Source organism: Sciurus vulgaris (assembly GCF_902686455.1).
Source record: "Sciurus vulgaris genome assembly, chromosome: 3".
Taxonomy (NCBI): domain Eukaryota; kingdom Metazoa; phylum Chordata; class Mammalia; order Rodentia; family Sciuridae; genus Sciurus; species Sciurus vulgaris.
Window position 1 is genome coordinate 138,478,069 of NC_136463.1, and position 144,179 is coordinate 138,622,247.

At 33.6% G+C, this 144,179-nt stretch overlaps 1 long non-coding RNA gene across 3 annotated transcripts; it reads right to left on the reverse strand.

Moving 5' to 3' along the window:
• Positions 1–464: 464 nt before the first annotated feature.
• On the reverse strand, positions 465–91,458 carry LOC306657979. 3 transcript variants are annotated; one of them, XR_013762936.1, is made up of 4 exons: positions 91,307–91,458; positions 82,428–83,025; positions 40,787–40,972; positions 465–666 (listed from the first exon to the last, which is right to left on the reverse strand). It is a non-coding gene; the product is annotated as an uncharacterized lncRNA (long non-coding RNA). The 3 variants fall into 3 exon arrangements; XR_013762937.1 differs by lacking the exon at positions 465–666 and adding an exon at positions 30,825–32,253 and having other exon boundaries at positions 40,783–40,972; XR_013762938.1 differs by lacking the exons at positions 465–666; positions 40,787–40,972 and adding an exon at positions 63,571–63,666.
• Between the last annotated feature and the right edge of the window lie 52,721 nt (positions 91,459–144,179).

Consider the following 144,179-nt stretch of genomic DNA (forward strand, 5'->3'; position numbering starts at 1 on the left):
TTAGTAAATATCTAAGAAGTAGATTAGTGGCAAGTTTAATATATATTTGTCCTTACCTATTTCTTGTTTTTGTTTCTAGACACAGAGGTCCCCCCGGTTCCCCTGCTGTGACCAGAGCAATCCACATTGAGTAAACAAAATTGTCATTTAGTCTTCATCTTTAACTTAAAAGGTTTTCAGTGATAGTTACAATTTTTGAAAACTATAGTAAAAGAAATCATATCTAACAGGTCAGGAATGTTCTATTTAGAGTCTTCTTAATTTAATGGAGTTTCTGTAAACATTAACCACAGATCACTAAACTTTAAAAAACTGGATTATAATACATTAAAGAAATATTTCACAATATTAATTTTATTACCAAATATTTTATACTGTTTCAACATTATTACTATGAATCCAGAGTCAAATATGAACTTAGAGCATATAAGTCTGTATAGCAATGAGACTCTCATCTCCTGCAGCCTCAGAGCAGAAAACTGGGTCAAAATATGATTGTGAGAATATTAAGAAGATAAAAAACTGCATTTGAAGATTCAACATATGTTCTCCATAAAAGTAATGGCACTGAAAGTAAAGGAGAGGTAGCTGGAATAGGGAGGCTTCTGTGGCTGCAGTGGAGAATCTTGAATATCAGACCCCTTAGAGATGACTGTCTTGGTTACCCTGCAAGGCAAGAACAAGGGTGGCAACTGATGTTAAGTCAAGGAATGTCTGCAGTTGGTGACAAAAGAGAGAGATGGTAAATATCATTTGCATTCTCAGAACCAAAAGCAGAATTTTCTGTAGCTTGTTCTATGAAATTTCTTAATATACTTTTTTTCGAGAATGTCACCAGAAGTCACCTTGAAAAATCAGTAAGATAAAATGAACTTAATGTAGGCTATGAATATTATTGGATAGTTCAAGGATTCTATCAGTGTTACATTTATTTGCTCTTGATATGTCATTTCTATGTATATCAACCCAATCTCTAATTGCCAGCAACTGTATCTTTGTGTCTTTTCCAGAGATAACATCAGTAGGGTGCAACCAAAGAAATATGTATATATGCATGCATGTCCATGTACACATACATATTGCTATGCATGTATATGTATACAGAATTGGCATTGGCCTGGCTTACACAATTGCAGGATTTGGCTAGGCAACTCTGAAATCCATAGGGCAGGCAGATGTAGAAAGAGAACATGGCAGGTTGGAACACATGAGAGCTCAAAAACTCTTGTTCACAGGCAGAATTTTTTCACTGTCAGGGAAGCCTCAGGCCCATGTGCAAAGCCTTCCAACAGATTGAGTCAGGATTAGTCAGATAATCCAGGATAATCATTCCTTAAGGTCAACTAAGAGTTGTACAAATTTCATCTGCAAAATGCCTTAATATCAGTACCCATGTTAGACTGAATAACTGGGAACTGAAGTCTAATCATGATGAGACATTGAAAAGAGTCATCACACAGGGATTCTCTGGGGGAAATAGGATATGCTGCCTGTATGTGGGTCAAGCTGTGAGAGCTAGGGGGATAACTGTCCCCTCCCAAATAGCCCTCAACCAAGAACGAGTGGGTGTTGAGAAATAAGTGTAAAGAAAAAAGACTTTACAGGCTAAGCAGGATATTTCTACTGAAAATTTCACATTTACAGATTTACATTATCAATTCAATTCAATTGATTAAGTTCTGCCATATTTATTTACATATTTTTCTATCTGTAAAATCAATTAGGGAGGAGAGTAAAATGAGGAGTGCAAAGCAAGAAGTAATTTGATTGACTATAGAAATTGGTTTGGTTTTGTGCTAATAAGTAAGAAATTTCTCTAAGAAACTTGCAAACAACTTCTTGTTTTTTGCTCTTTTAATGTATCTTAATCTATAAAGTGGATTTAATGTCAAAAGCTTAAGTGTACTTTTTCTAAAATATCTTAAAATTGCTGAAGACATTCTTTGCATTATAAAGACATTTTTGTTTCTTTAAATCTAGTCTATGTTTTCTGAAAATTGCTCTCACTCTCAATCTACTGCTTTGGTAAAATGGAATTTATTGCTATGTATAAATTGAAGATTATAGAAAAATTCAAGACATTTTCTTAATTATACTCTCATTATTGTGTCTGCCAAGGTAACACTAAGCCAGTATGACTACAGGTTAGGATATTAAAATGCTGCATGTTCAAGATTATTAAAGTATTTGCAGTAAAATGTAGCAATTTCCATGCATTTACCTCAGTAAATTATGGGTTGTTTAATGGATTGTTTCAGAGTAAGAAATGAAACTATTTCTTGGAGCAATTTAATTTGTTCAATAGATTAGTATTCTTCATGATATTATGTTTAGAAAAAAAAGCATGTAACAAAGTTAGAGAAAAGATTACACAAGCCTCTATCATAGATTGTTAGACTTTTTCCAAGCAACTTTATAGCCTTTGCAATCCAATGCAACTGTTCATATGTCTACATATTTTTATTAGGACAACATCTGCTTTGAGAAAATAATAACCTACATTTGAAAATAATTCAATAGAACACTGTGTCTGAGAGTCTTAAGGACAAGTGTGAAATTGTTTTATCTTCATTTTCAAAGCACTCTGGACAACTGATAGAGACAGGACAGAGAGCATCTGCTGTAGGGGTAACTCACGGGATATATGTCAAATTGTGCTCAGAAATCACTGAGGCACAAAAAGAGAGCTTGTAATCACATTGCATTCAGATTGTTGTTTAAGCCTAGAAACTATGTAATTTAGAACTCAATAACTTTGTTGGATGTTTTAGAATTTTTAATTAACAGATTATTCTATTAAATCATATATTTCTCTCCAGCTGACTAAAATGGATTTCCACCTGGGCTCCATTTCCATATGTTAAGCAATTCCTAACTAAATAAGCAACACACTGATGTATTAATTCTGATATTATAAGCAGGCTGCCATACCAAGGACAGGAAAATAAAAGTCCTCTCAGTATATTACATTCTCCTTTTAAAAGTTAACAAGTATCCCCAGTCCCCATATTATTAAACTATTTTCAGTGACTAAAATCAGGGATACCTTATTTGGTGATTGATGTTTTCAGTGGCTGGTGCAAATGATTAAAGCACTCTAAAATTACTGATAAATGCAAGCATATTCAAGCATATACTTCAAGGATATGTATATTTTTTAAACCATACCATTGTTATTATTATCTCCTTCTATTAATTAGAATTATTTTTTCACATAAATGTTTGAACATAAAGGCCCATAAACTAGTAGTAGAAATCTAGACTGCTAGATTTAAAAAGATTTTTTTTTTTTAATTATTAGTTTTGCTGTTGACTAAATGTCTGGAAAGCAAAAGAGGTAAATGTAAAAATATTGTAATAAACTTATTAAAAGATAAAGAACAGGTATGATTAGCAATCCCTACAGGAATACAATAAAAATGAATGCCAAGTATCCCAGATTAATGACAGGAAGAAGTATGATCAGGACTTCTTTCTCTCCATTTTTACTTTACCTAGTGCAAGTTGGTCCTTCACTGACATGAAGATACAGTGATGAAAAGAGCCAACATATAATACAATGGCATAAAAAATATTGTAATCTAAAGACATTTCAGAATCAACAGAGTCAAAAAGACATTGTCTGCCTCCTCTCTTGCCCTACCCTAAAATCTGCCTGCCCTATCCTAAAATCTGCCTAACAGAAGAGACTTTGGGGAAAGAAAGTCAATTGCCGTAACTTCACTTTCTGGGGAGGCTCAGTCACTGGTGCACCAGGATGAAAAGTAGAATAAATACAGATGGTCACACAACTATCTTACATCCTGTCTTACATCCTAAGGACTTATTTTTCTGTCCTGAAATCATGTGTTGTTCAAGATTCTTTTCCCTTTCCCCTTCCCCTATGAAGAAGTTGTATAAATTCTTTGGGCCATTTCTTTGGGCCACTTTCTTTGTGAACCCCCACAAACATGTGAATAGACTGTGTTCTTTGTTTTGCTAACCTGCCTTTTGCCAATTCAGTTCACAAGATTCCATCATATAGCCTAAGTGGGTAAAGAAATCATTTTTAACCCACTTGGGTTAGAGGAATAGTTTTTTTGTTTCCTATGTGACAATAACAATGAAATAATTAGAACTCTAGTTTCTGTATAAAACTCAGGCTTCCATTTATTCACCTTTCTTTCTCTTTTATGCTCCTTCAACTTTCCTAATTTAAAAGGTTTAAAAATCAAGGTGGTTGATTTGTCGCTTTTGTTTTATCTGGTTTACACTTTGCTGCTTTCTCTTTATTCTACAATCTGTCATGGCAATGTATAGAATATTATGAATTGGAAATTTTTGCACTTTTGTAAATCTGATATAAATTTGCTTTATATTTATATCAAAATTTGCTTTTTATTTATATCACCTGCAGTGAAATACACTTCTTTGTAGGAGTGTGTTCCACAGATTGCTGAGGCAGCCACCTCCACTGGTGATGGGATGGTGATGGCCTGACGGTGATGAGAACAAAGGACCAAGTCAACGAAGTTCACATGTACACTCCTTTAGGACACATTCTCATCTTGCCGCAAATGTGAAAGACTGGAAAATATTTGATGGAAACTCGAATTTACATTCATAGTTTGTATATACACACCCACGGTGACTTTTCTATATTAGGATCAGAGCTGTAGCAAATGGTTTCTCAAACGCTCTTGAATATTCCCGAATAGACTCAATATATAAAATAGTATCCTATCCTATGCTTCATGGTTTCTTCAATGAGCCTATGCTTTCTTAAGTATTCTGAAGCATTAACACAAGTACTGTGAGAAATATACCTTCATATTTACATTACAAATATTTCATATTCATTTTAAAAATAATATTTTCACTTTTGGCTAATTAATCTATACTTGCAATGTACCTGCAAGAATCATTTCCAGGTATTGATGCTACAATTCAGAAGAGGATAACATAAAATTAGTTCAAATTTCCCTTGCAAATGAATGCCCCATTTATTCTGATTAAATAAAAATAGAACTTGTTGCTTATTGCTGAAAGATACTCTCTATGGTTTTTGGAACTTTCTTTGTGGCCAGGTGTAAAAGTAATTAGTCAGTCTATTTTGAGGGAAAATCCCCTTTTTAAAATTGACAAAATGTATATGAAGGTCCTGGCAAATGTCTGACTTATTCCAATTGCAGCATGTGTTATTTTTTTAGACAAATCTGTTCAAGTTCAAATTAAATTTTTCTTAGAGTTTTCAGAAATTACCTAAATGACAATAAATTGTTGTTTTTAATTTTCCATGAATCTATAAAAGTAAATGGTTATATTACTACCTAATATATTAAGTGTTTAAGAGTCTGTTGATATATTAAGTAGTATTAAGAAAAATCCTATCATTTGAAAATAAACAATAAAACAAAGTTCAAATTTTGATGCAAACATCCTTAACTATCTAATAAATATAAATAGGGAAAAATATTACTTGTGTGAAAAATGAGTCAAACAGTTAACACATTTGAATAGCCTTTCTATTTTGTAGATTGGTATATCAAAGTCACTTGGAAGATCTCCTTTAAAATGTTGTCCAGGGTTGGAGAGTGGTACAGGGGAATGGTTCCCAGGTTTTCATGGGCACAAGACACATACATGAGGTGGTTAAAACATAGATCCATTAGCAGAAACTGTGATGCAAGTCCACTCCAGAGGCCCACAAATTGGCGTTTCTAACCAGTTCCCAAGGGATGCTGAGGTTACTGGTCTGGAGTCAACCATTAGAGAATTCCTGGTGTTGTAAAAATAAAACGTTCACAGATGTTTCTCATTTAATTTACACTCCAACAGATGATGTTAACTTACATTTACAGAAAACAATGAAGAATGAGACAGTTATATCTATCTATCTACCTACCTATCTATCTATTTTGTTCTATGTTCAGTTTGAAGTAATACAACCCAGGAACCTTTGACCATTCTTATTATGTACTGAAGTATTTGAAGAGGTATGAGTATAGTTAGCTTATAATATAATTTCTCTTGCATATGCTTGGACTTCACACTTGTTATAAAAATATTACTGAATGACTTTATAATGGTCAAGTTGATTTTGAAATGTGAAATGTCATATTTCATTTACATGTTTTCTATTTGCAATAGAAAGGTGACAATATCCACCTGATAATGACTCTGTCATAGCAATGATCATATTGACAAGTTTTCAGCAAAGACAATGAGCTGATTATATTAAAGAAATTATTGTATAAGAAAAAACACATTTGCATGTTTAATTGATCTTGACTATATGAAACTCAAAGAAAACTAGTTTATTACAGTTAAAATTTTATAAATATTTAAATCATAAAAACACTGAATTTTAACCTTTCTTAGTAATCAGATATCTATAATCACTGTGCTTTCCCTTAAGTGAATATTTATGAACAAACTTAAGAACCAACTAAAAACTTTTGATGTTATAAACATATAACAAGATTACAAGCTGCTTTCCATCTTTTCTTGTTATTATTCTGGAATCATTAAATGGGGCTTCTTACTAGTCACCATATAGGATTTAAAATAGGTTATCAACATGCTGATAGATATATTTTTCCCCTGTAGCAACAGAATTTTCTATTTATTAATAGTACAAAATAGTAATTCAATGCGCAGTTTTGTGCTTTGGACATGTGTTCATGAATCACTAGATTAAGCAGGAAAATAATATTCTTCAGCAAAAAATGAATTTTTAAATGTCATCAAAATTATAAAATTTTTAATGCCAAAATATCTCCGATTTAAAATATGTGGTCCTTTTCTAAAAGTTATTTTTTATTTCACTTCATTTATTTTGTGTTTGTGTTTGTTTATTGTTATTATTGAAGTAGATGTCCCATATTTAAACACTTGCCCTTGCTCTTGCCATCTGACACTTTATGCAATGTGAATAATTGTATCCATATTTATAATCTATTTTAGCAACAGTCATCCTCCAAATCATGTATTTATTTTTCCCAAACTAGAAGGTATCAAGCTCTTCAGAATCTGCAGATACAAACAAGTTGAAATAGTTTCAGCCATTGAAAAGGCTTAAAACCTGTTTCAAAAATGTTACTCTTGGTGTGATATAAACTGCCAAAATGTAAATTCATTTTGTTTAATATGTTATCTACTTAACAGATGGCATTCATGTGAGGCATCCAAGAGAACATATATGAGCATTAAGTGTGTATATCTGGATGAAACTTCAGGCCAAGAATTCTGAGGTTTTCTTTTTGAGTATCCTTACCTCATTGTCAGTGAATTTTTCAAATTAGGAGTGATAACAAAATGAACAACATTCTTCAAAATAAGCAACATAGTATGGAAACTTTGTAACTGATCTCATATTTTTATGAACCTACTTTTTATTTAAAAAGACATTTTAACACCTTAATAAAAAAATTTAATAATGAATTTTTTTTCATAAAAAAACCCAAATGATTATATTAAGATAGAAATTGAGTAACAGCTCATATGTGTCATATTGGAGATATAGGACAAATTTAAAAAAACATATAATAATGCTGGATTTTTGTTGCTTATACATGATGTTTGTAAATGATTTTTTTTTCATGAAGACAACAGCGAACACACATTATGTAGATTTCTTAATGGAAATACATATAACTTTATTGAACCTTTTCAAACTAGCTTGAAAGTGGAACTTCTCAACTATTCTGTTTAATAAATGAGAGAATCAGAGACCTAACTACTAAGAAAATTTCTCAAAATCTTTTGCAAATTAGTGTAATCCAAAGGCTAACACCTGAAAAAGACTTCTAAAGTAATAGATATTCCACTGTTGTTTGGATTAATAAAATGTCTTTCGTGGACCTATACTTTCAAGGTTTCTAAAAACAGCACAAAAGTGATTCATTTTCAAATGAAGAAAGTAAATACAAAGTACAAGTTAGGAGACACAAGTTCTCAATGGATTAAGAGTGAAGGTCATAGATCTAGAATGCCTTGGATCATATTCAACTTCTGTCATATGGTAACTTCGTAATTTTGGCAAGTTGTTTATATGCTCTTTCATTTCCTTATCTATTCAACTTTTGATGCAGTTGCTTCATAAAGTTATCAAAGCATTAGATGAATGTATGCATTAAGAGCATATATGGCAGTGCTTGAAATGAATGAATATTCAATACATACTGTTTATTATCACTCACCATTGGGTAAATTAAAAACCATTATTCCTATTCCATAGATTTGAGGTTAAATTTACCCATGGACAAACAAGTAATAATTGCCACAGCAATTATTTGAACTATGAAATACATGAAAAAGTCATACTATACTACCTGCAATGTCAGTTACAAATTGTACTTCTTCCAGGCCCCCTTAGATTGTTTGCAACACATGAAGTACTAATTAACAAGTCATTCTTAGTGTTTACCTAGCTCATTCCAGATTGTGATGGATGCATGGAATAAAGTTCAGAAGCTACACAAAAATACTTGTGAAATCATACTGCTTTTTTTTTTTTCCTGTTGTAAAGTTCATTTAGTTGTCTACTTAATGCCCCGATTAACATAAAGTTGATAATCTAACATGCAAGTATAAAGATGCAGAAAACTATTCAAAAAGACTGTGAGAATTAATCACCCTCTATGCTTTCACAACCACAAATTTAGAACAATTAGGGCTGTTAAAGATTTGTATTCCTTAATAGGTATTTCTACAACTATATAGAATGTTGTAGAAATGTATAAAGTTACAAAAAATTCTGGTTAAATAAGTGTATGACTCAATTTATATAAAGTATACTCCTGAACTCATATTAAAAGCTACAAGACATGCTTTAGTAAAAATATATTTTAGAGATTAACTTAATTAATGTAATTGCAAAATCTAGAAAAACTTCAGTGCAATTTTATCTTTATTGGAAAAATTTTGGTGCCACTTTCCTATCAAGAACTGAATGGACAAAGAAATTCATTATAACTATCTGCAGTAATGAAAATAAATGTACTAAAACAAAATGTATCACTATGAATGTCTTACAAAGAGAATATTGAATAAAGAAACTAATTTTATTACTGCTAAAAGTTTTAAAATACCAAATGTACTACATATTTTATGGATACATAAAGGTAAAAGTTACAAATACAATGATATATTTACAAATAATATATAACAAACTTCAAAGTACTGGTTTTTGGGGATTTGTTTTGATTTTTGTTTTGCAGTACTGGGGATTGAACCCAAGAATGATATGCCACTGAGTTACATCCCTATCCCTTTTTATTTTTTTAATTTTAATTTTTAAAGTTTATTTATTATTTTTAATTTTTTATTTAGTTTTTTAGTTTTTTTGAGGCAGCATATTACTAAATTGGCCAGGGTGGATTTGAACTTGAGAGCCTTCTGCCTGAGGCTCATGATTGGCTGGAATTACAGGTGTGCAACACCACACCTAGCTTAAAACTGGTAAATTTTGAGAAAGGTAAATGAAATAGGATATAGGATGAATAACTTGGAAAATGAATTGTTAGTAAGGTTATATTCTTTAACGCAAACTTATATGAATCTAACATGATAAAATGTAAATATGGATCACATCTAAATGTTTCACAAACGTATATAGCATTGCCTTGTTTCCAATACTTCAGCATTTTTATTACTTCAAATACAATGCAAAAAAAAATATTATTTGCAATCTAGGTAACGCTTATCTCACTAAAATATTTCAATGAATATAGTGGATGCTATTTTGTTTCAGCAATTTTTTTTGAAACTTGCCTATAAAGTTTCCTCCTAAACTTTCCCTGATTTTTCTCTGAAAAATGTAAGAAGAATTTTGTATGAATCCTCTGAAGAACTGTATTTTCTTAGGTAGCCAGAATTCCTTTTAGTTTGAATTCCCCAGATAATTTCCCCTGCATTTGATTTTGTGTTTCCTGTGTACCAGTCATTTTTATAGCACCAGTATTCATTATGTTGATCCCTGACCATGTTATAGCAGTTTTTTTTTTTTTTATTATTAAAAAGCAGTTTGTATTGGTATGCAGGCAAACAACAGAAAAAAAAAAAAAAAATCCCTTGAGCATTTCTCTGTATTCCCTTACAGCACAAGAAAATAAAAATTTTGACTTTTTAATAAATGCTTTTATTAGAATCATGTGGAAGAAGGATTAGATTGTTTTCTTAACTCTAAAGGGCAAAATTAGGGCCAATGGCTATAACTTCCAGCAAAACATATTTTTGTTCATTATAAGCAAAACTTTTTGCAATTTTATAACTAAAGATTATAATTGCATTAAAAGTTTCTTTTATTTAGAAAGAGATGGAATGATAGCACCCTCCTCCCTCACTCTACCTCCCACCCCACACACACACATACACTCAAAGACACATTCCTCAGATGCCCTAGAAGTTACATATATTATGGTGGGAACGTGGAACAATAGTGTATAAAATACCTCTAAATATACTATCTACTCTGTGGATGCAAATATTATATTAGCTACCAGTGCAATAGTTAATTTGCAAAAATGGAAGGGGAAATCTACTAATAAATAAGGACTTTGCCACATGCTTTCATGAATTAATTTTAAAATATCATTTCTGCATATGATATTTTTCAATTATGTGGTTTCTACCTTATATATCATTAATATCTCTGGTTGTGAAAAAATTACCAATGTTATCTTTTATAGTAATTGGTAGTCTACTACTTAAATTGATTAATATTCTGAATATTAATCTCCATTAACCAATTTTATTTTGTAGTTTATTATTTTTATGTTTTATTTGTCATTTATATATATAACAGTAGGGTGTATTTTAACATATTATGTATACATGGAGCATAACTTCCCATTCTACTGGTTGTACATGATGTGGAGTTTCACTGTCATGTATACATACATGAACATAGTAAAGTTATGTTCAATGCATTCTAAAGTCTTTCCTTTTCCCATCCGTCCTTCCTTTCCTTCCTTTCCCCTTTGACTAATTCAATGAACTTTTATTCTCTCCCTTTTCCCTTTATTAAGTGTTTGCAACCACATATCAGAGAGAACATTTGCCCTTTGGTTTTTTGGGATTGGCTTATTTCTCTTAGGATGATAGTCTTCAGTTTCATCCTTTAACCAATTTTATATCAAATTGCTGATAACAACTTGGAAGGAAAAGTATCATGGAGTTTCTTTTCTTCCTCCTCTTCCATATCATTTGGCAGCCCACATTTATCTTGAATAAGCCTTAATATCGTCTTAGAATGTGTTCATTTCTAATCCACTTTTGCATATTGACTAGTATATCAAATAGTATTATTACTTGTGAGCATTCAGATGTATAAACACATATGTAAAGAGACCTCTCCTTTTCAGACACAAGGTTTTGATGTTTTCTTTAAAAATATTGTATTCAAGATACTACACAATTTTTAATTCCTCACAATTTGTATTCCTTTTCTTCCCATTAAAAATTAATTAGTAAAATTTACTGTGTAAGAATCTAGCATAAAAACAGCCAAAGAGAGTAGGCTTGCATTATTACCACTAGAGAAATTTATCTTATGGAAATTATTACTCTATTAAATTTATATAGTTGACTGTGTATCTCAATATTAAGATATACTTTTTTGCTTGATTTCTAATGACTCAGAGTCACAGTACAATGAAATTCCATAAGCAAATCTTTTAGTAATTTTTCTAATGCCTTTGGAATTAAACATCCCTCCCTGACCCAAAGCTCATAATCTTCTCTAGTTCATCCAAGTCTTATATATATGCATTTCTCATTTAACACAGAGTTTAACAACAACCTTACAAGTTCTTGGTTCTTTATCATCAAGCATCTTTCAGATTCAAAAGTCACTAATAATACAATTTCATATATATCCATGCTAGGGTTGCTTTTAAAAATGAACCTTCATCTAAGATCCTTTCCAAATGTGTTTCTCCCTGAATCTCCCAAGAAGCTTCTTTTTTACCCTATATATTGAAGTGCTGGAAGTTCCTATGTATCTCAATAATTTACTTCCTTGACTAAACCTGGACCCCTAGGTCCCAGTTTTTATTATATCCTGCAGAGTTTTCATGATACTGAGTCTGACTTCTAACTCATCCGTTTTGAGCCTTTAGTCTCATCAACACAGGTTTTAGAACTAATACCCTCTTGGTCTATGGATCTCTCCTTTCTCTTTACCTTAGGATATCTCTCTTCCTAGCACATATCTTCAGTGTCACCTCACATAGTGTGAAATATATGCTTGTGTCATGAATTATGTGGGTAGAGTGTCATGGTATAAAAATATCAGTTTCTGTCTGTACAGTGTTCCTTTGTGTGGATGATTGCAGAGAAACAATATAGTTCAAGTGACATATTCCCTAAGCTAAAATAATTTAAACATGCTTTATTTATATGTGAATGCATGTTACATGCAAACATGTTACCTGTTTATTTGCACCTACTGGCTGAAACATGGTACAAACCTTACTGTTATTTGTATAAATTCATTATTCTGTTAGCCTTTCACTCCTGTAGGCCACGAAGAAAAATTTTCCTTAGACCACAACAGCAATAATACTCTAAAACTGTAAATGGTGATTTGTAATATACCTCACAAAAGTTTAATAATCCTAAATTATTTTCTAATGTTTGTGTTTTTCAAATATTTGCGTAAATTTGTCCATATAACATAAACACTGAACCTTTAGGAGGGTGTTTCTCTCTTCTGAATTGAAAATATATAAGTTAACCTCACATAAAATTTGATTTTCATAATATTTTTGTATACCAGTTAACCTTCATTACACATAAATGCAGACATTAGAAGACACCTTTATTAATTGCCTCAATTTTAAAAAGCAAATTCTTTCGATTTTTGTCACCAATTTAAAAACAACATTCTTATAATCTATTATGTGATGTTTTAAAGGTGTTCATCGTAGTAAGCAATCACTTTACTACTATTGTCCATATGAATTATATACATGCCCTATTTGGGGAAAATAGTGTCTTTTAATTGCCATAATTTCAGAAGATAGAATATGAATGTTTATGATGATAGTAATGATGATAATTTCAGTAATAATTTTCAAGGTCATTAATGATTTCCTTAAACACTGAAGTATTTACATCCAGTTTCACAGCCATGAAATTAAAGTGAAGCACAGAGTGAAAAAAAATCTATAAAACCTTAAATACTGTAATTGATAAAAATGGAGACAGATTGATTAGAAATATTCATTGCCTTTGTTTTAAAAATAGCTTTACTGAAAATTTACTTGCTATTCATTTTTAACAAATTACTGTAACTTTAGAAAGCATATATCGTTATATCTTCTGCTTATTCAAGTACCAATAATTTGTTTTATGACTTATATCCAAGAAGAAAAAAAGGCACTCACATGGAAAGCTCTACATTACTGCAGAAATGTGATTTTGGAAATGGAAATGATAAATGTATGGTCTAAATTAAGCAATTTAATCTTTCTGAGCTTCACCCCCTAATTTTTAATCATCACAGTTTACTAATTTAAAAAAAAAATCAGGTTTAATAGTAAGCAAACCAGCAGAATATAAAAGTTTGAAAGAAAAAAATACCCCCAAACTTTTGTTCAATGATAACTACTTTAAAAATGTTTTTTTCTATATATTTTTCTAAGACTACTCACATTTTCCAGGCAAATCATGTAACTTTAAAAATATTGTTTCGTAAATACTCTTGAAAACATTGCTGACATCATAAAGCATAACTCAAATTTGGTAACAAATGTATAGTTTAGTATATGCAGTATGTAGTAATTACTTCATATCCCTTGCATTAACTTCATATTTCTAATTTATCTTTGTTTTAAATAATACATTAGTGAAAATTGTGTACCCACATTTTGTTCACTTTGTTTACCTTTGTGTACATTGATGTTCCAAAGATAAGTTCCTGGATTTTTTAAATGATGGATGAGAAATATTTTTAGGTGTTTTCCATACTTTTTTAATTTTCTTTTTATTTCTCACTCCCAATGCTAATCTTTCTTCCTTTATCCCTTCCTCTTTTTGCTTCCTTTCTTCCTTTCCTCCTTTCTTTTCTTCTCTTGTTGACTCTATCACTCTCTCCTTATTTCTTCAATTCTATCATTTTTATTCTTTCATATACAAATACATAGCAAGTACTTCTCAGGTACTGGTATCATGATAGATGGCATAAATACAAAATTAAAATGCACTCACTTTTAAGATCTTTTCTAAGGAGACAGATAAGTGATTAATAAAATACAATGCATGCTATAGATGCTATGTAAGCATATTAGAAATGCTAATAACTCAGCTATGGAGAGGAGAACAGGAGAAATAGAAAATGTGTCTGTAATGAGACTGAAGAGTTACTCTGAAAACATTAAAAACCAAGGAAAGGTACCCTAGATTGGGGAACATCATGTGCAAAGTCATCAAGGAAGAGGCCAAATATAGTTCTTAGATTTAATTTTAGGAATTGATTGATGTTTGCATATTTAGTTTTCAAGATCCCTATATAACTAATGGCTAATGTACTAGAAAGAAGAGGTAGTGTTTCTATCATCATAGAAAGTCCTTCTGGAAAAAAGTTTGTCCTAAAGTTTGTCATTGAAAATTCTTTGTAATTTCAACTACCTACTATGTCTCAATGTATTCATACTCTATTATCTAGTGATCTTTCTATTTCATTGGGACCTATTATACATTAATCTGCTCTACTATTTTACGATACCTCACTTCCCTCATGATCTATTTTTTTTTTTTTTTTTTGGATCTAAGTACTATAGACAACTATAATCCCATCCTGTATGCACTAAACTTCCTCTTATCCACTTATTTCTTGTGGCTCTTTCATTATGGCTCATAATTATACTTTATTTCTTCAGTGTAGTTACTTTCTTATTGTCCTGGATAAGTATTTTATGTTTTCTAAATACCTCTGCTTACCTTACTTTATTATTTTAAATAAAATAAAGACTTATTTTACTCTGAAAAGTTTTTAAAACTTGCAAAGTTATTTTTCAAATGCTTCTCTAGTATTTAATAACCTACCTGCCTCTAAATTGTTTCCTTTTCTATTACTTTGGATAAATTTTGTTTATACACAACTTAATATTAGACTTTCTGCATGGTTATGAGATCTGATTCTGGAAAAAGCTTGGGCAAATTTATTCTCACTTCTCTCTGAAACATCAACTTTCCCTCCTAATCAGAACTTTCACATCATTATATAGGAAACTGTGATACTTTAGAAAAAGATTAAAATTCACTTAATCCCATCTTCTCTAATAACTACCACAATATTTTTCAATTCAGTTTGTAGAAAATCTCTCAAAAGAATTTTCTGCACTTGTTTTCAGTTATTCTTCCATTTTGTCCTACGTTTACTATAAATAGGTATTGATGCAATCAATGCTGTGAAACTGTTCATGTTATCATCATCAAAAACCTACATGCTTATAAATTCAAGTCAATTATCAGTGTTCTAATAAGTAAATCCCATTAACAGATTTTACACAATTTGACACAATTGATCAGCCTCCCCTCACTCACTCACTCAGAAACTTTTATAGAATTTGACACAATTGATTAGCCTCCTCTCAATCACTCACTTAGAAACTAGAAACTTTTACAGAATTTGACACAATTGATCAGCCTCCTCTCAATCACTCACTCAGAAACTTTCTTTGCCTTTAACAAAAATAAAAAGTCACACTTGTACATTGTTGGTGGAGCTACAAATTGGTGTGGTCACTCTCGAAAGCAATATGGAGATTCCTAAGAAAACTTGAAATGGAACCATCTTTTGACCCAGTTATCCCACTCTTCCATTTATACCTGAAGGATTTAAAAATCAGCATAACACAGTAACACAGCCACATCAATATTTATAGCAGCTCAATTCAGAATAGCTAGATTGTGGAACCAACCTAGATGCCCTTAAATGGATGAATGAATAAAGAAACTGTGGTATATATACACAATGGAATATTATTCAGCCATAAATAAAAATAAAATTATGGCATTTGCAGGTAAATGAATGGAATTGGAGAATATCATGCTAAGTGAAATAAGTCATTCTCAGAAAAACAAAAGTTGAATGTTTTCCCTGATAAGTGGATGATGATACATAATGGAAATGAGGGTTGGTGGGTGAGAGAATGGAGGAACTTTGGATTACATACAGGAAAATGAGAGGGGGAGGCGGCAGCAGTGTGAAAGATGGAATGAAACAGACATCATTACCTTATGTACATGTATGATCACATAAATGGTATGAAGCTAATTCATGTACAACCATAGAAATGAAAAGTTGTACTCCATTTGTGTACAATGAATTAAAATGCAGTCTGTAAAAATAATATTAAATAAAAAGTAAATAAAAATAAAGCTTTAATTGTCTTCTCTTTTTCATAACTGTTCCTCAATCTTTTTTGCTTCTTATTCTTCATCTCTTAAACATTTAAGCTCTGTAATATTTTCCCAATAACTCATTATACCTCTTCTCTTTCCCCCTCCTGACTTTTCTAAAGATCTCATTCAGTTTTGTGGATTTAAATAGCATCTTTACACTGATGGCTTCCGGATCTATATTTCTAGCAAAGAACCATCCAACTTTCCATTTCACATGTCCACTTGAATGTCTCGTTGCTGTCTTGATGTAGATATCAAAAGCTGAGCACCTTCCTCCCCCCTAAAATCTGCTCTTTCCTTGAACTCTTAGCTCTCAGTCTCTATTCTCCTCTTCCCTTATTGTTTTCCAGCAGACCAGCTTCTTTTCTCCTTTAATATTACCATTGTGATTTTGCCCTGGTATGGAATTCTGGAATACCCTTTTTGTGGACTTACTGTCCTCTTATTTTCTCACCTATTTATTCATCTCTACTCAAATGAGGTCTTTCTCAATGACAAGCCCTCCCTGATGTTCCTAGGCATTTTTTTTTCTATACTATTTAACAACATATCATACTTACACATTTTATTTTTTTTAATTTATTGCACATGGAGAAGTCAATATGACTGCTATGATTGCACAGCATATTTTTGTGCATTTTGTTATCTGTGTTGAGGAGAGGCGTGTGTACAAATATTTCCTGGCTGAGAATTGACCTATATTGGTTGCTGCTGATTTGCACACCAGAGCAATTTTTTTTTTTGTCGTTATGTTTTTTTGTTCTGGGCTCATGTTGCAGAAAATGAGCCTACATTTTCTGCCTATGCAACATCTTTAACTTTTTGTTATCTGGATCAGAGGTATGAAAACCATGTGTAATAGGCAAATAATAGTGCCCTACAAACCTGGATGAATATTAAGATTTAGATACCCATAGACTAAAGGTGAAAGGATGGGGAAAAACATACCATGCACATGGACTCAGCAAAAAAGCTGGAGTATCCATCCTCATTTCAGATAATGTGGACTTCAAGCCAAAGTTAGTCAGAAGGGATAAAGAAGGTCATTTCATACTGCTTAAGGGAAGCATAAATCAGCAAGATATAGCAATCATAAACATCTATGCCCCAAACAGTGGCTCATCCATGTATGTCAAACAAATCCTTCTCAATTTCAGAAACCAAATAGACCATAACACAATAATACTAGGTGATTTTAACACGCCTCTCTCACTACTGGACAGATCTTCCAGACAAAAATTGAACAACGAAACCATAGATCTCAATAACACAATCAATAATTTAGACTTAACAGACATTTATAGAATATACCATCCAACTAAGAGCGAATACACTTTCTTCTCAGCAGCACATGGATCCTTCTCTAAAATAGACCATATATTATGCCACAAAGCTAATGTTAGCAAATACAAGAAGATAGAGACACTACCTTGTATTCTATCAGATCATAATGGATTGAAGTTAGAAATAAATGAAAGAGTAAAACACAGAAACTATTCCAACATCTGGAGATTAAACAATATGCTATTATATGATGAATGGATAAAAGAAGATATTAGGAAGGAAATTTAAAAATTCATAGAGGTAAATGAGAACAAAGAAACATCATATCAAAATCTCTGGGACACTATGAAAGCAGTACTTAGAGGGAAATTTATTTCATGGAGCGCATTTAATAAAAGAAGTAAAACTCAACAAATAAACGACCTAACACTACAGCTCAAAGCCCTAGAAAAAGAAGAACAGAACAGCACCAAAAGTAGTAGAAGACAGGAAATAGTTAAACTCAGAGCTGAAATTAATGAAATTGAAACAAAAGAAACAATACAAAAAATTGACAAAATAAATAGTTGGTTCTTCGAAAAAATAAACAAAATTGATAAACCTTTAGCCACACTAACAAAGAGAAGACTAGAAAAAACCCAAATCACTAAAATTCGGAATGAACAAGGAAATATCACAACAGACAGGATTGAAATACAAAACATAATTAGAAGCTATTTTGAAAATCTATACTCCAACAAAATAGAAAATTTCGAAGACATCAACAGGTTTCTAGAGACATATGAATTGCCTAAACTGAACGAGGAGGACATACACAATGTAAATAGACCAATTTCAAGTACTGAAATAGAAGAAATCATCAAAAGCCTACCAACAAAGAAAAGTCCAGGACCAGATGGGTTCTCAGCCGAGTTCTACAAAACCTTTAAAGAAGAGCTCATTCCAATACTTCTCAAAGTATTCCATAAAATAGAAGAGGAGGGAACCCTCCCAAACTCATTCTATGAAGCCAATATCACACTGATACCTAAACCAGACAGAGACTCATCAAGGAAAGAAAATTTCAGACCAATATCCTTAATGAACATCGACGCAAAAATTCTCAACAAAATTTTAGCAAATCGCATACAAAAACATATTAAAAAGATAGTGCACCATGATCAAGTGGGTTTCATCCCAGGGATGCAAGGTTGGTTCAACATCAGGAAATCAATAAACGTAATTCACCATATTAATAGACTTAAAGTCAAGAATCACATGATTATTTCAATAGATGCAGAAAAAGCATTTGATAAAATACAGCACCCTTTCATGCTCAAAACACTAGAAAAAATAGGGATAGTGGGAACATTCCTTAACATTGTAAAGGCCATTTATGCTAAGCCCACGGCTAATATCATTCTAAATGGTGAAAAACTGAAAGCATTCCCCCTAAAAACTGGAACAAGGCAGGGATGCCCTCTTTCACCACTTCTATTCAACATCGTTCTTGAGACTCTGGCCAGAGCAATTAGACAAACCAAAGAAATTAAAGGGATATGAATTGGAAAAGAAGAACTCAAACTATCCCTGTTCGCTGATGACATGATTATATATTTAGAGGAACCTGGAAATTCCACCAGAAAACTCTTAGAACTCATAAGTGAATTCAGTAAAGTAGCAGGTTACAAGATCAATGCCCATAAATCCAACGCATTTTTATACATAAGTGATGAACCTTCAGAAAGAGAAATTAGGAAAACTACCCCATTCACAATAGCCTCGAAAAAAATAAAATACTTGGGAATCAATCTCACAAAAGAGGTGAAAGACCTCTACAATGAGAACTAGACAACACTAAAGAAAGAAATTAAAGAACACCTTAGAAGATGGAAAGATCTTCCATGTTCTTGGATAGGAAGAATTAATATTGTCAAAATGGCCATACTACCTAAAGTGCTATACAAATTCAATGCAATTCCAATTAAAATCCAAATTGTGTACCTTACAGAAATAGAGCAAGCAATTATGAAATTCATCTGGAAGAATAAGAAACCCAGAATAGCTAAAGCAATCCTTAGCAGGAAGAGTGAAACAGGGGGTATTGTAATACCAGATCTTCAACTCTACTACAAAGCAATAGTAACAAAAACGGCATGGTATTGGTACCAAAATAGAAAGGTAGATCAATGGTACAGAATAGAGGACACGGACACAAACCCAAATAAATACAATTTTCTCATACTAGACAAAGGTGCCAAAAATATGCAATGGAGAAAAGATAGCCTCTTGAACAAATGGTGCTGGGAGAATTGGAAATCCATATGCAACAGAATGAAACTAAACCCATATCTCTCACCATGCACGAAACTAAACTCAAAATGGATTAAGGACCTCGGAATCAGACCAGAGACCCTGCAGATTATAGAAGAAAAAGCAGGTCCAAATCTTCACCTTGTTGGTCTAGGATCAGACTTCCTTAACAGGACTCCCATAGCACAAGAAATAAAAGCTAGAATCAACCACTGGGATAGATTCAAACTAAAAAGCTTTCTCTCAGCAAAGGAAACTATCAGCAATGCGAAGAAAGAGCCTACAGAGTGGGAGAATATCTTTGCCAATCATACTTCAGATAGAGCACTAATCTCCAGAATCTATAAAGAACTCAAAAAACTCTACTCCAAGAATTCAAATAATCCAGTCGACAAATGGGCTAAGGAAATGAATAGACACTTCACAGAAGAAGATCTACAAGCGATCAACAAACATATGGAAAAATGTTCAACATCTCTAGTAATAAGAGAAATGCAAATCAAAACCACCCTAAGATTCCATCTCACCCCAATTAGAATGGCGATTATCAAGAATACGAGCAACAACAGGTGTTGGCGAGGATGTGGGGAGAAAGGTACACTCATACACTGCTGGTGGGGCTGCAAATTAGTGCAGCCACTCTGGAAAGCAGTGTGGAGATTCCTTAGAAAACTTGGAATGGACCCTCCATTTGACCCAGCTATCCCACTCCTTGGCCTATACCCAAAGGACTTCAAATCAGCATACTACAGAAATATAGCCACATCAATGTTCATAGCTGCTCAATTCACAATAGCCAGACTGTGGAACCAACCTAGATGCCCTTCAATTGATGAGTGGATAAAGAAACTGTGGTATATATATACAATGGAATATTACTCAGCCATAAAGAATGATAAAATTATGGCATTTGCAGGCAAATGGATGAAATTGGAGAATATCATGCTAAGTGAGATAAGCCAATCTCAAAAAGCCAAAGGATGAATGATATCGCTAATAAGTGGAGGATGACACATAATGGGGGGGAGGGAAGGGTTAGTATTAGGGTTAGAGTTAGGGTTAGGGAGGGGGGCAAGTATGGAGGAAGGAAGTACTGTATAGAGGGTAAAGAGGGGTGGGAGGGGTAGGGGGAAGGGAAAAAATAACAGAATGAATCAAACAACATTGCTCTATGTATATTTATGATTACACAAATGCTATGCCTTTACGCCATGTACAAACAGAGAAACAACATGTATCCCATTTGTTTACAATAAAAAAAAAATTAAAAAGATTTAAAAAAACAGGAGGAAACTCAAATGGACAATTCATCAAAGATCTAAGAAAAACATGACAAAGATGAAGGGAGTGCACATTTTTTTAACAAATAAATTATGAGAGAAAAAAAAACACAAAAAAACCAGAAGAGAAATTGGCAGATTAATAAAGTCTTAAGAGATGAACTGATAAATTAACAATTGCAACTTTTTTGGATTATGATTCAAAACATTTTTGTTTTATGCAACGATATTTGAAATTAAATTTGTAGACTAGTACTTTGTCCTAGAGATACCTGTGGAAGTATTTACTCAAAAAAAGACAAGATGTCTGCAATGTACATTAAAATAGCTCAGTGGAAGGACATAGCATATGAGGATATAAATGAAACAAGATTGACCATGAAGTGACAATTATTAAAGCTGAATAAAAAAATTATACTATTATTTTTTTATGTGTGATGGAAATTTTTCATAAATTTTTTTTCATGAAATGGAAATAAAGTTTTTCATAATAAAAATTTTCATAATAAATTTTTCATACCATCCTGTTATAGAAAGGATGGTAATGAAATTTGAAATGAAATATATTCAAGGACATTGTAAAGTATTCATTGTGTTTCATGTAATTTTATTATAGTTATGAAATGGAGAAAGAGTCATATTAACATTAATATCAAGTGAGTGGCAAATGAAAAAACAGAAATGAGCAAACAGAATTACACAACAATGCAAAAACGTGCCTTAAAGTGTTTTTATTCCTGAAACCAATATCCTTGCAGAACATTTGCATATTATGTTTAGTTGAGTTTAGATATATGGTTGTTAAAGACCAGAATACTAATTTGTTAACATGTTGACTTTTGAGATATAGAGTTAATTGTTAATGAATTGGTTGACAGGCAGGAAATACTGTATATCTGTGAGAGTCAGAAGAATGGGTTTGATTTTCAAGTTTATTCCCTACTTTCTAGTTAGAACACAATTTTAGAAAAAGAAAATCAGATGAGCAATTTTATTTTTTCACACACTTGCTTTGTAATATTTAGTGTACCTAGAGTAAAAGAAGCCCTACCACCATTACCATGGTAACTGTTATATAAACATCACATTAATATATTTAGGGAGAATGGAGTTGCTGGCATGGTGAATTTAGACCTATAAGGTCTCTGGTGCCAGAACAAGTTAAAAGATCCTTAGGGTTTTATGTACTCCAAGAGGTCTTACAGATCAAAAGATCATGTAGTACAGTAGCCTGTCAGGGACAAGGAGCGCTATGGCTATCTATGAGATGATCCAAACCTTAAGACCATCCAGAACTCTTATCCCACGTTCTCCAGTCTGCTTCAGAACCTTTTCTATTTTTGACTAGAAAGACATTCACAGTAGACTACAGCATATAAAATGGGTAAAATATTTCCCAGACGCTATGGTAGTGTTAGCAGTGGGTACATGACTTCCTTTCCCACTCACTTCCTTCATTTCTGAATATAAAGCCCAAGATCTGAGGTAGAGAATAAAAATGGAAAGTTTTAACTAGACTCTGACTAATTTATATGTCTCAAATTGATTCATTAATCACTGGTTTGGGCTAAATTTAACTGAAAGCAGTGAAGTTATCTGTCATTAGACAGACTTGGGAATCCAAGTCAGAAATTAGAAGCCCATTCTAAAAATAAAGACTAGCCTGCTTTCTAAATTCAAATTAGTGATTGAGCAAGTTACACCTCGTTAAGTTAACTGTGGAAAAATATTTTGAGTGGAAAGTAAGAAATAGAGCGATATCTAGAAGGTAGGTCTAGGAGCTATATCAAGACAAATATTTTACTTAATTCAGGAGGGAATTAACCATGATTAAGAGCTACTGGGAAAGATGTAATTGAGAAAGAGATCTTGAATATTCAGGAGGAATAAGAAATATTTGTTAATATGAAGTTTCTGAGAAACCATGAGAGAGAAAAAAAAAAAAAAAACTTACAGGAAACAATCATAAAGCTACTGTCCTCAGAGGAGAAGGCAGGGTGGGTTTAAATATAGACAGTTTTGCAGGGTCAATAAGCAAATGATACTTTTCAAATTTTGGAGAAATATCTGATTTTGTGCTGTTTAAGAAACAGAAGTCAACCAACTCCATCTTAGGATACTTACACTATTTTAATCATACATTATCTGAAATGATTTGCAGTTAATTCTTATTAGATTATCTTCCAGTATAAAACAAGGGTTGAGTCACTGAATAGTAAAAAATATTAAGTATATACAATGAATATTTTTCAAGGTACATTTATTCTTCATAATTTACTATGTATCATATATAAACAATGTGCATAAAATAGATGCATTTTAGAAAGTTCTACAAATATAAAAGAACATTAATCCATTTTTTCTTGATTATACAGATATATTCCATTTGTAAATTTATTAAGCTAGGTACTTATAATTGCCCTTTAAAAAGTGTATTATATGTATAAAACATTTAAAAATCAAAACTAACTTCACAGCTCAGAGAAATCACAATTGTTCTTTAGACTTTTTTTTTTTTTTTTAGTATATTTTTGTAGTACAAATAGTCTTTACCAGAGATTGGAAACTATGTAGACAGGCTAAAACCATTCACTGTTTCCGTTAATAAAGTTTTATTGGAACACTTTCATATTTATTTGTTTATGCATTATTTTTGGCTGATTTTACTGTACATCACAGCAGTTGGGAAAGATAACCACAACATCCACAGAGTAAGAACATAATTTATATTATCTGGCCTTTACAGAAAAATTTTACCAATCCATGTTCTATCTGTTTATGCATTATGCCCAGTATAATAGGGACCTAAGTAACTTTAGCCTCAGTTTTATAATCTCTCCCTCTGTAAGCTGTTGTGTTTTCCAAAATGTGATGTTTATATTTAGTTCTTTGAAAGATTTCTGTCTTGAATTCTGTTCTGCTGATACTAGGTTATTATTCAACCTGATATTAGAATAAATATAATTGAATAAAATTTTATCTGATATTATATTTTACTACATAAGATATTTGAAATAGTACTTGATGTCTTCTTATTTCATTTTCTTGTTTATCTTTATTGCATTACTCTTCTGTTTGTTTAATTTCATAATTTCTTTTCAAAGTATATTGAATTTTAACTTTATATAAGTTAAATACTTCTACCTTAATAGACCAATTTAACTCATTCAAATTCATTCCTGTCCATTACTGATATTTTTGAATTTAATATTGATCTGACTTTCATGCCTTTATTTGGTTTGGATTTGTTTTACAAATACTTTCAACTGCCTTGACCTTGCTTTGGCTATGTATTGCTGTTTTCTTCCAAGTGGTTGAATATACTGCATGTGTACTATTTCTACTCTTTTGACAGTTGTTTTTAATGCATTAATACATGTATTTTAGCTTATTTTTCTTTATTAATTTATAGAGTTTTTGTGTGTATCCTCAATACATGAAATTCTAGTCATGGACTATAGCAATATTTTTAAAAATATTTTCCCCTTTGCCCTTCTCTGTTCCACTTTGAGGTCATCTGGTATTTTATTTTCAAATTATTACTTTAAAAATAATCAACAACTGGGCTCACTAAGTTTTATTTTCTTTTCAAAATTACTTCTCATATTTCAGGTTTCTTCATAAATTTTTCTAAATAGGTTCTTCAGTCATAGTAAGGATGTGATGAATGTATTATGACATAAAAATTTTTTTTTGCAAGTAAAATTATTTTTTATTTTATTTAACATAATACCTTATTTCAGCATTTAATCCATGTAAGAAAATTATTAATAAGATAATTTACTCTTTTGTATCTTAAGTGTTTGAAATCTGGTGTGTATTTTTTTTTAATTTTATTTATTTATTTTTTATTGTAAACAAATGGGATACATTTCGATTCTCTGTACATGGAGTAAAGACATACCATTCATGTAATCATAAATTTACACAGGGCAATGTTGTTTGATTCATTCTGCCATTTTTCCCCCTTCCCCCCACCCCACCCACCCCTATTTTCCCTCTATACAGTCCTTCCTTCCTCCATTCTTGCCCCCCTCCCTAACCCTAACCCTAAACCTAACCCTAAACCTAACCCTAACCCTAACGCTAACCCCTCCCACCCCCCATTATGTGTCATCATCCACTTATTAGCGATATCATTCTTCCTTTGTTTTTTTGAGATTGGCTTATCTCACTTAGCATGATATTTTCCAATTTCATCCATTTGCCTGCAAAATACAAAAATTAACATGATTGTTTCTAATATGACAAAGCTAATGACACTTCAGTTTTGACTATAATGAGTATAATGTGTATGTCCATGTTTGTGTTTGTTTGCCACATTTATGAATATTTTAAAATAATAAATGTACAATGGCACATACTTAAAAATGTTAAAATAATAATATTTGCCCTCACAGTATTTGTCAAAAATGTTATAGTTAGGCCTTTGATTGAAGACTGATGTGAAATGAATTTTTTTCTTCATTGTTCAAAGCAAAGTTCTAGATAAATGTGAGGAATTTCACTTTCACTTGATGCATTTGAGTACTATCGTACATACATACCGTAGACTTATTTTAAAAATCTGTTTTTTATTCTAGTTTATAAAAGATGATGTAACTTCTTGGAAATTCTGTAAACATAATCAATATTGACAGCTTAATCTGAATATGTATCCACGTTTGTAACATGAACTCACATTAGGTCAAACATTGTGCTATTGAAAGTACTTAAGAAATTTAATAAAATACCTATATCAGGGAAGATATTTGAAATATTTTATTTATTTATTTATTTATTTGGTACTAAGGATTGAACCCAGGGTTGTTTAACCACTGGCCCACATCCCCAGCCCTTTTTTATATTTTACTTAGAATCAGGGTCTCACAAGTTGCTAAGTGCCTCACTAAGTTGTTGAGTTTGACTTTGAACTCGAGATCCTCCTGCCTCAGCCTCCTGAACTCTGGAATTACAGACTTGTGCCACTGCACTTATTTTAATTTCTATTTTAAATAGAAAATATGAGCACATTATAAAAGAAATTTAAACAGTTTATATTAAATCTCTATATTTCTACTGAAAGTTAAAACATGAAATTTTCACAAAATCAAAAGCTCACTCTCTCTTCACATTATCGTGAGATCTAATAGCTCAGAGGAAATATAATTTTTCAAAACACTTTTATATTTCTGACCAGGTGAAGTGTAAGGTAATTGTGTATAAGGGTATGACCTAAATGAGAGATAAGTGACAGACAGTAGAATTTCCATAATACTCATTTAGTAGAATCATTAAACATAATCATGTGTTGTATATTATGAGACAAACATCATTATGAACAAAACCATCTTTATAAATTACTACATTATATAATGAGTAAATGTCAACATATATATTATGAAAGGAATAGAGAATGTGAATGAGGTCTATATAGACCTTTTGCAAAGGATGTCTTATAATGAAAGAAATTTCAGGCAGTAACCATTCTTACCCTCTGAAAAATGAATGAGATCCATTTCCTTTCCATGTTGATACTGATCAAAGTAGAAGGGAAATGGGCTTCCATGAATTAGAAATTAATAGACATTGCAACTAATGCATGCTGTTCTAAATAATCTAATTGTTGAGCACCCAAGAGTATATATAAAGCCTAAGATTTTTTTTACTCAGAGGAAAGGATCCTCTGTTGTATTATTGATAATACCAGTTATCTGCATTCAGAAGTGTAAGCACTGTTCCATTGACATCCTTACCATCCAATGACATTTTTACCAGGAGAATTTTCAAAGTTCATAGAATAAGTATATAAGCAGGCAGAATTACTTCTAATAGTAGTGGCACTTTGCTGGTGTTCATGTGATAAAAGAGCTTATGACACCATATTTAGTACCTAAATAACACATGCACAGTATATTTAATATTTAACAGCTATTGAGAGTTTAATTATCTAAACAATATGGAATTGGTCTAGAGATTTCAAATAAATTCTAAATCAGGACCTCAGAAACCACATTCGAACAGGAAGACGCTGATTATCCACTGGTGGTAATCAATCTTTTTTGTGTTCTTGACAAAATTGTGAATACAAGAATCTGAGTGGCATAATTGGAGGAATTAAAAGATTCAAAATGCAACACAAAAGAAGTCAGCAATAATTACAGTAAAATTAACTACTAAAGTACAGAAATGTCTTTTCCTGTCTATCAAACCATCTAAGGTAATGTACTATTATGTACTTGGTTGCCCTTCAACACTTTTGTGTCACTGTTTGAATTAAGCCATTAAGTTACCTAACTTCCTTAATGTGAAACTGGAATTCGTGTTGAGAAAGTTTGTTTCCTGATTAAGTCGAATTTCTAAATGACAGTGAACAAAGAGAAAAATAACCCTATACCAGTTGCCTTACTTTTTTCTCATGTTTTCTTAAACATTCTTCTAAGAATTAATATGAATGTCAGTGCAGGAAGCAGTACCTGTCTGAATACAGCGATCTGACAGGCAATGACACATCTGCCCCCAAACACACCTCATCCTTGGTTTTTCTGATAATTTTTTTTTGTTTAGTTATACTCTCAAGGCAAGAGTAAATTATAATAAAGTAAATCTAAAAAATTAAACCCAAACAAATTTCTTGAGAGGAGTTATAAGTTGATTGATTTTATTGAAGTTGTATTAAGGAAAAATTATCTTTCAGGAATAAATGAAAACAAAGAGAACTTGAAATATGATCATAGGAGGGGTGAAGAGGATAGCTACAGGTGAAGAGATGAGCATGTACTTCCCAGTGTGGGATTACACATAACAGGAATGCATACCACGTACAGAAATCCTTGATCTCAGACTGGCTATTGCCCATTGGAGAGTCTTTCGACACTTAGATTCTGACTACTCTTGACTTTCTTTCTTTTAAAATATATATACGGAAGTACTTCAGTAAAATATTTAAAAATATAATTTCTGTGTAAAAACACAGAACCATTCCAAGTTTTCTGAGGAATTTCCATACACCAATTTGCATTCCCACCAGCAATGTACGCATGCACCTTTTCCCCCATATCCTTGTCAACAATTATTGTTGCTTGTATTCTTGATAACTGCCTTCAGACTGGCGTAAGATGAAATCTTAGAGTAGTTTTGATTTGCATTTTTCTAATTGCTGGAGATGTTGAACACTTTTTCATATATTTGTTGATCGATTGTATTTCTTCTGTGAAGTGTCTGTTCAGTTCCTCAGCCCATTTGTTGATTGGGTTATTTGTTTTTTTTTTGGCTTTAAGTTGTTTGAGTTCTCTACATATCCTGCAGATTAATGCTCTATCTGAGGTGTGTGTAGTAAAGATTTCCTCCAAATCTGTAGACTCTCTCTTCACATTATTGATTGTTTCCTTTGCTGAGAAGAAGCATTTTAGTTTGAATCCATCCCATTTATTGATTCTTGATTTTATTTCTTGTGCTTTATGAGACTTGTCAACGAAGTCAGGTTCCAAGGTGACATGATGAAGATTGTGCCTACTTTTTCTTTTATTAGGTGCAGGGTCTCTGTTCTAGGGCCTAAGTCTTTGATCCACTTTGAGTTGAGTTTTGTGCAGGGAGAGAGATAGGGATTTAATTTCATTTTGCTACATATGAATTTCCAGTTTTCCAGCACATTTGTTGAAAAGGCTATTTTTCTCCAATATATGTTTCTGGCACCTTTGTCTAGTATGAGATAATCGTATTTATATGGGTTTGTCTCTGTGTCTTCTATTCTGTACCGTTGCTCTTCCTGTTTATGTTGGTGCCAATACCATGCTATTTTTGTTACTATTTTTCTGCAGTATAGTTGAAGGTCTGGTATTGTGATACCTCCTGCTTCCCTCTTGTTGCTAAGGATTGCCTTGGCTATTCTGGGTTTCTTATTTTCCCTAATAACTTTCATGATTGCTTTTTTCTATTTCTATGAAGAATGTCAATGGGATTTTAATTGGAATTGCATTAAATCTGTATATCGCTTTTGGTAGTATGGCCATTTTGACAATGTTAATTCTGCCTATCCAAGAACAAACTGGGAAAAAAATCTTTACTTGCACATACTCAGAGCACTAATATGCAGGATATAAAAGAACTCAAACAACTTAACACCAAAAAAACAAATAACCCAATCGACAAATGAGCTAAGGAACTGAACAGACATACGATCGACCAACAAATATATGAAAATATGTTTAACATCTCCAGAAATTAAATGCAAATCAAAACTACTCTAAGATTTCATCTCACTACAGTCAGAATGGCAGTTATCAAGACTACAAGCAACAATAAGTGTTGGCACGGATGTGGGAAAAAGGTGTACTCATACTTTACTGGTACGAATGCAAATTGGTGCAACCACTATGAAAACAGTGTGGAGATTCCTCAAGATACTTGGAATGGCACCACTATTTGATCTGACTATCCTACTCCTCTGTTTATACCCAAAGAACTTAAAATCTGCATACTACAGTGACACAGCCACATCAGTGTTTATAGCAGCTCAATTCACAATAGCTAAACTATGGAACCAACCAAGATGCCCTTCAACAGACGAATGGATAAAAAAAATGTGGTACATATACACAATGGAATATTACTCAGCCTTAAAGAAGAATGAAATTATGGCGTTTGCAGATAAATGGATGGAGTTAGAGAATATCATGCTAAACAAAATAAGTCAAACCCCAAAAAACCAAAGGTGGAATGTTTTCTCTGATAAGTGGATGCTGAACCATATGTAGGGGGAGGGGATGAAGGAACTTTGAATAGGGCAGAGGGGAGTAAGGGTAGGGAAGGGGTTGTGGGGTGGGAAGGATGGTGGGATGAGGCAGACATTATTATTCTATATACATGTATAGTTACACTACCAGTGTGATTGTGTACCATGCACAGCTCCATTTGTGTACAGTGTGTCAAAATGCATTCTACTATCATGTATTAGAAAAAATTGAAAAATTTTAAAAAATTGAAAAAAATCACAGAACCACAAAAATTTTCAGAAATAAAATTTTGAAGCACCATCATTAAGAAGTGATTAATGAGCCAGGTGTGGTAGCTCACCCTGTAATCCCAGCTGCTCAGGAAGCTGAGACAGGAGGATTGAGTTCAAAGCCAGCCTCAGCATAAGTGAGGCACTAAGCAACTCTGTGAGACTCTGTCTCTAAATAAAATACAAAATAGAGCTGGGGATGTGATTTGGTGGTTGAGTGTCCTTGAATTCAATCCCAGGTACCAAAAGAAAGAAAAAGGAGCGATTAATGCAAATATTTCGCTTATTTCATTTAAATGTCTTTTAGTTTTATGGCTTAAGAATATAATAAAACCAGTAGGTAATTTTAAAAAAAGAAATCTCTCACCCCCACCCACATCCACCATCACACTATTATTTCTTTTGTATTTTGTAAAATATTTAATTCTATATAATTTTTCATAGCTTATATATAAGTAGCAGTATAATATGCACACTGGTCTTTGACTTGTCTTTTATAAATTAAAAATATAGCTTTAACTTAGCTTAAATATTTTTGTTTTTACATGTGCATGATTTCTTTTTATTCTTTTTTTCAAATAGGAACATGTTACTTTTTTTCGAAGGTAACAAAATTTAATCAGTCCAATGTACATGATTATTTGGGAAAGGAATTTGATGGGTAAAATCAGTAAGAATCTTCAATTGACCATATAAGACAAAGTGAACCGAGTGAAGGACCTGGGATCAATGGACTCTGAGTAATACTATTTTTCTAGGGTCTGATATATTAAGCCATGTGAGTGTTTTGCATTCAACAGTCAGTTCCTCACTTCATATAATGTTGACTTGCTAGTATGTGAACCACTCTGACTTCTGCATTATTCTGATGTTTTTCTAACATAAATTGAGTATGAAGAATTTAATGTCAGCTGGCATCACATCAGAATTGACTATACAATTTAGTTCGAGGAATTAGTCATGATCAAGAGGCATAAGTGTTTATAATTCTGATAGATAATGCCAAATTCTGTCTGTTTGTACCAAATTTCACTCTCCAGCAAATTATGAGAATGTTATTTTTTAATCTTTAACTGGAATGTATTACCAAGCTTTTTATGTCTTTCAAATCACTTTTGCTGGATGTAATACACATCCTCTAGTTGGGTGTTTTATCTGTTAATAATTCAATGGATATTAATTCACCAAGTTTTGAAGGTGAATACGCCCTAGAAGAAAACAAAAATAAGACTGTTTCCCTTGGTAAGAGGCTTCATATTTATGATTTTGTGGTTCTCCCAGAAATCCATTTTTCTAAATCTCTCAGTTTTGAGTGTTCTGGATATCTTTTCACAGGGAAAAAAATGCCATTTCAATATGCAAATTTAAACCTTTAATTTCAGAAAATATTCCAAAAGTTGTGTTCTTAAAAAAATTTTCTTTTACCAGAAAGTATAATTAATGCATTTTTAAGATTTCTTTTAGGTCTTTTTCTTGTCTATTATTTTTGTGAAAAAAATTTAACACTTTTTAAAAATATATATGTATATTCACATATGTTGAAGATCATTTGGTTTCCAATTTTTTGAAATAACACATAAAGCTGCAGTGAGTATTTGTATAGGTCTTTTGACCTACATGGCAGGTATGTAGTGTTAGCTCCATTATGATCCAAACTTGTACTTTGACCATGACTCTTGACAACTACTCTGACTTTCTTGAGAAATTATTTCTTCCTAAGGGACTTTTTCATGTTTCTGCCCACTTTCCTAACATGGTACATTTTCTTATTGATTTGAGGAATTTGTTTATTTATTGTGCACGATTTCATTCATTAGCAGATGTTTCACCACAGGCCCTGGGAAGTGTAGGAAACTGGAGAAGGACTTGATAATGATGGGGATGCAGCAGCTTCCACCGTGCCAAAGTCATTAAGGCCTGCCTGAATCCTTTTCTACCCACCTCATCTCTCTTTGGAAGAACATTCTTCAACTCCCAGGGAAATGGCAGGAAAATCTGTCCCTGTCAGGAAACAGGTCAAGTCTCATTGCAGTTGAAAAAACATCAGACAGACAGTCATGCAAACAAAAAGAACCTTCAACCCCTATGAGAGGCCCAGGAAAAAGGTCTGACCCCAGTCTAGAGACTGTCTGGAAAGATGGGATTCCTGAGAACCCCTCTACCCTGAGTCCTGGAGCTTCCAAAGACAGACAACCAGTGACAGCCCCCTAGCTAGCAAGCACTGAGTGGCAGCTACAGAAGCACAAATAGTGGGGGAAAGAGGGAAAGAGTAGTAAAATGATTTGCTTTTCAGACACAATCACAAAGGAAGATCTACTGCTAAAGGTGGAACAAATATTGGGAAAACCACGCCAGCATCTTAGCCTCCACCATAGAGTTACAAGGTAGCAAGAGGGGAATTTGAAGCCTGCAAAACACTGAAGTAACCATGGCAACAACAGGGGAAAATCTGCTCAATTTCTTGTAACATTGACTACAGTTCCATATTAAATTTCTAGCAAAAAAAGAAATTTGACAATTTCCAGTGGTAATTTTATTTTGTTTGAATTTTACTGCAGTCTGTACAATTTATACAAATGTCTTACTTTCAACCAAACATAACAAGATCCATAAAGAGGTAAGGAAATAAACTCCACAATGTCATTATATAAGCAAATAACCATATCAAACTTAATGTTTAAAAGATCCTTATGAACAAGCAAATTCAGATCAGTTAGAGTCACCCGCTAAGATCAAGAGGCAGAGATGTGCAAGGTGGCTAAACATAAGAGGAATGTAAACAAAGATAGGAAAACTACTGTAAGAACAACTAATAAAAATGCTAGAAAGGAAACATTCAGAAACAGATTGTCTTCAGACTACACTTAAGTAAAAAAGATTTAATCAAGGAGCAGTGAACATGAATACAGTTCATATAACTTGATAAAATATAGAGAAAATATTGAAAAAAATCAAACAGAACATCTAAAAGCTTTACTACAATATAAAGTAAAGTAGCGTTGTGTGTACATTGTGTGTACGTTGTGTGTTCCACGGTAAGAAGAGAGACAATGGGACAGCAGATATATTTAAAGATATAATGGTTGATGATATTTAAAAACGAAAGACCTTGAACCAGTTGTATACCAGTTGTATATTGGAAATGGAGAAATAATTTAGTGCCTATATTCTTAGTCCGTGTGTTCATGTAGAAAATCTCAAAGTATTTACAAAAAAACTGGTAGAACTAATAAAGTAACTTAGGCAAGGTGTCAGGATATAAGATTAATATATAAAATTGAGTCATAATTCTATTTACTAACAATACATAATTGGAAATTGAAATAGCACTGCAGGATACACCAGAATAAAAATCTGAAATATTAAGGGTGAACTTATTTAATTTCCTTAGTGAGAAACTGGACTTAACATTGAGCAGATTTGTCTAACTTCCCTAATGTATCAATGGCCTGCCCATTGAGAAAATTTAACTTCCTCCCCAGAAAAAAATTCTAAAGCATTATGAAAAAGGAAAAAAATAAATAAATTAAAACTCTGTTGCTGAATTTTCCCATCACCTATTCTGGGGTACTCTTCTAAACTGCAGAGAATAAGGACAAACAACAGTGCCTACCACAATATCATTCCAAAGAACATGATGAGGTGATGTCAGCTGAAGATGCCTAAAAAATAAACTACCTGGTACTTGTCCCAACCTTGACTTTCTCAGCGTCTCACTACTGATCAGTCATCCCTGTTTTACAATCAATGTCTCTGTTAAATGTGAATATATAAGTTAGGAAGTAAATTGTGAGAAAAGAGCTGCAAACAGAATAAAATAGAACCAAAGGTAAGAGGAAACAGGACTTGGTGGTTGTCAACAATGTGAGATTGAAAAATTCTAATGCATTAAACATTATGCAATGTATAAATGTAACAAAACATCTTACGGCACCCCGTTAATGTGTACTATTCTTATGATTTATGTATCAGTTAGAAATAAATTTAATTTTAAATATTAAATAAATAAAATGAACTTTTTTTTAATTCCATGAATTTATAAAAGAAAAAATAAGTGAAAAAACATCTATAGGTTAAGATACCATTATGTATTATAACAGAAATATATGGGAAGGGAGTTCGATGACAGTAAGATCTGTTCATAGTTGTCATCAAACCAGTCTTTTTCTCTGTTGTCTTACTGCTGTAAGTCCTCCTCTGTTTTCTGTTCAACGTTATGCTTATACTTAGGCACACTCAGGGAAGACAGGGAAAGCTGTCAAAAGGTCCAGTACATTTCAATGTCCTTCTTTTCTGTTAATGAAGTTAGCTTTCCTATATCTGACTTTCTTACTTGTTTAAATGTTTTCAAATAGGCTGGGTTTTGGTTTCATATCATGCTTTGCTTTTTATAATTTATTTATAGCTGTTATTATTGTAATTTATCAAGTTTTCTATAGTCACTTTTGTAGTTGGGTTAGTCTATTACCTGCATTCATAGATGGACACATAATTCCATTGACTGAGTTCAGGAAAAATACTATTTGTTCATAATACTTATCTATTAGTTGGTAAGAATTTTTCTGTGATGTTATTCAATTCACTTTTTAATATTTGTATTAGTTCTTTGTAGTTACACATACTATCGAGGTTCATTTTCACATAATCATACATGCATATTTGTTCCACTACAATTCACTTCTTCGTGTTGATTTCCTGATACAATACCACTTCCTTTTATCATTATTCTTAACAAAAATAATTGGGTTTTTCTGAATAACTTTTGCAATAATATTCCATTTTAGAAGCAACATAGGTAGGGTAATGAAACATTGTCTTAAGTGGATTTATTTTAAGAATGTCAACTGTTACCTATAGTCACATATTTTTATTGCTTTCTTCAAATCAGGTTTGTCTATGTTTTTAGATAGTCTTGTTCCTATAATAATTTGAAGTCTAACATGTCTGTGGAGTACTGATATCAGCCCTGTGCACCCCACTCACAAAACCAACTGTGGCTTGTGTCTTTCCACTTTAGATAATACACATTTTCTGAAATCTGTCCCTGAACATTTTCATAAGGAAGTTGAAAGATAGTGCTCAGAGGCTACTTGTCTTTTATTATTACATTGTTTTCTTCCCTGATCTTTTTTATATTAGGGAGGACATGCATCACCTCTGCAAACCAGGGTTATGTCTTTTCCTAGTTTTGTTGCAAAGCATGTCAAGAATGTTAATCTCACCCCCCCCCCCTTAGGGTGTTGTGATTACCATAGGAGGTGGGTCTGTGGATTTGTGCAGCATTGACATTATAGAGCCCAAAACATTATCTTTTATTTTCTTTACATATTTTCACACTATATGTAGAATTTAACACTTTCATATCTATTTTTTAACAGAAGTTTGAGTCATTTTGTTTTCAAAATTTTATTATTACAAAATGTGCCTTCTTGAAAAACTCTTTTTAATCAATGAAATTTCTTAAATTTTAAGGAATAAAAATATTAAACTAAACATTTAGGTTTAAAGGAGAAACAGCTTACCTAGAAACATGGAGATGAGAATTAATTTCACTTACTGTATGAAAAATACTTTGACACAAATATACAGTTTTTAGCATGTGTGATTTAACTTCATATATTGAAATAAATCTCTCAAGTATCCTTGCATAGCAGAAAAAAATCAGTAAGACATTTCAAGAATAAAAAATACTATGGACAAATATGTATGGAAAAATGTTGAAGATTTTTGGTCTTGCCTTCCATTCATAAGATGCTATGTTAACTAAACCTCTTTAAACTGATTAAAATGTTATTTTGTTATTTCCTACATTCAAAAGAAAAATACTTGTTGCCTGTCACTATTATTTGGAAAATAATGAATTCAATATATTTGAAACTGGTTTCAGAAAGTGTCTAATAGGACCATAGTAAATATCCATAGTATAGCATGTGAATATCATGAGAGACACATTACATACTCTACATAGTCATATGAGGAAGTAGTTCTAAGATGGCTGGCAAAGAGCCAAGAGGTGGTGCATGTGTGGCCTTAGGAGGGCGTGCTTATACGTAATCTCTACTCTGATTGGTCAGGTTTCCTTCCGTGGACAACTCATGCTCCCTATTCTTTCTTATGCAGTGCCTGTGCTCCTGCACTGATCATGACCGGGCTATTCTAAGATGATTGGCTTTTTGATTGTATATAAGAGGCTCCTTCCCTGGTGCAAGAGAAAGAAGTAACTTCAGGCTAAATAAAGATGCTGCTCATTCCCAGTCTGCCTCCGATTTTCAGTCTCGTGGGGATGTTGCTGTGGGCAGCAACAATTCTAAATGACTACAAACGATATTTAATATGAGAAAATTGAGATCACTAATATTGGCTGATTAGTAATATTGATCACTAATTTTGGTTATGATGAAAGTTATTATGATTCAAAAGAAGAGAAATGGCAATATATTAATTGTGAATCATGAAGGGAAGAATTCAAAGCTATTTTCAGAATTTTTGGTTTTGCAAATAAGAATTTTATTTGTTTCACTCACATTAAACAACTGGAAATCATCAACCCTAACAATTAATTTTAATATCATTTTTTTGTTAAGTATTTGAACTTCCTCTTTTTTCTGAGCACTAATCTTTATTATATATTATTTTGGTATGTCCTTTATCAATCTCTTCTCATTATATTTCTTTAATTTATTGACTTCTTTTTACATCTTCATTTTAGGATGTGTCCTGTTTTGCAAATAGGATATTAAAAATCTAACGCACAAAATCTCTGTTTAAAATTTTGTTTTCTCACAAGATGATGTAGGAACATCTGTAAATCATTAACCGATTAGCCACATATCTCTGTTTGCAATTCTTTTTGGAGTAAAGACCTCCAATCTTGCTCCAATTGGCAGTTTGACTCCTTGGAGGAGGTTGTATGCTGAGATTCCTTAAATGAAGTTTCTATTTATTATTGACTGACTATAGGATTATTATTTATATTTGCAGGATTATTTAAAGCTACAAGTTTATATTGATAACCTTGCTGTGTGACTTCAAAACTTGCTATTTTTAAGTCCCTATTATTTGATTACTAATAGTAAAATCCCAACTTTTTTAAGTTACAATCTAATTTTCAAATAATTAAAAATGAACAGATTTCTAAGTTTACGATGATTGATTCATTATATATCAAAACTAGTATTACTAAAAAAAGAATCTAACATTTTGCCTTCATGAAGGATAGATAATAACAAAAGCAATATTCTTTGATGAATTTGTTATGATGAATTTCTTTTCCTTAAATCAGTAAACCTAATTGATTTAGTGGCATGGTCAGCTTTGCCCTGTTAGTGTAAAAGGGTGGATGAGATTTATGCTTTATATTTAATGTATTGCCTTTTGAGATAAAATGTTGCCCCTTTTTTTGGAACAGGAAACCTAACTCTTAATTTTTCATTAAAATGCTTCTTTTTAGAATCACTCCTTATGGGAATGGGAAAAAAGTTGAATTAGAACATAGTCTAATAAATAGTGTATTAGGGGGTGACACATCTTAAGAAGAAACTGACAGACATTTGATTTTTTATGTCTGAAAATCCTGTCAACACTGGCATTTTTGGCCTATACAGGGTCTCTGGGCTACAGTCACTGCCATCTGTCTGAGTGGCAAACTGCCTATTCATAAATTAGTTGGACCATTTCATCAGGGCTGAAATGCCAAGGAATAATAACTACAAAAGAGAAGATTCTATATTTCACCAAATGCTGCTATATCTATAGGTAACTCATTGTAAGAGCATTGTCATAGATTAAAATGCCATCTAGCCTACTTGAAAAGATGGGCCCAAATGAAGGGCTCAGAGGGGATATATTGGATTATACAAAATATTTCTAAAATGTATTAATCTTGAACTGAAAGGAATAGACAAGTATGATTTGTGAAGCACACATTCAAATTAGCAAGTTTAAGACACTTTAAAAATAAGTTTATGCATATACAATAATTTTAAGGTGATGCTCATAGTCTTTATACAATGGTTATCTCTTCCCACATGGAGAAAATCCAAGAATTATTGTACCTATTTTGAAAGTGCTGAGTTAAAAAAAAAAAAAAAAAAAAAAAAGAACTCCAGGTGCTCCAGGTGTTTATGTTTGAGCACACACATCTCTTCTGCAAATCAGTAAGTTTGTGTTTGTGTTTTCATATCACTAACAGACCAAAAGTAGATCACTTATGATCTTTGGTAAAAAGACAATGTTATATAATCTAAGATAATGTACCTACGGTTTATACTTTATTTTTCATTCTTCTAAATATTGCCTAGTTTAATTCACTTGAAAGTATATATCTCTTTCAGGTGCCTTCACGGTGAATAAGAATTAGATGATCTTTTACTTCAAGTAGTATGCATACCAATCTTCCAATAGGTTCATTTGTTTTATTTAAGAGGAATGCATTTAATTTCACAAACAAAAATATTTTGAGACATTCTACACGTTAAGTGACTACTTTGAATATTTTGGTTCTTATTTTATAATGGGTTTGAGGTTATGCCGAAAACATTCTAAGGATAGCACATTTTCAGTCAATTTTTACACACAGCATATTGAGTGTTTTTCAAATACTCATACCATCTTGAATACAGCGAAAGTACCTAATACTATATAATAATGTAGACTACAAAGTCGATTGTGAAATACAAGCAGATTTTTGTATCTTCCAAAAATTTATCACTAACAACAAAAACTTAAATTATATTTATCACGAACAATGGAACAGCAAGTGAATGCTAATGGAAAGGAACAAAGAAAGTAGACGTAATTTATAATACACTGTGTGCAGTTCTGGCATCAGTCCATAATGAAAGTGCTCAACTCTTATAATTATGGGAGCTCCAATGTCCCTCCAACATGAGTCCAATTTCTATATTATATTACCTTTTTTTGTTGTTGGAAGGAGTGTCCTATGAAGAAATAAAATATATTAGCGTTACAGAGTCAGCCAAACTCTGTGAGGCTATATCTTTTAAAAAAGATTAGATCCTTACTCCACCTTGAGTGACCCAGAAGTTTTAATTTAATGAAATAATTAGCCTGAATTATGAAGCCAAAATAACTTATGAAGGAAATTTATGGTTCAATCTTCATCCTCCTCTCCATCTAATAATTTTATTCTTATCATATATGAGCATATTCCTTTTAGGAAGAGTAGTTTAAGCTATAAACTAATAGGACTGAATTCTACATGCAAATACCCCAGATATGCATCACACAATTGGTTATTTAAAAGATGGCTTCAGTCTTTGGGCATTTATTGATGATTCATTGGGTTTACCTATTTTAGGAATTTTATGATAGCAGGACAGTATTGTAAGGTCTTAAAATTTCAATATCTCATGTAAATGATAGAACTTATTGATCACAAAATAAAATGTGAGAGTCACCAATAAAAGGATAAATCAATTTCTATGAGATCCAGAAGAGGAAAAGTAGATATCCAGTTGATGGGAAGGAATAAAAAGGACTTCTTAATGGGGAGGAATTTTGTATTTGATTTTGATCTTGAATAACCATTTGGATATGGAAACAGGAATTGCCTGAAAAGGAGGTTGGAAATGGATAACAGAAAAACAGCTATGTCCCTCCAACAGCTCATCAAGAACAGTCACATATGATGTCGTTCTACTGCTCAGGTGGGGGTTAGAAGGCGCGCTCTGGGACATGGGTGGAAACCCTGAGTGTTGAGAAGGAATGCTAATTTTCAAAAAGTCATTTTAGCATCTTTAGCTTCAGAAGGTAACTCTGAAAGAATTTCATATGACTGTTGCTTTGAAAGGAATCCTAACAGCAAAACTCAGGAGTCCAGTTCAACTCTGAACTAGATTGACTACATCCCCACAAAATCCATCAAGCAGAAAAAAACATGCCTTTTTCCAGGCGTGAATGCTATTTACCTGAGAGCAGCCTCTGCTATTCTGTGTCCAGAACTCAATGTCTTGCATTCAGTATAAATTTACAAGAAACTCAAAAAAACAAACAAATTCAACTTTCCTTCATGATATAAAGCAAATGACAAAATCAGACTCAGATGGATCCACATGTTTGGGCACTACGCAATAGAGAATTTTAAATAACTATTACTGGTAAGTTAAACACTCTACTAGAAAAGACATAAAATATTCTTAGGCTGATCGGGCATTTTAGAGACAGGTGGGAATAAGGAAAGTCAAATAGAAACACCAGAAATTAAAATGATTGCAACAAAGATGAAGAATTATTTTGAAAGGCTCATAAAAGTACGCTTCATAGTCTAAGAAATAACCATGGAACTTGAGGATAGTTCATTAGAAATTTTCTGCATTTAAATACATATTGAAGAAGAAATGAAGAAAAACAGAAGAGGCATTCAAAAGCTTTGAGATAATAAAAAAGAGAAACATTTTAACAAGTATGTGAGTGGGATCCTAAAAGAGATGAAAAATTGGTGTGAAAAAGACTTAAAGATACAATGACTGAGAATTTTATAAAAACAATGAAAAGCCAATCAAACTTAAGATCTTAGAATCACAATGAAACTCACCAGGTGCAGTGGTGCATGCTTATAATCCCAGCAGCTCAGGAGCATGAGGCAGGAGGATCATAAGTTCAAAAGCAGCCTCAGCAACTTAGTGAGGCCCTAGACAACTTAGAAAATCTGGTGTCAAAATAAAAAAAAAGGACTGGGGATGTGACTCAGTTGTTGAGTGTCCCTGGTTTCCATCAATCCCTGGTACCACAAAAATAAATAAATAAATAAATAAATAAATAAATAAATAAAAATAATGATCCCAGTGAATCCAAAACAAGACACACACACACACACACACAAGAGAGTTCTATACCAGTTAAACATTTCTCATTTAAACGATAGAAAACCAAAATACGGAGAAGTATGAAAGAAAGTCAAACAAAAATGAAAAATTACCTATAGAAAAATCACCAGAGATATTGTGCCAACTCTGAATGGATTCAACCCTACTTTGTAGGAATGGCTGTTTGCTTGTTTATTTATTTAGTAATCTGACTGGACTGTGTTTGTGAAATTTACTTCCACCAGCGTGCACCCTGGAACGATCCTAAGTGCAGTTTGGGGCTGCACAAAGTCTTCCTGACCACCATCATGTGCCTGTGGTCTGGGTCTTTTCAATTGTGCTTTCCCTTATCTCCCGGTTAAACTTAATTGCTCTTCTGCTTCTGTTGTTTCATATTCTGCAGTTAATCTCCTCTAATAGCTAGCAGATGCCTTCTTATTTCTGACAACATCATGGATCATAAATTGCTCTACAGTTGGATCCAGTAAAATTTGGGCCCCTTTGCAGGGCAAAGTGTTGAGACAAGTTTCATTTCAACTCCACTGATTTTTTCTATTTTACATTCCTACCTAATCTATCATTTCCTTGGTATTTGGATCATAGAGCTCCTAGCCTCCTCTTAGCTCCCCTTAGTGATGACTTCCAATTCTGTGTTGCAAATAAGGGCCGTGTCCTTCAGCAGCCTGCAGCTAATCTATCTCACTGCAGTGGAGGTGAGATTGATGTTCTTATTGTCTGAGCAGGGTACTATAAGAATAAGAGCTCTGTTGTGAGTAAAATTGAGAACATATCTATCTCTGTATATATTACTGATCTATACCTGTAACCACATCTGGGTGGAGGTAGAAAAGAATGATTGGTAAGAGCAAATAACTAGCAATGGAGTTGTAAGAGGATTATTTAGGAATGACTAGTGAGAAAAGTAAAAGGAACTTAGTTAACTATGTGCTACTTACATAGAATAATGTATAAAACTATATTAGGAATTCTATCCATCTGTCAATTTGCACTTTTTGTGTATACATATAGATATAACAGTAGATATAGAAATAGATAAGTTTACATTCATTGAAGCTGAATTGCTGTCAAATATGTGACCATTTTAATTTTGTGAGCTATTAATGAATTGCCATAAAAAGAAGTCAGTTGTTTATTTTTAGAAATGTGGAAAGAGTATATCGCACCCCCACCCTACCTCCCCCTCTGCCTCCCTGGACCAAGATCTTACCATTCCCACCTTGATGATTTCTCTCTGACTATTCTCATCACCATGGGCCAATCCATTCTAACTCACAGGACTGCTGAATGGTTTTCTTCAAAGAGCAACCCAGAACGTAACTTTGCACCCAGTTGGGAAACCCCGTTGCCCTCACTGTTTCACAAATTGAGAAATGTCTACAACTGATTCCATAAAGATCATTTTAGGTGAAATGTAAACTCATAGTTTTATTTTCTAAGTCATGTTTCTACTTTCACATGTATATGAATGCAATTCTAATAAAACATGATCATGGATATTAAGTCTAAATATTCATTTAAAAATTGAAAGGAAAGTCAATTTGAAGATTTAATTGTAGTTTGGGTATGTGGATATGGAAAAAAGATGAAAACTGTACAGTTGACCACCCCAAGTCTATAAATCCAAAATTCAAAATGCTCCAAAATCCAAAAAAGTTTAAGCACTGATATGATGTCATAAGTGGAAATTCCACACCTTACCTTACGAGTCAGGTACAGACAAAAGACAGGGACACCAAAAATATTGCATAAATACTAACTTCAGGTTATATGTATAAAGTGTTTATTGAAACATAATTAAATTTTATATTAAGACAGTTCCCATCCACAAATATCTCATTATGTATTGCAATTATTTCAGAATACAAAAAAAATCCAAATATGAAACACTTCTGGGCCCTATCATTTCTGAAAAGGAATACTCAACCTCTACATGAATAATGGTAGATTGGAACATACTGGCCTTCAGAATTATGTTTCAATTCCTTAACTTGACATTCAAGACCTTCCCTGATCCAGACATATTCTCCTTTCCAACCACAACTGTAATTATTACTATTGTAGCAATGGGGGAGCAGATGAGCAATTCAGAGACCCAGAAATGAAACTTGATGTAGGAAGATTATGATATCTGTGTGTATTGTCTATAACTGATAAAGCTTCATCAAATAAATAGCCCCATCATATAAATCTATTATCTCACAGATTTGATCCCCAAACAGCCTCTTATGGTAGCTAGGGCTGCTATTTTATTCATTGTTATTTGTGGCAACCATAGACTGAAGGATACTGAGAGATTTGTCCCAGTCTGCAGAGCTCCAGGAAGCTATGCTAAGGCCTGAACCCAGGGTTCTATAAACTAATAATATCAACAATAATAATTACAGAAAAATTTAATTATAGAAAATAAAAACACATGAATATGTGAGAAATTTAGATAAGCCTGAATATAGTTTGGGTTTATTTTCCATTTTTTTCTACACATAGCTTTTACACGATTAAAGCAATTGTTTACGCACATTGCTATATTCTAGATATTTTTCACTTAATAATGTGCATAATGATTTTTCCATGTCATTAAATGTGATTTTAGTAAATACGTAGTAGGTCATAATTTTTCAGAAATTTATTTATTTTTAAAACTCAGGAGAGCATGAAATCTTTAAAGAAAAAAAAAGGGTCTGGTGCCAGCTCAAGTCATATATGTCAAACTGGAGGTTACCATGACGATCCAAGAAAACATCTGTAGGCAGTGTAAAGATATGGGACTAGAGGAGAGACACATGGCAACTGGGGAGCACGCTCACCAAAGAACTGTCGTGTACAAGTCGAATTTAATTGTTTTCTTTTACTAGTATGAACTAACAGCCCATGATGAACACATACAAATGTCAGATTTTTAAAAATAATAATAATGAAAAGATGTGAAAAGAAAGAGATATCAAATTTAAGAAAATAAATCATTTGGACTTAAGCATGTTACTCAAAATGCCTATAATGCATGATTAAAATGTACACATTTAGGTTGAGCATGACAATGCACACCTGTAATCCTGGTGACTCCGGAGGCTAAGGCAGGAGGACCTCAAGTTCAAGGCCAGCCTTAGTCACTTAGTGAGGCTCTAAGCAATTTAGGGAGACCCTGTCTCAAAAAAATAAACAAATAAATAAAAAGAGCTGAGGATGTGGCTCAATGGTAAAGCACCTATTGGTTAAATTCCTGGTATCCAAAAATCACAAAAATACAAAAATATTGAATTAAAAAACGCTCACAATTGATCTCTTTATTACTAATCCTCATGCCCCTTACCAATATGCATTCAGGAATGAAGACTATTGTTTTCTCAATACTAAAGTTGTGTTATTAAAAATTAAACATTCTATTTCATTCGAACCTTCTAAAGATATGCATTGGCTTATTTAAAGAATAGTTCTGGCTTCAGCAGTGTTTTGGAAAGACAGTCATTCAGTGTGCATCAAAATCAAATATGATATAACTGTGAAGAACAAGCAAATTTATGAAGAATTCAGTAAATTAGCATCAAATGAACAGTATTGCCTCTACTGTCATTTTCTGCACAACATTTTACAATTCGCATTTTGGGGAGTAATCCCAATTCGTTGATTTTACTGAGTATCTTCAGCTACTGCTAAGAGAACAGATGAATCATTTCTATGCCAGAATGAAATTCTTTAAATAATTTATATATGAACACACAAAAAGTCATTGAGTGGGCGAAAACTGATATCTCTACCACTTTGTGATATGTTTCCCTCTCCTTCAAATTCACAGAAAAAGCCAAAAGTGAAATTGTGATTGAGGAAAATTTAATACTTCATATTCTTTTAATAGAAATAATTTCCTGATTTTTGTGGCATTTTTCAGAAGTCAAGGGAACAGTAAAAGGAAAGTAGAGAACTTAACTAGAAGTTCTAAGTTCCAATAAAATTTTACTGCAAATTAGGTAAGAAAAATATTGAAAAAAAAGTAGTCATTTGGAAAAGATCAATTTGTGGGAACATATTCACAAATGAATAAAATCATTTAGAAGTTTAGGAAGGAAATAGCTCATTCCGATCCATTCGGTGTTAGTGATTTATGTTAGCAATTTAATTCTAGTAAGATGATTTGACTTACTGGTTTAAAATTGACTTATTTCCTTGAAATTCTGTCCCTATATGAAAACAAATCATTTGATTATCTTCATACACCAATGGTTTTTGTGATGGAAAACATGCCCCTTTCCAACTTCTCCTCACCATCTGCTGGAGAATTTTAATCATAGCATAATGTTGAAAAGATGCACAAGAATTACTTTATAATTTCATATATTACCAGCACACACAAATATATGATTAAATTAATGTATGGATTATCTAAGACTCCCCTAGGTAGTCCTGTTTAGTTTTTATAACTGAAATTTCTTCTTAACATTTATTGAAACATCTGAAAATTTCATAAAACATTTCCATTTTCTTAATCAAATCTTTAAGAGAACTTGTCAAGACGATCTTTCCTACACAGCTGCCTACTACATCATTTTTGCTCTTAATCTTGTAAACATTTATGAAACTGAATTCTCTTTGCTAACTCTATTCTTGATATTTCCACTTAGATATTTGTTTGCCATCAGTAGTCCAAGTCCTACTTCATTCTAAGCAGGTGATTTTCCAATTCTTAGGAGTAAGTTCTCTGTAGACTAGAATTAGCCAGGGTCTAGGGGGTATTCATATACTTTCTAAAATACCAATGATCCAATTTTACTTCTATTAGATTTATATTATTTTTTAAAATTATTTGCTTACATTTTCAGAATGAAAACTGTGGGAGATAGACTTTTCCCCGTCGATACTTTGCACTATATCTTTATACAAATAAGGAACCAGTAAATTTAATGTTAATAGATCCTACATGTTTCCAACCTTATAATTTACTAAATTTTTGAAGGAATTTCTTTTCCTTCCAGAAAATCACAGAAGGAAAAAGATGATTTTACAGACAAACACAAAATCGTAGTTCATGCCATTGTACCTTCCATGTTTTCTTCATGTTCTGTGTTCTGTGGAGAACTTCTAGACTTCTCTCTCTCCACCTAAAATTAAAGCTTCTCTGTGGCTTGATGGCATAAGAACTGCATGTATCCACAAATTACAATGCAGAATATCTATCCAAGAGTTAAGTCTTTATATAAAACAGAGCTTTTGTTTTGTTACTTTGTTTTCCTTGTTCTCATCTTTGGACACACTCTTTTGTGACTTGTTGCACGTATCTGGTACAATGAGAACAGACATCTCCTTTCAAGAAAATATGTTAGTTGGCTTGGACTGGGTGAGTCAATACCAGAGACGATCTGGCTTTGTTGAATGCCACATATTTATTTTCTCACAGTTATGGAAACTAAGATTCCAAAATTAAGATGCTTTAGGCTTGGATTTGAGGCCTTTTGATACCTTGCCAATGACCACCTTTTCTGTGTGACTTCACATGACTTGTCCAGTGGACATGAGATGACAAAGTTGGCATGGGGTCTCTTCCTCTTTTTCCAGGTACAATAGTCTTATCAGACTAGGACCCCTCTTGTATGACATCATTGAATCATCATTACCTGCAGACACTTTCTCTGATATAGTCACACTGCAGATTATGGTTTCAATATGTGAACTTTCTGTTAAAGACACAATTCAGTCCACAATAAAAAAATGTTTAAAAATTCTACCACCATTGCATACCTGGCTCAGTTTTTGTCTCTCTCATTTGTTGAATCTTTTTTTAAACTTTCTTATAGATTATACAACAACATTTAATTTAATTCATACTCAGTTTTGACTCTCATTTGTGTAATGGCTAATGATGCTAAATGTTCTTTTGCCTTCTTATTTGCTTGGTGTATGTCCTCTTTGGTGGAATATGTCACATTCATTTTCTAACTGGATAGTTTAAAATGCTGAGTTTTAATGATTCTCCTTATATTTTATATATATGTTCTTTTTCAGCTATGTGATTTTCAAAGATTTTTTCCCCCAGTGTATAATTTGTCCTTTCATTCTCTGTTTAATAGTCTCTCACAGGGAAAAGGGTTTTGCCTGTAATAAGGACCAGTTTCTCAGTTTTTCTTTTTTATTTGATCGTTCTTTTAAGTTTTTGCTTAGTCCTAGGTTACCAAATTTTTCTATTTTTTATTAGTTTTATATGAGTTTGATCATTCTGGAGAATAGTTTTACTATGCCATTTTAGACTAAAAGTAGATTTTTCCATGTGACCCAGCAATTGCATTCTTGAATATATACTGAGAAATTAAGTTCTGTTTTTATTTTTAAAAATGCATACACAGAAGTTTACTTTATTAAAGTTTTATTTTTAATAGCCCAGAATTAGAAACTTCACAAATATCCTCCAGTGGATAAATGATGATCAAACACACTGTAAAGCATCCATAACATGAAATAGCACTAAACAAAAAAGAGATAAACTACTTATTCACACAAGTTCTATGAATCAAATCTTAAAGGAGGAAATTTTGCTGAGTGAAAAAAGTCAAACACATGGTCTCAATTAACTAACATTTGTGACTAATTACAAAGATAGAGAATAAATTCTTGATTCTGGGAGTAATGGTTGGGATAGAGGGTAACCATGGCAACAAAGGGAGAGCACAAGGGAGTCTTTTGATAATGGAGCAGTTTAGAATCTATGAAGGATTTTAGATCTGAACAAACGCAACAAATGCCAGAATATAAAATCAGCATACTAAACCAATAAAAACTCTCTTAGAAATCAGGAAAACCATTCCATTTACAATAGTTTAAAAAGAAAAAAAAAAAAAAAAGAAGAAGAAAAAAAGAAAAAGAAAAACTAGAATATACCTAACCAAGAAAGTGAATGACCTGCACAAAGATTTTCAACACTGAGAAAAGAAATGAAGAAGACATAGAAGATGGAAAGCCCTCCCATGTTCATGAACTGAAAGTATGAACACTGTTAAAATGTCCACACTACTGACAGCAACCTACAGATTCAAAGCAATCCCCATCAAAATACCAAGAAGGGTTTTCACAGAACTAGAGAGAACAAGCCTAAAATTCATTACCCCTCCCCCCAAAAAAAAGAAAAAGGAATAGCCAAAATAACCAAATTAATCCTGAGTGAAAAAATAAAAGAACAACAATCCGGGAGATACCAAAATATCTGATTTTGAAATTTCATACAGAGCCATAGTAAGAAAAATAGTATGCTAGTAGCATGAAAACAGACACATAGACCAATGGAATAAAATAAAGGAGGTAGAAAGAGTCCACACAGTTACACTCATCTGACTCTTAAAAAATTGTTAAAAACATATATTGGACAAAAATATGATTTTTAAAACATAGTGCTGGGAAAACTGGATATCCATCTATATAAAAGTAAAACCATATTCCTTTCTTCCGCGCTGTACCAAAATCAATTCAAAATCGATCAAAGACTTGAGGCCTGAAAAATTGAAACTGCCAGAAGAAAACATAGAGGAAACACTTCAAGATATAGAACCAGGCAACAGCTCCCGGAATAAGATTCCTATACCTCAGAAAATAACGGGAATTGACAATTGACAAAGGGGACAGCAAGCATCAAATTATCCTACTTTATCTGCTGTTAGGCACAGGGTCTCTGGTCTAACACGTAGGTCCTGACTTTGAGTTGAGTTTTGTGCAGGATGAGAGATAAGGGTTCAATTTCATTCTACTACATATGGCTATCCAGTTTTCCCAGCACCATTTTTGTTTTGTTTTGTGTTTTTGGATTGGTTTATTTAGCTGAGCATGATATTCTCCAGCTCCGTCCATTTACCAGAAAATACCATCATTTCATTCTTCTTTTAGGCTGAGTAATATCCCATCATATATGTGTAGCACATTTATTTATCCATTCATCTGTTGAAGGGCATCTCAGTTGATTCCATAGTTTAGCTATTGTGAATTGAGCTGCTACAAACATTGATGTGCCTGCATCGCTGTACTATCTTGATTTTAAGTCCTTTGGGTACAAACCAAGACGTGGGATAGCTGGGTCAAATGGTGGTTCCATTTCAAGTTTTCTGAGGAACCTCCATACCAATTTCCATAATGGTTGTACCAATTTGCAGTCCCCACCCGCAATGTAGGAGTGTACCACTTCTTTACCAACATTTATTGTTGTTTGAACTCTTGATAATTGCCATTCTGAGTGATGTGAGATGAAATCTTAAAGTAGTTTTGATTTGCATTTCTCTAATTACTAGAGATGTTGAACATTTTTTCATATATTTTTTTGATTGATTGTATTTCTTCTTCTGTGAAGTGTCTGTTTGGTTCCATAGCCCATTTATTAATTGGATTGATTTTTGGTGTTCAGCTTCTTTAGTTCTTTGTATATACTGGAAATTAATGCTCTATCTGAGGTGCATGTGTTAAAGATTTTCTCCCATTCTGTATGTTCTCTTCATATTATTGATTGATTTCTTGGTTTTAAAATTTTATACCTTATTTATTCATTCACTTATTCTCTGTGTCTGCTCCTTAGCATCTGTCCACAACCCCTACAACAGCCTGGCAAATAGTAGCTGCTCAATAACTCAAAATTTTTGGGGGGTCACTGGGGATGGAACCCAGGGGTGCTTAACTGATGAGTCACATCCCCAACCCTTTTTAAAATATTTTATAGAGAGAAAGGGTCTCACTGAGTTGCTCAGGATCTTGCTAAGTTGCTGAGACTGGTTTTGAACTCGAAATCCTCTTGCCTCAGTCCCCTGAGCTGCTAGGATTACAGGTGTGCACCACCATGCCTGGCTATTGAGTGATGTTTTTGAGTGATAAATAACATTTTTCTCTAATTAATTAATTAATTAAATTAAACTTTATTATCTGTTAGGGACCAGATGCTAAGCTAAGAATTATGTGAATAGTAAACATGAACAAACATAACTATGAAGAAATATTTTGACTTGTGATATCTAAGATGTGCTTTAAAATAATTTAGAAAAAAAGGTGGGGGAACAGTTAAGAAGACTGGCCAAATATTGTCAACTACCCTACTAAGGCAGCATGCTAGAAATGGGGGTTACTATTTTATTCCCTTGACTTTTTTTTAATTAAAATCTTTTTTATTTTACAGACTGAATTTTGATTCATTATACACAAATGGGGTACAACTTTTCATTTCTATGGTTGTACACATTATAGATTGACAACATTCATGTAATCATATATATACATAGTGCATTGCTATCTGTTACATTCTACTATCTTTCTGTCCTCCACCCTCTTACACCCCACTTTCCTCTACACCTTCCAAATATCCTTCAATCTTCTATTCCCCACACCCCCCTCATTATATATTGTCATGCACTTATCAGAGAAAACATTGGATTTTGGTTTTTTGGGCTTGACCTATTTCACTTAGCATAATATTCTCCAATACCATCAATTTATTTGCAAATGCCATAATATTATTATTCTTTTCTTAATTTATTTTTATTGTAAACAAATGGGATGCATGTTGATTCTCTGTACATGGAGTAAAGGCATACCATTTGTGTAATCATACGTTTCCATAGGGTAATGTTGTTTGATTCATTGTTATTTTTTCCCTACCCTCACCCTTCCCACCCATCCCACCCCATTTTTCCCTCTATACATTTCCTCCTTCCTCCATTCTTGTCCCCTCCCCCCCCCCAATATGTGTCATCATCCACTTATCAGCAAGATCATTCTTCCTTTGGTTTTTTTTGAGATTGGCTTATCTCAGGTAGCATAATATCCTCCAATTTCATCCATTTGCCTACAAATGCCATAATTTTATTATTCTTTATGGCTGAGTAATATTCTATTGTATAAATATACCACAATTTCTTTATCCATTCATCAATCGAAGGGCATCTAGGTTGGTTCCACAATCTGGCTATTGTGAATTGAGCAGCTGTGAACATTGATATGGCTGTATCTTTGTAGTATTCTGCTTTTAAGTCCTTTGGGTATAGGCCAAGGAGTGGGATAGCTGGGTCAAATGGTGGTTCCATCCCAAGATTTCTGAGGAATCTCCATACTGCTTTCCAGAGTGGCTGTACTAATTTGCAACCCCACCAGCAATGTATGAGTGTACCTTTTTCCCCATATCCTCACCAACACCTATTGTTGCTTGTATTCTTGATAATCGCCATTCTAATTGGGGTGAGATGGAATCTAGGGTAGTTTTGATTTGCATTTCTCTTATTACAAGAGAAGTTGAACATTTTTCATATGTCTGTTGCTTGTAGAACTTCTTCTGTGAAGTGTCTGTTCATTTCCTTAGCCCATTTGTTGATTGGATTATTTGTATTCGTGGTATAGAGATTTTGAGTTCTTTATACATTCTGGAGATTAGTGCTCTATCTGAAGTATGGGTGGCAAAGATTTTCTCCCACTCTGTAGGCTCTAACTTCACATTGCTGATAGTTTCCTTTGCTGAGAGAAAGCTTTTTAGTTTGAATCTATCCCAGTTATTGATTCTTGCTTTTATTTCTTGTGCTATGGGAGTCCTATTAAGGAAGTCTGATCTTGGGCCGAAATGTTGAAGATATGGACCTACTTTTTCTTATATAAGATGAAGGGTCTCTGGTCTGATTCCAAGGTCCCTGATCCATTGTGAGTTGATTTTTGTGCAGGGTGAGAGATAGGGGTTTAGTTTTATTTTGCTGCATATGGATTTCCAGTTTTCCCAGCACCATTTGTTGAAGAGGCTATCTTTTCTCCATTGCATATTTTGGCACCTTTGTCTAGTATGAGAAAATCGTATTTATTTGGGTTTGGGTCCATGTCCTCTATTCTGTACCATGATCTACCTGTCTACTTTGGTACCCTTACCATGCCATTTTTGTTACTATTGTTTTGTAGTCGAGTTGAAGATCTGGTATTGCAGTACCCCCTGCTTCACTCTTCCTGCTAAGGATTGCTTCAGCTATTCTGGGTTTCTTATTCTTCCAGATGAACTTCATAATTGCTTGCTCTATTTCTGTGAGGTATGTCATTGGGATTTTAATTGGAATTGCATTGAATCTGTATAGCACTTTTGATAGTATGGCAATTTTGACAATATTAATTCTGCCTATCCAAGAACATGGGAGATCTTTACATCTTCTAAGGTTTTCTTTAACTTCTTTCTTCAGTTTTCTGTAGTTCTCATTGTACAGGTCTTTCACCTCTTTTGTTAGATTGATTCCCAAGTATTTTATTTTTTTTGATGCTATTGTAATGGGGTAGGTTTCCTAATTTCTCTTTCTGAAGATTCATCACTTATGTATAAAAATGCATTGGATTTATGAGCATTGATTTTATATCCTGCTACTTTCCTGAATTCACTTATGAGTTCCAAAAGTTTTCTTGTGGAATTTCCCGGTTCCTCTGAATATATAATCATGTCATCAGCAAACAGGGATAGTTTGAGTTCTTCTTTTCCTATTCCTATCCCTTTAATTTTCTTGGTCTGTCTAATTGCTCTGGCTAGAGTTTCAAGGACAATATTGAATAGAAGTGGTGAAAGAGGGCATTCCTGCCTTGTTCCAGTTTTTAGGGAGAATGCTTTCAGTTTTTCACCATTTAGAATGATATTGGCCATGGGCTTAGCATAGATGGCCTTTACAATGTTAAGGAATGTTCCCACTATTCCTATTTTTTCTAGTGTTTTGAACATGAAGGGACGCTGTATTTTATCAAATGCTTTTTCTGCATCTATTGAAATAATCACATGATTCTTAACTTTAAGTCTGTTGATATGATGAATTACATTTATCGATTTCCGAATGTTGAACCAACCTTGCTTCCCTGTGATAAAACCCACTTGATCGTGGTGCACTAGCTTTTTAATATATTTTTGTTTGCAATTTGCTAAGATTTTGTTGAGAATTTTTGCGTCGGTGTTCATTAAGGATATTGGTCTGAAATTTTCTTTCCTCAATGTGTCTCTGTCTGATTTAGGTATCAGGGTGATATTGTCATCATAGAATGAGTTTAGGAGGGTTCCCTCCTCTTCTATTTCATGGAATACTTTGAGAACTATTGGAATGAGCTCTTTAAAGGTTTTGTAGAACTCAGCTGAGAACACATCTGGTTCTGGACTTTTCTTTGTTGGTAGGCTTTTGATGACTTCTTCTATTTCATTACTTGAAATTGATCTATTTAAGTTGTGTATGTCCTCCTGGTTCATTTAGGTAATTCATGTGCCTCTAGAAACCTGTTGATGTCTTCAAGATTTTCAGATTTGTTGGGTATAGATTTTCAAAATAGCTTCTAATTATGTTTTGTATTTCACTCGTGTCTGTCGTGATATTTCCTTGTTCATTCCAAATTTTAGTAATTTGAGTTTTCTCTCCTCTTTGATAGTGTGGCTAAGGGTTTATCAATTTTGTTTATTTTTTCAAAGAACCAACTATTTATTTTGTCAATTTTTTTTTCTTTTGTTTCAATTTCATTGATCTCAGCTCTGTATTTAACTATTTCCTGTCTTCTATTACTTTTGATGGTGATCTGTTCTTTTTCTAGGGTTTAAGCTGTAGTGTTAAGTCGTTTATTTGTTGATTTTTACTTCTTTTATTGAATAGGCTCCATGAACTAAATCTTCCTCTAAGTACTGCTTTCATAGTGTCCCAGAGATTTTGATATGATGTGTCTTTGTTCTCGTTTACTTCTAAGAATTTTTTTATTTCCCTCCTGATGTCTTCTGTTATCCATTCATCATATCATAGCGTATTATTTAATCTCCAGGTGTTGGAGAAGTTTCTGCCTTTTATTCTGTCATTTATTTCTAATTTCAATCCATTATGATCTGATAGAATACAAGGTAGTATCCCTTTTCTTCTTGTATTTGCTAACGTTAGCTTTATGGCATAAAATATGGTCTATTTTAGAGAAGGATCCATGTGCCGCTGAGAAGAAGGTATATTTGCTCTTTGTTGGATGGTGTATTGTATATATGTCCATTAAGTCTAAATTATTGATTGTGTTATTGAGATCTATGGTTTCTTTATTTAGTTTTTTTTGGAAGATCTGTCCAGTGGTGAGAGAGGTGTGTTAAAATCACCTAGTATTATTGTGCTGTGGTCTATTTGATTTCTGGAATTGAGAAGGATTTGTTTGACGTACATGGATAAGCCACAGTTTGGGGCATAGATATTTATGATTGATATGTCTTGTTGATTCATGCTGTCCTTAAGCAATATGTAATGTCCTTCTTAATCCCTTCTGACTAACTTTGGCTTGAAGTCCACATTATCTGAAATGAGGATGGATACTCCAGCATTTTTGCTGTGTCCATGTGCATGGTATGTTTTTTCCCATCCTTTCACCGTTAGTCTGTGGGTATCTCTTTCTATGAGGTGAGTCTCTTGCAGGCAGCATATTGTTGGATCCTTCTTTTTAATCCAATCTTCCCGTCTATGTCTTTTGATTGATGAGTTCAGGCCATTAATATTCAGGGTTATTATTGAGATATGATTTGTATTTCCAGTCATTTGGCTCATTTTTGTTTTTTGACACGACTTGGTTTCTCCTCTATTTGGCTATTCCTTTAGGCTAGTTCCTCCCGTTGCTGATTTGCATCATTGTTTTTCATCCCTTCCTCATGGAATATTTTGCTGAGAATGTTCTGTAATGCCAGCTTTCTTTTTGTAAATTCTTTTAGTTTTTGTTTATCATGTAAGGATTTTATTTCATCATCAAATCCTAAAGTAAATTTTGCTGAGTATAAGATTCTTGGTTGGCATCCATTTTCTTTCAGGGCTTGGTAAATGTTGTTCCAGGCCCTTCTAGCTTTTAGGGTCTGGATTGAAAAATCTGCTGGTATCCTTATTGGTTTCCCCCTGAGTGTAATTTGATTCTTTTCTCTCACAGCCTTTAAATTCTGTCTTTATTTTGTATGCCAAGTATTTTCATAATAATGTGCCTTGGTGTGGGTCTGTTGTAATTTTGTATATTTGGAGTCCTCTATGCCTCTTGTATTTGATTTTCCATTTCAGTCTTCAGATTTGGGAAATTTTCTGATATTATTTCATGGAATAGATTGTTCATTCCTTTGGTTTGTTTCTCTGTGCCGTCCTTTATCCCAATAATTCTCAAATTTGGCCTTTTCATGATATCCCATAATTCTTGTAGATTCTGTTCATGATTTCTTACCATTTTCTCTGTTTGCTCCACTTTGTTTTCAAGATTAAACATTTTTTGTTCAATGTCTGAGGTTCTGTCTTCCAGGTGTTCTATCCTGTTGGTTATGCTTCCTATGGAGTTTTTAATTTGGTTCATTGTTTCCTTCATTTCAAGGATTTCTGTTTGTTTGTTTGTTTGTTTGTTTTTTCAGTATCTCTAACTCTTTATTGAAATGATCTTTTGTTTCCCTTATTTGCTCTTTTGACTGTTGATTGGTGTGATCATTTAATGCTTTTGTTTTAATTATATAAATTCTGAACTCTCTTTCTGACATTTCTTCTGCCATGCTGTCATTGGGTTCTATTGATATACCATCTAGGTTTGTTTGGGACATTTTCTTCCCTTGTTTTCTCATATTGGAGGGACTCTGAGATATTGCAGATTTCCTCTATTGGCTTTTAGTTTCCCTGTAGATTTCCAGCATATCACCTGCTATCCTTCAGTAGCCTGAAATCTTGGAGGAACTTGATAATGCAGTGCTTCAGAAGAAAGTTGCCCCTGGCCAGCTGCTGGGTGCGGGACTCTGGGCTGGGTGTGCTTGGAAAGCCTCTCACTAGGCGGGTCTGCTCAGAGAAGCTGGCTGTGGGCTGGGCCTGCCGCCAGATGGAGCTGGGGCTGGGGAAAACCTCTTGCGGCCCTGCCCAGCTCCGAGAAGCTGCCCACTGTCCTGACCTGCTGCCTGGGCCAAGCTTCACCTGGTGGGAGCGACTCACCCAGCGTCTCTGCATTCGTCTGAGTCTCTCAGTAACTCCCCTTCTTGAATCCTGAGTTCAGTAGCATCAAAAGGTGCAGTCACCCTCTAGTCTGCCATCTTGAAACCTCATATTATTATTCTTTATGGCTGAATAATATTCCATTGTGTAAATATACCACAGTTTCTTTCTAGCTATTGTGAATTGAGCTGCTATAAACATTGATGTGGCTGCGTCACTGTAGTATGCTGATTTTATGTTCTTGGAGTATAAACTGAGTAGTGGGATAACTGGGTCAAAAGTGGATCCATTCCAAGTTTTCTGAGGATTCTCTACACTGCTTTCCAGAATGGCTGAACTAATTTGCAACTCCACCAGCAATGTAAGAGTGTGCCTTTTCCCCACATCCACACCAACACCTATTATTGCTTGTTTTCTTGATAATATCCATTCTAATTATAATAAGATGAAATCTTAGAGTTGTTTTAATTTGCATTTCTCTAATTACTAGAGATATTGAACACTTTTTCATATGTTTATTAATTGCCTGTATTTCTTCTGTAAATTTCTGTCCAGTTCTTTGGCCACTTATTGATTGGGTTCTTTCTATTTTGGGTGTAAAGTTTTGTAAGTTCTTTATAAATTTTGGAGATAAGTGCTCTATCTGAAGTGTGTGTGGAAAAGATTTTCTCCCAATCTTTAGGTTCTCTTTTCACATTATTGATTGTTTCCTGTGCTGAGAAAAAGCTTTTTAAGTTTGAGTCCATCCCATTTATTGATTCTTGCTTTTATTTCTTGCACTATGGGAGTCTTGTTAAGGAAGTCTGGTTTTAAGCCAACATGATGGAGATTCAGGCCTACTTTTTCTTCTGTTTGGTGAATGGTCTCAGATATAATTCCTAGATCCTTGATCCATTTTGAGATGAGTTTTGTACAAGGTGAGAGATAGGGGTTTAATTTTATTTCACTGCATATGAATTTCCAGTTTTCCCAGCACCATTTGTTGAAGAGGCTATCTTTTCTCCATTATAAATTTTTGGCACCTTTGTCTAGTATGAGATAACTGTACTTATGTGGATATGTCTTCATGTCTTCTATCCTGTACCATTGGTCTACCCGTCTATTTTGGTGCAAATACCATGCTGTTTTTGTTACTATTGCTCTATAGTATAGTTTAAGGTCTGGTCTTGTGATACACCCTGCATCATTCTTCCTGCCCAGGATTGCTTTGGCTATTCTGGCTCTTTTGTTCTTCCAGATGAATTTCATGATTGCTGTTTCTATTTCTATAAGAAATGTCATAGGGATTTTAATTGGAATTGTCTTAAATCTTATACTGTCTTTAGAAGTATGGCCATTTTGATAATATTAATTCTGCCTATCCAAGAACACAGTAGATCTTTCCATCTTCTAAGGTCTTCCTCAATTTCTTTCTTTAATGTTTTGTAGTTTTCATTATAGAGATCTTTCACCTCTTTGCTTAGATTGATTCCCAAATATTGTTTTTTGAGGCTATTGCAAATGGAGTTGTTTTCCTTATTTGCTTTTCAGATGTTTCATTGTTTGTATAAATTAATATTTGTATTAGTTCTTTGTAGTTACACATACTATCGAGGTTCATTTTCACATAATCATACATGCATATTTGTTCCACTACAATTCACTTCTTCGTGTTGATTTCCTGATACAATACCACTTCCTTTTATCATTATTCTTAACAAAAATAATTGGGTTTTTCTGAATAACTTTTGCAATAATATTCCATTTTAGAAGCAACATAGGTAGGGTAATGAAACATTGTCTTAAGTGGATTTATTTTAAGAATGTCAACGTTACCTATAGTCACATATTTTTATTGCTTTCTTCAAATCAGGTTTGTCTATGTTTTTAGATGGTCTTGTTCCCTATAATAATTTGAAGTCTAACATGTCTGTGGAGTACTGATATCAGCCCTGTGCACCCCACTCACAAAACCAACTGTGGCTTGTGTCTTTCCACTTTAGATAATACACATTTTCTGAAATCTGTCCCTGAACATTTTCATAAGGAAGTTGAAAGATAGTGCTCGAGGCTACTTGTCTTTTATTATTACATTGTTTTCTTCCCTGATCTTTTTTATATTAGGGAGGACATGCATCACCTCTGCAAACCAGGGTTATGTCTTTTCCTAGTTTTGTTGCAAAGCATGTCAAGAATGTTAATCTCACCCCCCCCCCCCTTAGGGTGTTGTGATTACCATAGGAGGTGGGTCTGTGGATTTGTGCAGCATTGACATTATAGAGCCCAAAACATTATCTTTTATTTTCTTTACATATTTTCACACTATATGTAGAATTTAACACTTTCATATCTGTTTTTTAACAGAAGTTTGAGTCATTTTGTTTTCAAAATTTTATTATTACAAAATGTGCCTTCTTGAAAAACTCTTTTTAATCAATGAAATTTCTTAAATTTTAAGGAATAAAAATATTAAACTAAACATTTAGGTTTAAAGGAGAAACAGCTTACCTAGAAACATGGAGATGAGAATTAATTTCACTTACTGTATGAAAAATACTTTGACACAAATATACAGTTTTTAGCATGTGTGATTTAACTTCATATATTGAAATAAATCTCTCAAGTATCCTTGCATAGCAAAAAAAATCAGTAAGACATTTCAAGAATAAAAAATACTATGGACAAATATGTATGGAAAAAAATGTTGAAGATTTTTGGTCTTGCCTTCCATTCATAAGATGCTATGTTAACTAAACCTCTTTAAACTGATTAAAATGTTATTTTGTTATTTCCTACATTCAAAAGAAAAATACTTGTTGCCTGTCACTATTTGGAAAATAATGAATTCAATATATTTGAAACTGGTTTCAGAAAGTGTCTAATAGGACCATAGTAAATATCCATAGCATAGCATGTGAATATCATGAGAGACACATTACATACTCTACATAGTCATATGAGGAAGTAGTTCTAAGATGGCGGCTGGCAAAGAGCCAAGAGGTGGAGCATGTGTGGCCTTAGTAGGGCGTGCTTATACGTAATCTCTACTCTGATTGGTCAGGTTTCCTTCCGTGGACAACTCATGCTCCCTATTCTTTCTTATGCATGCACTGATCATGCCCGGGCTATTCTAAGATGATTGGCTTTTTGATTGTATATAAGAGGCTCCTTCCTTGGTGCAAGAGAAGGAAGTAACTTCAAGCTAAATAAAGATGCTGCTCATTCCCAGTCTGCCTCCGATTTTCAGTCTCGTGGGGTTGTTGCTGGGGGCAGCAACAATTCTAAATGACTACAAACGATATTTAATATGAGAAAATTGAGATCACTAATATTGGCTGATTAGTAATATTGATCACTAATTTTGGTTATGATGAAAGTTATTATGATTCAAAAGAAGAGAAATGGCAATATATTAATTGTGAATCATGAAGGGAAGAATTCAAAGCTATTTTCAGAATTTTTGGTTTTGCAAATAAGAATTTTGTTTCACTCACATTAAACAACTGGAAATCATCAACCCTAACAATTAATTTTAATATCATTTTTTTGTTAAGTATTTGAACTTCCTCTTTTTTCTGAGCACTAATCTTTATTATATATTATTTTGGTATGTCCTTTATCAATCTCTTCTCATTATATTTCTTTAATTTATTGACTTCTTTTTACATCTTCATTTTAGGATGTGTCCTGTTTTGCAAATAGGATATTAAAAATCTAACGCACAAAATCTCTGTTTAAAATTTTGTTTTCTCACAAGATGATGTAGGAACATTTGTAAATCATTAACCGATTAGCCACATATCTCTGTTTGCAATTCTTTTTGGAGTAAAGACCTCCAATCTTCTCCAATTGGCAGTTTGACTCCTTGGAGGAGGTTGTATGCTGAGATTCCTTAAATGAAGTTTCTATTTATTATTGACTGACTATAGGATTATTATTTATATTTGCAGGATTATTTAAAGCTGCAAGTTTATATTGATAACCTTGCTGTGTGACTTCAAAACTTGCTATTTTTAAGTCCCTATTATTTGATTACTAATAGTAAAATCCCAACTTTTTTAAGTTACAATCTAATTTTCAAATAATTAAAAATGAACAGATTTCTAAGTTTACGATGATTGATTCATTATATATCAAAACTAGTATTACTAAAAAAGAATCTAACATTTTGCCTTCATGAAGGATAGATAATAACAAAAGCAATATTCTTTGATGAATTTGTTATGATGAATTTCTTTTCCTTAAATCAGTAAACCTAATTGATTTAGTGGCATGGTCAGCTTTGCCCTGTTAGTGTAAAAGGGTGGATGAGATTTATGCTTTATATTTAATGTATTGCCTTTTGAGATAAAATGTTGCCCCTTTTTTTGGAACAGGAAACCTAACTCTTAATTTTTCATTAAAATGCTTCTTTTTAGAATCACTCCTTATGGGAATGGGAAAAAAGTTGAATTAGAACATAGTCTAATAAATAGTGTATTAGGGGGTGACACATCTTAAGAAGAAACTGACACAGACATTTGATTTTTTCTGAAATCCTGTCAACACTGGCATTTTTGGCCTATACAGGGTCTCTGGGCTACAGTCACTGCCATCTGTCTGAGTGGCAAACTGCCTATTCATAAATTAGTTGGACCATTTCATCAGGGCTGAAATGCCAAGGAATAATAACTACAAAAGAGAAGATTCTATATTTCACCAAATGCTGCTATATCTATAGGTAACTCATTGTAAGAGCATTGTCATAGATTAAAATGCCATCTAGCCTACTTGAAAAGATGGGCCCAAATGAAGGGCTCAGAGGGGATATATTGGATTATACAAAATATTTCTAAAATGTATTAATCTTGAACTGAAAGGAATAGACAAGTATGATTTGTGAAGCACACATTCAAATTAGCAAGTTTAAGACACTTTAAAAATAAGTTTATGCATATACAATAATTTTAAGGTGATGCTCATAGTCTTTATACAATGGTTATCTCTTCCCACATGGAGAAAATCCAAGAATTATTGTACCTATTTTGAAAGTGCTGAGTTAAAAAAAAAAAAAAAAAAAAAAAGAACTCCAGGTGCTCCAGGTGTTTATGTTTGAGCACACACATCTCTTCTGCAAATCAGTAAGTTTGTGTTTGTGTTTTCATATCACTAACAGACCAAAAGTAGATCACTTATGATCTTTGGTAAAAAGACAATGTTATATAATCTAAGATAATGTACCTACGGTTTATACTTTATTTTTTCATTCTTCTAAATATTGCCTAGTTTAATTCACTTGAAAGTATATATCTCTTTCAGGTGCCTTCACGGTGAATAAGAATTAGATGATCTTTTACTTCAAGTAGTATGCATACCAATCTTCCAATAGGTTCATTTGTTTTATTTAAGAGGAATGCATTTAATTTCACAAACAAAAATATTTTGAGACATTCTACACGTTAAGTGACTACTTTGAATATTTTGGTTCTTATTTTATAATGGGTTTGAGGTTATGCCGAAAACATTCTAAGGATAGCACATTTTCAGTCAATTTTTACACACAGCATATTGAGTGTTTTTCAAATACTCATACCATCTTGAATACAGCGAAAGTACCTAATACTATATAATAATGTAGACTACAAAGTCGATTGTGAAATACAAGCAGATTTTTGTATCTTCCAAAAATTATCACTAACACAAAACTTAAATTATATTTTATCACGAACAATGGAACAGCAAGTGAATGCTAATGGAAAGGAACAAAGAAAGTAGACGTAATTTATAATACACTGTGTGCAGTTCTGGCATCAGTCCATAATGAAAGTGCTCAACTCTTATAATTATGGGAGCTCCATGTCCCTCCAACATGAGGTCCAATTTCTAATATTATATTACCTTTTTTTGTTGTTGGAAGGAGTGTCCTATGAAGAAATAAAATATATTAGCATTACAGAGTCAGCCAAACTCTGTGAGGCTATATCTTTTAAAAAAGATTAGATCCTTACTCCACCTTGAGTGACCCCAGAAGTTTTAATTTAATGAAATAATTAGCCTGAATTATGAAGCCAACATAACTTATGAAGGAAATTTATGGTTCAATCTTCATCCTCCTCTCCATCTAATAATTTTATTCTTATCATATATGAGCATATTCCTTTTAGGAAGAGTAGTTTAAGCTATAAACTAATAGGACTGAATTCTACATGCAAATACCCCAGATATGCATCACACAATTGGTTATTTAAAAGATGGCTTCAGTCTTTGGGCATTTATTGATGATTCATTGGGTTTACCTATTTTAGGAATTTTATGATAGCAGGACAGTATTGTAAGGTCTTAAAATTTCAATATCTCATGTAAATGATAGAACTTATTGATCACAAAATAAAATGTGAGAGTCACCAATAAAAGGATAAATCAATTTCTATGAGATCCAGAAGAGGAAAAGTAGATATCCAGTTGATGGGAAGGAATAAAAAGGACTTCTTAATGGGAGGAATTTTGTATTTGATTTTGATCTTGAATAACCATTTGGATATGGAAACAGGAATTGCCTGAAAAGGAGGTTGGAAATGGATAACAGAAAAACAGCTATGTCCCTCCAACAGCTCATCAAGAACAGTCACATATGATGTCGTTCTACTGCTCAGGTGGGGGTTAGAAGGCGCGCTCTGGGACATGGGTGGAAACCCTGAGTGTTGAGAAGGAATGCTAATTTTCAAAAAGTCATTTTATCATCTTTAGCTTCAGAAGGTAACTCTGAAAGAATTTCATATGACTGTTGCTTTGAAAGGAATCCTAACAGCAAAACTCAGGAGTCCAGTTCAACTCTGAACTAGATTGACTACATCCCCACCAAAATCCCATCAAGCAGAAAAAAAACATGCCTTTTTCCAGGCGTGAATGCTATTTACCTGAGAGCAGCCTCTGCTATTCTGTGTCCAGAACTCAATGTCTTGCATTCAGTATAAATTTACAAGAAACTCAAAAAAACAAACAAATTCAACTTTCCTTCATGATATAAAGCAAATGACAAAATCAGACTCAGATGGATCCACATGTTTGGGCACTACGCAATAGAGAATTTTAAATAACTATTACTGGTAAGTTAAACACTCTACTAGAAAAGACATAAAATATTCTTAGGCTGATCGGGCATTTTAGAGACAGGTGGGAATAAGGAAAGTCAAATAGAAACACCAGAAATTAAAAATGATTGCAACAAAGATGAAGAATTATTTTGAAAGGCTCATAAAAGTACGCTTCATAGTCTAAGAAATAACCATGGAACTTGAGGATAGTTCATTAGAAATTTTCTGCATTTAAATACATATTGAAGAAGAATGAAGAAAAACAGAAGAGGCATTCAAAAGCTTTGAGATAATAAAAAGAGAAACATTTTAACAAGTATGTGAGTGGGATCCTAAAGAGATGAAAAATTGGTGTGAAAAAGACTTAAAGATACAATGACTGAGAATTTTATAAAAACAATGAAAAGCCAATCAAACTTAAGATCTTAGAATCACAATGAAACTCACCAGGTGCAGTGGTGCATGCTTATAATCCCAGCAGCTCAGGAGCATGAGGCAGGAGGATCATAAGTTCAAAAGCAAGCCTCAGCAACTTAGTGAAGGCCCTAGACAACTTAGAAAATCTGGTGTCAAAATAAAAAAAAAAGGACTGGGGATGTGACTCAGTTGTTGAGTGTCCCTGGTTTCCATCAATCCCTGGTACCACAAAAATAAATAAATAAATAAATAAATAAATAAATAAATAAAATAATGATCCCAGTGAATCCAAAACAAGACACACACACACACACACACAAGAGAGTTCTATACCAGTTAAACATTTCTCATTAAACGATAGAAAAACCAAAATACGGAGAAGTATGAAAGAAAGTCAAACAAAAATGAAAAATTACCTATAGAAAAATCACCAGAGATTGTGCCAACTCTGAATGGATTCAACCCTACTTTGTAGGAATGGCTGTTTGCTTGTTATTTATTTAGTAATCGGACTGGACTGTGTTTGTGAAATTTACTTCCACCCAGCGTGCACCCTGAAACGATCCTAAGTGCAGTTTGGGGCTGCACAAAGTCTTCCTGACCACATCATGTGCCTGTGGTTCCTGGGTCTTTTCAATTGTGCTTCCCTTATCTCCCGGTTAAACTTAATTGCTCTTCTGCTTCTGTTGTTTTCATATTCTGCAGTTAATCTCCTCTAATAGCTTAGCAGATGCCTTCTTATTTCTGACAACATCATGGATCATAAATTGCTCTACAGTTGGATCCAGTAAAATTTGTGCCCCTTTGCAGGCAAAGTGTTGAGACAGTTTCATTTCAACTCCACTGATTTTTTCTATTTTACATTCCTACCTAATCTATCATTTCCTTGGTATTTGGATCATAGAGCTCCTAGCCTCCTCTTAGCTCCCCTTAGTGATGACTTCCAATTCTGTGTTGCAAATAAGGGCCGTGTCCTTCAGCAGCCTGCAGCTAATCTATCTCACTGCAGTGGAGGTGAGATTGATGTTCTTATTGTCTGAGCAGGGTAATATAAGAATAAGAGCTCTGTTGTGAGTAAAATTGAGAACATATCTATCTCTGTATATATTACTGATCTATACCTGTAACCACATCTGGGTGGAGGTAGAAAAGAATGATTGGTAAGAGCAAATAACTAGCAATGGAGTTGTAAGAGGATTATTTAGGAATGACTAGTGAGAAAAGTAAAAGGAACTTAGTTAACTATGTGCTACTTACATAGAATAATGTATAAAACTATATTAGGAATTCTATCCATCTGTCAATTTGCACTTTTTGTGTATACATATAGATATAACAGTAGATATAGAAATAGATAAGTTTACATTCATTGAAGCTGAATTGCTGTCAATATGTGACCATTTTAATTTTGTGAGCTATTAATGAATTGCCATAAAAAGAAGTCAGTTGTTTATTTTAGAAATGTGGAAAGAGTATATCGCACCCCCACCCTACCTCCCCCTCTGCCTCCCTGGACCAAGATCTTACCATTCCCACCTTGATGATTTCTCTCTGACTATTCTCATCACCATGGGCCAATCCATTCTAACTCACAGGACTGCTGAATGGTTTTCTTCAAAGAGCAACCCAGAACGTAACTTTGCACCCAGTTGGGAAACCCCGTTGCCCTCACTGTTTCACAAATTGAGAAATGTCTACAACTGATTCCATAAAAGATCATTTTAGGTGAAATGTAAACTCATAGTTTTATTTTCTAAGTCATGTTTCTACTTTCACATGTATATGATGCAATTCTAATAAAACATGATCATGGATATTAAGTCTAAATATTCATTTAAAAATTGAAAGGAAAGTCAATTTGAAGATTTAATTGTAGTTTGGGTATGTGGATATGGAAAAAAGATGAAAACTGTACAGTTGACCACCCCAAGTCTATAAATCCAAAATTCAAAATGCTCCAAAATCCAAAAAAGTTTAAGCACTGATATGATGTCATAAGTGGAAATTCCACACCTTACCTTACGAGTCAGGTACAGACAAAAGACAGGGACACCAAAAATATTGCATAAATACTAACTTCAGGTTATATGTATAAAGTGTTTATTGAAACATAATTAAATTTTATATTAAGACAGTTCCCATCCACAAATATCTCATTATGTATTGCAATTATTTCAGAATACAAAAAAAATCCAAATATGAAACACTTCTGGGCCCTATCATTTCTGAAAAGGAATACTCAACCTCTACATGAATAATGGTAGATTGGAACATACTGGCCTTCAGAATTATGTTTCAATTCCTTAACTTGACATTCAAGACCTTCCCTGATCCAGACATATTCTCCTTTCCAACCACAACTGTAATTATTACTATTGTAGCAATGGGGGAGCAGATGAGCAATTCAGAGACCCAGAAATGAAACTTGATGTAGGAAGATTATGATATCTGTGTGTATTGTCTATAACTGATAAAGCTTCATCAAATAAATAGCCCCATCATATAAATCTATTATCTCACAGATTTGATCCCCAAACAGCCTCTTATGGTAGCTAGGGCTGCTATTTATTCATTGTTATTTGTGGCAACCATAGACTGAAGGATACTGAGAGATTTGTCCCAGTCTGCAGAGCTCCAGGAAGCTATGCTAAGGCCTGAACCCAGGGTTCTATAAACTAATAATATCAACAATAATAATTACAGAAAAATTTAATTATAGAAAATAAAAACACATGAATATGTGAGAAATTTAGATAAGCCTGAATATAGTTTGGGTTTATTTTCCATTTTTTCCACACATAGCTTTTACACGATTAAAGCAATTGTTTACGCACATTGCTATATTCTAGATATTTTTCACTTAATAATGTGCATAATGATTTTTCCATGTCATTAAATGTGATTTTAGTAAATACGTAGTAGGTCATAATTTTTCAGAAATTTATTTATTTTTAAAACTCAGGAGAGCATGAAATCTTTAAAGAAAAAAAAAAGGGTCTGGTGCCAGCTCAAGTCATATATGTCAAACTGGAGGTTACCATGACGATCCAAGAAAACATCTGTAGGCAGTGTAAAGATATGGGACTAGAGGAGAGACACATGGCAACTGGGGAGCACGCTCACCAAAGAACTGTCGTGTACAAGTCGAATTTAATTGTTTTCTTTACTAGTATGAACTAACAGCCCATGATGAACACATACAAATGTCAGATTTTTAAAAATAATAATAATGAAAAGATGTGAAAAGAAAGAGATATCAAATTTAAGAAAATAAAATCATTTGGACTTAAGCATGTTACTCAAAATGCCTATAATGCATGATTAAAATGTACACATTTAGGTTGAGCATGACAATGCACACCTGTAATCCTGGTGACTCCGGAGGCTAAGGCAGGAGGACCTCAAGTTCAAGGCCAGCCTTAGTCACTTAGTGAGGCTCTAAGCAATTTAGGGAGACCCTGTCTCAAAAAAATAAACAAATAAATAAAAAGAGCTGAGGATGTGGCTCAATGGTAAAGCACCTATTGGTTAAATTCCTGGTATCCAAAAATCACAAAAATACAAAAATATTGAATTAAAAAACGCTCACAATTGATCTCTTTATTACTAATCCTCATGCCCCTTACCAATATGCATTCAGGAATGAAGACTATTGTTTTCTCAATACTAAAGTTGTGTTATTAAAATTAAACATTCTATTTCATTCGAACCTTCTAAAGATATGCATTGGCTTATTTAAAGAATAGTTCTGGCTTCAGCAGTGTTTTGGAAAGACAGTCATTCAGTGTGCATCAAAATCAAATATGATATAACTGTGAAGAACAAGCAAATTTATGAAGAATTCAGTAAATTAGCATCAAATGAACAGTATTGCCTCTACTGTCATTTTCTGCACAACATTTTACAATTCGCATTTTGGGGAGTAATCCCAATTCGTTGATTTTACTGAGTATCTTCAGCTACTGCTAAGAGAACAGATGAATCATTTCTATGCCAGAATGAAATTCTTTAAATATTTATATATGAACACACAAAAAGTCATTGAGTGGGCGAAAACTGATATCTCTACCACTTTGTGATATGTTTCCCTCTCCTTCAAATTCACAGAAAAAGCCAAAGTGAAATTGTGATTGAGGAAAATTTAATACTTCATATTCTTTTAATAGAAATAATTTCCTGATTTTTGTGGCATTTTTCAGAAGTCAAGGGAACAGTAAAAGGAAAGTAGAGAACTTAACTAGAAGTTCTAAGTTCCAATAAAATTTACTGCAAATTAGGTAAGAAAAATATTGAAAAAAAAAGTAGTCATTTGGAAAAGATCAATTTGTGGGAACATATTCACAAATGAATAAAATCATTTAGAAGTTTAGGAAGGAAATAGCTCATTCCGATCCATTCGGTGTTAGTGATTTATGTTAGCAATTTAATTCTAGTAAGATGATTTGACTTACTGGTTTAAAATTGACTTATTTCCTTGAAATTCTGTCCCTATATGAAAACAAATCATTTGATTATCTTCATACACCAATGGTTTTTGTGATGGAAAACATGCCCCTTTCCAACTTCTCCTCACCATCTGCTGGAGAATTTTAATCATAGCATATGTTGAAAAGATGCACAAGAATTACTTTATAATTTCATATATTACCAGCACACACAAATATATGATTAAATTAATGTATGGATTATCTAAGACTCCCCTAGGTAGTCCTGTTTAGTTTTATAACTGAAATTTCTTCTTAACATTTATTGAAACATCTGAAAATTTCATAAAACATTTCCATTTTCTTAATCAAATCTTTAAGAGAACTTGTCAAGACGATCTTTCCTACACAGCTGCCTACTACATCATTTTTGCTCTTAATCTTGTAAACAGTTATGAAACTGAATTCTCTTTGCTAACTCTATTCTTGATATTTCCACTTAGATATTTGTTTGCCATCAGTAGTCCAGTCCTACTTCATTCTAAGCAGGTGATTTTCCAATTCTTAGGAGTAAGTTCTCTGTAGACTAGAATTAGCCAGGTCTAGGGGGTATTCATATACTTTCTAAAATACCAATGATCCAATTTTACTTCTATTAGATTTATATTATTTTTTAAAATTATTTGCTTACATTTTCAGAATGAAAACTGTGGGAGATAGACTTTTCCCCGTCGATACTTTGCACTATATCTTATACAAATAAGGAACCAGTAAATTTAATGTTAATAGATCCTACATGTTTCCAACCTTATAATTTACTAAATTTTTGAAGGAATTTCTTTTCCTTCCAGAAAATCACAGAAGGAAAAAGATGATTTTACAGACAAACACAAAATCGTAGTTCATGCCATTGTACCTTCCATGTTTTCTTCATGTTCTGTGTTCTGTGGAGAACTTCTAGACTTCTCTCTCTCCACCTAAAATTAAAGCTTCTCTGTGGCTTGATGGCATAAGAACTGCATGTATCCACAAATTACAATGCAGAATATCTATCCAAGAGTTAAGTCTTTATATAAAACAGAGCTTTTGTTTGTTACTTGTTTTCCTTGTTCTCATCTTTGGACACACTCTTTTGTGACTTGTTGCACGTATCTGGTACAATGAGAACAGACATCTCCTTTCAAGAAAATATGTTAGTTGGCTTGGACTGGGTGAGTCAATACCAGAGACGATCTGGCTTTGTTGAATGCCACATATTTATTTTCTCACAGTTATGGAAACTAAGATTCCAAATTAAGATGCTTTAGGCTTGGATTTGAGGCCTTTTGATACCTTGCCAATGACCACCTTTTCTGTGTGACTTCACATGACTTGTCCAGTGGACATGAGATGACAAAGTTGGCATGGGGTCTCTTCCTCTTTTTCCAGGTACAATAGTCTTATCAGACTAGGACCCCTCTTGTATGACATCATTGAATCATCATTACCTGCAGACACTTTCTCTGATATAGTCACACTGCAGATTATGGTTTCAATATGTGAACTTTCTGTTAAAGACACAATTCAGTCCACAATAAAAAAATGTTTAAAAATTCTACCACCATTGCATACCTGGCTCAGTTTTTTGTCTCTCTCATTTGTTGAATCTTTTTTTAAACTTTCTTATAGATTATACAACAACATTAATTTAATTCATACTCAGTTTTGACTCTCATTTGTGTAATGGCTAATGATGCTAAATGTTCTTTTGCCTTCTTATTTGCTTGGTGTATGTCCTCTTTGGTGGAATATGTCACATTCATTTTCTAACTGGATAGTTTAAAATGCTGAGTTTTAATGATTCTCCTTATATTTTATATATATGTTCTTTTTCAGCTATGTGATTTTCAAAGATTTTTCCCCCAGTGTATAATTTGTCCTTTCATTCTCTGTTTAATAGTCCTCTCACAGGGAAAAGGGTTTTGCCTGTAATAAGGACCAGTTTCTCAGTTTTTCTTTTTATTTGATCGTTCTTTTAAGTTTTTGCTTAGTCCTAGGTTACCAAATTTTTCTATTTTTATTAGTTTATATGAGTTTGATCATTCTGGAGAATAGTTTTACTATGCCATTTTAGACTAAAAAGTAGATTTTCCATGTGACCCAGCAATTGCATTCTTGAATATATACTGAGAAATTAAGTTCTGTTTTTATTTTTAAAAATGCATACACAGAAGTTTACTTTATTAAAGTTTTATTTTTAATAGCCCAGAATTAGAAACTTCACAAATATCCTCCAGTGGATAAATGATGATCAAACACACTGTAAAGCATCCATAACATGAAATAGCACTAAACAAAAAAGAGATAAACTACTTATTCACACAAGTTCTATGAATCAAATCTTAAAGGAGGAAATTTTGCTGAGTGAAAAAAGTCAAACACATGGTCTCAATTAACTAACATTTGTGACTAATTACAAAGATAGAGAATAAATTCTTGATTCTGGGAGTAATGGTTGGGATAGAGGGTAACCATGGCAACAAAGGGAGAGCACAAGGGAGTCTTTTGATAATGGAGCAGTTTAGAATCTATGAAGGATTTTAGATCTGAACAAACGCAACAAATGCCAGAATATAAAATCAGCATACTAAACCAATAAAAACTCTCTTAGAAATCAGGAAAACCATTCCATTTACAATAGTTTAAAAAGAAAAAAAAAAAAAAGAAGAAGAAAAAAAGAAAAAGAAAAACTAGAATATACCTAACCAAGAAAGTGAATGACCTGCACAAAGATTTTCAACACTGAGAAAAGAAATGAAGAAGACATAGAAGATGGAAAGCCCTCCCATGTTCATGAACTGAAAGTATGAACACTGTTAAAATGTCCACACTACTGACAGCAACCTACAGATTCAAAGCAATCCCCATCAAAATACCAAGAAGGGTTTTCACAGAACTAGAGAGAACAAGCCTAAAATTCATTACCCCTCCCCCAAAAAAAAGAAAAAGGAATAGCCAAAAATAACCAAATTAATCCTGAGTGAAAAAATAAAAGAACAACAATCCGGGAGATACCAAAATATCTGATTTGAAATTTCATACAGAGCCATAGTAAGAAAAATAGTATGCTAGTAGCATGAAAACAGACACATAGACCAATGGAATAAAATAAAGGAGGTAGAAAGAGTCCACACAGTTACACTCATCTGACTCTTAAAAAATTGTTAAAAACATATATTGGACAAAAATATGATTTTTAAAACATAGTGCTGGGAAAACTGGATATCCATCTATATAAAAGTAAAACCATATTCCTTTCTTCCGCGCTGTACCAAAATCAATTCAAAATCGATCAAAGACTTGAGGCCTGAAAAATTGAAACTGCCAGAAGAAAACATAGAGGAAACACTTCAAGATATAGAACCAGGCAACAGCTCCCGGAATAAGATTCCTATACCTCAGAAAATAACGGGAATTGACAATTGACAAAGGGGACAGCAAGCATCAAATTATCCTACTTTATCTGCTGTTAGGCACAGGGTCTCTGGTCTAACACGTAGGTCCTGACTTTGAGTTGAGTTTTGTGCAGGATGAGAGATAAGGGTTCAATTTCATTCTACTACATATGGCTATCCAGTTTTCCCAGCACCATTTTTGTTTTGTTTTGTGTTTTTGGATTGGTTTATTTAGCTGAGCATGATATTCTCCAGCTCCGTCCATTTACCAGAAAATACCATCATTCATTCTTCTTTTAGGCTGAGTAATATCCCATCATATATGTGTAGCACATTTATTTATCCATTCATCTGTTGAAGGGCATCTCAGTTGGTTCCATAGTTTAGCTATTGTGAATTGAGCTGCTACAAACATTGATGTGCCTGCATCGCTGTACTATCTTGATTTTAAGTCCTTTGGGTACAAACCAAGACGTGGGATAGCTGGGTCAAATGGTGGTTCCATTTCAAGTTTTCTGAGGAACCTCCATACCAATTTCCATAATGGTTGTACCAATTTGCAGTCCCCACCCGCAATGTAGGAGTGTACCACTTCTTTACCAACATTTATTGTTGTTTGAACTCTTGATAATTGCCATTCTGAGTGATGTGAGATGAAATCTTAAAGTAGTTTTGATTTGCATTTCTCTAATTACTAGAGATGTTGAACATTTTTTCATATATTTTTTTGATTGATTGTATTTCTTCTTCTGTGAAGTGTCTGTTTGGTTCCATAGCCCATTTATTAATTGGATTGATTTTTGGTGTTCAGCTTCTTTAGTTCTTTGTATATACTGGAAATTAATGCTCTATCTGAGGTGCATGTGTTAAAGATTTTCTCCCATTCTGTATGTTCTCTTCATATTATTGATTGATTTCTTGGTTTTAAAATTTTATACCTTATTTATTCATTCACTTATTCTCTGTGTCTGCTCCTTAGCATCTGTCCACAACCCCTACAACAGCCTGGCAAATAGTAGCTGCTCAATAACTCAAAATTTTGGGGGGTCACTGGGGATGGAACCCAGGGGTGCTTAACTGATGAGTCACATCCCCAACCCTTTTTAAAATATTTTATAGAGAGAAAGGGTCTCACTGAGTTGCTCAGGATCTTGCTAAGTTGCTGAGACTGGTTTTGAACTCGAAATCCTCTTGCCTCAGTCCCCTGAGCTGCTAGGATTACAGGTGTGCACCACCATGCCTGGCTATTGAGTGATGTTTTTGAGTGATAAATAACATTTTTCTCTAATTAATTAATTAATTAAATTAAACTTTATTATCTGTTAGGGACCAGATGCTAAGCTAAGAATTATGTGAATAGTAAACATGAACAAAACATAAACTATGAAGAAATATTTTGACTTGTGATATCTAAGATGTGCTTTAAAATAATTTAGAAAAAAAGGTGGGGGAACAGTTAAGAAGACTGGCCAAATATTGTCAACTACCCTACTAAGGCAGCATGCTAGAAATGGGGGTTACTATTTTATTCCCTTGACTTTTTTTTTAATTAAAATCTTTTTTATTTTTACAGACTGAATTTTGATTCATTATACACAAATGGGGTACAACTTTTCATTTCTATGGTTGTACACATTATAGATTGACAACATTCATGTAATCATATATATACATAGTGCATTGCTATCTGTTACATTCTACTATCTTTCTGTCCTCCACCCTCTTACACCCCACTTTCCTCTACACCTTCCAAATATCCTTCAATCTTCTATTCCCCACACCCCCCTCATTATATATTGTCATGCACTTATCAGAGAAAACATTGGATTTTGGTTTTTTGGGCTTGACCTATTTCACTTAGCATAATATTCTCCAATACCATCAATTTATTGCAAATGCCATAATATTATTATTCTTTCTTAATTTATTTTTATTGTAAACAAATGGGATGCATGTTGATTCTCTGTACATGGAGTAAAGGCATACCATTTGTGTAATCATACGTTTCCATAGGGTAATGTTGTTTGATTCATTGTTATTTTTTCCCTACCCTCACCCTTCCCACCCATCCCACCCCATTTTTCCCTCTATACATTTCCTCCTTCCTCCATTCTTGTCCCCTCCCCCCCCCCAATATGTGTCATCATCCACTTATCAGCAAGATCATTCTTCCTTTGGTTTTTTTGAGATTGGCTTATCTCAGGTAGCATAATATCCTCCAATTTCATCCATTTGCCTACAAATGCCATAATTTATTATTCTTTATGGCTGAGTAATATTCTATTGTATAAATATACCACAATTTCTTTATCCATTCATCAATCGAAGGGCATCTAGGTTGGTTCCACAATCTGGCTATTGTGAATTGAGCAGCTGTGAACATTGATATGGCTGTATCTTTGTAGTATTCTGCTTTTAAGTCCTTTGGGTATAGGCCAAGGAGTGGGATAGCTGGGTCAAATGGTGGTTCCATCCCAAGATTTCTGAGGAATCTCCATACTGCTTTCCAGAGTGGCTGTACTAATTTGCAACCCCACCAGCAATGTATGAGTGTACCTTTTTCCCCATATCCTCACCAACATCTATTGTTGCTTGTATTCTTGATAATCGCCATTTTAATTGGGGGTGAGATGGAATCTAGGGTAGTTTTGATTTGCATTTCTCTTATTACAAGAGAAGTTGAACATTTTTTCATATGTCTGTTGCTTGTAGAACTTCTTCTGTGAAGTGTCTGTTCATTTCCTTAGCCCATTTGTTGATTGGATTATTTGTATTCGTGGTATAGAGATTTTTGAGTTCTTTATACATTCTGGAGATTAGTGCTCTATCTGAAGTATGGGTGGCAAAGATTTTCTCCCACTCTGTAGGCTCTAACTTCACATTGCTGATAGTTTCCTTTGCTGAGAGAAAGCTTTTTAGTTTGAATCTATCCCAGTTATTGATTCTTGCTTTTATTTCTTGTGCTATGGGAGTCCTATTAAGGAAGTCTGATCTTGGGCCGAAATGTTGAAGATATGGACCTACTTTTTCTTATATAAGATGAAGGGTCTCTGGTCTGATTCCAAGGTCCCTGATCCATTGTGAGTTGATTTTTGTGCAGGGTGAGAGATAGGGGTTTAGTTTTATTTTGCTGCATATGGATTTCCAGTTTTCCCAGCACCATTTGTTGAAGAGGCTATCTTTTCTCCATTGCATATTTTTGGCACCTTTGTCTAGTATGAGAAAATCGTATTTATTTGGGTTTGGGTCCATGTCCTCTATTCTGTACCATTGATCTACCTGTCTACTTTGGTACCCTTACCATGCCATTTTTGTTACTATTGTTTTGTAGTCGAGTTGAAGATCTGGTATTGCAGTACCCCCTGCTTCACTCTTCCTGCTAAGGATTGCTTCAGCTATTCTGGGTTTCTTATTCTTCCAGATGAACTTCATAATTGCTTGCTCTATTTCTGTGAGGTATGTCATTGGGATTTTAATTGGAATTGCATTGAATCTGTATAGCACTTTTGATAGTATGGCAATTTTGACAATATTAATTCTGCCTATCCAAGAACATGGGAGATCTTTACATCTTCTAAGGTTTTCTTTAACTTCTTTCTTCAGTTTTCTGTAGTTCTCATTGTACAGGTCTTTCACCTCTTTTGTTAGATTGATTCCCAAGTATTTTATTTTTTTTGATGCTATTGTAATGGGGTAGGTTTCCTAATTCTCTTTCTGAAGATTCATCACTTATGTATAAAAATGCATTGGATTTATGAGCATTGATTTTATATCCTGCTACTTTCCTGAATTCACTTATGAGTTCCAAAAGTTTTCTTGTGGAATTTCCCGGTTCCTCTGAATATATAATCATGTCATCAGCAAACAGGGATAGTTTGAGTTCTTCTTTTCCTATTCCTATCCCTTAATTTTCTTGGTCTGTCTAATTGCTCTGGTTAGAGTTTCAATGACAATGATGCGTAGAAGTGGTGAAAGAAGGCATTCCTGACTTGTTCCAGTTTTTAGGGAAAAAGATTTAAGTTTTTCACCTTTTACAATTATATATGCCATGTGCTTAGCATGGTTGGCTTTTACAATGTTAAGAAATGTTCCCATTATCCCACTATTTTTCTAGTGTTTTGAGCATGAAGGGATGCTGAATTTTATAGAATGATTTTTCTGCATCTATCGAAGTAATCATGTGATTCTTAACTTTAAGTCTGTTGATATGGTGAATTACATTTATCGATTTCCGAATGTTGAACCAACCTTGCTTCCCTGTGATAAAACCCACTTGATCGTGGTGCACTAGCTTTTTAATATATTTTGTTTGCAATTTGCTAAGATTTTGTTGAGAATTTTTGCGTCGGTGTTCATTAAGGATATTGGTCTGAAATTTTCTTTCCTCAATGTGTCTCTGTCTGATTTAGGTATCAGGGTGATATTGTCATCATAGAATGAGTTTAGGAGGGTTCCCTCCTCTTCTATTTCATGGAATACTTTGAGAACTATTGGAATGAGCTCTTTAAAGGTTTTGTAGAACTCAGCTGAGAACACATCTGGTTCTGGACTTTTCTTTGTTGGTAGGCTTTTGATGACTTCTTCTATTTCATTACTTGAAATTGATCTATTTAAGTTGTGTATGTCCTCCTGGTTCATTTAGGTAATTCATGTGCCTCTAGAAACCTGTTGATGTCTTCAAGATTTTCAGATTTGTTGGAGTATAGATTTTCAAAATAGCTTCTAATTATGTTTTGTATTTCACTCGTGTCTGTCGTGATATTTCCTTGTTCATTCCAAATTTTAGTAATTTGAGTTTTCTCTCCTCTTTGATAGTGTGGCTAAGGGTTTATCAATTTTGTTTATTTTTTCAAAGAACCAACTATTTATTTTGTCAATTTTTTTTCTTTTGTTTCAATTTCATTGATCTCAGCTCTGTATTTAACTATTTCCTGTCTTCTATTACTTTTGATGGTGATCTGTTCTTTTTCTAGGGTTTAAGCTGTAGTGTTAAGTCGTTTATTTGTTGATTTTTACTTCTTTTATTGAATAGGCTCCATGAACTAAATCTTCCTCTAAGTACTGCTTTCATAGTGTCCCAGAGATTTTGATATGATGTGTCTTTGTTCTCGTTTACTTCTAAGAATTTTTTTATTTCCCTCCTGATGTCTTCTGTTATCCATTCATCATATCATAGCGTATTATTTAATCTCCAGGTGTTGGAGAAGTTTCTGCCTTTTATTCTGTCATTTATTTCTAATTTCAATCCATTATGATCTGATAGAATACAAGGTAGTATCCCTTTTCTTCTTGTATTTGCTAACGTTAGCTTTATGGCATAAAATATGGTCTATTTTAGAGAAGGATCCATGTGCCGCTGAGAGAAGGTATATTTGCTCTTTGTTGGATGGTGTATTGTATATATGTCCATTAAGTCTAAATTATTGATTGTGTTATTGAGATCTATGGTTTCTTTATTTAGTTTTTTTGGAAGATCTGTCCAGTGGTGAGAGAGGTGTGTTAAAATCACCTAGTATTATTGTGCTGTGGTCTATTTGATTTCTGGAATTGAGAAGGATTTGTTTGACGTACATGGATAAGCCACAGTTTGGGGCATAGATATTTATGATTGATATGTCTTGTTGATTCATGCTGTCCTTAAGCAATATGTAATGTCCTTCTTAATCCCTTCTGACTAACTTTGGCTTGAAGTCCACATTATCTGAAATGAGGATGGATACTCCAGCATTTTTGCTGTGTCCATGTGCATGGTATGTTTTTTCCCATCCTTTCACCGTTAGTCTGTGGGTATCTCTTCTATGAGGTGAGTCTCTTGCAGGCAGCATATTGTTGGATCCTTCTTTTTAATCCAATCTTCCCGTCTATGTCTTTTGATTGATGAGTTCAGGCCATTAATATTCAGGGTTATTATTGAGATATGATTTGTATTTCCAGTCATTTGGCTCATTTTTTGTTTTTGACATGATTTGGTTTCTCCTCTATTTGGCTATTTCTTTAGGCTAGTTCCTCCCCTTGCTGATTTGAATCATTGTTTTCATCCCTTCCTCATGGAATATTTTGCTGAGAATATTGTGTAATGCCAGCTTTCTTTTTGTAAATTCTTTTAGTTTTGTTTATCATGGAAGGATCTTATTTCATCATCAAATCCTAAAGTAAATTTTGCTGAGTATAAGATTCTTGGTTGGCATCCATTTTCTTTCAGGGCTTGGTAATGTTGTTCCAGGCCCTTCTAGCTTTTAGGGTCTGGATTGAAAAATCTGCTGGTATCCTTATTGGTTTCCCCCTGAGTGTAATTTGATTCTTTTCTCTCACAGCCTTTAAATTCTGTCTTTATTTTGTATGCCAAGTATTTTCATAATAATGTGCCTTGGTGTGGGTCTGTTGTAATTTTGTATATTTGGAGTCCTCTATGCCTCTTGTATTTGATTTTCCATTTCAGTCTTCAGATTTGGGAAATTTTCTGATATTATTTCATGGAATAGATTGTTCATTCCTTTGGTTTGTTTCTCTGTGCCGTCCTTTATCCCAATAATTCTCAAATTTGGCCTTTTCATGATATCCCATAATCTTGTAGATTCTGTTCATGATTCTTACCATTTTCTCTGTTTGCTCCACTTTGTTTTCAAGATTAAACATTTTTGTTCAATGTCTGAGGTTCTGTCTCCAGGTGTTCTATCCTGTTGGTTATGCTTCCTATGGAGTTTTTAATTTGGTTCATTGTTTCCTTCATTTCAAGGATTTCTGTTTGTTTGTTTGTTTGTTTGTTTTTTCAGTATCTCTAACTCTTATTGAAATGATCTTTTGTTTCCCTTATTTGCTCTTTTAACTGTTGATTGGTGTGATCATTTAATGCTTTTGTTTTAATTATATAAATTCTGAACTCTCTTTCTGACATTTCTTCTGCCATGCTGTCATTGGGTTCTATTGATATACCATCTAGGTTTGTTTGGGACATTTTCTTCCCTTGTTTTCTCATATTGGAGGGACTCTGAGATATTGCAGATTTCCTCTATTGGCTTTTAGTTTCCCTGTAGATTTCCAGCATATCACCTGCTATCCTTCAGTAGCCTGAAATCTTGGAGGAACTTGATAATGCAGTGCTTCAGAAGAAAGTTGCCCCTGGCCAGCTGCTGGGTGCGGGACTCTGGGCTGGGTGTGCTTGGAAAGCCTCTCACTAGGCGGGTCTGCTCAGAGAAGCTGGCTGTGGGCTGGGCCTGCCGCCAGATGGAGCTGGGCTGCTGGGGAAAACCTCTTGCGGCCCTGCCCAGCTCCGAGAAGCTGCCCACTGTCCTGACCTGCTGCCTGGGCCAAGCTTCACCTGGTGGGAGCGACTCACCCAGCGTCTCTGCATTCGTCTGAGTCTCTCAGTAACTCCCCTTCTTGAATCCTGAGTTCAGTAGCATCAAAAGGTGCAGTCACCCTCTAGTCTGCCATCTTGAAACCTCATATTATTATTCTTTATGGCTGAATAATATTCCATTGTGTAAATATACCACAGTTTCTTTCTAGCTATTGTGAATTGAGCTGCTATAAACATTGATGTGGCTGCGTCACTGTAGTATGCTGATTTTATGTTCTTGGAGTATAAACTGAGTAGTGGGATAACTGGGTCAAAAAGTGGATCCATTCCAAGTTTTCTGAGGATTCTCTACACTGCTTTCCAGAATGGCTGAACTAATTTGCAACTCCACCAGCAATGTAAGAGTGTGCCTTTTCCCCACATCCACACCAACACCTATTATTGCTTGTTTTCTTGATAATATCCATTCTAATTATAATAAGATGAAATCTTAGAGTTGTTTTAATTTGCATTTCTCTAATTACTAGAGATATTGAACACTTTTTCATATGTTTATTAATTGCCTGTATTTCTTCTTCTGTAAATTTTCTGTCCAGTTCTTTGGCCACTTATTGATTGGGTTCTTTCTATTTTGGGTGTAAAGTTTTGTAAGTTCTTTATAAATTTTGGAGATAAGTGCTCTATCTGAAGTGTGTGTGGAAAAGATTTTCTCCCAATCTTTAGGTTCTCTTTTCACATTATTGATTGTTTCCTGTGCTGAGAAAAAGCTTTTTAAGTTTGAGTCCATCCCATTTATTGATTCTTGCTTTTATTTCTTGCACTATGGGAGTCTTGTTAAGGAAGTCTGGTTTTAAGCCAACATGATGGAGATTCAGGCCTACTTTTTCTTCTGTTTGGTGAATGGTCTCAGATATAATTCCTAGATCCTTGATCCATTTTGAGATGAGTTTTGTACAAGGTGAGAGATAGGGGTTTAATTTTATTTCACTGCATATGAATTTCCAGTTTTCCCAGCACCATTTGTTGAAGAGGCTATCTTTTCTCCATTATAAATTTTTGGCACCTTTGTCTAGTATGAGATAACTGTACTTATGTGGATATGTCTTCATGTCTTCTATCCTGTACCATTGGTCTACCCGTCTATTTTGGTGCAAATACCATGCTGTTTTTGTTACTATTGCTCTATAGTATAGTTTAAGGTCTGGTCTTGTGATACACCCTGCATCATTCTTCCTGCCCAGGATTGCTTTGGCTATTCTGGCTCTTTTGTTCTTCCAGATGAATTTCATGATTGCTGTTTCTATTTCTATAAGAAATGTCATAGGGATTTTAATTGGAATTGTCTTAAATCTTATACTGTCTTTAGAAGTATGGCCATTTTGATAATATTAATTCTGCCTATCCAAGAACACAGTAGATCTTTCCATCTTCTAAGGTCTTCCTCAATTTCTTTCTTTAATGTTTTGTAGTTTTCATTATAGAGATCTTTCACCTCTTTGCTTAGATTGATTCCCAAATATTGTTTTTTGAGGCTATTGCAAATGGAGTTGTTTTCCTTATTTGCTTTTCAGATGTTTCATTGCTTTTGTATAAAAGTGCTTTAGATTTATGTGTGTTGATTTTATATCCTTCTATTTTGCTTAATTCATTTATGAGGTCTAGAAGTTTTCTGGAGGAGTTTTTGGGATTCTCTAAATAGAGAATCATGTCATCAGCAAAGAGTGACAGCTTGAGTTCCTCTTTTCCTATTCATATCCCTTTAATTTCTTTAGTCTGTCTAATTTCTCTGGCTAGTATTTCAAGGATGATGTTGAATACAAGTGGTGAAAGAGGGCATCCCTGTCTTGTTCCAGTTTTTAAAGGGAATGCTTTCAGTTTTTCTCCATTAAGAATGATGTTGGCCATGGGCTTAACATAAATAGCCTTTACAATATTCAGGTTTGTTCCTACTCTCCCTATTTTTTCTAGTGTTTTGAGCATGAAGGGTGTTGTATTTTGTCGTATGCTTATTCTGTGTCAATTGAAATAACCATATGATTCTTATCCTTAAGTCTATTGACATGATGGATTACATTTATTGATTTACAGATGTTGAAGTATATGCTGTCTGATGCTTTTCTCTCGCAGCCTTCAAAATCCTATTTTTATTTTGTATGTTAGGCATTTTCATTATAATGTGCCTTAGTGTGGATCTGTTGTGATTCTGTGCATTTGGTGTTCTGTAAGTCTGTTGTATTTGATTTTCCATTTCATTCTTCAAGTTTGGGAATTTTTCTGCTATTATTCCATTATATAGGTTGTTCATTCCTTTGGTTTGTGTCTCTGTGCCTTCCTCAATTCCAATAACTCTTAAATTTGGTCTTTTCATGATGTCCCATAGTTCTTGGAGGTTTTGTTCTTGATTTCTTACCATCTTCTCTGTTTGGGCAACTTTATTTTCAAGATTAAATATTTTGTCTTCATTGTCTGAGGTTCTGTCTTCCAAGTGGTCTAGTCTGTTGGTGATGCTTTCCATTGAGTTTTTAATTTGGTTTATTGTTTTCTTCATTTCAAGGATTTCCGTTTGTTGTTTTTTTTTTTTTTTTTTTTTTTTTTTTTTTTTTTTTTTTTTTGAGAATCTCTATCTCTTTGTTGAAATGATATTTTGCTTCCTGCAGTTGCTCTTTCAACTACTTATTGGTGTGATCATTCATTGCCTGCATTTGCTCTCTTATCTCATCCTTTGCTTCATGAATCATTTTAAATATGCATAGTCTGAACTCCTTTTCTGACATTTCTCCTACCATACTGTCACTGGATTCTATTAATATAGAATCTAGGTTTGTTCAGATCATTTTCTTCCCTTGTTTTTTCATGTTGTTCACGTATCTTCCCCTCTAGCAGTGCAGATCTGGGGTATTGCAGTTTCCCCCCCTACAGGCTTATAGTGACCCTATCGGTTTCCAATATCTTTTCTTTAAGGGGGAGATCAATATTAACAGTGCCCAGTTCAGATAATATGCAACCCTAAACCAACTAGCCCCTATGAGAATGTTAACAATACTGTCATGATAAACATAATGAGTTCAATTATTATCTTCAGTATAACAAATAGATTTGCAATAAGGTCTGCAGTTTCCAATGGAGGTTGAAGAGATGGGGAGGGGTTTAGGGTATAGCTGTTAATGGGATAAGGGAAGAATATATAGAAGTTCTAGATCATAGAAGGAGTGAGCGTGTAATCAAAAGAAGTTGGTTGTTAGCATGCAAAAAGGTAGAAAGAGACTCTGAGGGAACAGGTAAACAAAAGGAAAAGAGAGCAAGAAAAGTAAGGAAATGAAAACTTAAAAATTTTCAATAAGGAGAAAAAAAAAAACTACACTATAACAGTTATATAGTATTCAAACCTCCCAGTCTTCTATAGTCTGATGCATGAGAGGTACCTGATAATGAGCTTCCAGTCTCCAGCAGGCATCTCAGAATGAGATTTTCCCCACCTAAAGATGGAATCTCTGGCTTCCAGGATTATCCAAGATGACCGCTCTGGCTTCTAAATGTGTTGGCAAATGGGAGTGATTGGCTGGAAGTCCTGGATGCGGGGTGCAGTTAGTTGGGCAGAAGTCCTAGAGACGAGGTGTAGTCAGTCAGTCAGTCTGGGGGTCCTGGTGGTAGGGCGCAATCAGTGGGTCTGGGGGTCCTCATGGTGGGGAGTGGTCAGTCAGTCTGAGGGCCCTGGAGGCAGGGAGTGGTCAGAGGAGCTGAGGGGTCCTGGAGACAGGGCTCAGACAGTGTGGCCAGGGTTCCTACATGTCCTGGCTGTCGTCTCAAAATGGCAGCACCCACATGTAACCAAAACTGCAGGCAGTGTGACAGTGAACTTCCAGGCAGCTGGCACTCCACTGGTGGTCTGCGATCAGTCTGCTGGTTGCTGTCCAACAATCGGCAGGTGAACCTCGGGCGGTGGGTGATGGGTAGGTGAAAGGCAGGAGATGGACAGGCAAGAGGCAGGCAAATGGCAAATGGTAGGCGCCAGACAGTGAGCAATCTGCACTCAAAAAGGTGTCGTTATGCTGGCAGACTGCAGGTGACCACAGTAGACAAATGGGGTAAACAGCAGGGGATCAATAAGAAGCAAAAACTGCCTCGCCAAGAAACAGATATCCTCTGCTTGAAACCTGAGTAACGGAGCGACAAGGATGGCAGCCTCCCTCTAGTCCACCGTCTTGGATCTCCCCAGCACCGTTTGTTGAAGAGGCTATCTTTTCTCCAGTAAATGTTTATGACTCCTTCGTCTAGTATGAGTTTACTGTATTTATGTGGGTTTGTCTTGTGTCTTCTATTCTGCTCTGTTAGTCTTCATGTCTGTTTTTATTCCAATACCAGGCCAGTTTTTTAGCTGTCCATCATTTCAGCTTAGGAACCTACTTCCTCAATAAGACTCCTAAAGCGAAAGAAATAAAATCAAGAATCAATAAATGATATGGTATCAAATTTGAAAACTTCTTCCCTACAAAGGAAATAATCAAGAATGTGAACAAAGCGCCTACAAAATGGGAGAAAATATTGTACCACATGCACCTCAGACAGAGCTTAATCTCCAGGATATACAAAGAACTAAAAAAACTTAACACCAAAGGAACACAAATAATCCAATCAATATATGGGCAAAGGAACTGAACAGGGACTTCAAAAAGAAGATATACAAATTGTCAAGAAATATAAAAATATGTTCAACATCTCTAGCAATTAGAGAAATGCAAATTAAAACTACACTGAGATTCCATCTCATTCCAATCAGAATAGAAATTATAAACAATACAAGTAACAATAAATGTTGGTGAGGATGTAGGGAGAAAGGGACTCTCACAAACTGGTGTTAGGGTGGGAATGCAAATTGGTGCAACAGCTATGGAAAGCAGTATGGAGATTCCTCAAAAAACTTGGAATGGAACCATCATTTGATCCAGTTATCACACCCATTGGTCTATACCCAAAGGATTTAACATACAACATACAACAATGAGGCAGTCACATCAATGTTTACAGCAACTAAATTCACAGTAGCTAAGCTAAGGATACAACCTTGGTGTCCTTTAACAGATGAATGCATAAAGAAAATGTGGTATATATATAAATGGTGGAATATTATTCAGCCATAAAGAAGATGAAATTATGGAATTAGCTGGTAAACTGATGAAACTAGATGCTAAATGAAATAACCAGACCCAAAAAAATCAAAGGCCAAATGTTCCCTCTGATATTGGGATGGTAAACCACAACAAGGGAGGGTGGGAAGGGAAGAACAGAAGTCCACTGGATTAGACAAAGGGTAATAAAGGGAAGGGAGAGGGAGGGGAATAGAAAAGATAGTAGAATTAATCAGCCATAACTTTCCTCTCCTTGTATTTGTAAGCACAATCAGGGTAAATCTGCATCAATTACAACCACAAGAATAGAATCCTAATTAGAATAGTGTTTATGTGATCAGCCAAAATACACTCTACTGTCATGTATTTCTAAAATGAACAAATAAAATAATTTAAAAGTCTTTATCACTGCAAAGAACAAAGAAACCAATTAGCAGAGTGAAAGACACAATCTTCAGAATTCGATTAAAATATTTACGAGCTCTTCCTCCTCCTCTCTCTCTCTCTCTCTCTCTCTCTCTCCCTCTTTTTTTTTTTTTTTTTTCTTTCTCGTGGTGCTGGAGATTGAACCCAGGGCCTTGTGCATGCAAGCACTCCACCAATTGAGCTATATTCCTAGCCCCCAGTTCCTCTTCTGACTGAAGATTTACATCCAGAATGTGTAAAGAACTCAAAACACACACACACACACACACACACACACACACACATATTAAAACAATCAATAAATGGTCAAATGAACTGAACAGAAATTTCTCAGAAGAAATACAAAAGACCAATAATTATGTGGGGAAAAAAATGATGTTCAACATCTTTAGTTATCAGGGAAATGCAAATCAAAACTCTGCATTGAAATTTCATCTCACCACAGTCAGAATGCCATCATCAAGAATAGAAACACCCAGGCATGGTGGCCCACATCTGTAATCCCAGTGGCTGAGGAGGCTGAGGCAGGAGGATCCTGAGGTCACAGCCAGCCTCAGCAAAAGCAAGTCACTAAACAACTCAGTGAGACCCTGTCTCTAAATAAAATATAAAATAGGGCTGGGGATGTGGCTCAGTGGTTGAGTGCCCCTGAATTCAATCCCCAATACACCAATATCCCACCACTCCCCCCAAAAAAGACAGAAAAGAAACAACAAATACTGGCATGTATGCAGAGAAAACAAACCCTCACACATTACTGGTAGGAAACTCAATTCTATGGAAATCACTATCAAGGTTCCTCTAAAAACTAAAAGTAGGACTACTGTATGATCCAGCTACACCCCCTTTCAGTATATATCCAAAATTTTAAGTCAGCATACAATAGAAATACCTGCATACCATGTTTATTGTGTCATAATTTGCAAGCGCCAAGTTATGGAATTGACCTGGGTGCTTGTCAAGAAGTGAATGGATGAAAAAAAAGTATATATACACATACCTGGGGTGTTATTCAGCCATAAAGAGGAGCAAAATCGTGTCATTTTCAGGAAAACAGATGGAACTAGATATCATCATGCTAAGCAGAATAAGCCATATTCAGAAAGATAAGTACATTTTTTTCTCTTATATGTGAAAGATGGGAATGACAGGAATGTAGAAAAGAGACAGTGAAGAGTAACAGATTCAGGGGGAGGGGGAGGGTAATAGTAGGTAGTAGGGGTATAAATGGAAAAACATTTTATATGCATACACGAATATGACACAAGGATGCACACTATTCTGTGTAAATGAATATACTCTAATAAAAATGAACCTTTAGTGATTTTTGTATGAAACCACCAATATGACAAAATGATAAAACTGTGTAGGACTGCAGACTCAGGGACCCACACAGAAAACAAGTTCTTGTAAGTCTTGAAATCTGAATAAACTCTGGGGTTTTTACCGATGTCAATTTCCTAGATTTGACTTTATAGTATAGCTACCCAAGATGATAACATTTGAGGGGAGGATAGGATAGGTAGATGAGACCTGTGTGCAGATTTCTTTGCAACTCTTATGAACCTATACTTAATTCAAAATGAAAACGTAAAAGTAAAGTTCTTAATTACTGGATGTTACATCTAAATAAATAACAATAGTTTCCAATAGATTGGTACCGAACTCTGCCTTTGTAGTTTTGCAAGATGAATCTGTATTGAATATAAAAGCATCTGTGGCTGGCATTGTCACTGTTTTCCACGTGTAGTCATGAATGTAATCTGAAGGCAGGAGTTTTCAGCTCTGACAAGGAGGCGTCTTCTAACACACGCCTTCACTTTCACCGCTTTCCTGAACCTCACTGCCGCACCTGCTCCAGCTTGTCAGAACAATTAATGTTCTATTGAAATTTTTCTCCAAAGTCTATTAGGTGATTTATTATACATGCAACAACCTTTTTGTGTTAGTACCAAGGACTGAACCCAGGCATGCTTAACCACTGAGCCACATCCCCAGCCCTTTTTTATTTTAAGACAGCATATTGCTAAGTTGCTTAGGGCCTCATTAAATTGCTGAGGCTAACTTTGAACTTGTGATCCTCTTGCCTCAGCCTCCAGAGCCACTGGGATTATAGGAGTGCACCTCTGCACTTGGTGAGGTTCACTAGGATTGTAAGATCTTCAGTTTAATGGAGTTTTCATTATTTATTTTCTGATTTTCATTGATTTTATCTTATTTTTTCCAATAAGCACAAAAATATCCTACGCGTACTTCTCTATAAAGGCAGTTCCACAAAACATCTATTTAAACAGAGAGTTTCTAAAGAAATGAGAAATGGTGAAATAAAACTTTTTCTTGGAAATCAAATTCCTGATCTGATTCAGACATTTAAGAATCAGTCTTGATACTGATGACTGAACTTGAGGATAATGGTTCTGATCAGTTTGGTCTGGCTACAAAGCAAAGGCTTTTTACTTTGGGCTTTTAATCTCCAACTGGTAGGGGAATCAAAGGTGGTATGATTTTTACTGTTATATTGACTAGTGTTCAAAATCTCAGTTATTAGTTTTCTCTTAAAAATTGTTATTGCAAAGCTATTTAATAATAAAGTGGAAATATAAGAGCGGGCATGCTTATCAGAGTGAAACAAGTGAAACCGGCCAGAGACCCCCACCCAGAAGACCCTCACCATAATTGTATTATTAGTTTGTTAACAAAATATCAGCAAAGATTTCTGCAAAAGAGCTCAATGTGGTTAGAACTTCCTGTTTCCAGTTGCTTTGTCTTGCAAAAGCTAAGTTTAGCTGTGAATTTGTTGATATTACTCTTGTTTCTGTGTAAAGCATGTGAAACCTCTGATTATTCAAAAAAAAAAAAGACAAAAAGCATTTTCTGAAAGTTCAAAGAAAAAAATTACTTTTATGTAGACGTTTCAAAAAATATAAACCTCCAAACCCCACCCCCACTGGGTTTAAAGTCCAAAGAATTTCTAGACTCTTTTTTTTTTTAATTTATCTTTTAATTTTTTTTTTACAGACTACATTTTGATTCATTGTACATAAATGGGGTACATCATTTTGTTTTGGTTCAGAGAATTTCAGGTATGAGCCACATTCTGGATCAACCAGCTGCAATCAATAATCCTGCTTCCTGAAAATTCCTCAGGTGTCCAGCAGAGTAGATGTAGTAATTTCTGTCCTACATTACAAGGACATATATCTTTTGCAGTCCCCTTCTTTACTCAAATAAAATATTAACTATTAAATTAATAAATAGCCTTTAATGAGGGGTTAAGTGATGGATGGTCCTTGAAATAAATGAATGTCTCTTAAGAATCACTATTATTAAATAAGTGACATAGAGAACAATTTTAAACTAAAGAAAATCTAAATGTTAACCCAAATCCAATAAGGATGAGATGGTTGAGGGATAATCAAAGAATCTGTTTAAGCTCATTAGAGTTTCACATTTGAGCAAAGAGGAACATCAAGGCTTTGGAGAAGCCATTATAGTAGCATCCACCAACAAACAGTACAATCCAAACTCTGAAGCTAGCAAGAATACAAATCAGGTGAGCAGAGCATTGATTTTCAATTATGCTAAGTGATAGATTCTCAGACTTAATGATCAAAAACTCCTATTAGAGCATATGATTTAAATGTCAAAGTTCTTGGATATCCGAAGAAGTCCCCTCAGTGTCCCTGCAGTTGTCATTCATTTCTGCAGATACTTAGGAACTGATCAAGAATATGGCCAAGATTAGAGGGAAAGCACTCTAGGGACACAAATCACTTATGTGTCTAATTAAAATAATAATTAGAATTAAGCAAGTTAATTTGTAGCCTTTTGACTCATGTTTGGATTATGAAGTATTGGGGTAATTAACTAAAAATATATCTACCATTTCTACTCCTCAGACTGGCCACTATTGTTGCTATTGACAGTATCATAATATTTTCTTCAAATTAAAGCACAGTAAAAAATGAAGTAAAATTGATAAAAGCAGTTTAGCTTAATTTAAATTGGGGGAACTGGGGAGTAGGGTATTATATCTGTGCTTGCTCAGTGTTAGGCCACCTGCAATTCCCCTCAGTGCTTGACAAGGATTCCGCTGAGTAATAAAGATGTTTGCAAAGTCTTATCTCATTGGGAATTTGGGTTGTGGGCTTTCCTTCCTTACTTGCTTAATATGTGTAGATTTGCTATTAATATTTTATGTGTTTTCCCTAAAAATAGGGGTCTTAACAGAACCAGGGTTAGAACATAAAATCAGACTTCTTATGGAACAGTGATTTCAGATTTAGTCATTTCCTATGAAACTCTGAGTAACCAAGATTGCTATGAGAAAATACAAAAACAGATTCTATCTGCCGATCCCTGTTGACTACTTTTAGATAACCTGAAACACGTAGGCAAATAATTCCAACCCCATCAGGAAGGAATAACAGGAACAGAAGAAATAAAGGTTCCTCAATGTTAAGTTCACACAGTATAAGATGATATCATATATTTGTTAGCTTAAAATGTCCAGGGTTTATTAACTACAGTAGTAGTCACATGACTGATGTTTATTCAACCCTACTGAACTTGCTTTAACCTTTATGATTAGTTAAATATTAATATGTCTTATTGTTTAGTTAAAGGTTATCACAAGTAAACAATTACTAAAAATGATTAGAATATTTCATTGTCTAGTCTAGTAATAATCATACAAAATATTTTTGTTTTTCTCCTTGTGACTTTTTCCTATTCTGAAAAAACATGTGGAACTGCCTACCTTTTAATGTATAAAAAGCTGGCTGGGAAAAATAAAATTTAGAACATAGCATCCATTCCTTGAGTTTGTGTTGCTTTGTTCTCCACCGTGCCTACGCCTACTCCATCACCTGTGACCACTACGACCCCCCGCTAGGGCTGGACCCCGGCAGCTCAGGCCCCACCCAGCCCCATACTACGGGAAAACCATTAAGCTTAGGGACTTACACAGTACAATTTGGAAGCTCTGTATGATGGCAATTCCAAAAAGGTGTTATTAGACAACAATGAAAATATTTTAGAATAGGAAAAAATACTAAACTACTAGTTCTGTTTGGCTGTATTACCAGACAGAGAAAGTGTTTACCTCTTTATTGACATAACTATTGGATAAATGGACATAAAAGAAAGAAATTAAGATGAAAACAATTGAAGCCAACAAACAAATCTGAGAGTCAGACTTGGTCACTGCCTAAAAGAGTCACAGCAAAGATAAATCATTAGTTAAGGAAGATCACCTCTATCTCACATGCTAATCTGGCAGTTCAATTGCAAGAGCTTTCATAACTCACCTAATATATAGAAACACATGGGTCCTAGACTCCCAGATCTGCTGCTTGATAGATACGTAAAAGTGAGCAAGATACTTAAACCCAGCTGTTTCAGATGCTGAAATTGTAATAATAACAATATTTCTCTTGTCCAATTATTAATTCATTTATTCAACAACTGTTTATGACCAAATGCTACGTGACAGTCACATCATTGTGGATTTTCCCAAGAATAAGATACATGCATGTCAAGAGGACTTTTAACACGCAGTTACACATTAAGCAGAAGAAACAGAGAGTAAACATATGTATTCAAACATGTGTTCTCTTAGTAGATAAAAGAGAAACACATGGTCTCATGGTAGAATAAAACAGGTTTATAGTAAGGATGAATATGAGATCATAGACAATAACCACAGGACAAAGCCTGCCAAAGGATATTTTTGCTTGTGTTTTGGGGATGAATAGGACACTGTGGAGTCTGATAAAGTTTGAGTGATTCCAAATCGGGCAGAACCACAGGTTACCAGTTTTTCTGATTCACAAAGGGAAAGCTTTCAAAGAATAAAATAAGTCTTGATTGTTCATATTTGATTTGAGAATATGATAAAACATCTTATAAAATGAGAAATATAAAAGCCACGAGATAGAAATGTATGACTTTTTAAGAGGGATATATATCTTGGTAATATATGTTTTGTGAAAGAATTATAGTATTAGTAGACAAAATAAAAATAGCCATACAATATCAATATAAGCAAAGGAATATAACAGGAAGAAAGGGAGCTCAGGATAATACTGTAACCTAGAAATTCTAAGATCTGTTGAAGTGGCTGAACATTTCCATTTAGGAATGCTGCTGTATTTTGTCATTGTTGCAAAGCAAAGATTAAAAGGGATAGAGGTTTGGTAATATTCATTGCTTAATAACGAAGAGTGTTTTCTATGGCTTACTTAAGTATCAAGTAGGTTATTTTTGACGAGTTTTGTCTGAATGCAAGGGAGTGTCAGAATGTGAAAATAGAATAATACCTGGTTAACTTAATTGTATTTTTTTTTTTTTTAAAAACCTGGGATAGAACCCAAGAGCATTAACCACTGAGTCACATCCTGGTCCTTTTTTTTTTTTTTTTTTATGATACAGGTTCTCACTATGTTACTTAGCACCTCTCTAAGTTGTTAAGGCTGGTTTTGAACTTGTGATCCCCTGCCTGAGCCTCCTAGCCTCTAGGATTACAACTCTGTGATTAGGTGTGTGATTAGTCAATATTTCTTTTGTTATCTTTTTTATTCATGCTGTAATGAAAATTATTTTTTCTTTTTTTTTGTTTTGTTGGGTAATTTTGACTGATCTTAAAGTTATTGTAGTTATTTATTTTTTATCATTGCATCTAGTATGAAAATAAAAAGATATGTGCAAATAAAATATGAAAATAACTTACCGTATTGTATATTTTTTATTTTATTTATCATGTTTTAGGCCTACATGAAGTCATTTTTATGAAAACATATTTAAGAAATAGAAAGCATTTTTAGATATTTATAATTAGATAACAAAAGCACAAGTTATTTAAGCCAACATATATTATTTAAATCTACATTCAAAATAAGATGGAATTCTCAAGGTCATAGCCATTCATGCGTTGAACACTTCACACCCAATTCTCCATATGTTTAGGGCAAAAAAATATCAAAGATCATGCACAAAACAAATGAATAAGTAAAAACGAACTATAGTTCGCTATGTAGAATCAATGTAAGAAGTTAGGATGTCTTATATTCTATAAAACTAAAATGACTGTAATCATTTGAACTGGATGTTTATTATTTGCTTCTTTACACACATGGAAAAATGACTTACATAGGATCTGGATTCCCCACAGGCAAGAAGGCATCATGGAGTGAAGAATCAATATGCAAAATGTCTCAGAATGGTTTGGCACATCTCTCCAGCCTTCTGCATTTTTGTCCTCACGCAGTTTCCTTTTAAACATCTGATCTATTCCTTTTTGGAGTAGGGGAATCTTCTGATTAATATGCACTGGGGCACCACATGGTTGCCCATCTGTGTGGGTCAGTTTCGAATCACTGATCAGGGCTGAAATTGAGTTGATATTTAGCCAAATAGCCAGCAACAATGACCTTCAAACCTGTCGTGGCTGGCTGATGGGCAGCTCTAGAGAATTTAATATGCTTTGCAGCTTGTATCTCACATTCAGGTCTGATTTCTAAAATGAATTTACTTTTCTTATTAATCTCTGCTTTTCTGATAAATAGCAGAGTTTTAGAAAGACTTCTTTCAGGTTTCCAAGAATAAACTCATTAGGTAATATTCTCTGAAAAAAAGTTACTTCAGTAAATCAATCAATCAATTAAATAATTTATATATTTATGCGGTTTGGGGAGAATAAATGCTGTCCTCTTCTTTCTCAGGTCAAGGAAATTATTCTATGTTTTCCTCCCTCCAAAAGCAGCTGACACACACCAATTAACAGCTGGGTACTTTATATTATCTAGATAGACAAAAACAAATAAAGAAAGTGAATCTATTTAAGAAGCAGGATAGATGACCTTTTAAAAATAAATTAAATTTAGTAAAATATGTACATTTTGTAAGTAATCTAAGAGCTAACATTTTCATATCCATTCATTTGCTTTCTAAGCTTCTGTATTTGAGAAAAAGATCTACAAAATACCCTAAGGCATAACAAAGTTAATTGTCTTTTCATGTTCCTGTAAAGAACGTTTTTACTTTTTATGAATTTGAAAGAAATACATTCATCTCTCTAGAATTGCTATGCATGCAACCAGAATAAATTGTGTATTGTCAAGTTAAGTATCAGATTATCTGCATGAAAGGAGAGACAATTTTGACACTTTCTTACATAGAAAGGTCATCAGAATCACCAATATTTCCTTATTCCTTACCTCACTTTTCTTTCCTAAACCTGATATCTAGAATGTTACTAATTCTTAGTGTTGCATGGGAGTCAGTGGATTAAAGAGGAGACATTGATACTGCCAGTTATTGGTTACCTTGACAAATCCTGCTTCCGCAAATGTTGAAGTATAACACCAGAGAAGGACAACGAGGCAAGTGTAGAGTAGAAAGTAAGAAACTTTATTAAAGGAGAGTAAAACAGACTTCTCTGTGGAAGAAGGGGACCCAAAGGGGGATCCAAAGGTGGAATCTGTGGGATGAAGTTCTGTCCCTTTTGTACTTCGAAAATTTCCTTGTTCTCCTGCATTCTTCTCCCTTATCTTGTTCCTTTCCTCCCACCCTGCATAGTGACTGGGAGATGTCTATGGAATGGCCAGGAGGTGAGCAGGTGGCCTGAAGGGCCATGGTTGGAGTGCTAGGCAGGAGGGCAGCAGCAGTCCAGGGGTCATTGATTAGTAGCTCTCTGTCTGCTCAGAAGTTGCTTCATTAGCAACCTTTTTGGGAGGGATAGTATCAAAGGTCTCTGGAGACATGAACATTCCAATCTCCCAGAGGCAGTTTCCAATTTCTCAAACTCGATTGGTCTCCATTTTCTCCATTCGACCTGATCACCTGTTCTATACTAACAGCTTGTCTTTAATTCTGGCTTCAACATCAGGGACAAGGGAGATTCTTGCTAAATTAGCCTAACAAGATTATTGCTAAAGACAGGCCCTGTGATCAGACATTACCTTTGGAATGGTGGAAAATGGTGAACTAATCGAATATTGAAAATGATCATGAATCAGATATTGAGGATGGGGGTTCTTGCTAAAGTGACTAAGCAGGTTTCTTTGCTAAAACTAGGTAACATATGGAAGTGCTCAGAAGGGTTTAGGAGAAGATTCAGAAGCCTGACTACATTTTGGTCCACCAAGGAATATTTGTCATAGGCAACATGATGAACAAGGAGAGGAGACAAAATGAATAATTACTTTTAAAACTTATGTTTGCATGTGGCAAAGATAATGTCAATTCATATTGCATTAGTCAGATGGTCAAGCTCAAAATTCAAGAGGAAGGGGAAGTATATTTTCCCTCTATGTGGCATGGCAATGGGTAGGAAGGAAGATAGTTGAGATCTAATATAAAACACCACAGACATTTGTCCTGATTACATATATTTTCTTCCCTTTTATAAAACTAAAGTTAGATTGAAAATTCTTAAATTCTAGGAACTGAATGGCATTTTGCCTTTATGAAGTCTGTTGATAGTATTTCATATCTATTTTTCAGACCCTTACCTAAGAATTTACAGACTACCTCTGTATATATATGATTGCCTACATTTTACCAAGACATCATTATGCTAATTGTAAGGAAAAATGCAGCTCAGCTCGGGACCCATGGTGGCTCCAGCCCTCCTGACAGAAGTGGCGTGCCTTACACCCAGTCTGAGTTGTGGTCCAACAATAGCTCCCAGAAATCCACGACAGACACAGGACCTCACGCAAGAGATTTTATTATGCGGATGACTAGTGGTCTGCTTCCGGGTTGGAAAAGAAGGGAATGAGAAAGATGGCGGTGAACCCTTCTCCCAGATATTGGAATCTCCTGGGCTGAAAGGAACCAATAGCAGAGGAGAATACTTGCAAGCTGACTGATGAACCAATAGCTAGCTAGCATGTTCAGACTGACAAGCTAGGATATGACGTGGGAAGCAGGAAATGGCTGTAGCGTAGGCCGGAAATTCCTGCAATGTAAGGGGTGGACAGAGCGACTTTCAGACTGGCAAGTTAGGTTGTGGTGCAATGGAAGGGGTGGGAGATTGGCTTTGTATTACACTAATTCCAAGTGAAACCTCCTTGTCTTTCCTAGAATATTGTCATGGCCTTTTCTCAGATCAACATTTTCCCCTTTATCTTAGGGCCTATACTCAACACACTAACCAAAATTATCCTGTTACAATTACTTGGATTATTACATCCTTGTGATCAAAATGCTGCAATTGCTGCTGTCCATTTAATGACATTTACATTTTAGTGTAAAGTACAAGTAATTTGCACAATCTCTTTCTTTAAATTTTTAACAAACTTTTTATAATCAAATTTGTCAGTTTATGAATACTTTGTACATTCTTGAATTTTCATTATTTTTGTATCACCTTTACCTTCACCAATACCCAGTTTGACAAACGACTATGCTGTTGAAATGGGATTTTCAGACTCTGCTTCTGTAGTGTTACAGCAGACCCCACCTGCCTGACAGTGCCTTCTTTCTGTGTTCTTACCTTGCAAATTCGATGAATGAAATTCACAGGTGAGGAAGAGTGAATGTAAAAGAGTAGGATTTATTCAAGTGAGAAGAAAAGAAACAGAGTTCCCACAGGGCAAGAGAAGATCCAGTGGGGGTTGCCCCCTAAGTGTACTTGTGTAGAGGCTTATATAGCAACTGGGTAGGGGCATAACTCAATCTCTATGCTAATCACTTCTTGGAAAAGTGCCAAGGATATTGCTCAAAACCTATGCAAAACAGGTATTATGAAAATGTTAAGGCTATTGGCTAGCCCTTGTATTTGTAGCCTTCACTCAGGTCTGCTTTTCCTGCTGCTCCAGAGCAAAGGAATTGGCTGGAAATGTTTGGAATATTTCTAATTTCCCAGAGTAACCTGCTCATTTAGAAAAGCCTCTGTTTTTCAAGAGCTGGGGTGAGGGGGCGGTGCAGGAAGGGCATTTCCTTAACTGTCTGCCTGTTTTACTATTAATCCTATCTTATTCACTGTCAATCTGCATTTTTATTGGTGCATTATAAGTATACATAATAGTGGAATTTGTTATGCCATATTCATACTTACCCATAACATATCAATCTTATTTCCCAGCAACCTCCTTTTCCCTCCCCTCTTCCCTTCCGCAGTGTTTACTATTACTGATCTTTGAAAGTGGACACTATGATTTCTCCTTCTACACTGACTTCTTCTCTTCCCATTTTCTTTTTCCACTGGTTCTGCTGCAGCCATTTCCCTCATCATCATCTTTCACACGACTAGGCACACACCTGCTGCAGGGTTTTTACACTGCTTATTCACCCAGCAGCAAAAACCTCTTTGCTAGAAATCTGTTTGTTCATTCTATGATTTAAGTAATTTTTTTTTTTTTTTTTTCTTTTTCGGTATCAGGGATTGAACCCAGAAGTGCGTAACCATGAGCAAGTATCCCTTCAGTATTAGCACAAAAAGACCCAAGCAGGACACAAACCTCAGGAATCTCAGCTGTTTATTCAGGAACAAAGTTTCACACCAGAACAGGGGATGCAGGGATGAAATGGCCCTGGGGAATTCACTTTTCTGGTTGAAAATGAGCCATTGAACAAAGAAAGGGACTGGGTTTATGTAAGTTCTTGTGAGGGGTGGAAAGGGACTGGGTTTATGTAAGTTCTTGTGAGGGGTGGTCTAGTGAGTATATCATTTTTCTTGGGAACTCAGGAATTTGAACTTTTTCGGTCAGGGGTCTGTGGGTAGGGTCTGGAGAGGATTTACTTTGAAGGAGATTAAGCCTTCTAGAGCCTGCTGCCTTAAGGGTGACAAATCACCTCCTCCCTGTCTGCATGTGGCACCTGGAAAACAGTCCTGGGAAATGAAGGCTGTCAGTGCATGACCTTCTTTTTCACTCCCTTCTCCCAGGGCACATTATTTTGGGGATTTTTTCATTTTCCTTATGTATTACCTAGGCTTTTTTTTTTTTTTTTTTTTTTTTTTTTTTTAAATAACAGGGTCTTGCTAAGTTGCTTAGGATCTTGCTACCTGGCTGAGGAAGGCCTTGAACTTGAGATCCTCTTACCTCAACCTCCAGATTCACTGGCATTGCAGTCTGCACCACATTTCCTTGTTTCCAAATATTTGCTTAAATACTAATTTCTCAGTGACATTTGCCCTGCATCCCATCCAAATTGCAGTCAAACCCATCACTAAACACTCCTCCATGTGCTTCACAAGTTTTATTATTTTTTTCATAGCACTTATTGTAGAGTTCATTATTCATAATGTTTATTATTTAATATTCTCTACAAAAATAGGAGTTTTGTCTATGATATTGAAGCCAGAATTAAAGACAGGCAGTTAGTGTAGAATAGGTGATCAGTCAGATGGAGAAAATGGAGGCTAATCTGAGTCTGGGAAGTTGAAAACCACCCCTGGGAGATTGGAATGTTCATGTCTCCAGAGCCCTTTGTTACCACCCCTCCCAAAAAGGTTGTTTATGAAGCAACTCCTGAGCAGACAGAGAGCTACTAATCAATGCCCCCTGGACTGCTGCTCCCTTCCTGCCTCACACTGCACCTTGGTCCTTCAGCCCACCTGCTCACCCCCTGGCCATTCCACAGACATCTCCTAGTCACTATGCAGGGTGGGAGGAAAGGAGCAAGATAAGGCAGAGGAATGCAGGAGAACAAGGAAACTTTAATCTATAAAAGGGGCAGGGTGCTCTCACTTCTTGGGATACCCGAATATCAGCCATGGCCCCCTTCTCCTTTCAGCATTACTACCTTTAAATTAAACCTACTTCATGTGCTTGTCTTGGTGTGCTTCTCTTAAGTTCAAACTTCAGCATCTGAGGAAGCAGAATTCAGTACAGATAACCTGCAGTTATCAATATTGGCACTTGTATACTGTTACGTACACGATAAATACTAAGTTGAATGTTTTAATTGCTTGGCAATTTGTTTTTGGTTTTAGCATCACAACACACATTGATATATTTTAGCATGAGTAAATAAACTGCACTTTAGTATGTGTACGTTAGTATGAAACTATTTTAAAATAATTTATTATTTATTATATTAACATCTGGTTGTTCTCCTATTTTAATTTTAGAAACTCAACTGCAATTAAAATCTTTACTCATGTGTCTCTGAGTATGTCTGCATTTATTTCATAGATATCTAGAAATGGATTAGTTGAGTTACTATTTGTGTATATTTTGCTTATCCACTGATACCTTCCAAAAATTGTACTCTTATTTATACATTAATGTTGCAATACAGGTAAACTCATTTATTTTTTGCCATACCAATTTTAGATATTTAAAACCAGTTCATTCTAATAAACATATATTTTCCTACTGTCTACTTAGCATTTCTCTGATGACAAATATAGTAGAATCCTTTTTCATGTGTATTCTGAACATTTTTGTATTTCTTCTTTGAGTTTCATATTTATACCTTTGGATATCATCAGGACCTCTGTAAGCCATTGGGCACATTTGTGACAGTAAGTAACTGAAAATTGTTTTTCCTTATTTTTTCTATTCTTCCAGTAATATTATTCTGGTGACATATTATAACTCCATGATCAGATTTAAGTGGGACTGAAATCTTAAAGATATTGATTACTGACATTCATTAACATGACATTTTATGTAAATTTTTAGAGCTTATTTTAATTTTTCAATAAATTTACATCAACTTTCTCATAGAAATTTTGCATATATCTTAATAATTTCAGCCCTAAATTTGGTATAGATATTTTGTTTCCTATCTGCTAGCAAAGTATTCATCTGCAAGACATTTCTGATAAATTGAAAAAAATTCTGTCATACCTAATATATCTCTAAGTTTCATATTTGTTCCATTTTTTTTCTATTTATTGACACTATAGCAATTCTGTGTTTAAAAACAAAAACAAAACAAAAATCAAAACCTTCTCTTTGTTGTTTCAGAAGTCCTACGTTTTCACCGGGCAAATGCACCCCAAATATATACATGCAATACATTCTATTTTTCATGCTTTTCTTGTTCACTTTTCCAGATCTGGCCTTTAGCAACGTAATGCTCTAAGTTATTGAAGTAAATAAGAAAAAATGTGCTATATTCACCCAAGTGGAAATATTTCTTTTCCCTGAAGTTTCCTCACTGGTTCTTCATTCCTCATTTTCTCTACCCAACACCATCATTAATATAAGACAATAAACTTTTTTTTTTTAAAGTTTCACTTTACATTCTTTATTTTATAACTATCTCTACACAGGATATATATGTTGGCCCCCTGTGACTCACTGTGTGTACTACATGTGTTAAAGGGTAGATGCAGGCATAATATATTGCACCAAAAAAGAGAGAAAGAAATTAAAAATGAAAATCACTGCAACATACTGATAAAATTACATGAAAAAAAATTTGGGATACTCAAAATTAATTTTCATTAAAAACAGAAAAATTGTCCTAACCATTCTCATAATGGCCCATTCTTATTCAAAAATCAACTAAATGAACAAATGCATACTCTGGAGTAGAGTAGGCATAATATAATCAGGGAGTATCAACAGATGTCTTGCCTGTCTAAAAAAATGTAATAATAAATGTATGATAGACGATTTCAGAGGAAAGGAACTCCTGGAGTTGTTTGTTAAATAGCAAACAGCACTTTTCTCATGCATGATCTCCATACAACAATCTCACCATCAATATCGCTTTCTCAGACCATTCTATTTGATGAAGGTGGCATCTAGAATCCTGTTGCAGTTTCCTATGCATTACTATAGCCATTAAAATATTCATATATTTTATTTGTTGACTCATCACTCTTCCACATCATAAGAAAATAAAAAGAATGCAGTTTTAAAGGCAGACAACTTCGTGTTGCTTCATTAGTTCTTAACACAATGACAGGCACATATTAACAATTAAAATTTGGTGGATCGAAGGGGGAGGAAATAAATTTTACTCCTTAAATATATTGATGAGTTATTAAAGTTAATGACATAAATTAGAGCCTGTGTGCTTGTACTGCTCATTGTTACTGTAATTGTACAGTTCTAAACTGTGAAATCCAATGATCGGAATTTATTTTGACTTTTTTAGTCTTGACCAAGTACAAAGAATGTCCAAGTTCAAAATGAATGACTACGTTAAGCACTTATACTCCTATATAGGCAGAAATATTCTTTCTAATGGAAGTTCATCTTTTAAAATCACCAGTTCTTTAAAATCAGCAATCTTGTAGGCACCTAAAAAAGAAGAGAAAAATCCAAGAATCATAAGAAATATACCCAATAAGATTTCAAGTTTTAAATCATAAGTCACCCCAACTTCTAGCCCTTCATGTCAATATATGTGTTTTAGAGTGCATTAACAGTGCCATAATCCTCAACTCTGTTCTAAAAGATGAATTTCAGAGGAAGGGAGCATCATGGGATTGAACATGTGCCTGTGCTATTCTTATTAGATATCTGTACATTTACACTATTTTTAAAAAGATTGTTAAATTATAAATAGGTTGGTACAAAATAAATTTTTTGGTTTAAAAAAAAAGCTGATATACCACAAAACAACTTTTCAAAGTCATATTACAGTTTAAGTTTATTGATAACTGATCAGCATTTTTAAATATACTTTGAAACACTCTAAGAATAAGAAAATGCTGATATCCACTTGATAACCATACTTGGTTTTGATAGGTCTATCACCTTTAGTCTTTCAGAATAGATGACCTAATATGAATTGATTATTTATTCTCTCATCAAACAATTAGATAATTATTTTTCCCATTTACAACATGCCATCTCCTACATCTACATATATTTTTACTACTGACACACACATCATTATATATAATATATATGTGATTCAAAATCTGAATCTCTCAGTAAATTTGCTAAACCACTGAGATGAAAAATCAGTAAATAAATACTATTCATAATCCACACCCACATCTAATTATAACACATAAAATAAATATTATAACTATCCCAAGTTAGGCAAGATTTATAAAGAAAATCAAAAGAACTGAATGTGCTTATATACATATTCCAATAAAAAATATGTATATATATATAAAAAATATATGTATGTGTGTATATGTAGTGTGTGTGTGTGTGTATGTGTGTGTGTGTATTTCCAGAAAGAACCTTAAGATTTAAAATAAGGAATAAATAAGTAGTTCAACAGAAAAATAGGCAAAAAACATTAACAGGGTTTCATTCAGGAAATAAAAAAAACATAAATAGCTAATAACTTGTAATGAAGTAACTGTATGGATAAAGAAAGGTGTAAAAAAATGAGGCAATTGTTCATCTTCCTGCTAGGTCCTGTTAAAAAAACAATGTTTCACTATTTCAAACCTTACTTTATTTCACACTTTAATTAAACTTTCTCTTAATATTTTCAAAAATAGCAAGGTAATAGACGTATGTTCTTCTCAGGATTAAAAAATTGTAAGCTCATATACTGTGCATGGTTAACATGTCTTTTATGTCTCTTAATTCATGTATCCCCCTCTTCACTTATTTCATCTTGAAATGTAGATGAGAAACTTGTCCATGCAAACTATAAATATCCTACATTCTGGGCTTTACTGATTGTGTCCTTGTGGTTTATCATATATTTCTTTCTTTCTGAAATGAATCACAATACAGTAGTTGGATCTAGAAATTTAATCATACTCAAGTGAAAATGTTTTAGAAAAATACTTTTTATAATTGATATTGTGTTCCTCAATTAGTTGCACATTCCTGTAATCCCAGACATTTCGGAAGCTGAGAGAGAGGATTACAAATTGGAGGCCAGCATTAACATCTTACTGAGACCTTCAACAACTTCAAGACCTTGTCTCAAAATTAAAAATAAAAAGGAGTGGGACTGTATCTCAGTAGTAAAGTGTCTCTGGGTTCAATCCTTAATAAATAAATACAGAGAGAGAGAGAGAGAGACAGAGAGAGAGAGAGAGAGAGAGAGAGAGAGAGAGAGAATAATGTCTAGCTGCCTGTGATACTAAAATTATACACAAATTGATTGGAAAGAGAGAAGCCTAACCAGCACCCAAGTATTCCAGTTGTCCCATTAGAGACTCCAGACATGAGTGAAGAAGTCTTTGTTTTACTTAGGCACCAATGACCATGGAATTTTAATTATATGAGAGACCTCAAGTCAGAACTGTCAAGATGATTCTAGTCAACCCACAGAAACTATGAGACACAATCACATAATATTGCCTTAAAAAAAATAATAATGTTATTGTGATAAGCAACTTCTACTTAAACACATAGTAAGAGAACCCAACTTCCTGTGTTTAAATATTTCTTAAACACCCTGGGTGTACCTCGAAAAATCAACCATTTCTTTAAGTGTAAGATAGTCTCACAAACTTCATGTTTAGAAAAATTAGATAAGCTTATGTGGGTAAACTTCTTCTAATAGAACCTGCCAACGAGTAAAGCTCTGTGTTAGCAAATGAATGCTAATGCTAATGTTTTCCTTATAAACAAATTTTTACCTATAATAACATAAACATAACATGTATAAGTTAATCACACTTGTAGAATTGTAGCAGGCCCTTTTTGATTAAGGAATAATACATATACATATGAATATTCACTTCCATATAGTTTATTTACATAACAGGATCATGCAACATCAAAGGTCATGTGAAAATGAATGACAATATAGTAGAAGAAGTGTCAAATTAATGCAATAAATAAAACATCTCATCACAAACACCACAGCTAATGCTATTATAAAATTTGATTTTGCTTATAGAAGTGTTATATAAATCTTATTTATGATTTATCAAATATGTGTATGTTGAATGATTTCAAAGACAATGTCTGTTTCTCACTTGAAGGCCAGTTAGTGTATGTGGTCACAAATGACAAACTTTTCTGCTTTTGTTCAGATTTTGTTGTCACCCAAAGACATTGCACAAGATAATTTTGTAAGAGATACTAGGCCTGGTCAATAGGTTGTTTTCCCCACATTTTCTTATTTACAAATTTATTATATTAATCAAAATGTATTTCTATGTACCACAAATAAAGCATCTCTTATGATAATTCAACAGTTAAGTGGAAAACTTGTTAGAAAAAGTTCTATTTCACTTTCTTTTATAATCCTTTTCTCTTCTAGGATATAGAACTAGCATGAAATAATTAGTATTACCAATTTAAAATATAATTCACAATCACTATTGCAGTGTTAGCAACGTATTACAGATGGGGAAAATTTGATCACTTGCCTTTAAAACCACTTTGAGCTTTCTCTATGCTGTTAATATTAATATTAAAATTTCTATTTTTGTGTATTGGGAAACTTTCAATAGAGAGGAGCCTCTTTTCTTCTGATTACTCTTTGAGTGCAGTTATTTATAATGCATGTCTCACTGTTGTTAATAGTGGCTCTGTCTACTCACATTTTGGAGTTTTGAGTGGGACACTTTGATTCAGTGTTATGAAAAGTTAGTGGAACTATTAATAGTGGTAATAATAGTCACTTTGCTTCCCTCCATATAGACTCTAGTATCTGGGAAATGAAAATTTTTCAACAAGTAAGGACACTTCCCAGCTCCTACATATCTATGTGGAGCTGTTCCATTAGTCTAGGTTATGAGCCAAATTTATAGTTTGTAAAACTGTTGCAGTTATAAAATGGAATTAGTCTGAGTTTCTGAGTCACACTTGGATTAATTATGCCACAAAAAGAGCATTCAGTAGTGCTACAAGTGGATACTCCTATGAGTGAGAAATATTAATGTCAAACTACTGAAATTTTCATAATATGCAGAAAAATAAAGGTTGTTAATATCCAACAGTAAACTTCAGAAATTTTCTCCTTTCGTATCTATCATAGTACTTGTAGATAGGAAACAGTTGCCTCCAATATGTGTGATTTGAATTAGGTCAGTTTGTTGAACATTTTTAATTAGAAGAGGTTGTTAATTGTTCAACGATTAATTTTATTGACTCTGTGTAGATGATTTTTATGTGGAAAAACATCAGATGATGTTTATGTTCACAGAGTCAATAAGATTAATAATGACAGTTTTAGCTTTTATTTTCCCCAGAAACTTATACTTTTTGTCTTTTCTTATTATGTTAGCATATCCAGATAACTTTGAATAGATTCACTATTAGCATATATCCTTAACCATTACCTTTTGTGGGTGAGATTATGGGTTATTCATTTCTGCATTTAGAACATAAAACCCAAGTATTTACTTTTAAAATAATGATATTTTATTTTCACATCTGGATAAGTATTACCATATTTTAAATACTGAAAGATTTATTGAATGATTAAAAAAAGGAAAGAACAAGAGATAAGGCTAGCTTCTTGACATGTTTTCTGTGAAGTTATTTGTGCAGAATTAGTTCAATTTTCCTTCCTTAAAGACTTTCATTAGCTGAGAATTTATCCAACGTGTCATGATTACCTAGGATTTGATTTTGAAAATGAGAAACACTGGTATATAATCTAAATGATCTAGGTCTGACCTCAAATGCATCATACACTGGTACTATATTTTCTACTTATGTCATTAACGGAGTGATTTAAAATGTTAAGATATAAAGTTGTATTATTATAATGTCACTAATAAAGAAGACATTTATTTCCCAAACTTCAAATTTTAACTTTTAGTAAATTAAGAAGATAATAAATGAAATACTCTGTTTTGCATCATATATCTTTTTAAAAACTGTGTTTCTCTCTTCAGAAGGGTATCATAAATTCTCTTAAAACTTAATGTAATAAAATCCTCAGAAAGAACACAGGTCAGGTTGCTATTGTATAGTAGGTACCATCTGTGCATACTCTCAGTGCCCCCAGGCAATGGATTTGGAGGGAAACTGTAAAAGCCAGGAGAAGCACATGAGTTCAGTGACATGGTGACATGGTCACATAGTCAGTTTTGATCTTACATATGAGAAATTGGTTATTTTTTCTAATCTATTGCAAATAACAGTGTGACATCAAGTGTCCCTTTTGACAGCTTGTTTCTCCTCAAAAGCGAAAGATAATTGGGCTCATGGAGTTATACATCTGCCCATTCTTGCCATTCTACAAATGAAGTTCATAGTCACTGGGCCTAAGCTCATAGAACTGATAGAAAAATTGGATTGGGTGTAAAATGATTTATGCAAATTCATATTAGGAAAATAAATACAATGTACACATCTGTCAGCCAGAATCATTTGGATTTTGTTCACGAATATTAATAAAACTCACTTTTTTGTTAGGCACTATACTAAGTACTGAGAAAAGAGGATTATGTATCTTGAGGATCAAGCACATAAGTGATTGAAGTAGTCTTAGAAACAGATGGTTTAATAAAATTATTTCAAAACTATAATAAATACTACATGTATGCACAAGGGTCAATGAGAGAGGAAGGAGAGCTAGTTAACTTAGTCAAACATGGGTATTCTAAGAATGTGTACTTGTGGATTCTTAAAGGATGCCTAAGTGATAATGAGATACACGTGTTAAGGTAGTTGATCTATTATAACATTAACATTCCATGTTGCAGAGATGTGAATGTATGATATGTAGCAAGGGGTTACATGTAATGGAAAAATAAACTAGAAACATATGTTCAGTAAAAGATGAGGCAGCAAGGTAGATTTTTGTAGATATGGCAGAAGATTTTAATTTGGTGATAGTATCAGAATTCCTACCCAACATTTCTTCAGGGGCTGGGGAGATAGCTCAGTCGGTAGAGTGCTTGCCTTGCAAGCACAAAGCCCTGGGTTTGACCCCCAGCACCACAAAACAAACAAACAAACAAACATTTATTCAAGTATGTGTCATGGTCAGATTTATATATCATCAGATTCAATGATGGTAGGATGATGGAACATTGTCTTGAGGAGATGAAGCAGGGAGACCATTTGTGTTTATTTAAACATTTCTTTTTGTGAACTTTATAACCTCAGAGTAGGGAACATCCTATATATTTCCAGGCAAAGAAACTGTGTTAAAAAAGCAATGTAAAACAGGAATAGTTAGGACTTCAGAATGGGTGTAGGAGAAGCTTTAGTAATGATAACCTATCCCCCAAGAAGTGATAAGACTTAACAAAGTTGTGTGTAAGACCAACTGTAAGACTTAACAATTAAGAATCATTATTTATTCAAGGAAACCTGCTGAATCTTGGTTAATATTGAGAGTTAATGGCCATTTTTCATGCAAGTATTGCTATCTCTCCCCAACATATAGGAAAAAGATTAAGGACCAGAAGAAGCTCTTCTGCAGCTCCAACTTAATTAATTTTATTTGGAGTACAGTGAGGAAAAAAAATCCATACCAAGCACTGTGAAAAAGGAGTAGAGGTCTTCAGTAGCAAATAACTAGGGAAGATTAATATGGGAGAACTTGAGGTCGTAGTACTGGAGGGATCAAGCAACACCATGGTTTACCAGCCTTTCATCCCAGAGATCCAGTCACAGGGCCTTTCTCCAGTCTCGCTTGACACTGAGTTGTAAGGAAGGTGTGCACCAGTCTAAGACGAAATAGAATGATTAGCAAGGTTCCAGTGAGCAACTCAAACCTGGTTGAACTGAACTGAATGCTAAAAATAAAAAGAAGAAAGGAAATATAAATTCTCTAAATTTAAATAAAAGAACCATTGAATAAAAGTAGACTATTGGCCAAGATGACCTAGTTACCTCAATGTGAGTAACTTCAGTCAAATCTCTCCTGTCCTATCTCTTAACCTTCCTTTCATCTTAACCTTTAAAGAATCCAGAGGCTCTAACCCTTTTCATAGAATATTTACTTTTAAAAACTTGTAATTATAAAGCATTTTTCTGCTCATTTGGGACCTAAGTCTTTCTAAAAGATACTGGTGGGTTTTAGAACCCAAAGCAATTTTTCTCAAGGACCCAAGAGCCATCCTTTGAAATGCAATCATCACAAAAGATAATGGCCCTATTTTCCAGTCTCCCTAGGAGGGTACCCAATTTACTTCAACATGTAAAACTAACTTCCTGTCATAAATATAGAAGAAATTTACTTTTACTTTGGGTAAGTCAATTAGCAAAAACACATGACCTGTATCTCAACCCACTCCAGCTCTTAAAGAATCTCCTACACAGTGCCAGTTGGATCAGTTCAACTGGATTCTCTTACCTATTACATTAATCTTGAATAAATCTTCATTAACTGTTTAACCTTGTATGGTGCATATCTGCTCTGATACCAACAATTGCAAAAATAAACACTCCTGTTTACAAATTTTTAGTGAATATGTCAATTAGCAAAATCCTTCAATTATTTATAATGGCAATATATCACTATCAGATGTCATCTATTTCCATGCTCTTTGCCTCAATACCAGGTCTCTGTGGAATATATATATATATTCCTTGAGGCCAGGATTATGTTTGAGTTCAGTCAATGTGGAGCCCCAAAATGGTACTGAAGGGAGAAATCAGAGAATGATCAGAATACAAATACTCTGGATTCCTCCTGGCAAGCCTCCTTGGTTAGCTGTGTATTTTAAAGAAGTAATTTTGGGTTTCTGGCACCACCTCTATCATCTAATCTCTTTCGTTTTCCAATGTGGTAGCAATTATGGTTCCTATGCACCCTCTCCACACCTTTATAAAGAGTTCCTTGTTAAAAAAAAAAAAGAATTACATTATTAAAGGTTTCTTGAGTACTCGAAATTTGAGAGTGCCATTGGTTTCCAATATGATAATGACACCAAAATATTAAAAGAAAACATAAGAAAAAAAATAGACTGGGAATGAGGTGGGAGTATAAAGCAAAATGGAGTTAGGATAAACTTCTGAAATTCTCAGTGGTTGAGTTTCAAAATTTTAATAAGGTGTAAAGAATATTGAATCTGTAAATATTTTGTTTTAGTTATAGCAGGAGATTATGCACATTTATTATTTGTTTGGTTCAGTAGAAGAGAATGTCAACGTAATCCTAAGTATTTACTGACTGAAGAGAAAAATGTGATCATTTAAATAAATAAATATCAAAAGTCACCAAATTAATTGAAGATCATTAAAGAAAAAATCAGTACAATTGGAATGGGAATGATGTTATTGTGTAGGCTCAGTTTTATTACAATAAAAGTTAAGGGCTATTTGTTTTATACCAAAGTAAGTGTGGTAGAATATTTTTCTGTCTTTTATATTATCTATATTTTTCAAATTTAGTAATATATAAATTTGACACTATCAAATAGTTATTAACTAAGAATCAGAACTCAAAATTATAATCATGACAGCTAAGAAATGTATAAAAAATGTTTTCTTTTACTTGATTCCTGTTTGAGTTAACTTTCTCACCACTATGACTAAAAGAACTGACAAGAACAATTTTAGAGAAGGAAAAGTTTATTTGAGGCTCACAGTTTCAGAAGTTTCAGTCCATAATCAACTTCATTGATCTGAATGGAAGACAAGGCATAACATCATGGGAGAAAGATGTGGAGGAGGAAAGCAGCGAAGAACTTAGCCAACAGGAAACAGAGAAGAAGACACTGTAGACCAAGGACAAAATATATAACCCAAAGGCACATCTCCTATGATCCACCTTCTCCAGTCACAACCCTACCTGCCTACATTACCATCCAGTTAACACCTATCAGGGGATCAATGCACTGATTAAGTTAAGACTTATAACCCAATCACTTCACCTTTTTTTTTTTGAATGGTCTCACACATGAGCTTTTGGGGGACAACTCATATTTAAACTAAAACAAGCCCAAAATGAAAAGTAGAATATACGATTCATACAAAATTTTGTTTACTATCCCCTTAAAATCCACAATTTAAATAAATACCTTCCTTAGAATTTGTTAGGAAACATTAACTATTGCAGTAAACTTCACATTTTGGAGGCAAGTTTCGGGCAATTTATTTTTGTTTAATTTGGCTAATGTTTATACATAAAAAAGAAAGAAATTCATGAATTAATTTTTATATTCTTGTATACAAGATTGATTTTGAATATCTACACTTGAAAAGCTAAGAGACTTGAAATTCAAATACAATTATCAATACAAATATATGAATTGAATGCCAGGATTGTTATAAGCTTTGCATTTTCAAAATACACACACACACACACCACAAATACAAGCACATGTGCATGCACACATCTACAAACATGGAGAATGCACATGTATAGACACAAACTAAAATAAAATATTGACCATCTCTTATTATACTTTATAGTATATAATGTTATACACCTCATACTGTTTTCAATGTTAACCTAAGTATATCCTGTGCTATGGTTTGAATTTGTGTAATGACCCAAAGGCCCAGGCATGCAAGAATTGGTCCACAGAGTTGCATTATTGGGAGACACTGTGAACCTTTAGAAGGTGGACCTCCTAGAAGGTGATTAGGTCATTGGGTTGTGCTCTGAAGAAGACTGTGGAATCCTGGCCTGTATTCTCTTTCTCTGCTTCTTGGATCATGAGATGAATGGTTTATTCTATCATGTGCTCCTGTCATGATTTGCCTCCTCATCTGAGGCCAATAGTCATGAGACACTTGATTGGGAACTCCAAATCTATAAGTCAAAGTAAATAATTTTTTCTTTATAAGTTAATGCCTCAGGTATTTTGTTACAGTGAAAGAAAGCTGAATAACACAATTTTCTGATTTTTAAAATATTCTTAGAATTTTCAACTTCTAAAATATATTAAACATTCTAATTATTATTTGCTAAAATATATTAGGCAATTATCCATGGTAAACTTATCTGTATATACCATTAAATTGAGACTCTGTATGACTTTCAAAGACAAAACTCCATTCTCTAATACAATTTATTGAAATAGGATGTATTTTTATATGCAAGTACTCAGATACTAACACTGAAAGCAAGGCAAATTATGACAGCACTGAAAGAAATAAAACACTTAAGCGAGGAAACAAAAGAGTTACATGCTTAAAACTAGAAAGCATTATTGAAATAAATGGAAAAGGATACAAATAAATGGAAAGAGATCCAGCTTTCATGAATCAGAATAATTATTATTGTTAAACTGTCCATATTACCCATACAGATTCAATACAATCCCTATCAGAATTCTTATGCCAATTTTCACAGAAGTGGAAAAAGCAATTAAAAAGCTCATATAGACACATACCCCCAAATCCCCAAACCAAAAATAACTTGAAAATCCAAAGCAACTTAAGAAAGTGAAACAAAATTGAAGGCATCAGACTTTCTGGTTACAAATGATATTACAAAGTTGTAATAGTCAAAACGGATGGTACTGACATAAAAATGAACTTATGGATCAATGGAATGGAATAGACTTTCCAGACATGAACCCAAGTATATATAGTCAACCATTTTTTACTAGCCTTCCAAGAAGATACAATGGGGAAAGGATAACTCTCCAATAAATGGTGCTGAAATATTAGAGTTTCCACATGCGGAAGAATGAAAGCAGACCTTTATATTACATCACATGGAAAAAAAAAATCTCAAATGGATTAAATCCCTAAATGTAAGACACAAAACCATAAAACTCCAAGAAACAAACAGGACCTTGACTTGTTTTGGATATCACACGAAAAGCTCAGGCAACAAAAGTAAAAATAAACAAGTGAGGCTTCTGCAAACTAAACAGCTCCTACACAGCAGAACAAATATAAACAAAGGAAATTTTTATAAAATGGAAAAGCAGCCTATGGATTGGGAGAAAACACTTGGATACTTTATGTCTAATAAGAGTTAATAACCAAAATACATATGGAAGTCTCACAATTCAAGAGTTAAGCAAAAACAATAAATAACATGGTTAAAAATGATCACAGAAAATAGATATTTTTCCAAAGAACACATAAAATGGTCAACATGTACATGAAAGAGTGCCAAACATCACTAACCATCAGGGAAATGCAAATGAAAACCATGATAAATGAATCTACATCGTGCATAACCATAGAAATGAGAAGATGTACCCATTTGTGTCAATGAATCAAAATGCTATCTGTAAAAATAAAAAAAATAATTTAAAAAAATGTCACCTGACACTTGTTTGGCTGGCTATTATCAAAAATATAAGAAATAACTATTGTTGGAGAAGGTGTGAAGAAAAAGAACCATATACACTATCAGGGAAATGTAAGTTGGTAAGACATTAAGGAAAACCGTACGGAGAAATTATGAAACTTCTTTATAAAGAAATATAAAAGTGTCATGGCACATGCCCATAATCCCAGAGATTCAGGATACTAAAGCCATAGGACTGGAAGTTCTAGGTCAGCCTCAGCAATTTAGTGAGATCCTATCCCAAAATAAAAAAAATAAAAATAAAAAGGACTGGGTATGTAGTTCAGCAGAAAAGCATGTCTGAATTTGTTCCCCAGTACTAAAGGGAAAAAAAAAGAAATTGACCCTAAACTTATTATATGAACCAACAATGCCTAGATTGATTAAATACCCAAAAGACATGAAATCAGTATTTCATAGAGACTTCTGTGTTTTCTTATGAATTTGAGTGTTATTCCTAGTAGCCAAGATATGCAAATGGCCATATGCATTAGTGGATGAACTGGCAAAGAAGTTATACTATATACATAAAGGAATATTATTTAACCTTACAAAAGAAGGAGATGTTGCCATTTGCAACAATTTAATGAATTTGGAGGATTTTTATAGTGAATGAAGAAAACCAGATGCAATTAGAAAAATACTATATGATCTCATATGTGGAATTTAAAGAAAAAAATGTCAAATAACAGAGTAGTGACTGGAAGGGGAAGAAACATGGGTGAAGTTAGCGAAAGGGTAGAAATTTACAGTTATGTAGAATGAAAAAGTTTAGAAATAGAGTGTGCTGCATGATGACTGTATTTAACATTATTGTATTGCATTCTGAAAATTGCTATGAGAGTAATTTTAAGTGTTGTTACCACAAAACCAAAAATAACTGAGGAAAGTGATGGATAATGTAATATATTTTACTATGGTCATCATTTCAGTATGCATACATCATGGTATGTATAAAAACATTACATTGGGTGACTTAAATATATAATAAAAGTAATTAAAGAAATACTTAAAACAAATATTTCAATTAAGTTATTATCCTCTAGATATTCCAACTAATTAATTCATATTTTAGAGAACACAATGATCAGTTTCCTGAACTAATTAACTCATTATTCCTTTGAACTTGAGCAAGGTGAAGCAAGACAAAAGAGGAATGGCTCTTCCAGCCTCCTTTTCCTGCGTTCCAAATTTCTTGTCACAATATCACTTTTCCCTAACTGTAGCTGGTATCTGATAATATGAGGAAAAATGGCCTGTGACAGGCTTTACAGAGCAGTAACCTCTGGTAATATGCTTTTTTGAAATGTTAGCTGTGAAACTGATTTTTTGAGAGAAAACCAGTGAAGATTACTATCCTTTTGTCTAAAGGTTTCATTCTTTATTAAATCAAAATAATCAGGCTTATTTTTAAAACTCACTTTTTTAATTGATCAAGAGAATGTTTCAAAATGACACAATTTATCTACACAATTTCCTATATGCATTTCCAATCCAGGAAAAAAATATGTATATATTTAAATTGAGAGCTTCCTATGAACAGCAGAAACTAGTTCAGACAGGAAAGAATCCACAAATTTTGATCTGAATGAAAATGTTCACTATTAACTGAAATAATTAATTGTAACATTTCTTAAGTGAAAATAGAGCCATTGTCTAAGATATACCTGCAACTATAATAAAATAGTGGAAATAGAGCATACCAAAATCCCTGAATAAAGGCATTGAAAACAATCCTTTTTGGAATGAATTGGACAAAACTTTCCTTTGCTCTTTACCAATACACCACAGTGAATGTGCAACCACAAGAATGGGATCCTAATTAGAACAAGATAGACTCCATATATGTATTATATGTCAAAGTATACTCTATTGTCATGTATATCTAAAAAGAATTTAAAATTTTAAAAATTGATCACAAAAATCTACAGTCTGTGAATTCGATCAATATGCTGATTGAAAATAAGTTTGATGTTTCCTAGTATTTGTATTTATTTTTCACCTATTTTCTGGATAATTATTTCCAAAGACAAAATTATGTAGATAGATTTATATATATATCTAGTTCTTAGAGTCAAACACTGGCAAGGCTATAGGAAAATTATTTGAGGAACATAAATAATAACTGCTGTGGCAAATTCTAGGAAAATTTCTCTTTTATGTCTATGTGATATTGTTTTTTGTCCAAATTTTCTAAAAGTAAAAGTTAGCACTTTAATTTTCATACATTGCTAAAATTAATAAATAATAGCTCCCATTCTATTAGCCTTCTACCCTCGGTAAAGCAAAAAAGAACCCCTATTGTCCTGATTGCCTTTTGCTTTAGATTACCAGGCTAAGGGCTTCTCAATAAGTGTTTGGAATCGAAAAGGCTAAGCTAAAGATTGACTCATTTGTAAATCTCTCTAGCATATAATTTGTTTCACAAGGTTTGATTAGTGGTTTTTGCTAGCCATGATTAATTTGGTTGTAATCAAGTAATGATATTGAAAATTGCTTTATTATTTTTTTGCTTTGGCTGTTTTAATGTGCCTACTGAAGTTCTATAAACGCTTAGCTTAAATTAAAAGTACAGGAAATCCCTGGACTTCAGGATCTCCTAATGAAAATATGTAAAGAATAACTCGTTTCTGTAATCAACAAAACTAAAATAAAATAAATACAAAAAATAACTCCTTTCTTTGTGGTTTTTCTTTTTCTTATCTTCATGTTTGAGGGGAACAATAAGAGTATTACGATGTAAAGGTACATTTAATTTGCATGATGTATCTTACCGTTTTCATTAATATACTTACATGGAATGATGCAACTTCCTGTGCATTTACTGCAGTAAAGCATTTGAAGAATTTTAATTCATTTTAGCAGATGTTCTGATGCACTGGACCACATTTCCTCAGCCCACATAATCTAATCATAATATATGTGAATGGTGGGTAGACATCTAAGATGGCCCACATTAGTACTATTGCCTAGTGCTCATGTCCTTCTAGAATTTTACCACTGGAGTGTATGCTGGACCTAGTGGCTCTTTTAAACTATATAAAAAAAAAAAAAAAAATACAGTGGTAGGTTGTCGTTTTGGCAATTAGTTTACAAAAGACATTCACATCTATCTTGTTTGTAGACCACCTTGATTGCCTTCTTGTGTTGGATGTTTTAATGACGCAAACGACCATACCCAAAAGTAGTCACAGCGAGAAACCAAGGAAAGCCTATAACTATCAGTCAGATGAGAACTGAGGCATTTTGTTCAATTAGACCATTAGTTCAATTAGCTCACAAGGAACTGAATTCTAACCACAACCATGTGAGTCAGTACATAAGCATATCTTTCTTCTGTAAGCTTCAAGGTGACTGAGGCTCTGACTGGTATCTTGCTTATAACTTTCGAGAAATTCTGAAGCAGAGGGCCAGGGTAAGCCACATCCAAATTCCTATCCTATAGTAACCATAAAATAATAAATGTGTGTTGTTTTAAATGAGTAAGTTTGGGATAACTTGTTACATAACAATAGTTGAATCCATGGCAGAGTTGATAGTTGCATGCCTTGCTGACTTCTATGAGCTGTAAAGAACATCCAAACTGCACTCCGTTACATTCCACAAATACTTCCCTTGACTAAATGAAATCAGATTAATGAAAAACTGCTCCAGTCTTTCCATACTGCAGTGGGACAAATTGGAAGTGTTCTTTGTGGTTTGTCTGAAGGTCTATAGCATAATTGAACTTTTTTTTCCTCACATTTAACAAAGTAGACAACAGAGTCTTCAGGAAATATGGGGTAGTAGAGAATGTTGCTTTGGGTATCAGAGCTCCAAACAATAGCAATATAATCAATATGCTGGAAGGGAATACTAGCACTATCGTACACTGTTAAAAAAAAGCAAAAGATAAATAATCAACTGTGGTCATTTGAAACCATAAGTATATTGAGGGCATAGCTCTAGTAGATTTTGCTATTGAATGTGATAGGAAACTGGGGAACTTATGACTGATCAAAATGCATATAAATCCAGTAATGCACTTAAATTTCCATATTGTTATTTTAGCAGGTAGGCTATAACTCTGAATTTTTATGGAATTATTAAAATAATCTCATATCTTATGTAGACATGGTTCCAAAATTCCTGTAAAACTAACTCTGGGCTTAATTCTGAGTTAATTATACTGCAGTTACAGCAAATTTTATAAATTTCTAGGTGTCATATGCAAAAATGAACAGATAAGTAGAGATGTTACAGTGATATCGTTGAAAAAGTTCCATAATCTTTTGTTTTGGTTTTTTTTTTTTTTTAAGCCCGTTTTTCAAATCATTAAGTCTAGCAATGTCATTAACGTCAAGAAATATAGGTAGAAACTAGGAAGTTGATAAGAGTTTGGGTGTGTTTCTATAAGAGAGCTTGCTCTTCTAATTACTACTGCTCATTCATTTTTTGACTGCCTTATATGACTTTATAATATTGTAAATGAAATAACATTGGAACTTGAACCTTATTCATAGTGAAGGATGTAATGAAGCATATTAATATTTGAGATCCACTGTTCTAATGGACTTCATCAGTCAGAGAAGAACATTTTCTAAAACACTGGATAACCCAGTGTTTTGGTAACAATGTTGAATAAAAGACAATTTCTTATAAGTTTGGAATTCTGTCCTGAGAAATAATGCTTTAAGCAACTGAACAATATACAGAGGATCAGGTCTCCTAAATCTTTAATTCCCAATATCCATTTTTATCCCCTGATTATTCTAGTCACTGTGACTCAATTATAAAATTTTATTCTTATGGAGAGAATATTTCCAATAGAGATAGTAAATGTGATATTGGATTAAATGACAAACATATACCTGGGCTATTTGGGGCCTTCATGTCACAAGAAAATTCAGCAAAAAAAAAAAGTTAGTGATTTGTTTTATTGATCTATCACAGCTATGCCTGGAAAGCCAGAGAAGCAAAGACTGTGGATAAAAATTGAGGCATCTTCTAGATCTTATCTTTGAGTAACACACTGAAAATCAGCAGCTTCTTCAAATCTATTTAAGTAATAAAATTGTAGGCTCAGACTCATTAAGAATGGATATTTGGCCATTGCATTGGATAAAAGTTTTCAATCTTCTAATGAAATTATGGCATTTGTAGGTAAATGGATGGGACTGGAGAATATTATGCTAAGTGAAATTAGTCAATTCCAAAGAACCAAAGACCAAATGTTTTCTCTGACATGCAGATGCTAATTCACAATAAGTTTGGGCGGGGGAGAACAGAGGTACTTTGGACTAGATGGAGGGGAGTGAAGGGAGGGGAGGAGGAATGAGGGTAAGAATGATCGTAGAATGAATTGGACATTATTACCCTATGTGCATATATAATTACATGACCTGTATAACTGGACATTATGTACAACCAGAAAAATGAGAAGTAGTACTCCATTTATGTATGATGTATCAAAATGCATTCTGTTGTCATGTATAACTAATTAGAACACATTTTTAAAAATTAAAAAAATTTCAATCTTCTAAAGATGTAGATAATGACAAAATGAATGAGATGAAGGATGTGACAAATGTCTGTTACATCTATGTGACCCATTGCTGACATAAGCACTATCTTAACCCACATCCACTATATCATTTATTTCACTTTAAAATGAGATGAATTCATTTTAAACTATTTCCCTTTTGATCCTACACGCTCATGCACATACAACTCATGTGTATTGTGTAGGCATGCTATGTTGACTACTACAATGCTATATTTTTTTAAAGCCACTTACTAGTTATATGACATTGGACACAATACTTTTGTACTTCAGGAACTATAAATGCCAATTAATGATTCGGGATTATGATAAGAAAAAAATAGGTAATATAAAATATTCCTGGCATATATTTAGAGTTCAATGAATAACAGCTATTTTTGCTACAGAGAAGATATGTTTACTCAGTAAAGAGGGTGGCACTGGAGCAAGGATCTTGTTTTTTGTTCTCTTCAGGTTGTCTTCTTTTGCAGAAGAGATGAGTTTTGCGTTTTGTGTGATATAATTACATTATACGAGGTGGGGATATTTTGGAGGTGTATGTGCAGGAAAGGATAATTAATATATATTTAGCAGCCATAGACAGGATGGCAGTGGGACAATGAGTTTTGTTTCTTTGCTGTTTGTTCTTCTCTGCCCACAGTCATTGCTCTTTCCTACAAAAACCCTGATTTGAATTTGGAAATCAATCCCTTTTGCATCAGCTGCTATCTGGTGGGAGTGATGTAGCTTTATTCCTCCCTCTTGGGTGGTATGTTTTTAAGCTTCCTTTGCTGTCGCCCCACGCATATTGGTAGCTTGAGTAGATAGACAAAAAGACTGATAACCTTGTATTTTAACTTCACAAGGGATTCAGCTCCATGAGTATACTTGCTCTGAGATATTTCTAATGGTACTTTTTATTTACCTTTCTCTGACTGTCTTGATTCCTACCTATACTCAAATATAGCTCTGTCATCTCTTACTTTTAGTGCAGGTTGTTATATTCCTCCAATAGCTCCCTTTAGCATAGGCTACCTAGCAGAAGTTTGCATGTTACAGAATCACACAGAACTGTATGTGATAATTCAATCATTATATGATATTCTATACTTACATAAAAATAAGCCAAATATTTGTACAAATAAGTAGTTTTATCAATTATTTTAAAATGCATAAAACTTCAAATCCCTTTTTAAAGTAGACAATATGAAATAAAATGACCCCACTATGCCAGGGATCATGGGTTTTTAAGCTCTGAATTAATGTTACTTCAAAAGAGTAATATCAGGGTCTCTATTAAGACAGAACACTTGTCATATGTTTAAGGGTTTATCACAATGTAAAGGAAGATAATGGACTCAGATAAAAATCATGGAGAAGGATGCAAAATGTAGAATTTTGAAAATATTCTGTCCTTTATAGCAGTGGTAGTCAAAGTGGGTTCCCCACGTAACAGGGATCAACAGCACGTGGGAAATTGCTAGCCATGCAAATGATCAGGCCGTCATGCCAGAGCTTCTGGACTGGAAACTGTGAGGGTGATGTCTAACAATACTAATAATCCCCACAAATAATTTTAATTTGTGCTCAATTCTGAGAACCACTGCCATATAGAAACTTAGAAGTTCATTTCAAGAAGAGTACAGAGAGAAAATACAGCACACTGTTTTATCAGCATTACACAATCTACTGTGAGTGGATATTTCAGCAGATGAATTTGGTGAAAGAGGCAACAGTAGGACTTTGAAGAACAGGGTGTGTCAGATAAGGGAAACAGAATGGCAATAAATGAACACAGACTAAGAAAGAAAGTAGACACGTTTCAGTTCAAACCCAACAATTAGAACATGTCTTTTAACTGACCAAACCGACACAATCTTAGCAGATGAATATGAGTAATTCTTCCTCTTATAAAAATTAACATTCTGAGTTACTACTCTTTCCCATTATGACATGCATATTAAATTCAATTTGTATAACAGTGTAATTAGAAGGACAAGTAGCAAATGAATAAGGAAGTAGCCTATTAAACTAATGTGCATTCGTAAGCTAGTGTGAACCACTTTATTCAACCCCACTTTATTTGAAAGACTGTTTCATTTTATTTCTATTTGGGAATTTCCTGTTCATGTCATTGGCACATGTGTCATCCAGAACTCAGATTTAACAGATTTCAGAACTTTACATCACATAGTTGAAAATATTTTCTTAATTTGTTTGAATGTTAAGAATAAATTGGAATTTCTCGTTACCAACCTCATTCTCCAAAATTTTCCCCACACATTTTATCTCTGTTTTGCTTCACTGTACTCCTAAAATTAAAGGAAATAAAATGTTAAGTTGCTCATATTATGCATTGTTCTAGTTGTCTTTTTTTTTTTTTTTCCCTCAAGTGGTTTGACTCAGGCAAGATTGTTAGCACACCTTGTGGAGAAGAGGGGCAAATTGCAGTCTGCTTTTCAGCTGCTTCTAATTTCATTCATATTTTCCATTGCTACAGTTGACTTACTTCAAATTTTGCTCAGGAAGATGAGCTATGATTTTTCATATCTGGACTTATGTAATCCTATATCCTTAAAAGTAATTTTGTCTGTTAAAGATGAAAGAGAAGACACCTGGAAAGGGGAGACCACTCAACCTCTAATAGTAGGAATTTTATTCCCAGGGTGAAGGACCTATATATCTTTATGGATACATAAAGAGCTGAACAATCAGAATAATATTGCACTATACTGCAGGCCTTTCCAAAGCAATCTATTCCAAAAGCTTTCGGATAGCAATGAACTTAGAGCACAGGTTTTCTGTAAGTATAAGAAGTGTAAAGATAGAGAGGAGAAGGAGAAACTAAGACTACATTCACTTTTAGTTCTGCCTTCAAAATTCCTCACACGAATAAATCATTCACTTCACAAGTAGTGAAGGAGTTGTAGTGCAAAGTCAGGCACAGTTCTAAAGTCTAGTCCCCCATTCAGAACCATGAATCAAGGGAAACAGAGTCTTCCATCCCAACTTTACCTAACTATGTGCCATGTGCCAGGTGCTAATTAGGACTGCATCTTAAAATTGTATCACTGTCCTCCAGATATTGACAATAAGCAATACAACATATACATATGTAAAAAGTAGAACATAGTAAAAATTTCTCTAACAGAGATGTATAGAGACCAAAATAATTAAGTGGAAAGATAGAAAATTATTTCTTCCTGAGTTGGTAGGGAAGGAGAACAAAGTCAGAGTCACAGGATATAATATTAAAACACTCAAATACCATACTATGGCAGAAAGAAATATATAACAATATAACTATGCTATAATTCATTGATATGACTAACAAGTGCTAACCACTCCATTTTTTACCTCATTTTACATTTTATTTTTCTTTATATATTTAAAATAAATGTCATCATGTGCATTTAAAGAATACAAAATGATATGTAGATTGCATGATATGATATATGTAGGTTGCATAAAGGTTACTATACAAAATTAAATTAGCATATTCATCAGCTCATATAATTACCTTGCCCATTTTTGTGTCAGAAGCATTCCCAAAGCAATATAATTATGTGACCTATAGTCCATATGTTGCATATTAGAGGTCTAGATATGCTTATCCTACATATCAACTGCATTGTAGCCTCTGACATACATCTCCCCATTTCCTCTGCACCCCAGTAACCACAGTTTTAATGTCTGCATATATTTGATTTATTTTATTTATTTATCTTTCACTAATCAGATAAGCAAAATCATGCACTGTGTCTTATTTGACTTCTGGCTTATTTCATTTAGCATCATGCTCTCCAGGGTGATCTAAGTTGTGGCAAATGCCAAGAACTCATTCATTTTGGGGGCTAGATGATATTTCATTGTGCATATGTGCCACTTTACCCATCCATATGCTGATAGATACTTGTTTCCATATCTTGGGTATTGCAAATAGTGTTGCAATGAGCATGAAGGTGCAGATGACTGTACATCGTGGTGATTTCACTTTCTTTGGGTAAATGTCCAGAAGGATTTCTGAGTCTTGATAGAAACTTCTGTACTGTTTTCCTTAGTGACTGTATCAATCTATATTCCTAACAAAAATATACAAAATTTTCTTTTCTGTATGCTCTTATTGTCATCATTTTTGTTGTTGTTAATAATCATTCTAGTGGGTGTGATGTGGTATCTCACAGTGGTTTTGATTTACATTTTCATGATAGCTATGGTAGTCATCCCTCATCCATTGTTTCCCTTTTCATAGTTTCATTTACCTAAGGTCAACTATGATATGAAATTTTTAAATGGAAAATCTCATACATTAATGGTTTTTAAATTTTAAATTGCATACCATTCTGAATAGCACAATATATTCTTGCACGATCCTACTCAGGGCAACCGAGGATGAGATTTTCCGTTTGTTCAAAACATTAATCACTTAGTGGTCATCCATTATCAGATCGACTTTTACAGTATCAGTATTTGTGTCCAAATAACCATTATTTAATATAATAATGACCGCAAAGAGCAAAAGAAGAATGCCTGCAATTTGAAAGTGCCAAAAAGAAATCATAAAGTATTTCCTTAGTCATTATTTCACATTATCACAGAAGGGTAAGTACAGTACAATTAGATTTTTTGAGATGAAGGTAACCAAATTCGTGTAACTTTTATGATAAGGTATTATTAAAATTGTTACATTTTATTACTTAATGTTAATCTAAACTTTATAATTTATTATTGCTTATTGTTAATCCCTTACTGTGTCCAACTTATAAATTAAACTTTTTCATGGGTATGTATGTATAGAAAGAATCGCTGTCTATCTCGAGTTTGGTACTATCTGGGTTCTAGTCATCCACTGGGGGTCTTGGAGCAATTCTTCATGAGAAGGGAGAACTACTACAATGATGTTAAGCACCTTTTCATACACTTGTTAGACATTTTCATATCTTCTTTGGATAAATATATTTTCAGGTCAATGTTTGTCAATTTTCTAATCAGGTGGTTTTTCTAACAACTAGTTATTTGAGGTTTTTGTTAATTTTATATATTGATGCCTTATGTGATATATGATATGCAAATACTTTCCCAATCTATAGACTTCCTTTCATTTTTGGGATTGTTTTCTTTAGTGTTCAGAAGCTTTTTAATTTAATGTGGTCAATATATTTGTTTTTGCTTTGTTAACCTGAGTTTTAGATGTGATATTCAGAAAGTCATTGCCAACGTCAAAGTCCAGGAATTTTACCCCTAGGTTCTCTTTAGGAGTTTTATAATTTCTGGTCTTTAACCCATTTTAGGTTGATTTTTGTAGGGAGTGGGAAAGAAGGGTCCACTTTATTTCTTTTCCATATAGAAATCCAGTTTTCTTGATTTGAAGACACTTGTTATGGTTTAGATGTGGAGTTTCCAAAAGCTCACATGAGACAATGCAAGAAGATTTGGAAGAGAAATGGTTGAATCAATGATTGGGTCAATGATTGGCCTTAATACAATCAGTGAATTAATCCCTGATGGGATTACTCAGTGGTAACTAGAGGCAGGTGGGTGTGACTGGAGGAAGTTGTTCAATGGGGGTGTGACTTTGGGGCATATATTTTTATCTGACAAGTGGAGACTTCCCTCTCTGCTTTTGATCATCATATGAACTGCTTCCCTCTGCCACACTCTTCCACCATGATGTTTAGTCTCACCTTGAACCCAGAGGAATGGTGCCAGCTGTCTATGTATTGAGACCTCTGAAACCATAAGCCTTAACATAAACTTTTCCTCCTCTATGATTGTTGTTTGAGTCTTTAAGTCACAGTGGCAAAACAGCCAACTAAAACAAGATATACTCTTTCCTATTGCATCCTCTTGGTGACTTTTCAAATATTAGTCAACCTCGTATATTTGGATTTATTTTTGGAAATTTATTCTGTTTCACTAGTCTGTGTATCTGTTTCTATGCCATACCATATTTCTTTGAACTGCTATAGTTTTGTGATATCTTTTAAATCAGGAAGTATAATTCCATCAACTTTTTCTTTCTCAAAAGTATTTTGTCTATTCAGATATTTACATGTCTATTTCAGATGTTTACATATGACTTTTATAATTGTTTTTTCTAATACTATGAAGAATGCCATTGGGAGTTTGATAGGAATTGTGCTGAATCTATACATTGCTTTGCATAATGTGGACATTTTAACAATATTAGTTTTTCCTTTCCAGGATCACAAGATGTTTCTCCATTTGTTTTTGTCCCTTTTAATTTCTTCAGTAATATCTTTTAATTTTTAGCTTATCTTTCATTTTTTGATTGCTTATTCCTAACTATTCTTGATGACTTTGTAAATGGCACTTTTTTAGGTAGTTATTATTAGTATATAAAAATGATAATATTTTTGTGTTACTTTGTATCTTGCAATCTCTTGAACTTATTTGTTTTTTCTAACAGTTGTACATGAGTGTGTGTGTGTTTGAAATCATCAGGTATTTTGACATATAGGATCATGTCATATGCAAATGGAGATAATTTTGCTTCTTCCTTTATGATTTACATATGCTTTTCCAATTTCCTTCTTTCTTTCTTTCTTGTACTGTGGTCAATATAAGTGACAAGAGTTGGAATTCTTGCTTTATACTGGATCTTGCTGTAAAAGCTTTCAGTTTATACCCACTGGTGCTACTGTTAGCTGTGGGTTTTCATAAATGGCTTTATAATGTTATGCTGGAAGCCCAGAGTTCTCTTGGTGTTGAGTGCTTCCTTGCAGGTGGGGTGAGGTGTGTGACTTCTAGGGTAGTTGCAGGTTCCAGATGCTTAGGATACAGACAATCACTTAAGCTTGGGTCCTAATTGGAGGGTAACACTAGTGACTGGGATGGAGATGCTGTGCAGTAGCCTGGCCTCATTTCAATTTACAAGTTCAGCAGCAATCTCATCAGTGATAGCACACAATGGAATGGGCATGGTGCAATGGTGATAAAGCCTCAGGGATGGAGGGGTGCTACCGTGATTCAGTCCCAGAGCAGGATATGCTCTGTGGCTCCAGATGCAAGATGGTTCAGAGTAGTAGCAGCATAGGTCAGGGACAGTGGTAGGGAGAGTGCCAGGTCTCTGGTGGCAGGATACTTTGTGGACTCTGGCAAGGTTGGTCTCTGGACTGCTCTTGGGATCTACGAGGTCTACTGGGAACTAAAGTAGTGAATTCTGCAGGGTCATCAGTAATACAGTTGGGTCTTCTAGAATCCTGTTACTTACCCTTTCCTTCAGAGGAGAGTCTGGGTGGGCTCCTCTCTTCCATGTCCTGCGTGGATGAGAAAAGGATTAAAAGCCAGAGGATGATGTTGGCAGTGTATCACTCAATGACCTAAATACTTTTATCTATTCAAGAAACACATAAGAGCCAATATTCTTTTTAAATGAGAGGGGGCATGACAGGTCTGGACATACCAGCTCTGGACTCTTACAACAACTCATCCAGCTCTCTTTTATTTTTAATATACAGGTAAAGGGGGCAAGGACTGGGAGGAGCCTCTTCTGTGATGGACAGGATAGGGTGGAGTTAGGGGAGCCATTCTCTTAAGGGGGAATACTCCAGAAGGAGACAGGGAACCACTCCCACACAGTGCCACATACTTCCCAGCAGTTCCTAGAAGTCCTGCATCCCATGGCTTAACCAAATTTGATTCTGCTAAATAAGAACTGCTTCCCACAGGAGTCCCTCTTGGTTTTGACTAGGAAAATGATAATAGAGGTGAGATCCACCCTGCAAATTCTTCACATAACCATCCTTGGTTTCTGTGTGCTACGCAATTTCTGCAGCTTCATTGCTTTGGTCTAGTGCTTGAAATTATTTTGGCACAGATGTGCTTATATATTCATTGCTTTATTTTATATTTAGGAAGAACTCACTTAGCTAACAGAAAATTTTAAAAGCCTCTGGAGAAATAGACTTAAAAAATTAAAAGGAGATGGTACAAGTAACCGATATCAGCAATTAAAAGAGGATTTTCTTTATTAAAACCACACATTATGAGGATCTTAAAATTATATTGATGTGAAAATTTGTTAACCAACAACTTGAAAAGAAAAAGCAACAAAGTCAAAAAGTATTTAAAAGGTGCTAATATTTTATAATAAAAAGGTAAATAAACTCAAGTTTATAGCAAAATTACAGTTTCACAAGTAACTATGCAAGAAAATTGATTATTGAATATTATTTTCTATTAAAATAAAAATGTTGAACTTAGTATAGAACAAACATTAAGGGCAAAATGATGTGACAGTATGAGATAATAATTTTCCATGACTGACAACTGTATTAAATTAACCATTTCCTTTACCCTCTATTGCTGAGAATTTTTTCTAAGGAAACAATGCAAAATATTGTGTGATCAGAAATATTTTACCATTCATTATAATTGGTTAACTTAGCCATAATCCAAAAGTACAAGAAAAGGAAAAGGTTGAAAAATTTTTCAAGAAAATTAGAATTGGAATACTGTGGATTACTGGGAAAAAAAAAATCAGATAATTCAGATGGAAAGTACATATTCCTAGAGTGAAACTAATGACACTTACTCAAGAACAAATCATATCTGAATAAATCTATGTAGGTAAATAGATTAAATTTGGTAAATTCAAGACTTTCCACAAAGAAAATTCTAGGTCCCTATGCCTACCAAACATTTAAAGATTATTTAACTCAGTTGTTCAGAAACTTTCCAAAGTAGTAATAGGAAAGAGATTATTTTAATTTATTCTATGAGGTTTTGTCCTGATGTAATAAATCATAGACATCTTAATTAGATAATATCACAGATTAATCTTCTTTATGAATATAGATATAAAAGTCTTTATCAAAATAATAGCAACTTAATTCAGTAATCTATGAAAGACCTATGCACTTAGGGTCAGGGAACTTTAATTCCTGATATGTAAGTTTGTCTTAACACATAAGAAACATTCACTTTCATGTAAGATGTTAAGAGACCAAGGAGAAAAATCAATAAATCGTATCAATAGGTGCGGGAGAAGCAAAAACCATTCACAATAGGAATATTTGACATATTACCAATAAAAGAAAACTTCTTCAACCTATGAAAGGGCATATAAAAAACTGCTGCACAGATAAAATATTTCCATAAAATAGAATATTGTTTGAAAATAAAAAGGGATAGAATACTCTTGTCACAGCATGGAGATCAAACCATTTTGCTATATGAAAGAAGTCAGTCTCAAATTATACATATTCAATGATGTCATTAATGTGATATTTCTAGAAGAAGTGAATCTACAGAGACAGAAAATAGGTTGACAATATCAGGGACCAGGGGAAGGAAGAGACAAATGCTGAAGGATTGGTAGTATTTCAGGATTTCTTTTGGGACTGAATAAAACATTCCAAAATTAGACAGTGGCAACAGTTAATATGACAAAACATTACAAATGAAAAGTTGTTAGCATTCCAAGTTTAAGTTTTGTGGGAAGCAAATTATATTTTAACAAATCAATATTTTAAAAAGATAGAGGGGTAGAATAAGCAATTATTTCATCCACATAGAAAAGTTAGCACAACAATTGAGATACTAGATTGAAATACTTGGTGGTACAAATACTGAGAATGTGTAATGGCAAAAATTAGTGTTAGAGTATATGTGTCAAAATGAAAATGTTATCATAATTAATAGAACATTAACTTTAATTATTATAAATAACAATCAATTTGTCTCTATGAGTTCCTCAACTGACCCTGAGCAGACCATGAAAAACAGAATACCTGGACAGCTTGTAAAATTTGTCACTATCCACTTAAAAGTTTTAATTAAGGAGATTTGTTGATGAATATTAATACTGTCACATTGTATATTTAACATCTATTATATTTGATTTACTAAAATCTGAATTTTCAAAATACTATTTTCTTTAAAATGAATATTCTTTTCATATACAACCTGTCTTTTATGCTCTTTAAAGTTAAATTTAGTTTACAAATCGAAATCAAAATGAAGTATGCAAAATATCTAATTATAAGGCATAACGAATGCCAAGTATTTTAGTCAGTTTTTTCAGTACTGTGAGTAAAAGAACCGACAAGAACAATTGTAGAGAAGGAAAAGTTTTTTGGGGGGGCTCATGGTTTCAGGGTCTCAATCTAGAGACAGAAGACTCCATTTCTCTAGGCTCAAGGTGAGGTTAATCATCATGGCAGAGGGAAGCAGAGAGACTCCAATTACCAGATACAAAATATATATTCCAAAGTCATGCCCCCAATGCCCACCTCCTCCAGCCACACCCTACCACTTCAGTTACCACTCAGATAATCCCTATGAGGGAATTAATTCACTGATTGGGTTAAGACTCTCATAACCCAGTCATTTCTCCTATGAACCTCCTTGCATTGTCTCACACATGAGTTTTGGGGGACACCTCACATAGAAAGTGTAACACCAAGATAGTAAGAATGAGCCAGGTTAATTTAGTATGTTGTAGCTACAAATATCACCTTTATTGTATAGTTTAAGAGAAAGATACCCACTTTTTTTTTTTTTTGTGACAGTTCTCTGGAAGATCTGGGTTCAAGACAGATTTGCCATTGATTTGTTCTCATAATTAAAACCACGTACTCTGAGGCTGTAAAGTGAGCCTTAGCCTTCATGATTACTGAAGCTTTGATATATTTATCTAGTTCTGAATTCCTACTTTTCACATCTCTAATTTGAAATTTGTATTAGCACAGTATTGTATTAGTGCTACCAAACTGGGAGCATACTGTTTATAAAAATATGTCATTACATATAAAGCATCCTAGAGCACTGTTGAATAAGGAATATTATTATTTTTTGAGTTGAGTATGGTGGCACATGCCTGTAATCACTGTCTCAGGAGGCTAAGGCAGGAAGCTAGCAAGTTCAAGGCTAGCCTCAGTAACTTAGAAAGATCCTGTCTAAAAATAAAGAATAAAAAGGAGTGGTGGATTTATCCTAGTGGCAAAGTATCCCAGGGTTCAATCCCTAGTGCTGTAAAAGAAATCTATAAATAAATACTTATATGTGTATATATTATTATTTTTAAAAATTAAATAAAAATATTACTTCAATATGTCTGTTTAATAAAAAATCAAAATATTCATTATTGGCCCAACTTAAATTTAAGAGAATAGATCATTGAAAAGATGTAGTAAATATATTCTAATATTTCTACATTAAACATTTTTGTGTGTTGATTTAATAACTTTCAGGACCATCTCTGTCTAATGCATACATAATCTATATCTTAGATACATTGTTGCATAATTTCTTCATTTTTAGTTCATCATATGGCAAATTACATGATAATATTTTAGTATATATTCCTGCTGACTATTCAAATTATTATATTTAAATCATCCCAAAACAGCAAGAGGTAATTTTAGGGGACTGTATGGATTTAACATATAAAAGGACTATTTAAATAGAAAATGATGTACATATGAATGTATTTAAGAGATATTTTTTTATAGAATTAAAAAAAAAATTGTTTCAATGAATCTTTGAACTGAGAAGAATTAAACATACCTGCCAAACTAGGTTTACAGAAACTTTTAAAACTAGAAATAAAACAGCACTGGAACAAAGAGAAGAACATAAAATGTCCTTGATACTAAATATGGATCATGCAAAATATAATCTCCAGTGTAAACAATACAACTAGAACTACAAATTTTAATTCTGTATGCCAGTTGTTTGAACGAGGATGAAGCTGCTCCCCACTGTGTAATTCTCCCTTCTGATGGTCCATTTGTTACTCCTTCATGGATACATAGCTGAGGCTGTGAAGGATGTCTCCATTTCTCCACTTTGTTGCATTATTGATGAGGAAAAAGATCACACGTGTCAAACTTTTGCTAAATAACTTCTAACAAATTTTTGACAATGTAAGTGGGTTCAAAGTAACCATAAAAATAACTTTTGGAAAAATAGCCAGAAGCAGTATAACCCATGAGATAGGCCCTGTTATAACTCTATACGTTAATGGTATTCCAGAATTTAATAAATTCTGAAGGATTAAATTAAGATTCGTGTAAAATAGTTTTCTGGTAAAAAGAAATGGATTAGAAGAAGACACTTGTCAGCAACCAATTCCTAATGCAACAATTAATATTGATTTAGGGAATACAGAGTATGATAAAAATTTAATAATACTTAATAAAAATGTACTTGTAGTTGAAGTTAAATTGCTAACCTTATTATGGACTTTGATTCCTCTAATTTCTAGCATTTTTTAGAATTTTACATAAAGTGCTCATGTAGTACTAATTAATAATAATGTTTGATATTTAAATTAAATCTAGACGTTAATCTACACAGAAACATTTTCATTAGTATATACAAAGAATATCCATGAATTTCAGTTTCTGCATTGCAAGATAAGTATTAGGACATGAGTACTGTAGAAACACAAAGAATATACAAAAATAAATTCAGCTAATAAAGAAAATTTGATCAGGCCATAATGGCACATGCTAGTTTCAGCTACTCAGGAGATTGAGGCAGAAGGATCACTTGAGCCCAAGAGTTAAGCTAAAGCCCTGAGCAACTTGATGATGTCCTGTCTTTAAAAAGCAAAAAGAAAAGAAAAATAAAGAAAAAAAGAAAGGGAGGAGATAAAAAGAAAAGAAAAAAAGAAAATTTGAATTTTTAAAAAGCTCAAGCAGGATTTGATTTAAATTGAGAAGCAATCCTTTTTGCTTTTTTAATCAAATTATACATAACATATTTTCATGTATGTATTATTTTTATCTTTTAATTAATTTGAAATATTAATATTATACATGTATATGTTTTTGTATATTTTATATATATATATATAGTGTATTGTTTACTATGTACCTCTTAATACAAAAGGTATATACACAATTTTCTTGTACCATGAGAGTCAACATTTATTACTGCAGGGGTATATTTTATAAAAAGAAAAGAGACATAAGCAATATAAAATATTTTATTTTCCAGTATGGCAATACATTTCAAAGTATTAATGTAATAAATATTGTGATCCTTACTCATAATTTGTAATGGTATTTTGACTTTGGATTTACATCATGGGTAGAGTTAATCATCTTCAACAGAACTTTAAGATTTTTAGGAGAATTGGGGACAAATAAAACATATATATTTGTTTTTAAATATATCTGTTTTTTTTTTTAGTTTTTTTAAATTTATTTTTATTATAAACAAATGGGATACATGTTGTTTCTGTTTGTACATGGAGTAACAGCATACCATTTGCATATTCATATATTTACATAGAGTAATGATGTTTGATTCATTCCATTATTTTTCCCTTCCCCCCCACCCCTCCCACCTCTCTTTTCCCTGTATACAGTCCCTCCTTCCTCCATTCTTGCCCCCCTCACACCCCCCATTATGTGTCTTTATATCTGATCTTTTATAATTTTGAATTGAACAACTCTGTTACTATTCCAAGTAACAGAAAGAAAAATCCATAATTCTAGGGGATTTTGTCCATTATTTATTCTTCAAGTAAATTTAATGTTCTTTTTTTTTTCATAGAAATACATGGAGAATTATATGTGGTATTTTTAAACACAGGCACATTATGTTGTATCTAGACAGGAAGTAAGACTACTTCATTGTGGTGGAACAGAGTAGTATGGAACTTGGCTAGAACACTAACCACAAGGAAAAATTTGCTTCTTTATCTAAAAATGGCACACTGCATCATGGGCCATTTTCTTTATATCAATCAGTGTGTCTTGATTTCTATGAATAAATGAATGCCAGTTATAGAAGAAATATTTGTTAATTTAGCTGAACTATGATGTGCACTTTGTAATAACAATTCAGCTGAATATATACATAATATCAGTTTGTATCAATAATGAAAAGGAAATTATATAGAAAGTGCAAAAAGAACTTTTTATATTCTCTGCACTTAAGCCTAGGCTTAGTGTTAATGGGCAAATTAATTAAGTGAAACACCATTAATTTTTTTCTCTGTTCTGATTACATGACATTTGGTATAATAAACTACATTAAGAATAGTGCTTATAAAGCAATAGATCTTATTCAGCTATCTAACAAGCAGTACATGAAAAAAATGTTAATAAAACAGCAATCTGGTGTATACACTCAAATAGGTTAAATTGGAATTTACATAAGGCAAATTTGATGTCTTTGTAAAATTATTGATCTTTTGTTATAGATAACTGGAGAATTCAAGAAAAAGTGTTTCTCATATGTCCAATAATAAAAAAAGAGGGTAAGTCTACCACCTCAAACTCATGTTCATGTTTTGATCTGACCTACCCTTACTTTCTCAAGAACTTTGCTCTGACAACTATTTTATTTTTACTGCTGAATCTTAAAAAAAATCCCCTGCTACTCAAGTGGTTTATAAAATTAATTTTTCTCAAATTATATATTTTATTTTTAGTTGAAAATAAAATTGTATGCCTTTATTGTGTACAGCATGCAACACTTTTAACATACATACATTGTCGGATGGTTACACTGAGCTAATTAACATATATATTATCTCATACTTAACTTTGGAGAGCACTAAAATCTACTCTCAGCTTTTGTAAAGACGATAAGTTGTTTCTAACCACAGTCACCATGTTGTACAATAGATCTCTTCACTCCTACATCCTGTGCACCACTGGTTTACTCTACTTCTGAGTTAAACTTCTTCAGATTACATACATGAGATCCTGCAGTATTTTTCTTTCTGTGTTTGGCTGATTTCACTTATTATGATGTCCTTCAGATTAACCCAGGCTATCATAAATGGTGGAATTTCCTCAAATTATATATTTTGAAGGAAAAATGAAAACTTTGTTACCAATTTCTCAACTCCTTTATGGTTTTAATTTAACCTCAAATTACTTTCCTATCAAGTGCTCCAGTGAAATTAATCCTATCAGGACCAGCAGCTTCCATTATGACAAATCTTAAGAAGACTTTTATTTTTTTTCAGTATATTCCTAAATCTTAGTATCATTTGCCTCATTTATCACTTCATTTACTTTGAGACACATTTTTTCTTGATACATGTTAACATGATGGTATTTTATATTTCTTCTGTTGTGTATTTTATGACCACTAATAAATTCATTTTACAGTATTCTGTTTTCAAAATAAAGCCTAATGTGGGATGTCCCAGAACATGCTGCTAGGCCCACTTTCTGCCAATATTTTTCATTGATATGCATTTATCTTCAGCATGTGTAACATTTCATAAGGTCTTCTACTATATGTTTCAAAGTAGTTTTTTTCCCTAGTTACTGCCTTAATGCCTTAATGTCTTCAATTGTTGTTTGGTATTAGCCTGCATCATAGCACACCCTGGATTGTTCTCCCCACAAACCTGCTTCTTCCCATATTCTTCCTACCTTTATAAAGGGTTCCATCATAAACACAAAGGTTGAAACAAAAACTCAGGAGAGCTTGATTTCTTTTATTCTATTCACTAAACTAATTTTAACTTTGGACTCTCATATGACTTTGTATTCTTTTACACACATAATATAATCAAAGAAGTCTTTGACCATTCATTTTAAGAAGACCCATAAAGTCACTGTGCTGCATGATCAAGTTCCTTCAGAGAGCTTCCTTATTCTTTTCAATTAAAATTTTGATATATTTTAAACTATATTTTGAGGTCTCCTACTACAATATAAGATCTAAGATGTCAAGATTATCTAAATTCTCTATTACCATATCTCTAGTGGTTAAAATAGTACATGGTAGGTACTAAATGCTTTTTTATTGAGTACACAGATGAATACACACAGCAAATTACTTGGAACACCATGTGCAAAAATAACTTCATTTTATGTCTTGTTAGTGTTATGGAAAAATATTTATTTTTTAGCAATGTATTAATGTTTTCAGAATGACCATATTACCACTGTAGTCATGTGTAATTGGAAGACATATGATATTGTATGTGGAATATTCACTTAAAAAAATACTTTAGCCAAAATGAGGATTTAGTAAAAGAATGTATAAAAAAGAACAAAAACTATTAAGCAAGATCAACAAAGATAATTCGATACTTGAAGAGAATGCTTAAAATACTAAGGTATAAGACGTTTGCTTATTGAATATGTGCATTGTGTCTTCTGAGATTTTTTGAGTCATTCACCATAAACACAAAGATATACAGACAATGAGAAATGTCATGCTTACATGTAGAACTTCCAGGTAAAAATTCTTAAGGATGATGACTCTCTGGAAACACCATAGAACATTACTAACACTACTAACATTTTAAGATTAAAAAGTAAATTTAGATCTTTTGTATTTTCTCCACTTTCTATACATATAAATAAGTGCCGATTAAATTTCTGGTTTTATTTAGATAAATTTCGTGATAAAAATGGCACGTCTCTGTCTCTTTATATCTATATAACTAAATATATTTATTTATCAATCAAGCATGTATTCTCATTCTTGTCCCTGTGTTTTTATATATTGTAGTGTTATTGTAGCACAGGAGAAAACTAGTGTTTATGATTAACTAAAATGCTCACTTTTCACTTTGCTCCCCTTTCGTTACAAATAAACTTCCAATTTCCTTTGTGAAACTATCTCCTGATTCCTCACTCCTTGTACTTTTAGGTGAAGATAACTCTAGAGTGGATTTAATGCTTATCCCATCACTACATTCCATCCTCTTGGGTAAAATGATTAAAAATCAATTCAAATGTAATCAAGAAATGGTTCCTGAATGGAAAATACAATTCTTTCCTTAGGAAATGAAACAAATAAAGAAGACAGAAAAAATAAGTAAATAATGTTAGACTCACAAATAACTTGATGGAAAAAAATAAAGTCTGAAAGTTATCACCCTCTTCTAGTAAGAGGGCAGAGCCTCCTATGGCATTGATTTGCTTATAGTCCTACCTCAGTGACACTGGTTTATTCATATCAGGGAGAAGATAGAATTTGTACCACACCTGAACAGATAATTTAACCATCATTATATGGTTCCACAAGTTCTCTTGTTCTTTTTCCTTCATTGTGAAATTTTATCATGGAAAGTAAGTACTCAAGATTCTAGATAAAAGATACAGAAGGCAAACAGCAGATTCAAGGTAATTTTTAGTTGATGTGTAACATTTTTCAACATAAACAGCTGATATTTTCAGTGTTATGCTACACCATTGTAGTGATGAACGAATCTAGAAATTTGTTCTTCACATAGATAGTTGAATTTTGCCATTGTTTTGCAGAGCGAGACAGATAGATGATGATGATTGATAGATAACAAAGGATGAAAGTAAATATATCTATGAATGAAATATACTTTTCCCTGTCATTTTATTTTTATTAGAAATATTAATCAGTCTTAAGCAGCCATTTATGTTATCATAAATAGACCATGAATCTCTTAACCTTGCATTTTTGAAAAAGTAAACCCAAGTCATAATTTATCCTATGAATAGGTTCTATTTTTTTATACATGCATTATTTAGAGAGTACATTTGATGTAAGAATGAGACTTTAACATACTGAAAAGAATTTATGAAGAGATTCAGGAGGATCTGGAAAAACAATCACTCCAATTTAATTAGAAACTTCACCATGAGGTTTTCAAGAGGAGAATAGGTACTAAGTTCAATGCTGCTGAGAGGTAAGTAGGGTGGCTTTTTCATTTTTCAATAAGGACTCCATTGATGACCTTGTGGATAAACATTTTGAAAGAATAGAGAAAGTAATTGAGAAGACAAATTGCAATGGATGGAAGATTCTGCCACTTGCCAAGACTTCTAAAACGTTCTTTCATTTGGGCTCATTTCCTTCTACAATTTGCTGCCTACACTCCACCATTGCTTTTAATAATCATCCATTTCTCCACTTTTATACATTATAATATACAGTCATATTATTACCTACAGTTTTTTTCATTATTTACTTATCTGTTATCTCCATATCACTGTTCTGCCTAATGTACATTGGATTGGTTTATGTTTAATGTATTAAATTATTTATAAAGGTCAACCTGAAAAATTTTATCAGTCCCTTTGATTATAAGTAAATACAAAGTATTTTGATAGCTTAATCCAATTTCTTCATTTATGCTTTTGCATAGCTAAAAATGTATTTGTTATCATAGCATTTTACTGCAAATTTTAAGTGGTATTGAAAATTCAAAGCTACACTAACCATGTAAATGTAAACTAAAGAATAATCTGTGCTTAAGAAATATATATATATATATATATATATGCATATAGTTTAAAACCACTCACAGTTAATTGAATTACTATGAAATAGAAATGTATAACTATCATTTCAATGAATATATAGTATCCAATTCATAAAAGAAACAACCAGTCCATTCATTTTTATTGATTCTTTGTATTAAAATAACTTTAAGTATAAATTACAGAGAATAGACACTTCCTGGCAAAACTTTGTTGCTAATTTTTCAATTTTAAACTTTTGAAGGAATGACATTTCCCCAGGGTAATTTTATTTTTTTTAAATATCCATGTTAAATCTTCTAGTTTATCTCTCAGTGTAAAAGTTCTGCCCAAATCTCATAGGAAGAATCTCATTAAGAAAAATGAAATTGCCCCTAATTCTATCACTATAGATAGCTCTGGATGACATAAAATTAATGCTGTCCCAGCACATATCTGAAATACAAACCAATCAAGCTTTTTGATGGTGAAGCACATTTAATTGACAATATTCTGCTAAAGATAGAATGAATGATTTTGACATTTTCAATGTAATAATTAGATATCTTTCAAAGCAAAGAAGTACCTCAGATGGTTTCTTTCAATGTGAACCATATCTCAGATATGACCAACATATTAAACTATATACAGTAACTTCTATGTCATTGGTAAAGTGTAATTTGTAAATATGATTGCATTATTCTTTCAACTACCTAATCATATTTTCAACTGTTAATAAAACACATTTTATAGAAAAACTAGTAAAATTTATAGCTTGCCAGTTACACAGGATAGGGTCATGGGACAGCACTTTTTCCCTTCCAGTTGCTATAATCTGGACTTGAATGTTCCCATCCAAATATCATGTGTTAAAAATTTGGACCTCAGCCGGTGGTGCTATTGGGAGGTGGTAGAATCTTTAAAATCTCATGACTAGTGAAAAGAATTAGACCATTGGAGCCATTCCCTTGAGGATGATTTTGGGACCCTGATCCCTTCTTTTATCTTTCTTTGTTCCCAACAGTCATAAAGTGAGCAACTTTGTCTGCCACACATTCCTCTATCATGTATTACTCTCTCACCACAAACCAAAAATTGATGGGGCCAACCCACTATGGGTGAAGCCTATAAAACTGTGAGTCAAAATAAGCCATTCTTTTTTTTAGGTTAATTTTCTCAGGCATTTTGGTATAGAAACAGAAATCTGATTGACACCTCCAATCATCAATCCTCCAATGACTTAGAAGAGAAATGGGGAAGGCTTCCCAAATTTAACAGATTATTGTTAAAGATATACATGTATACATATTACAATAAGTATATAAAACATGTATTTTACTTCTGACAATCATATAAACATTCACATGAATATTTTCTGAGTTATCTGATCAACTTAAATCAAGTCTATATGACAATTTCTATTGTGCTATTTTTAATTAATAAGTATATTCGTTTTTATTACTACCATCCTAATGTGTATGGTAAAATATATATGGCAATATAGATGAGAAAATGACAGACATATTATTTTGAGGTAAATAATATATTCTAAATTAATACCGTCAAAATGTGCCACACTTTGCTTGACAAACATTTTGGTTTTGTAAAGCTTAAAGTAGAAATCAGTACTGAGAAAACTGAATTATCACATATGGTATGATTTGGATGTGGTTTATTGCCAAGATTTTTCTGTGTTGCAAGTATGGTCCTTAAGATAATGGTATTGAGAGGTGAATCTTTTTTTTTTTTGGCGGTGCTGGGGATTTGAACCCAGGGCCTTGTGCTTGCCACACAAGCTATATCCCCATCCCACCTGAGGTGGATCTTTAAGAGGTAGAACCTGGAGGTGTTTGGATCATGACCACCCTCAAGAAGGGATGAATACTGGTAGTGGAGAGTGAGCTACTGCTTACAGGAATGGGAAATTTAAAAACAGGTTGAAACCAAACAGAACTAGCCCTGTATGCCCTCTTACCTTTCTCTCCATGTGACTCCTCTCCTTCTCACTTTCCTATGCTTCCACCATGTGATATTACACTGTGAGGCCCTCTTCAAATCCAGTGCCAAGACCCTGCTCTTTGACAGCCAGAAATAAGAGCTAAATAAACTTTTTTTCTTTATAAAATTTCCAGGCACATGTATTTTGCTGTAACAAAACAAACTGGACTGAAGACAATAGGTATGATTTGTATATCATGCACTTTCATGCTAAATTTGTACCATTTTGAATTTTTAGAGCTTTTATTTTGTTCTAATATTAAGTGAAATAATCTTTGTCTTATACCTCTATCCAATAAAACATTTTATAATAAAAATAATTTAAAATGATACTAGATGAATTCTAAAATACTTTCCCTTTAAAGAATATTTCACATATTACTCAATGAAGTCAGCCTGGAGGAGTTTAGTGGGTGAGCTTGACTTACCCATTGGTAATGAATGAGTTAACTTGATTATGGTAATAATTTTTAATTTATATTTTATCAAATAATCATGTTGTTAATCTTAAATATGTATACTTTTTTTTACTAATTGAACATCAACAAAGCTCAAAAGTTCAAACCTCAAAAAAAATTCAGTGGCAAAACAATAATATAACGAAAGATAGGGGTGGTATTTTTCAAATTTGATTTTTATCCTCCATATTATGTATAGACATTGATTGAAATCAGTTATTAGTGGCCATTCCTGTACCATCAGACCAAAGTCTCTTCCTTGTGAAAAGTTCTATGAATGATTGAGCTTTGCTAGAGAACACATAAGCAGAAAAAGTAAAGACACTATCTAATGAATAAAAACAAGGTGAAGAATTTCATATTTATGTTTCACTTGTATACATTTCTTGATAGCACTTTAGCACTACATTGCTATTTCATGTAACTCTCAAGTTGAGATATTATATTTCTTTTATTTTGCTTTGTTGCAGTCTATACCAATTTGTTCTAACTTCTGTCTCTGGATTATATATCAAACCATCAAAACTCATTCTAAGTCAAATATATTGAAATTTTACATATGTATCAGATTATGATAGATGAAAGGAAATGATATTTCAAGCAATTTCTCAAATGATTCTCCTAGAGATTTTGTATTTATAGTTCATTCAAAACCATCATGAATACCTGAACTCCACCCAAGAATTCTGTTGGAATGTAGAGAAAAACAATAATACAACAATACCAAAAGAAAATAGTAAGTATGTTGCTAGTAGGGGAGAAAATTTAAGGAACTTATGGAAAATACCAAAAAGACTCATGATTATAAGAGAAATTAGGACACTGGAAGTTATAACCAAAATTGACCAGAAAGAGTGAAGAGTGCTCTTATAAGGAGAGCCCTAGAGAAATTTAGTGCTAAGCATGAGCTCACATAAATATGGAATCGAAGACAAGTTTATCTCATAGAAGTTGAGAGTAGATGGTAGTTATTAGAAACTGGGGAAGGTAGTGGGAAGGGAAGAATGGGAAAAGTTGGCCAGTGGGCTTAAAATCACAATTAGGAGTATTTCACAGTAGGGTGACTACAGATAAAATTTAGGTACTATATATTCTAAAAAGCTAGAAGAAAGAATTTTGATAGTGTTCACCATAAAGAAATAATCCATGATTGAAGACATAGATACATATAACTTGCTGTTAGCATCATTCAATGTAGACATCACATAGGACCCCACAAGTATTTACAAATTCTATGCTTTATGTATCATTTAAAAAGAAATTTCATTAAAATGAGAAACTGGTGAGCAGAATAAGCCTTAGTCATCATCAAAGAGAACATGAATGGATGAAATGCCTGAAAAGCAAGGCAGGGCCTTTGCCTACCCTTCACACCCAGGTCTCCAATGAAGGAAAGAAAGGAAAGGGAGATATTGGCTAGGAGGAGACACAGTGGAAGCTTTGAGAGAAAACTGTAACTAAGCCTGGCTTGAGTTGATTTCTAAATGAAAGTGGAATATGAAAGGAAAAAGGAAACATTTCTGTACATAAGTCAAACTGTCCTCCATGAGTCTTTGGCGACACTCCTTTTACCTACATATGCTTCCTAAAGAATGACTTCTCAATCAGACTGCTTTGCTCACTTCTAAGCAGAATCCTGTATTCTGATACAAGCCATAATCTATGCATATTAAAACCTTTTTCTTAGTGGGTTAGAGGATTTCAGTTTGGCATGCAGGCTATAATAATAGAATCTAAATGCTTATAAATACTCCTTTGGAGTACATATAATGTTGAACTTTTTTCAAATGCTTATTTGCCACCAATATACCTTCATTGGAGAGGCATTTGTTCAGATCTTTTGTTTATTTTATTAATTGGATTTTTGTGTCTCATTGCTGAATTTAAAATCTACTCTATTTTAAAAGTAGAAAAGTTTCTTCACTGTAACATTGAAGAAAGAAAATCACACAAACAAGAGGGAATACATTTTGTAGATTTGGCATTATGAAATACATGGAGTTTCTGCCTGGTTGCTTCCATTTCATTAAAAGACTCAATATATGTAAAGCTCTTAGAGCAGAGTCTGGCCTGAGTAAGGATAATGTAAGTGTTAGCTATTTATATTTCTCAATGAAGTATGAAGCAAAGTCATCAGCTGAAAAATAACAGGGAGGGTAAAAAAGTGTGGGAAGAAAATGTGAAGTAATCATTGTTGGGAAGCAACACTTCTTTCTCTTAGAGTTTTGGATTTTTCTTTCTTCTTTGTCTGGGCTTTAAGCCCCCTTTGCTCTTCTCAACCAGTGACAAGGGAAAGGGACACTCCCCAACAAGGCCAGACCAGGATAGGTAGGGCAAGACTGACCTTCGGCACCCAGCCCTCGGGCCGGGGGAGGACAATCAGAGGCGTCAGGGAGACTAATCACAGGAGGAACTCATTTATTGAGGAAATCACACAGCTTTTATTGTAGGGTGGAGGCTAGGCAGGAACCAATCAGCTTAAAGGTCAGCAAGGCCTGGGGGGATTCACGCAGGTGAGAGTCCCATATGGCAAGCACGAGCTGATCACGTTCATGGAACTGTTGTTAACCAATCCCTGACGGTGGTCTGATTTATTGTCATTAACCTTTGAAACCGCCTTTGAGGCCTTGATCTTGCTCCCTCGCCAGGGAGTAAGAAGTCAGCCTGAGTTAGTTGACGTGTCACGTGTCATTAGTCCCAACACTTCTTCCTTTTTTTTTTTTTTTTTCCATGTGAAGGATCTTATTTTGTGTGACTCCATGGATTCATCTCTGATTCTGTCCTCATTCTACTCCTAGAGAGGCAGGCAAGCATAGTGTAATGGCAAATTTTGAAGTAAGTCACTTGGTAAATAAAGTCTGGATAAACCTGAGATTCCTTTGTGGGTAATCTTTTTTGAAGCGAATAGATGATCTCTTTTGATTGCCCAGTCATGGCATTATTTAATTGAATTAAATCTCCTTTCAAGTTCTATCTGTCCTGGTCCATCACTCCTATCCTGCATGTGTAGATCCATCCCACACTGGAATTTATTATGAACAAATTTACTTGCTTCTAAATACAGGCCATGTTCTATGAGTCAGCTTTCCATCTGTGTGGACAAACCCTTGAGATAATCAATTTACAAAGAGTAAAGTTTCATTTTGGCTCATGGTTTCGGAGGTTGCAGTCTGCAGTTACATGGCCCTGTCACTCTGGGCCTCTGGTGAGGCAGAACACCATGGCGGAAAGTGCTTGATAGATCAAAGCTGTTTACCTTATGGAAGGAAAGCAGGAAGCAGAGAAAGACAGGGCCTAGGTCCAGATATATGCTCAAGAGCATGCATATAATAACCTACTTCCTCCCAACGAGAGCCCACTTCCTAATGTTTCTACCACCCTCCATCAGCTGAGACCAAGCCTTCAACACATGAGTTCTTGGAAACATTTATGATTAAAACCAAACACCTGTCCTCCACCTTATACTTTGTAGACTTTAACATTAACAAAAATGATAGATTAGCTTCTGCCTACCATCCCTTTATCTCATTGGTCACTAGCTTATAGTAGAATTGAGAAACAAAAGAAATTGTCAATTGCTGTCCTGAGAGACTACCACTACCTTCCTAGAGATTATCAATTGTGTGATCTTGGGGAAATTAACTGACATATCTTTAATTCAATTCCACATCAATTAAATATGGATTATAAAAGAAATGATCTCAAGGGATAGTTTGGGGCTATTATAATGATGATTAAAAGTATTCTTCAAAGTTAGTAAATTATTTATAACTGTAAATCGTTTTTTTTGCAATGTACACCCATATTGAGAATAGCAGTTAATTGAGTGAAATCAAAGACCAAGGGCAGAAAAATAGTAGCACAGGAAATGGGTAGAGAATGAGGAGGAAATTATATTATGCATACAATGAAAATCTCAATTAGTTCATGGACAATTTTAGATGGCATGTCCTCAAGTGGCACATCAGAAATCAAAATCTGTTCTTTACTTCATTTCCCAAGTTGTTTACAGGGAAAATGATCAGACTATAAATAGATCTGCAGTCCAAGTTTGCAACTTCACACCACAGACAATGACGAGATAATTTGCTAGGATCCAAGTTGGATTCTATTGTTATTTGCTAAGCTTAGTACTAAATGTTCATTGATATAAGCACTCATTCAACATTATTTATTGATGGAGGTCATTGATTTGCCAAAGGGAAGGACCTAATGACCCAGGGCCTGACAGTGACTGGGTGGTAAGAAGGTGATCATTAAAAGCACATTTGTCTTGGTTTTGAGATTTCTTTTCCTCCTCATCTCCTATCCCCTTGAAAATAACAGAAGGAGTAGACAAGAAAACAATGGTATTTCTGGCAGAGGGAAATATACATGCAAAGGCTTGGAGACAAATACAAAATATTTAGATAACAGAATCTACATATGAATAGTATCAACAGGTCAAAGTAAGTAAACTGGAGAAAAATTTTTCCCCCACAGAGTTTGAATTTTATTTTTAAGGTGATGGTGAAACTGAGTAAAATATTAAACAGTGTGTGGTGTGAAAAAAAAATTGTTTTAGAAAAGTTGCTCTCCCTTTTTCTATCTTGTTTCTTTTTGGGGAGAACAAAATTAAAGCCCAAATTACTAAAAACATGCAGTACTGTAAAGAGGCTATTTCTATAAATCAGATGAGGTTTGAGTGCCACCTCATTTTGGTAGATTATCTTATTCCACACTCTAGGAAAGTAGCACTTTCCTGTTCATTGCTATATGACTTGCAGTGCTTGCCTGTTAGCAAAGTATACATTCCTGGGATTCTGACTGGCTTGGTCATATTAATGTGAAATGTGAGCAGAGGACTGATGTGTTACTTCTGTCAGATATTTTAAGAGTTATTCCATTATATTCTCTTTTCACTCATTTCTTTCTACAACAAGAACAGTGTGTCCCAAACAAAGACTGCTTCACCAATCTGGAATGTATGAACGCTGCAAAGGAGATGTATATAGCAGAAGATGAAGCCATCAACAACACCTACTGGTATCTACCATGAGAGAAAAATAAATGTTTGCTTTGAAGGCCCCTGTAATTTTGGTTTCTTGCAACTTCTATAATATACTGAAAAATTCACATACTTAAAGCAGCATTAATAGGAGTGAAGAAATAATGGATTAAAAGAGATAGAAACATCATGCACAACCATAGAAATGAACAGTTGTACCCCATTTGTGTACAATGAATTGAAATGCATTCTGTAAAAATAAAAAGAAGAGATATAAACAGAATGATTAAAAGGAATGGATAACAAAAGAAATCAAAGATGACTCTCTGTCACCTATGGATAACTCAGTGCTATTGAAAATATAGGCCCTATATTTATTTTATTCTCCAAACAATGTGTAATTCAAATATAGTATTTCCCATTTTATAGGCAAAGTACCTTACCCTCTGAGAGACTGTCCTGAATATTTGTCTTATAAGTATTCAGTAAGAAAAACAAGGATGGCAATATTAAATTCCTCACTAATGAAGGAGAAGGAATAAGTTTGTGGACAAACCAAGTAGTAAATAATATTAAATAGGGTTTTCTTGGTTTCAAGATTATGCCGACTTTAGGCATAATCAATTTCCCATATCTCTGGTACATTCAAAGACTTAATCAAATACAGTCACTACTGAACCAATATCCCAGTATCCTCAAATTACTGTTTCTTCTTTTCAATAACTTGGCTAGAAGTTCTTTTCCATAGTTTAATTCTCAGTTTTGATTAATGAGTGACAATAGCTTTCTGGCAATTTAGAGATGATGAACATACAGAAAGATATCAAAACTAAAATAAATTTATTGAAGAAAATTGTTTTGGATCTGTTCAGGCCAAATGTCCATCTCCTGAAATAATTACTGTGGACTGAGGAATGACTGATAGGCCTGCAGCTATGTGCAAGATAATGAGATAGAGCATCCCCTGGAGAACTAGTTAAAGCTGTAAAAGGTAGGTTACTATGCAAAGTAAGCAGGGACTAGGTGTAATAAAGCACAAAAGGTGTCAGAATATACAGTAGCTGCTTGAGATTTATTTTGAACTTTGTGTGGTATATCCAATAATAGATGTATTGTTGGGCATCCAAAGAAAGCTGTAGGGTTATGCTATAGATTTTTAAATTGATGAAAATCAAAAATGTTTTTCTTTCTGTACTTTTTCTTTCTTTATTTTTTCTGTGAGTTTTATATTCATTTACTCTTCTTGTTTATATTTAAGTACACTTCATTACTTGAAAATTAATTAAAAGAATTTTTTGGTAATTGGATAAATTATACTGATTTTAATCCCTTAGGAAATAGACCAGAAGTGAGATTTATGGATCACATGGTAATTTTCCTTCTACTTAAAAATTTTAACTTTAATTAACATATTTTATTAGAATTAGATTTTTTTCTGCCTTGTTTCCTGCCTCCAAAATTATTTTTTAACGTTTATTATTTTAGATACATATGATAGTAGAATGCATTTTTCTAACTGATACATAAAAACATAAAAATTAAATAATATGTAAAATACCATGGGGCATTGTGCTGTTTCAATACACATATACATTATATAATATTTAAATTCAATTAAACACACCTATTTTCTCAAAAAATTATTACTTCTTTATGGTGAAAAGTTTCAACATACTTTCTTCTCACTCCTTGAAATGCACACTTGATTATTGTTTTCTACAGTTATCCTATTATACAATAGCACACAAGAAGTTCCTGCTCCAATTACACTGTAACTTAGTACTCTTTGATCAACTTTTCTCCACCCTTCCCTCTCCCCTTTGGTCCCCAGACTCTGGTAACCACAATTTATACTCTCAATTTCTATGAGATTGGCTGTTTTAGATTACCCATATGAATGAGATCATGCAGCACTGAACATTTCTGTGCCTGACTTATTTCACTTCCCATATTGTTGCACATGACCTATTTTCATTCTTTTCTGTGGCTGAATATTATCCCATTGTGTTTTGTTTTAGTCAACTTTTTTCATTGCTGTGACCAGAAGACCTGACAAAAACCATGTAGAGGAGTAAAGGTTTAAAGTTTAGGAGGTCTTAGTTCCTAGATGACTGACACCACAGCTCTGGACAGAGGTGAAGCTGAAAATTATGTTGGAAGAGTATGGTAGCAAAAAGCAACTCAGGTCATGGAAATCAGGAAGAAGGGAGAGCTCCACTCACCAGGGACAAAATATACACCCCAATGGCACACATTTTCCAGCTATGCCTTACTTGCCTACAGTTACCTACCATTAATCCATCAGTGGATTAAGCCATTGACTAGGTTACTCATCTCATAATCTAATAATTTCTACTCTGGATGTACTTGCATTGTTTCACACATGAGCTATTGAGCAACACCACAAATCCAAACAATACCATGTTTATTAACACTTTATGTATTCATTGCTTGAGGAACACATAGGTTCTTTCCATTTCTTAGTTATTGTGAATAGTGCTTCAATAAACATGGGAATTCAGATATCTCTTTGACATACAGATATGTAGAATTGCTATATCATGTTATATTTTTAATTTTAATTTTTTGAGGACACTCCATGCTATTTTCCATTATAGCTGTACTAATTTCTATTCCTACAAACCATGTTAAAGTTTTCTCTCTCTCTCTTTATATACATATACATTTATGTTAATGTAGGATGTAGATGAAGTATGTGTTTACCCTGAGTAAACCCAAAGTATGTGTTTACCTCACCTTTCTATTATTTTCATTGTATTTTGATTCTTAAAGTTTCAAATCATATTTTTTGTTCTTTTTAGATATACTTGACAGTAGAGTGCATTTTGACATATTATACATTCATGGATTATGACATTCTAAT